The sequence below is a fragment of the Toxotes jaculatrix genome, chromosome 2 (genome assembly GCF_017976425.1).
Source record: "Toxotes jaculatrix isolate fToxJac2 chromosome 2, fToxJac2.pri, whole genome shotgun sequence".
In the NCBI taxonomy this organism is placed as follows: Eukaryota; Metazoa; Chordata; class Actinopteri; family Toxotidae; genus Toxotes; species Toxotes jaculatrix.
Genome location: NC_054395.1, coordinates 21,331,589 through 21,451,675, shown reverse-complemented (window position 1 = coordinate 21,451,675; position 120,087 = coordinate 21,331,589). Strand labels below are relative to the sequence as shown.

At 37.6% G+C, this 120,087-nt stretch overlaps 13 protein-coding genes and 1 long non-coding RNA gene across 19 annotated transcripts; 5 read left to right on the top strand and 9 right to left on the bottom strand.

Moving 5' to 3' along the window:
• Window positions 1–24,929: 24,929 nt before the first annotated feature.
• On the bottom strand, window positions 24,930–35,209 carry LOC121188059 (embryonic polyadenylate-binding protein-like). The gene is made up of 16 exons (XM_041047603.1): window positions 34,306–35,209; window positions 32,996–33,200; window positions 32,498–32,691; window positions 32,172–32,287; window positions 31,370–31,509; window positions 31,153–31,247; window positions 30,194–30,331; window positions 29,116–29,211; window positions 28,276–28,536; window positions 27,757–27,844; window positions 27,555–27,674; window positions 27,323–27,459; window positions 26,775–26,877; window positions 26,558–26,688; window positions 25,484–25,559; window positions 24,930–25,054 (listed from the first exon to the last, which is right to left on the bottom strand). Exons 2-15 carry the CDS (start codon window positions 33,186–33,188, stop codon window positions 25,497–25,499), a joined length of 1,875 nt encoding a protein of 624 aa, XP_040903537.1. The 5' UTR covers window positions 33,189–33,200; window positions 34,306–35,209; the 3' UTR covers window positions 24,930–25,054; window positions 25,484–25,496.
• Window positions 35,210–35,353: 144 nt separating this feature from the next.
• On the bottom strand, window positions 35,354–39,399 carry LOC121188074 (14-3-3 protein beta/alpha-1-like). The gene is made up of 6 exons (XM_041047630.1): window positions 39,296–39,399; window positions 37,866–38,167; window positions 37,633–37,756; window positions 36,912–37,075; window positions 36,564–36,659; window positions 35,354–36,468 (listed from the first exon to the last, which is right to left on the bottom strand). Exons 2-6 carry the CDS (start codon window positions 38,157–38,159, stop codon window positions 36,412–36,414), a joined length of 735 nt encoding a protein of 244 aa, XP_040903564.1. The 5' UTR covers window positions 38,160–38,167; window positions 39,296–39,399; the 3' UTR covers window positions 35,354–36,411.
• Window positions 39,400–40,671: 1,272 nt separating this feature from the next.
• ognb (osteoglycin, paralog b) lies at window positions 40,672–42,290 on the top strand. The gene is made up of 6 exons (XM_041047616.1): window positions 40,672–40,813; window positions 40,896–40,971; window positions 41,203–41,367; window positions 41,451–41,653; window positions 41,764–41,856; window positions 41,998–42,290. The coding sequence occupies exons 1-6, from the start codon at window positions 40,715–40,717 to the stop codon at window positions 42,166–42,168; spliced, it is 807 nt and encodes a 268-aa protein (XP_040903550.1). The 5' UTR covers window positions 40,672–40,714; the 3' UTR covers window positions 42,169–42,290.
• Window positions 42,291–42,814: 524 nt separating this feature from the next.
• On the bottom strand, window positions 42,815–45,637 carry LOC121188077 (small integral membrane protein 4). Its single transcript, XM_041047645.1, has 2 exons — window positions 45,353–45,637; window positions 42,815–42,954 (listed from the first exon to the last, which is right to left on the bottom strand). The coding sequence occupies exons 1-2, from the start codon at window positions 45,507–45,509 to the stop codon at window positions 42,863–42,865; spliced, it is 249 nt and encodes an 82-aa protein (XP_040903579.1). The 5' UTR covers window positions 45,510–45,637; the 3' UTR covers window positions 42,815–42,862.
• Window positions 45,638–47,515: 1,878 nt separating this feature from the next.
• Window positions 47,516–50,767, bottom strand: kctd6b (potassium channel tetramerization domain containing 6b). 2 transcript variants are annotated; one of them, XM_041045943.1, is made up of 3 exons: window positions 50,630–50,767; window positions 49,371–49,467; window positions 47,516–49,152 (listed from the first exon to the last, which is right to left on the bottom strand). In XM_041045943.1, exons 2-3 carry the CDS (start codon window positions 49,395–49,397, stop codon window positions 48,466–48,468), a joined length of 714 nt encoding a protein of 237 aa, XP_040901877.1. In that variant the 5' UTR covers window positions 49,398–49,467; window positions 50,630–50,767; the 3' UTR covers window positions 47,516–48,465. The 2 variants fall into 2 exon arrangements, with proteins under 2 accessions (XP_040901877.1, XP_040901868.1); XM_041045934.1 differs by having other exon boundaries at window positions 50,634–50,767.
• Window positions 50,768–50,988: 221 nt separating this feature from the next.
• abhd6b (abhydrolase domain containing 6, acylglycerol lipase b) lies at window positions 50,989–54,969 on the bottom strand. Its single transcript, XM_041058492.1, has 9 exons — window positions 54,877–54,969; window positions 54,469–54,604; window positions 53,496–53,652; window positions 53,241–53,354; window positions 53,007–53,139; window positions 52,366–52,523; window positions 52,145–52,199; window positions 51,942–52,042; window positions 50,989–51,275 (listed from the first exon to the last, which is right to left on the bottom strand). The coding sequence occupies exons 2-9, from the start codon at window positions 54,591–54,593 to the stop codon at window positions 51,096–51,098; spliced, it is 1,023 nt and encodes a 340-aa protein (XP_040914426.1). The 5' UTR covers window positions 54,594–54,604; window positions 54,877–54,969; the 3' UTR covers window positions 50,989–51,095.
• Window positions 54,970–57,672: 2,703 nt separating this feature from the next.
• slmapb (sarcolemma associated protein b) lies at window positions 57,673–67,351 on the bottom strand. Of its 2 annotated transcripts, XM_041054277.1 has the most exons (11): window positions 67,177–67,351; window positions 65,295–65,488; window positions 64,953–65,010; window positions 62,750–62,878; window positions 62,566–62,640; window positions 62,121–62,423; window positions 61,599–61,869; window positions 61,265–61,436; window positions 59,628–59,762; window positions 59,065–59,152; window positions 57,673–58,664 (listed from the first exon to the last, which is right to left on the bottom strand). In XM_041054277.1, exons 3-10 carry the CDS (start codon window positions 65,002–65,004, stop codon window positions 59,069–59,071), a joined length of 1,221 nt encoding a protein of 406 aa, XP_040910211.1. In that variant the 5' UTR covers window positions 65,005–65,010; window positions 65,295–65,488; window positions 67,177–67,351; the 3' UTR covers window positions 57,673–58,664; window positions 59,065–59,068. The 2 variants fall into 2 exon arrangements, with proteins under 2 accessions (XP_040910211.1, XP_040910212.1); XM_041054278.1 differs by lacking the exon at window positions 59,065–59,152 and having other exon boundaries at window positions 57,676–58,664.
• Window positions 67,352–67,487: 136 nt separating this feature from the next.
• On the top strand, window positions 67,488–73,655 carry LOC121192540 (ceramide synthase 5-like). 2 transcript variants are annotated; one of them, XM_041054279.1, is made up of 10 exons: window positions 67,488–67,867; window positions 69,253–69,355; window positions 69,573–69,703; window positions 69,850–69,907; window positions 70,656–70,706; window positions 70,851–70,943; window positions 71,384–71,512; window positions 71,737–71,843; window positions 72,431–72,587; window positions 73,043–73,655. In XM_041054279.1, the coding sequence occupies exons 1-10, from the start codon at window positions 67,692–67,694 to the stop codon at window positions 73,184–73,186; spliced, it is 1,149 nt and encodes a 382-aa protein (XP_040910213.1). In that variant the 5' UTR covers window positions 67,488–67,691; the 3' UTR covers window positions 73,187–73,655. The 2 variants fall into 2 exon arrangements, with proteins under 2 accessions (XP_040910213.1, XP_040910216.1); XM_041054282.1 differs by lacking the exon at window positions 67,488–67,867 and having other exon boundaries at window positions 69,262–69,355; window positions 69,573–69,675.
• A 106-nt stretch (window positions 73,656–73,761) lies between these two features.
• On the bottom strand, window positions 73,762–78,138 carry si:ch73-233m11.2 (NACHT, LRR and PYD domains-containing protein 12). The gene is made up of 9 exons (XM_041054271.1): window positions 78,005–78,138; window positions 76,214–77,822; window positions 75,959–76,120; window positions 75,680–75,853; window positions 75,400–75,573; window positions 74,708–74,881; window positions 74,423–74,596; window positions 74,155–74,322; window positions 73,762–74,022 (listed from the first exon to the last, which is right to left on the bottom strand). Exons 2-9 carry the CDS (start codon window positions 77,809–77,811, stop codon window positions 73,953–73,955), a joined length of 2,694 nt encoding a protein of 897 aa, XP_040910205.1. The 5' UTR covers window positions 77,812–77,822; window positions 78,005–78,138; the 3' UTR covers window positions 73,762–73,952.
• Window positions 78,139–78,902: 764 nt separating this feature from the next.
• On the bottom strand, window positions 78,903–82,967 carry LOC121195214 (intermediate filament protein ON3-like). 2 transcript variants are annotated; one of them, XM_041058530.1, is made up of 9 exons: window positions 82,625–82,967; window positions 82,217–82,425; window positions 82,062–82,122; window positions 81,819–81,914; window positions 81,494–81,658; window positions 81,124–81,249; window positions 80,284–80,513; window positions 79,281–79,327; window positions 78,903–79,183 (listed from the first exon to the last, which is right to left on the bottom strand). In XM_041058530.1, the coding sequence occupies exons 1-9, from the start codon at window positions 82,886–82,888 to the stop codon at window positions 79,101–79,103; spliced, it is 1,281 nt and encodes a 426-aa protein (XP_040914464.1). In that variant the 5' UTR covers window positions 82,889–82,967; the 3' UTR covers window positions 78,903–79,100. The 2 variants fall into 2 exon arrangements, with proteins under 2 accessions (XP_040914464.1, XP_040914474.1); XM_041058540.1 differs by having other exon boundaries at window positions 80,293–80,513.
• An 824-nt stretch (window positions 82,968–83,791) lies between these two features.
• LOC121201188 (deoxyribonuclease gamma-like) lies at window positions 83,792–87,713 on the top strand. Its single transcript, XM_041066895.1, has 10 exons — window positions 83,792–83,969; window positions 84,083–84,165; window positions 84,535–84,623; window positions 84,719–84,805; window positions 84,896–85,008; window positions 85,331–85,443; window positions 85,725–85,882; window positions 86,002–86,098; window positions 86,203–86,335; window positions 86,921–87,713. Exons 2-10 carry the CDS (start codon window positions 84,085–84,087, stop codon window positions 87,040–87,042), a joined length of 993 nt encoding a protein of 330 aa, XP_040922829.1. The 5' UTR covers window positions 83,792–83,969; window positions 84,083–84,084; the 3' UTR covers window positions 87,043–87,713.
• An 828-nt stretch (window positions 87,714–88,541) lies between these two features.
• Window positions 88,542–93,765, top strand: abtb1 (ankyrin repeat and BTB (POZ) domain containing 1). The gene is made up of 12 exons (XM_041060970.1): window positions 88,542–88,765; window positions 89,412–89,474; window positions 89,568–89,623; window positions 89,757–89,901; window positions 90,122–90,281; window positions 90,427–90,472; window positions 90,825–90,941; window positions 91,123–91,235; window positions 91,317–91,415; window positions 91,536–91,703; window positions 91,808–92,008; window positions 92,616–93,765. The coding sequence occupies exons 1-12, from the start codon at window positions 88,710–88,712 to the stop codon at window positions 92,820–92,822; spliced, it is 1,431 nt and encodes a 476-aa protein (XP_040916904.1). The 5' UTR covers window positions 88,542–88,709; the 3' UTR covers window positions 92,823–93,765.
• LOC121197388 lies at window positions 92,727–94,890 on the bottom strand. The gene is made up of 3 exons (XR_005896243.1): window positions 94,807–94,890; window positions 94,328–94,409; window positions 92,727–92,856 (listed from the first exon to the last, which is right to left on the bottom strand). It is a non-coding gene; the product is annotated as an uncharacterized LOC121197388 (long non-coding RNA).
• A 7,891-nt stretch (window positions 94,891–102,781) lies between these two features.
• LOC121188031 (sodium- and chloride-dependent taurine transporter-like) lies at window positions 102,782–119,607 on the top strand. Of its 2 annotated transcripts, none has more exons than XM_041047537.1 (14): window positions 102,782–102,906; window positions 106,547–106,776; window positions 106,875–107,009; window positions 108,942–109,176; window positions 109,798–109,930; window positions 110,646–110,780; window positions 111,498–111,601; window positions 111,747–111,871; window positions 113,439–113,551; window positions 114,728–114,865; window positions 115,295–115,397; window positions 116,474–116,574; window positions 116,717–116,887; window positions 117,830–119,607. In XM_041047537.1, exons 2-14 carry the CDS (start codon window positions 106,548–106,550, stop codon window positions 117,983–117,985), a joined length of 1,878 nt encoding a protein of 625 aa, XP_040903471.1. In that variant the 5' UTR covers window positions 102,782–102,906; window position 106,547; the 3' UTR covers window positions 117,986–119,607. The 2 variants fall into 2 exon arrangements, with proteins under 2 accessions (XP_040903471.1, XP_040903461.1); XM_041047527.1 differs by lacking the exon at window positions 102,782–102,906 and adding an exon at window positions 104,311–104,444.
• Window positions 119,608–120,087: the final 480 nt, after the last annotated feature.

The window sequence follows — 120,087 nt, the reverse complement described above, 5'->3', positions numbered from 1 at the left end:
GTCAAAACATTTTTTGACCTAAAAATGTCATAAAAAACGTCATGGTATAGTAAGGCGTCAAAATCGGACAAAAAAAGTCACAAATTTTTTTGACCTCAAAATGTCATAAAAAACGTCATAGTATAGTATGGCATTTTTTTCGGGCAAAAAAAGTCAAAAAAATTTTTGACCTCAAAATGTCATAAAAAACGTCATAGTATAGTAAGGCGTCAAAATTGGACAAAAAAAGTCAAAAAAATTTTTGACCTCAAAATGTCATAAAAAACGTCATAGTATAGTATGGTGTTTTTTTCGGTCAAAAAAAGTCAAAAAATTTTTTGACCTCAAAATGTCATAAAAAACGTCATAGTATAGTATGGCGTCAAAATCGGACAAAAAAAGTCAAAAAAAATTTTGACCTCAAAATGTCATAAAAAACGTCATAGTATAGTAAGGCGTCAAAATTGGACAAAAAAAGTCAAAAAAATTTTTGACCTCAAAATGTCATAAAAAACGTCATAGTATCGTAAGGCGTCAAAATCGGACAAAAAAAGTCAAAAATTTTTTTGACCTCAAAATGTCATAAAAAACGTCATAGTATAGTATGGCGTTTTTTTCGGGCAAAAAAAGTCAAAAAAATTTTTGACCTCAAAATGTCATAAAAAACGTCATAGTATCGTAAGGCGTCAAAATCGGACAAAAAAAGTCAAAAATTTTTTTGACCTCAAAATGTCATAAAAAACGTCATAGTATAGTATGGTGTTTTTTTCGGCCAAAAAAAGTCAAAAATTTTTTTGACCTAAAAATGTCATAAAAAACGTCATAGTATAGTATGGCGTTTTTTTCGGCCAAAAAAAGTCAAAATTTTTTTTGACCTCAAAATGTCATTAAAAACGTCATAGTATAGTAAGGCGTCAAAATCGGTCAAAAAAAGTCACAAATTTTTTTGACCTCAAAATGTCATAAAAAACGTCATAGTATAGTATGGCATTTTTTTCGGGCAAAAAAAGTCAAAAAAATTTTTGACCTCAAAATGTCATAAAAAACGTCATAGTATAGTAAGGCGTCAAAATCGGACAAAAAAAGTCAAAAAAATTTTTGACCTCAAAATGTCATAAAAAACGTCATAGTATAGTATGGTGTTTTTTTCGGCCAAAAAAGTCAAAAAAAATTTTGACCTCAAAATGTCATAAAAAACGTCATAGTATAGTAAGGCGTCAAAATCGGACAAAAAAAGTCAAAAAATTTTTTGACCTCAAAATGTCATAAAAAACGTCATAGTATAGTATGGCGTTTTTTTCGGGCAAAAAAAGTCAAAAAAATTTTTGACCTCAAAATGTCATAAAAAACGTCATAGTATCGTAAGGCGTCAAAATCGGACAAAAAAAGTCAAAAATTTTTTTGACCTAAAAATGTCATAAAAAACGTCATGGTATAGTAAGGCATCAAAATCGGACAAAAAAAGTCACAAATTTTTTTGACCTCAAAATGTCATAAAAAACGTCATAGTATAGTATGGCATTTTTTTCGGGCAAAAAAAGTCAAAAAAATTTTTGACCTCAAAATGTCATAAAAAACGTCATAGTATCGTAAGGCGTCAAAATCGGACAAAAAAAGTCAACATTTTTTTTTACCTCAAAATGTCATAAAAAACGTCAAAGTATAGTATGGCGTTTTTTTCGGCCAAAAAAAGTCAAAAAAATTTTTGACCTCAAAATGTCATAAAAAAAGTCATAGTATAGTATGGCGTATTTTTCACGCAAAAAAAGTCAAACTTTTTTTTGACCTCAAAATGTCATAAAAAACGTCATAGTATAGTAAGGCGTCAAAATTGGACAAAAAAAGTCAAAAAATTTTTTGACCTCAAAATGTCATAAAAAACGTCATAGTATAGTATGGTGTTTTTTTCGGCCAAAAAAAGTCAAAAAAAATTTTGACCTCAAAATGTCATAAAAAACGTCATAGTATAGTAAGGCGTCAAAATTGGACAAAAAAAGTCAAAAAAATTTTTGACCTCAAAATGTCATAAAAAACGTCATAGTATAGTAAGGCGTCAAAATCGGACAAAAAAAGTCAAAAAATTTTTTGACCTCAAAATGTCATAAAAAACGTCATAGTATAGTATGGCGTTTTTTTCGGCCAAAAAAAGTCAAAATTTTTTTTGACCTCAAAATGTCATAAAAAAACGTCATAGTATAGTATGGCGTATTTTTCACGCAAAAAAAGTCAAAAAATTTTTTGACCTCAAAATGTCATAAAAAACGTCATAGTGTCGTAAGGCGTCAAAATCGGACAAAATAAGTCAAAATTTTTTTTGACCTCAAAATGTCATAAAAAACGTCATAGTATAGTATGGCGTTTTTTTCGGGCAAAAAAAGTCAAAAAAATTTTTGACCTCAAAATGTCATAAAAAACGTCATAGTATAGTATGGCGTATTTTTCACGCAAAAAAAGTCAAAAAAATTTTTGACCTCAAAATGTCATAAAAAACGTCATAGTATAGTATGGCGTCAAAATCGGACAAAAAAAGTCAAAAAATTTTTTGACCTCAAAATGTCATAAAAAACGTCATAGTATAGTATGGCGTCAAAATTGGACAAAAAAAGTCAAAAAAAAATTTGACCTCAAACTGTCCTAAAAAGCGTCATGGTATAGTAAGGCGTCAAAATCGGCCAAAAAAAGTCAAAAAAAATTTTGACCTCAAAATGTCATAAAAAACGTCATAGTATAGTAAGGCGTCAAAATTGGACAAAAAAAGTCAAAAAAATTTTTGACCTCAAAATGTCATTAAAAACGTCATAGTATAGTATGGCGTTTTTTTCGGCCAAAAAAAGTCAAAAATTTTTTTGACCTCAAAATGTCATAAAAAACGTCATAGTATAGTATGGCGTTTTTTTCGGGCAAAAAAAGTCAAAAAAATTTTTGACCTCAAAATGTCATAAAAAACGTCATAGTATAGTATGGCGTATTTTTCACGCAAAAAAAGTCAAAAAATTTTTTGACCTCAAAATGTCATAAAAAACGTCATAGTATAGTAAGGCGTCAAAATCGGACAAAAAAAGTCAAAAATTTTTTTGACCTCAAAATGTCATAAAAAATGTCATAGTATAGTAAGGCGTTTTTTTCGGGCAAAAAAAGTCAAAATTTTTTTTGACCTCAAAATGTCATAAAAAACGTCATAGTATAGTATGGCGTATTTTTCACGCAAAAAAAGTCAAAAAATTTTTTGACCTCAAAATGTCATAAAAAACGTCATAGTGTCGTAAGGCGTCAAAATCGGACAAAATAAGTCAAAATTTTTTTTGACCTCAAAATGTCATAAAAAACGTCATAGTATAGTATGGCGTTTTTTTCGGGCAAAAAAAGTCAAAAAAATTTTTGACCTCAAAATGTCATAAAAAACGTCATAGTATAGTATGGCGTATTTTTCACACAAAAAAAGTCAAAAAATTTTTTGACCTCAAAATGTCATAAAAAACGTCATAGTATAGTATGGCGTTTTTTTCGGCCAAAAAAAGTCAAAATTTTTTTTGACCTCAAAATGTCATAAAAAACGTCATACTATAGTATGGCGTCAAAATTGGACAAAAAAAGTCAAAAAAATTTTTGACCTCAAAATGTCATTAAAAACGTCATAGTATAGTATGGCGTTTTTTTCGGCCAAAAAAAGTCAAAAATTTTTTTGACCTCAAAATGTCATAAAAAACGTCATAGTATAGTATGGCGTTTTTTTCGGGCAAAAAAAGTCAAAAAAATTTTTGACCTCAAAATGTCATAAAAAACGTCATAGTATAGTATGGCGTATTTTTCACGCAAAAAAAGTCAAAAAAATTTTTGACCTCAAAATGTCATAAAAAACGTCATAGTATAGTAAGGCGTCAAAATCGGACAAAAAAAGTCAAAAATTTTTTTGACCTCAAAATGTCATAAAAAATGTCATAGTATAGTAAGGCGTTTTTTTCGGGCAAAAAAAGTCAAAATTTTTTTTGACCTCAAAATGTCATAAAAAACGTCATAGTATAGTATGGCGTATTTTTCACGCAAAAAAAGTCAAAAAATTTTTTGACCTCAAAATGTCATAAAAAACGTCATAGTGTCGTAAGGCGTCAAAATCGGACAAAATAAGTCAAAATTCTTTTTTGACCTCAAAATGTCATAAAAAACGTCATAGTATAGTATGGCGTTTTTTTCGGGCAAAAAAAGTCAAAATTTTTTTTGACCTCAAAATGTCATAAAAAACGTCATAGTATAATAAGGCGTCAAAATCGGACAAAAAAAGTCAAAAAAATTTTTGACCTCAAAATGTCATAAAAAACGTCATAGTATAGTATGGTGTTTTTTTCGGCCAAAAAAGTCAAAAAAATTTTTGACCTCAAAATGTCATAAAAAACGTCATAGTATAGTAAGGCGTCAAAATTGGACAAAAAAAGTCAAAAAAATTTTTGACCTCAAAATGTCATAAAAAACGTCATAGTATAGTATGGTGTTTTTTTCGGTCAAAAAAAGTCAAAAATTTTTTTGACCTCAAAATGTCATAAAAAACGTCATAGTATAGTATGGCGTCAAAATCGGACAAAAAAAGTCAAAAAAAAATTTGACCTCAAAATGTCATAAAAAACGTCATAGTATAGTAAGGCGTCAAAATTGGACAAAAAAAGTCAAAAAAATTTTTGACCTCAAAATGTCATTAAAAACGTCATAGTATAGTATGGCGTTTTTTTTCGGGCAAAAAAAGTCAAAAAAAATTTTGACCTCAAAATGTCATAAAAAACGTCATACTATAGTATGGCGTCAAAATTGGACAAAAAAAGTCAAAAAAATTTTTGACCTCAAAATGTCATAAAAAACGTCATAGTATAGTAAGGCGTCAAAATTGGACAAAAAAAGTCAAAAAAATTTTTGACCTCAAAATGTCATAAAAAACGTCATAGTATAGTATGGCGTTTTTTTCGGGCAAAAAAAGTCAAAAAAATTTTTGACCTCAAAATGTCATAAAAAACGTCATAGTATCGTAAGGCGTCAAAATCGGACAAAAAAAGTCACAAATTTTTTTGACCTCAAAATGTCATAAAAAACGTCATAGTATAGTATGGCATTTTTTTCGGGCAAAAAAAGTCAAAAAAATTTTTGACCTCAAAATGTCATAAAAAACGTCATAGTATAGTAAGGCGTCAAAATTGGACAAAAAAAGTCAAGAAAAATTTTGACCTCAAAATGTCATAAAAAACGTCATAGTATAGTAAGGCGTCAAAATCGGACAAAAAAAGTCAAAAAATTTTTGACCTCAAAATGTCATAAAAAACGTCATAGTATAGTATGGCGTTTTTTTCGGCCAAAAAAAGTCAAAAAATTTTTTGACCTCAAAATGTCATAAAAAACGTCATAGTATAGTAAGGCGTCAAAATCGGACAAAAAAAGTCAAAAATTTTTTTGACCTCAAAATGTCATAAAAAACGTCATAGTATAGTATGGCGTTTTTTTCGGGCAAAAAAAGTCAAAATTTTTTTTGACCTCAAAATGTCATAAAAAACGTCATAGTATAGTATGGTGTATTTTTCACGCAAAAAAAGTCAAAAAATTTTTTGACCTCAAAATGTCATAAAAACGTCATAGTGTCGTAAGGCGTCAAAATCGGACAAAATAAGTCAAAATTTTTTTTGACCTCAAAATGTCATAAAAAACGTCATAGTATAGTATGGCGTTTTTTTCGGGCAAAAAAAGTCAAAAAAATTTTTGACCTCAAAATGTCATAAAAAACGTCATAGTATAGTATGGCGTATTTTTCACGCAAAAAAAGTCAAAAAAATTTTTGACCTCAAAATGTCATAAAAAACGTCATAGTATAGTATGGCGTTTTTTTCGGCCAATAAAAGTCAAAATTTTTTTTGACCTCAAAATGTCATAAAAAACGTCATACTATAGTATGGCGTCAAAATTGGACAAAAAAAGTCAAAAAATTTTTTACCTCAAAATGTCATAAAAAACGTCATAGTATAGTAAGGCGTCAAAGTCGGACAAAAAAAGTCAAAAATTTTTTTGACCTCAAAATGTCATAAAAAACGTCATAGTATAGTATGGCGTTTTTTTCGGGCAAAAAAAGTAAAAAAAATTTTTTGACCTCAAAATGTCATAAAAAACGTCATAGTATAATAAGGCGTCAAAATCGGACAAAAAAAGTCAAAAAATTTTTTGACCTCAAAATGTCATAAAAAACGTCATACTATAGTATGGCGTTTTCTTCGGCCAAAAAAAGTCCAAATTTTTTTTGACCTCAAAATGTCATAAAAAACGTCATAGTATAGTAAGGCGTCAAAATCGGACAAAAAAAGTCAAAAAAATTTTTGACCTCAAAATGTCATAAAAAACGTCATAGTATAGTAAGGCGTCAAAATTGGACAAAAAAAGTCAAAAAAATTTTTGACCTCAAAATGTCATAAAAAACGTCATAGTATAGTAAGGCGTCAAAATCGGACAAAAAAAGTCAAAAAATTTTTTGACCTCAAAATGTCATAAAAAACGTCATAGTATCGTAAGGCGTCAAAATCGGACAAAATAAGTCAAAAAAATTTTTGACCTCAAAATGTCATAAAAAACGTAATAGTATAGTATGGCGTCAAAATCGGACAAAAAAAGTCAAAAATTTTTTTGACCTAAAAATGTCATAAAAAACGTCATGGTATAGTAAGGCGTCAAAATCGGACAAAAAAAGTCACAAATTTTTTTGACCTCAAAATGTCATAAAAAACGTCATAGTATAGTATGGCGTTTTTTTCGGCAAAAAAAAAGTCAAAAAAATTTTTGACCTCAAAATGTCATAAAAAACGTCATAGTATAGTAAGGCGTCAAAATCGGACAAAAAAAATGAAAAAAATTTTTGACCTCATAATGTCATAAAAAACGTCATAGTATAGTATGGTGTTTTTTTCGGCCAAAAAAAGTCAAAAAAATTTTTTAACCTCAAAATGTCATAAAAAACGTCATAGTGTCGTAAGGCGTCAAAATCGGACAAAATAAGTCAAAATTTTTTTTGACCTCAAAATGTCATAAAAAACGTCATACTATAGTATGGCGTTTTTTTCGGCCAAAAAAAGTCTAAATTTTTTTTAACCTCAAAATGTCATAAAAAACGTCATAGTATAGTAAGGCGTCAAAATCGGACAAAAAAAGTCAAAAAAAGTTTTGACCTCAAAATGTCATAAAAAACGTCATAGTATAGTATGGTGTTTTTTTCGGCCAAAAAAGTCAAAAAAATTTTTGACCTCAAAATGTCATAAAAAACGTCATAGTATAGTATGGCGTTTTTTTCGGGCAAAAAAAGTCAAAAAAATTTTTGACCTCAAAATGTCATAAAAAACGTCATAGTATAGTAAGGCGTCAAAATCGGACAAAAAAAGTCAAAAAAATTTTTGACCTCAAAATGTCATAAAAAACGTCATACTATAGTATGCCGTTTTCTTCGGCCAAAAAAAGTCAAAATTTTTTTTGACCTCAAAATGTCATAAAAAACGTCATAGTATAGTAAGGCGACAAAATCGGACAAAAAAAGTCAAAAAAATTTTTGACCTCAAAATGTCATAAAAAACGTCATAGTATAGTAAGGCGTCAAAATTGGACAAAAAAAGTCAAAAAAATTTTTGACCTCAAAATGTCATAAAAAACGTCATAGTATAGTAAGGCGTCAAAATCGGACAAAAAAAGTCAAAAAATTTTTTGACCTCAAAATGTCATAAAAAACGTCATAGTATAGTATGGTGTTTTTTTCGGCCAAAAAAATTCAAAAAAAATTTTGACCTCAAAATGTCATAAAAAACGTCATAGTATAGTAAGGCGTCAAAATTGGACAAAAAAAAGTCAAAAAAAATTTTGACCTCAAAATGTCATAAAAAACATCATAGTATGGCGTATTTTTCCCGCAAAAAAAGTCAAAAAATTTTTTGACCTCAAAATGTCATAAAAAACCTCATAGTATAGTATGGCGTTTTTTTCGGCCAAAAAAAGTCAAAATTTTTTTTGACCTCAAAATGTCATAAAAAACGTCATACTATAGTATGGCGTCAAAATTGGACAAAAAAAGTCAAAAAAATTTTTGACCTCAAAATGTCATTAAAAACGTCATAGTATAGTATGGCGTTTTTTTCGGCCAAAAAAAGTCAAAAATTTTTTTGACCTCAAAATGTCATAAAAAACGTCATAGTATAGTATGGCGTTTTTTTCGGGCAAAAAAAGTCAAAAAAATTTTTGACCTCAAAATGTCATAAAAAACGTCATAGTATAGTATGGCGTATTTTTCACGCAAAAAAAGTCAAAAAATTTTTTGACCTCAAAATGTCATAAAAAACGTCATAGTATAGTAAGGCGTCAAAATCGGACAAAAAAAGTCAAAAATTTTTTTGACCTCAAAATGTCATAAAAAATGTCATAGTATAGTAAGGCGTTTTTTTCGGGCAAAAAAAGTCAAAATTTTTTTTGACCTCAAAATGTCATAAAAAACGTCATAGTATAGTATGGCGTATTTTTCACGCAAAAAAAGTCAAAAAATTTTTTGACCTCAAAATGTCATAAAAAACGTCAGTGTCGTAAGGCGTCAAAATCGGACAAAATAAGTCAAAATTTTTTTTGACCTCAAAATGTCATAAAAAACGTCATAGTATAGTATGGCGTTTTTTTCGGGCAAAAAAAGTCAAAAAAATTTTTGACCTCAAAATGTCATAAAAAACGTCATAGTATAGTATGGCGTATTTTTCACGCAAAAAAAGTCAAAAAATTTTTTGACCTCAAAATGTCATAAAAAAACGTCATAGTATAGTATGGCGTTTTTTTCGGCCAAAAAAAGTCAAAATTTTTTTTGACCTCAAAATGTCATAAAAAACGTCATACTATAGTATGGCGTTTTTTTCGGCCAAAAAAAGTCAAAAAAATTTTTGACCTCAAAATGTCATAAAAAACGTCATAGTATAGTAAGGCGTCAAAATCGGACAAAAAAAGTCAAAAAATTTTTTGACCTCAAAATGTCATAAAAAACGTCATAGTATAGTATGGCGTTTTTTTCGGGCAAAAAAAGTCAAAAAAATTTTTGACCTCAAAATGTCATAAAAAACGTCATACTATAGTATGGCGTTTTTTTCGGCCAAAAAACGTCTAAATTTTTTTTGACCTCAAAATGTCATAAAAAACGTCATAGTATAGTAAGGCGTCAAAATCGGACAAAAAAAGTCAAAAAAATTTTTGACCTCAAAATGTCATAAAAAACGTCATAGTATAGTATGGCGTTTTTTTCGGCCAAAAAAAGTCAAAAAAATTTTTGACCTCAAAATGTCATAAAAAACGTCATAGTATTGTAAGGCGTCAAAATCGGACAAAAAAAGTCAAAAATTTTTTTGACCTCAAAATGTCATAAAAAACGTCATAGTATAGTATGGCATTTTGTTCGGGCAAAAAAAGTCAAAAAAATTTTTGACCTCAAAATGTCATAAAAAACGTCATAGTATCGTAAGGCGTCAAAATTGGACAAAAAAAGTCAAAAAAATTTTTGACCTCAAAATGTCATAAAAAACGTCATAGTATAGTATGGCGTCAAAATCGGACAAAAAAAGTCAAAAAAAATTTTGACCTCAAAATGTCATAAAAAACGTCATAGTATAGTAAGGCGTCAAAATTGGATAAAAAAAGTCAAAAAAATTTTGACCTCAAAATGTCATAAAAAACGTCATAGTATAGTAAGGCGTCAAAATTGGACAAAAAAAGTCAAGAAAAATTTTGACCTCAAAATGTCATAAAAAACGTCATAGTATAGTAAGGCGTTTTTTTCGGCCAAAAAAAGTCAAAAAATTTTTTGACCTCAAAATGTCATAAAAAACGTCATAGTATAGTATGGCGTTTTTTTCGGGCAAAAAAAGTCAAAAAATTTTTTGACCTCAAAATGTCATAAAAAACGTCATAGTATAGTAAGGCGTCAAAATCGGACAAAAAAAGTCAAAAATTTTTTTGACCTCAAAATGTCATAAAAAACGTCATAGTATAGTATGGCGTTTTTTTCACGCAAAAAAAGTCAAAATTTTTTTTGACCTCAAAATGTCATAAAAAACGTCATAGTATAGTATGGCGTATTTTTCACGCAAAAAAAGTCAAAAAATTTTTTGACCTCAAAATGTCATAAAAAACGTCATAGTATAGTATGGCGTTTTTTTCGGCCAATAAAAGTCAAAATTTTTTTTGACCTCAAAATGTCATAAAAAACGTCATACTATAGTATGGCGTCAAAATTGGACAAAAAAAGTCAAAAAAATTTTTACCTCAAAATGTCATAAAAAACGTCATAGTATAGTAAGGCGTCAAAGTCGGACAAAAAAAGTCAAAAATTTTTTTGACCTCAAAATGTCATAAAAAACGTCATAGTATAGTATGGCGTTTTTTTCGGGCAAAAAAAGTCAAAAAAATTTTTTGACCTCAAAATGTCATAAAAAACGTCATAGTATAGTAAGGCGTCAAAATCGGACAAAAAAAGTCAAAAAATTTTTTGACCTCAAAATGTCATAAAAAACGTCATACTATAGTATGGCGTTTTCTTCGGCCAAAAAAAGTCAAAAATTTTTTTGACCTCAAAATGTCATAAAAAACGTCATAGTATAGTAAGGCGTCAAAATCGGACAAAAAAAGTCAAAAAAATTTTTGACCTCAAAATGTCATAAAAAACGTCATAGTATAGTAAGGCGTCAAAATCGGACAAAAAAAGTCAAAAAAATTTTTGACCTCAAAATGTCATAAAAAACGTCATAGTATAGTATGGCGTTTTTTTTCGGGCAAAAAAAGTCAAAAAAAATTTTGACCTCAAAATGTCATAAAAAACGTCATACTATAGTATGGCGTTTTTTTCGGCAAAAAAAAAGTCAAAAAAATTTTTGACCTCAAAATGTCATAAAAAACGTCATAGTATAGTAAGGCGTCAAAGTCGGACAAAAAAAGTCAAAAATTTTTTTGACCTCAAAATGTCATAAAAAACGTCATAGTATAGTATGGCGTTTTTTTCGGGCAAAAAAAGTCAAAAAAATTTTTTGACCTCAAAATGTCATAAAAAACGTCATAGTATAGTAAGGCGTCAAAATCGGACAAAAAAAGTCAAAAAATTTTTTGACCTCAAAATGTCATAAAAAACGTCATACTATAGTATGGCGTTTTCTTCGGCCAAAAAAAGTCAAAAATTTTTTTGACCTCAAAATGTCATAAAAAACGTCATAGTATAGTAAGGCGTCAAAATCGGACAAAAAAAGTCAAAAAAATTTTTGACCTCAAAATGTCATAAAAAACGTCATAGTATAGTAAGGCGTCAAAATCGGACAAAAAAAGTCAAAAAATTTTTTGACCTCAAAATGTCATAAAAAACGTCATAGTATCGTAAGGCGTCAAAATCGGACAAAATAAGTCAAAAAAATTTTTGACCTCAAAATGTCATAAAAAACGTAATAGTATAGTATGGCGTCAAAATCGGACAAAAAAAGTCAAAAATTTTTTTGACCTAAAAATGTCATAAAAAACGTCATGGTATAGTAAGGCGTCAAAATCGGACAAAAAAAGTCAAAAAAATTTTTGACCTCAAAATGTCATAAAAAACGTCATAGTATAGTATGGTGTTTTTTTCGGTCAAAAAAAGTCAAAAATTTTTTTGACCTCAAAATGTCATAAAAAACGTCATAGTATAGTATGGCGTCAAAATCGGACAAAAAAAGTCAAAAAAAATTTTGACCTCAAAATGTCATAAAAAACGTCATAGTATAGTAAGGCGTCAAAATTGGACAAAAAAAGTCAAAAAAATTTTTGACCTCAAAATGTCATAAAAAACGTCATAGTATAGTATGGCGTTTTTTTTCGGGCAAAAAAAGTCAAAAAAAATTTGGACCTCAAAATGTCATAAAAAACGTCATACTATAGTATGGCGTCAAAATTGGACAAAAAAAGTCAAAAAAATTTTTGACCTCAAAATGTCATAAAAAACGTCATAGTATAGTAAGGCGTCAAAATCGGACAAAAAAAGTCAAAAATTTTTTTGACCTCAAAATGTCATAAAAAACGTCATAGTATAGTATGGCGTTTTTTTCGGGCAAAAAAAGTCAAAAAAATTTTTGACCTCAAAATGTCATAAAAAACGTCATAGTATTGTAAGGCGTCAAAATCGGACAAAAAAAGTCAAAAATTTTTTTGACCTCAAAATGTCATAAAAAACGTCATAGTATAGTATGGCATTTTTTTCGGGCAAAAAAAGTCAAAAAAATTTTTGACCTCAAAATGTCATAAAAAACGTCATAGTATAGTAAGGCGTCAAAATTGGACAAAAAAAGTCAAAAAAATTTTTGACCTCAAAATGTCATAAAAAACGTCATAGTATAGTATGGTGTTTTTTTCGGCCAAAAAAGTCAAAAAAATTTTTGACCTCAAAATGTCATAAAAAACGTCATAGTATAGTAAGGCGTCAAAATTGGACAAAAAAAGTCAAAAAAATTTTTGACCTCAAAATGTCATAAAAAACGTCATAGTATAGTATGGCGTTTTTTTCGGGCAAAAAAAGTCAAAAAAATTTTTGACCTCAAAATGTCATAAAAAACGTCATAGTATAGTATGGCGTATTTTTCACGCAAAAAAAGTCAAAAAATTTTTTGACCTCAAAATGTCATAAAAACGTCATAGTGTCGTAAGGCGTCAAAATCGGACAAAATAAGTCAAAATTTTTTTTGACCTCAAAATGTCATAAAAAACGTCATAGTATAGTATGGCGTTTTTTTCGGGCAAAAAAAGTCAAAAAAATTTTTGACCTCAAAATGTCATAAAAAACGTCATAGTATAGTATGGCGTATTTTTCACGCAAAAAAAGTCAAAAAAATTTTTGACCTCAAAATGTCATAAAAAACGTCATAGTATAGTATGGCGTTTTTTTCGGCCAATGAAAGTCAAAATTTTTTTTGACCTCAAAATGTCATAAAAAACGTCATACTATAGTATGGCGTCAAAATTGGACAAAAAAAGTCAAAAAAATTTTTACCTCAAAATGTCATAAAAAACGTCATAGTATAGTAAGGCGTCAAAGTCGGACAAAAAAAGTCAAAAATTTTTTTGACCTCAAAATGTCATAAAAAACGTCATAGTATAGTATGGCGTTTTTTTCGGGCAAAAAAAGTCAAAAAAATTTTTTGACCTCAAAATGTCATAAAAAACGTCATAGTATAGTAAGGCGTCAAAATCGGACAAAAAAAGTCAAAAAAATTTTTGACCTCAAAATGTCATAAAAAACGTCATACTATAGTATGGCGTTTTCTTCGGCCAAAAAAAGTCAAAATTTTTTTTGACCTCAAAATGTCATAAAAAACGTCATAGTATAGTAAGGCGTCAAAATCGGACAAAAAAAGTCAAAAAAATTTTTGACCTCAAAATGTCATAAAAAACGTCATAGTATAGTAAGGCGTCAAAATTGGACAAAAAAAGTCAAAAAAATTTTTGACCTCAAAATGTCATAAAAAACGTCATAGTATAGTAAGGCGTCAAAATCGGACAAAAAAAGTCAAAAAATTTTTTGACCTCAAAATGTCATAAAAAACGTCATAGTATAGTATGGTGTTTTTTTCGGCCAAAAAAATTCAAAAAAAATTTTGACCTCAAAATGTCATAAAAAACGTCATAGTATAGTAAGGCGTCAAAATTGGACAAAAAAAAGTCAAAAAAAATTTTGACCTCAAAATGTCATAAAAAACATCATAGTATGGCGTATTTTTCCCGCAAAAAAAGTCAAAAAATTTTTTGACCTCAAAATGTCATAAAAAACGTCATAGTATAGTATGGCGTTTTTTTCGGCCAAAAAAAGTCAAAATTTTTTTTGACCTCAAAATGTCATAAAAAACGTCATACTATAGTATGGCGTCAAAATTGGACAAAAAAAGTCAAAAAAATTTTTGACCTCAAAATGTCATTAAAAACGTCATAGTATAGTATGGCGTTTTTTTCGGCCAAAAAAAGTCAAAATTTTTTTTGACCTCAAAATGTCATAAAAAACGTCATACTATAGTATGGCGTTTTTTTCGGCCAAAAAAAGTCAAAAAAATTTTTGACCTCAAAATGTCATAAAAAACGTCATAGTATAGTATGGCGTTTTTTTCGGGCAAAAAAAGTCAAAAAAATTTTTGACCTCAAAATGTCATAAAAAACGTCATACTATAGTATGGCGTTTTTTTCGGCCAAAAAAAGTCTAAATTTTTTTTGACCTCAAAATGTCATAAAAAACGTCATAGTATAGTATGGCGTTTTTTTCGGGCAAAAAAAGTCAAAAAAATTTTTGACCTCAAAATGTCATAAAAAACGTCATAGTATTGTAAGGCGTCAAAATCGGACAAAAAAAGTCAAAAATTTTTTTGACCTCAAAATGTCATAAAAAACGTCATACTATAGTATGGCGTTTTTTTCGGCCAAAAAAAGTCAAAAAAATTTTTGACCTCAAAATGTCATAAAAAACGTCATAGTATAGTAAGGCGTCAAAATCGGACAAAAAAAGTCAAAAAATTTTTTGACCTCAAAATGTCATAAAAAACGTCATAGTATAGTATGGCGTTTTTTTCGGGCAAAAAAAGTCAAAAAAATTTTTGACCTCAAAATGTCATAAAAAACGTCATACTATAGTATGGCGTTTTTTTCGGCCAAAAAACGTCTAAATTTTTTTTGACCTCAAAATGTCATAAAAAACGTCATAGTATAGTAAGGCGTCAAAATCGGACAAAAAAAGTCAAAAAAATTTTTGACCTCAAAATGTCATAAAAAACGTCATAGTATAGTATGGCGTTTTTTTCGGGCAAAAAAAGTCAAAAAAATTTTTGACCTCAAAATGTCATAAAAAACGTCATAGTATTGTAAGGCGTCAAAATCGGACAAAAAAAGTCAAAAATTTTTTTGACCTCAAAATGTCATAAAAAACGTCATAGTATAGTATGGCATTTTGTTCGGGCAAAAAAAGTCAAAAAAATTTTTGACCTCAAAATGTCATAAAAAACGTCATAGTATCGTAAGGCGTCAAAATTGGACAAAAAAAGTCAAAAAAATTTTTGACCTCAAAATGTCATAAAAAACGTCATAGTATAGTATGGCGTCAAAATCGGACAAAAAAAGTCAAAAAAAATTTTGACCTCAAAATGTCATAAAAAACGTCATAGTATAGTAAGGCGTCAAAATTGGATAAAAAAAGTCAAAAAAAATTTTGACCTCAAAATGTCATAAAAAACGTCATAGTATAGTAAGGCGTCAAAATTGGACAAAAAAAGTCAAGAAAAATTTTGACCTCAAAATGTCATAAAAAACGTCATAGTATAGTAAGGCGTCAAAATCGGACAAAAAAAGTCAAAAAATTTTTGACCTCAAAATGTCATAAAAAACGTCATAGTATAGTAAGGCGTCAAAATCGGACAAAAAAAGTCAAAAAATTTTTTGACCTCAAAATGTCATAAAAAACGTCATAGTATCGTAAGGCGTCAAAATCGGACAAAATAAGTCAAAAAAATTTTTGACCTCAAAATGTCATAAAAAACGTAATAGTATAGTATGGCGTCAAAATCGGACAAAAAAAGTCAAAAATTTTTTTGACCTAAAAATGTCATAAAAAACGTCATGGTATAGTAAGGCGTCAAAATCGGACAAAAAAAGTCAAAAAAATTTTTGACCTCAAAATGTCATAAAAAACGTCATAGTATAGTATGGTGTTTTTTTCGGTCAAAAAAAGTCAAAAATTTTTTTGACCTCAAAATGTCATAAAAAACGTCATAGTATAGTATGGCGTCAAAATCGGACAAAAAAAGTCAAAAAAAATTTTGACCTCAAAATGTCATAAAAAACGTCATAGTATAGTAAGGCGTCAAAATTGGACAAAAAAAGTCAAAAAAATTTTTGACCTCAAAATGTCATAAAAAACGTCATAGTATAGTATGGCGTTTTTTTTCGGGCAAAAAAAGTCAAAAAAAATTTTGACCTCAAAATGTCATAAAAAACGTCATACTATAGTATGGCGTCAAAATTGGACAAAAAAAGTCAAAAAAATTTTTGACCTCAAAATGTCATAAAAAACGTCATAGTATAGTAAGGCGTCAAAATCGGACAAAAAAAGTCAAAAATTTTTTTGACCTCAAAATGTCATAAAAAACGTCATAGTATAGTATGGCGTTTTTTTCGGGCAAAAAAAGTCAAAAAAATTTTTGACCTCAAAATGTCATAAAAAACGTCATAGTATAGTAAGGCGTCAAAATTGGACAAAAAAAGTCAAAAAAATTTTTGACCTCAAAATGTCATAAAAAACGTCATAGTATAGTATGGTGTTTTTTTCGGCCAAAAAAGTCAAAAAAAATTTTGACCTCAAAATGTCATAAAAAACGTCATAGTATAGTAAGGCGTCAAAATTGGACAAAAAAAGTCAAAAAAATTTTTGACCTCAAAATGTCATAAAAAACGTCATAGTATAGTATGGCGTTTTTTTCGGGCAAAAAAAGTCAAAAAAATTTTTGACCTCAAAATGTCATAAAAAACGTCATAGTATAGTATGGCGTTTTTTTCGGGCAAAAAAAGTCAAAAAAATTTTTGACCTCAAAATGTCATAAAAAACGTCATAGTATAGTATGGCGTATTTTTCACGCAAAAAAAGTCAAAAAATTTTTTGACCTCAAAATGTCATAAAAACGTCATAGTGTCGTAAGGCGTCAAAATCGGACAAAATAAGTCAAAATTTTTTTTGACCTCAAAATGTCATAAAAAACGTCATAGTATAGTATGGCGTTTTTTTCGGGCAAAAAAAGTCAAAAAAATTTTTGACCTCAAAATGTCATAAAAAACGTCATAGTATAGTATGGCGTATTTTTCACGCAAAAAAAGTCAAAAAAATTTTTGACCTCAAAATGTCATAAAAAACGTCATAGTATAGTATGGCGTTTTTTTCGGCCAATAAAAGTCAAAATTTTTTTTGACCTCAAAATGTCATAAAAAACGTCATACTATAGTATGGCGTCAAAATTGGACAAAAAAAGTCAAAAAAATTTTTACCTCAAAATGTCATAAAAAACGTCATAGTATAGTAAGGCGTCAAAGTCGGACAAAAAAAGTCAAAAATTTTTTTGACCTCAAAATGTCATAAAAAACGTCATAGTATAGTATGGCGTTTTTTTCGGGCAAAAAAAGTCAAAAAAATTTTTTGACCTCAAAATGTCATAAAAAACGTCATAGTATAGTAAGGCGTCAAAATCGGACAAAAAAAGTCAAAAAATTTTTTGACCTCAAAATGTCATAAAAAACGTCATACTATAGTATGGCGTTTTCTTCGGCCAAAAAAAGTCAAAATTTTTTTTGACCTCAAAATGTCATAAAAAACGTCATAGTATAGTAAGGCGTCAAAATCGGACAAAAAAAGTCAAAAAAATTTTTGACCTCAAAATGTCATAAAAAACGTCATAGTTTAGTAAGGCGTCAAAATTGGACAAAAAAAGTCAAAAAAATTTTTGACCTCAAAATGTCATAAAAAACGTCATAGTATAGTAAGGCGTCAAAATCGGACAAAAAAAGTCAAAAAATTTTTTGACCTCAAAATGTCATAAAAAACGTCATAGTATAGTATGGTGTTTTTTTCGGCCAAAAAAATTCAAAAAAAATTTTGACCTCAAAATGTCATAAAAAACGTCATAGTATAGTAAGGCGTCAAAATTGGACAAAAAAAAGTCAAAAAAAATTTTGACCTCAAAATGTCATAAAAAACATCATAGTATGGCGTATTTTTCCCGCAAAAAAAGTCAAAAAATTTTTTGACCTCAAAATGTCATAAAAAACGTCATAGTATAGTATGGCGTTTTTTTCGGCCAAAAAAAGTCAAAATTTTTTTTGACCTCAAAATGTCATAAAAAACGTCATACTATAGTATGGCGTCAAAATTGGACAAAAAAAGTCAAAAAAATTTTTGACCTCAAAATGTCATAAAAAACGTCATAGTATAGTAAGGCGTCAAAATCAGACAAAAAAAGTCAAAAAATTTTTTGACCTCAAAATGTCATAAAAAATGTCATAGTATAGTATGGCGTTTTTTTCGGGCAAAAAAAGTCAAAAAAATTTTTGACCTCAAAATGTCATAAAAAACGTCATAGTATAGTAAGGCGTCAAAATCGGACAAAAAAAGTCAAAAATTTTTTTGACCTCAAAATGTCATAAAAAACGTCATAGTATAGTATGGCGTTTTTTTCGGGCAAAAAATGTCAAAAAAATTTTTGACCTCAAAATGTCATAAAAAACGTCATAGTATCGTAAGGCGTCAAAATCGGACAAAAAAAATCAAAAAATTTTTTGACCTAAAAATGTCATAAAAAACGTCATGGTATAGTAAGGCGTCAAAATCGGACAAAAAAAGTCAAAAAAAATTTTGACCTCAAAATGTCATAAAAAACGTCATAGTATAGTATGGCGTTTTTTTCGGACAAAAAAAGTCAAAAAAATTTTGGACCTCAAATTGTCATAAAAAACGTCATAGTATAGTATGGTGTTTTTTTCGGCCAAAAAAAGTCAAAAAAAATTTTGACCTCAAAATGTCATAAAAAACATCATAGTATAGTAAGGCGTCAAAATCGGACAAAAAAGTCACAAATTTTTTTGACCTCAAAATGTCATAAAAAACGTCATAGTATAGTGTGGCGTTTTTTTTCGGGCAAAAAAAGTCAAAAAAATTTTTGACCTCAAAATGTCATAAAAAACGTCATAGTATCGTAAGGCGTCAAAATCGGACAAAAAAAGTCAAAAAAAATTTTTTGACCTCAAAATGTCATAAAAAACGTCATAGTATAGTATGGCGTTTTTTTCGGGCAAAAAAAGTCAAAAAATTTTTTGACCTCAAAATGTCATAAAAAACGTCATAGTATCGTAAGGCGTCAAAATCGGACAAAATAAGTCAAAAAAATTTTTGACCTCAAAATGTCATAAAAAACGTAATAGTATAGTATGGCGTCAAAATCGGACAAAAAAAGTCAAAAATTTTTTTGACCTAAAAATGTCATAAAAAACGTCATGGTATAGTAAGGCGTCAAAATCGGACAAAAAAAGTCACAAATTTTTTTGACCTCAAAATGTCATAAAAAACGTCATAGTATAGTATGGCGTTTTTTTCGGCAAAAAAAAAGTCAAAAAAATTTTTGACCTCAAAATGTCATAAAAAACGTCATAGTATAGTAAGGCGTCAAAATCGGACAAAAAAAGTCAAAAAAAATTTTGACCTCAAAATGTCATAAAAAACGTCATAGTATAGTAAGGCGTCAAAATCGGACAAAAAAAATCAAAAAATTTTTTGACCTAAAAATGTCATAAAAAACGTCATAGTATAGTAAGGCGTCAAAATCGGACAAAAAAAGTCAAAAATTTTTTTGACCTAAAAATGTCATTAAAAACGTCATAGTATAGTAAGGCGTCAAAATTGGACAAAAAAAGTCAAAAAAATTTTTGACCTCAAAATGTCATAAAAAACATCATAGTATAGTAAGGCGTCAAAATCGGACAAAAAAAGTCACAAATTTTTTTGACCTCAAAATGTCATAAAAAACGTCATAGTATAGTATGGCGTTTTTTTCGGGCAAAAAAAGTCAAAAAAAATTTTGACCTCAAAATGTCATAAAAAACGTCATAGTATCGTAAGGCGTCAAAATCGGACAAAAAAAGTCAAAAAAATTTTTGACCTCAAAATGTCATAAAAAACGTCATAGTATAGTATGGCGTTTTTTTCGGGCAAAAAAAGTGAAAAAAAATTTTGACCTCAAAATGTCATAAAAAACGTCATAGTATAGTATGGTGTTTTTTTCGGCCAAAAAAAGTCAAAAAAAATTTTTGACCTCAAAATGTCATAAAAAACGTCATAGTATAGTATGGCGTATTTTTCACGCGAAAAAAGTCAAACAATTTTTTGACATCAAAATGTCATAAAAAATGTCACAGTATAGTAAGGCGTCAAAATCGGACAAAAAAAGTGAAAAAAATTTTTGACCTCATAATGTCATAAAAAACGTCATAGTATAGTATGGTGTTTTTTTCGGCCAAAAAAAGTCAAAAAAAATTTTTAACCTCAAAATGTCATAAAAAACGTCATAGTGTCGTAAGGCGTCAAAATCGGACAAAATAAGTCAAAATTTTTTTTGACCTCAAAATGTCATAAAAAATGTCATAGTATAGTATGGCGTTTTTTTCGGCCAAAAAAAGTCAAAAAAAATTTTGACCTCAAAATGTCATAAAAAACGTCATAGTATAGTAAGGCGTCAAAATTGGACAAAAAAAGTCAAAAAAATTTTTGACCTCAAAATGTCATAAAAAACGTCATAGTATAGTAAGGCGTCAAAATCGGACAAAAAAAGTCAAAAAAATTTTTGACCTCAAAATGTCATAAAAAACGTCATACTATAGTATGACGTCAAAATTGGACAAAAAAAGTCAAAAAAATTTTTGACCTCAAAATGTCCTAAAAAACGTCATGGTATAGTAAGGCGTCAAAATCGGACAAAAAAAGTCAAAAAAAATTTTGACCTCAAAATGTCATAAAAAACGTCATAGTATAGTAAGGCATCAAAATTGGACAAAAAAAGTCAAAAAAATTTTTGACCTCAAAATGTCATAAAAAACGTCATAGTATAGTATGGCGTTTTTTTCGGCCAAAAAAAGTCAAAAATTTTTTTGACCTCAAAATGTCATAAAAAACGTCATACTATAGTATGGCGTCAAAATTGGACAAAAAAAGTCAAAAGTTTTTTTGACCTCAAAATGTCATAAAAACGTCATAGTATAGTAAGGCGTCAAAATCGGACAAAAAAAGTCAAAAGTTTTTTTGACCTCAAAATGTCATAAAAACCGTCATACTATAGTATGGCGTCAAAATCGGACAAAAAAGTCAAAAATTTTTTTGACCTCAAAATGTCATAAAAAACGTCATAGTATAGTATGGCGTTTTTTTCGGGCAAAAAAAGTCAAAAAATTTTTTGACATCAAAATGTCATAAAAAACGTCATAGTATAGTATGGCGTTTTTTTCGGGCAAAAAAAGTCAAAAATTTTTTTGACATCAAAATGTCATAAAAAACGTCATAGTATAGTATGGCGTTTTTTTCGCCCATAGAAAGTCTAAATTTTTTTTGACCTCAAAATGTCATAAAAAAACGTCATAGTATAGTAAGGCGTCAAAATTGGACAAAAAAAGTCAAAAACATTTTTGACCTCAAAATATCATCAAAAAAGTCATAGTATAGTAAGGCGTCAAAATCGGCCAAAAAAAGTCAAACATTTTTTTAGCCTCAAAATGTCATAAAAATGGTCATAGTCTAGTAAGGCGTCAAAATCAGCCAAAATAATTCAACATTTTTTTTAGCCTCAAAATGTCATAAAAATGGTCATAGTATAGTAAGGCGTCAAAATCGGCCAAAGAAATTCAAAAAATTTTTTTCGCTTAAAATGTCATAAAAATGGTCATAGTATAGTAAGGCGTCAAAATCGGCCAAAAAAAGTCAACATTTTTTTTAGCCTCAAAATGTCATAAAAATGGTCATAGTATTGTAAGGCGTCAAAATCGGCCAAAAATAGTCAATTTTTTTTTCGCCTCAAAATGTCATAAAAATGGTCATAGTATTGTAAGGCGTCAAAATCGGCCAAAAAAAGTAAAAAAAAATTTTTCGCTTAAAATGTCATAAAAATGGTCATAGTATAGCAAGGCATCAAAATCGGCCAAAAAGAGTCAAAAAAATTTTTTGCCTCAAAATGTCATAAAAATGGTCCTAGTATAGTAAGGCGTCAAAATCGGCCAAAAATAGTCAATTTTTTTTTAGCCTCAAAATGTCATAAAAATGGTCATAGTATTGTAAGGCGTCAAAATCGGCCAAAAAAAGTTTAAAAAAAATTTTCGCTTAAAATGTCATAAAAATGGTCATAGTATAGCAAGGCGTCAAAATCGGCCAAAAAAAGTCAAAAAAAAATTTTCGCTTAAAATGTCATAAAAATGGTCATAGTATAGTAAGGCGTCAAAATCGGCCAAAAAGAGTCAAAAAAATTTTTTGCCTCAAAATGTCATAAAAATGGTCATAGTGTATAGTAAGGCGTCAAAATCGGCCAAAAAAAATCAAGATTTTGTTTAGCCTCAAAATGTCATAAAAATGGTCATAGTATAGTAAGGCGTCAAAATCGGCCAAAGAAATTCAAAAATTTTTTTCCCTTAAAATGTCATAAAAATGGTCATAGTATAGTAAGTCAGATTTTAGCATGACCTCAAAATGTCATAAAAAAACGTCATACGGCCATAAGTCATCAAAATATGCCAAAAAAAGTCTTATTTTTGTAAGACCTCTAAATGTCAAAAGATGTCATACAGCCGTAAGGCGTCCAAATATGCCAAAAAAAGTGATTTTTTGTTAAGACAAAAAAAGTTATTTAAAACATCATAGTATAGTAAGGCTTCAAAATCGGTTAAAAAAAAGTCATACTTTAGAATGGTCTCAAAATGTCCTAAAAAAAACGTCATAGTAAACTAAGGCTTCAAAATCAGCCAAAAAAAGTCATACTTTAGTATGACTTGAAAATGTGCCAAAAAAATGTCACAGTACAGTAAGGCTTCAAAACAGGCCAAAAAGTCATACTTTAGAATGGCCTCAAAATGTTTAAAAAATATTTAAGTCGGTTAAGTATGTGGGAGAAACACCCGCTAATACATCCATTTCCTGTGTTTTGGCGAAGGGTCAACTTCGCCCACACCGTGCAACTTTGATGAAAGCTTTAGAAAATTTTTACTCATCAATGTCTTCTAAAACACGACAAAACATTTCAAATGTATCAGATTATGTCCTCTCTCCTGCTCTTCTCCCCAGAGAAGCACAGCAGTATACAGCAACAGAAAAGACATGGGCCCCTCCCCGCAGGGGGCGCTATGAGTGTATCATCAAATGAGCATATACATCAGTTGAGAGTTTGAAGGTCATCCTGACTGTAAAGTTTGTTAAACACTGGATGAAGTATGTGAGAAATACAGGCACAAATACATCCATTTCCTGTGTGTCGGCGAAGGGTCAATTTCGTGGCGGCGCCACAGCCACACCATGTAACTTTGATGAAAGCTTTTGATAACTTTTATTCATGAACGTCTTCTGAACCATGAGACAACATTTCAAATGTATCAGACAAAATTTCAGCCCGATCAGACCAATCCCTGATGAGAAGTTTGTTAAAGTACGGCCAGTCCTAAACGCCAAATGTTCAGGATATTGGAGATTTGAAAAACCTTGATTTGTTGCTGCTACAAGAGCCAGTAAACTTAACTTGTGCTGATCAGATCAAGTAGCCCTTTTCATTTCTATTTTATTTGGAGAGGGGTAGTCTAAGAGAAGGTTACCCTTTATCGGTATCTGTCTTGAATTTAATAAATATTGACTTAACAGGATTTCCTGTTTTTCTGATTTTCTTTTCTCACCTTATACTTACCTCAAGTTGCCTTTTGGGACATACATGGATACATTTGTACATATCATACTTGCCTGTGGAGAAGATTTATTACAGCATCATGTAAAATTAACAATGATAATAATATTAAAGCAAACAGAGCTCTGGTATCGGTATCAGCAGTTATCCAAATACAGGTATCGGGATTGGATCGGAAGTGAAAAAATGTGGATCGGTGCATCCCTAATGTTAACGTACATTTACATATAAAGGTAGCAGCTTAGCATTTCAAGGCCCACAAATGGCTAGCCGTTAGCTGCTAGTTCGCACTCAGTTTTAACGTATACGTTTACAGAAAAAAGTCACTCTACTCCCCTTTTAAATGTTCACACATATTCAATAATAAACACACTTACAGCCATGCTTTCTGCTGGCATAAGAAAAATGTAGGACACCTGGATATACACATTGATGCTTAATGTTCTGTACACAGAGATCTCTCATATCCCATAATGCATTGCGTATAACTTCCGCTTTTTCAAAATAAAAGCCCACATTCAACTACCTGTAAAAACAATAACATCCATGGCAAAAACTTTAACTATCATTCTGAATATTTGCCCTGTGAATTTACAATAAAACAACCTCATAACATGAACTAGAGGGCAGAACACTCAATGATTTTTTCCCCAACAAAGTGGATTAATTTCTGAGACTTGTCAAACCTGAAGTGTTTAGTTTCTTTTTAAACATTTTACACCTGGCAACAAAAGCAACAAACGAATCTTAAATGTCACTCAAACTCAAACTCAAACGTCATTAATGCACCCTCTGGCCACTGGGGGAACAACATCCATTAAAACTGCAGTTCTCAGCAAGTCACATAAAGAATGGGTGTTTTCTACCCTCTAACCTCAGGGGGCAGTAATGAGCCCACTGCAACTCAACATCACAACAAGGCAAAGAATAGAATAGAATAGAGTTTTAGAGTTTTATTTGCCATTTGCACAGATACACTGCAGTACATGTGCATTCTTGTGCATCCCTCCCCAGAGTCAAGCTTAAGGTTTAAATAATACAATAAAATAAGAAATAAAATAACCAAGAAATAAATAATACAAAAGAAGAGCAAGATAGTGCACTTAAAATACTGGGAAGATTCTTAAGAAAATTAGGTGCCTAATATAGGCACACTGTCACTTCCTGTATGTGATGTTTCACATGGTGACGCTGCACTAGAAAACCTGATTAGACAAACAACACAAAAGCGAGATTAATGCCTTATCATAAGTGCATCATTCAGCTTCACAAGACTTGAAGGATGAGCACTAACTGGACTGGCACACTAATGAGCAACCCACAGCTTTCCTGTGGGACCTTCCGTTCAATTGCATAAACCTGAAGCAGATGTACTGCAACACTGACCCTTTGTGTTCCAACAAATGACGCAAGACATGTTTAATGCATATACTGTAAACTTTATCTTTTAACAAAAGGTATAGCAACAACAAAATAGCTTTAACTTCACAAATTTCTTCATCCTTAATTTAATCCACACATTTTTTCTCCTTTGTTTTTTCAAAATTTTACAAAATATTACTCTAATTTTCTTTCCTTCTCCATAAAGTTGTTGACATCTGGAAAAAAAAAAGAGATGATTAAGCCTTTTCAGGCAACATTCGTGTAGCTACAACCTAGCACACTATGAAACACAGTTGTGCAGGATTATCTCTGAACTACTGAATTGTGAAAACCACAAGGGCAACTTTTAAACCAGCCCAAGTCCTAACCTGATGTTTCACCCAGTAATACTGTCAAACTAAATGGACTTTACTGAATGAAGAACAAGACTTATTTCATTTAACAAAAAAAGCAGATACTGTAACTTAACTTTTTGAGTTTTCCACAACAACCACCTAAGTCATAACGATCAATACCACCAGTGATAAATCAGATAATTCCAACTTGAATTTATAGTGTAAACCTTGAACATTGCAGTAAGGTGCTGTAATGATCCATCCACTGCTGAAAAATGTCTTAACAGAGGAAGACAAGTTGTTGCTCACCTGAGCGGGTTCTTCACTTCTTAGGAGAGCATTCCTTCGCCTGGTGAGCCTGCAGGACAGCGATTGCCTCGTCCACCTGCCCAAAGCAGAGGAAAAAGATGATGGTGATGAATCGGTAACACCAGTCTCACGATCAACACCACTCTTACATTTGCATGTTCAATATGAAACTACATCTAGGAGACAGTTTGCTTAGCTTAGAAAAAAGACTGGTAATCTGTACTAAAAAACAAAGTGTACTGGAGTACTTCTTGGCCAGGTGAGTAAAGGTGGCATTACTTTTTAGCAATTAGCCAAATGTTCTTGTACACTTGTAAGTCTTGTACACTTTTAAACACAAGCAATTCTTGTTTTCTTATTGTAATGCTAACTTTCCCCAAATATGTCAACTGCTTTCAGTTATATAAACAATTAATAATTGGTAATTTTCATCCTCAGAGGAACACTAACACCATCTACATTTTTTAAACTTTAGTAAAATTTTTGTTCAGAGTCGTCGCTTTCTCCATGTCACCTGAGCAAGCTCGAGCCAAAATTGAAGGCCATAAGAATCAGCTAAAAAATGACAAAGTTTTCTCTTTTTGTTTTTTGGCAAACTAGTATTTTTAAGAACAATTTTTACACTCAGCTCTGCAGTAATTGTGGTGATAGCCCCTGATGGTGAATTTAAGTGTAGCGACTTTTCTCAAAAATATAAATATCAGCAAGAGCTGAGTAAGTTGGGACACAAACTAAAAAGTCTTTATAAGCTTATAAAAAATCTGCTTTGGAAATTTCATCAAAAAAAAAAAAAAAGTTTGCTGAAGTAGATGTTGATGCTTGAGGGGCAAACAGTGGAGCTGTTCAGAGGTCGGTGCCTAACATGTGGATCTTTTAAACGTTTTAGAAAACAGCTCATTTTAAAAACTACATTGTATCATGTTCAATAAAGAAAAGACCTAGAGTGTATAAAATATTTCTTTTACCACATAATTACAAAAACATATGAAGGCACAAATGCCTCATTTTGAGTTGCTTAAGATCAACAGTTTGGACGGATACTGTGCAACAGCAGAAATATGACCATAATTATACCTTAGAGTGCAGAGACTCGGGCGACTCCAGCATGTGCAGCAGCTCTGAGTTGTCAATCTCCAACAGCATCCCAGTGATTTTTCCAGCCAAGTTTGGATGAAGAGTGTGAATCAGTGGGTACAATCGCTCACCTGGGTGTCACAGCAGACAGAGAGGATCAATCTAAATACACAAGCTGCTTCAATACCAAAAAAGGCAGAACTGAAAGATGCCACACCAAGAAGCTGTTTCTGATCCATGAGTGGAGCTGCCGCCAGCATAGAGGCAGTGAGCGGTTCTTGAACGCGTGCTGGTGGCTCCATGGCTGGGGCAGGAACAACCTGAAGACATCACATAATGACACTCTACACCAATGGCACCAATAATGAAATAATAATCACCTGACAATTTTGTCTAAAACCCATTTTTACTCCAAGGTACCAACTGAAATTTTTAACTGCAGAATTAAATTCAACTTACAAGCACAAAGGATGTAAAAATGCGACTTATTTACTTTTAAGATATTATCTGTCAAAATTATCGCACGTGGAGCCAAGTCAAAAGTTATTTTGTTCATTTTGAATCTGCGCCTCAATTTCCCTGCTCCTGCCATCATGATGACAATGTCTGGATTGCTTTCATTTTTAATCTAATACTCAACCACAAGGCTGAACTCATCCCATTAACAACAACCAAAAAAAAATATTTTTATGGAAGGAGGAACAGACTGGTGAGAAGCCCTGAATGTCAGCATAACTGGTGACACAAAATAACAGACTACAGTACCTGTAGTCTAGTCATGGGTGCAGGCACAGTGACGACCTGCTGAGGGTTCCTCACTGCAGATGAATACTTGTACTGGCTGCTTCTGATCACACCAGGCACATCCGTACGTCCTCCTACAGTCTGGGTCCCAATGTTATCTAAACAAAGACATCACACGTGTCACAAAGTCCCAGGCACATAAATGGTTGCAGAGGGATGGAGATCATCCTGTTGTCTTAACCCAGGCACTTACTTGTCTTCTGTGTAGAACTCAATATACGTGGAGCCTGGGTGGAAGCCTGTCTGACTGTAGCGATGGCTGTCGATCCACGTCTGGGAGCAGAACCGCTAACGAACTGGGTTGCGTAGGGGCCTAAATACATGAGCACAACATTTATGTATCCACTGCATACAAACATGTATCCATGTGAACACAACATCACTGGTTCATTCACCTTGTGGTCTCGGTGGTTGTCCTGTCCAGCGAGGTACTGGCCTCATGCTGCTGACAGAACTGTGGTCGTAGTAGGAGCGAGTGGGAGGCTACAAGATAAGCAGAAAAACAGAGACAACAGAAGTTCTTTACAGAAGTTCTAGACTTTAGTTTAATTAGTTGTATGATTTCCATGAATGAAATTGCTCATTTTAATCTCTAGTGAATAGTTATTAGTCAATTTTTTATTATCGGAAACTTCATTCTTTATGTATTTTCCCTTGCATGTTTGTAGATGCATTCTGCATGTTCAGCTCACCTGCTAGCCTCTGAATATGAGACTCAAGCTTGTGCTAGCCTCACATTTAGAAATAACTGAGTGCACCATCTGATCACTCTCTCTTTGACCCATAATTGGTACCAAATTATGTGGAGTTCTTCTTACGAGATTATTCGAAAATAGATTGGAATGTACAGACCCCTAAAATATAGCGTTACATTAAATTCCACTTCATAACTGACACTGTTCAAACCTCCATACCTGTGGTACAGTCATGTAGTATCCGGCCTGCTGGTACGAGTCAATGAGCGGACTTGTCATGGTCCTCAGAGTAGCAAGTCTCTGCATGTACTTGTTGGTAAGGATCGCTTTACGCTCCTCCCTCCGCTGAGCCAGAGCCACATACAGCGGCTTGGTTGCAACAATCCTGCCGTTCATTTCTGTTACGGCTTTTGTCGCTTCCTCTGGTGAAGAGAAGCAGACAAAGCCAAAGCCCTTGCTTTGGGAGCCATCTGTCATCACCTACAAGAAACAAAGAAGCTCAAGAAATTAGCTCAGAAATGTTTCACATACTTGACTCTAAAGCGAGCAACAAGGGCCAAATTCTAAATCAAAGTTCTGTCTCCTGAATGAAGTTAAAACAATGGTTCTTTGCTTTCACCAGGTTATTTTTCCTAGGGCTCCACACCCACCTTTGATTTTGCCATTTCCATGGTGATTTGTGAATTTGTACAAACATGAGCCTCTGTTGTTTGATCAGCTGTCAAACATGGAAATGAGCCAGCGCCAAATGGAAGCTCCACTCAGCCATATTTTTAGACATTTTGTTCCAAAACTATGGCTGCGGACATGGCAGCAAATTATGCTGTGGGAATGGTTTAAGAAGTTTTTTTAGTGCTATGGATGATTCCCTCCACCATCAAAATAAACTGCTCTCTGTACTGGGGGCAAATAGCAACTTCTAAACAGGCACCTTTCAAGCTTACAGGCAGTTAAATCTTTTATACTTAAAGGATATCTTTGGTGCCTTATTATTAGTTCACATTATAGCCAGGCTTTTAATTTATACATGCATCTACTCACATACACTTATCACAATACCTTAGCACTGGTAATGGTGCCATAAGGGTCAAACTCTTTCCGGAGTCTCTCATCATCTATGCTGTCATCCAAGTTCTTCACATACAGATTCACCCCCTGGAAACAGAAAGAATGAGAGAAACTCAAAAGTTCATCCTTCCCAACCATTTTGATCATTTGTCCAGGTGATCAACATAAAAATGTAGAGCAATGGAGCCAAACTGGTCAGTTGAACATTTAAATTTTGCAGCATCTAAATCAGTCTACTGAATGTGGAGTAAAACATACAGTACAGATATAAATTCAGTCTTTCCATTACTGCATCTTGCATAGTCCCTTGTGAGTTTGTACATTAGCTCATGTGGTCCTTCTGCATACAAGTCATGACAAAGTCAGCACAGAGACAAACACCAAAAACTAGATACTGAAAAAAGGAACTGGATCATGACCTAGCAACATCCCTGGCCACACCTTCCCCAGTCTCATTTTTCATTCCCTAATAATGTAGCTGCTTTTTTTTTCCTTTTTAGTCAATGTACACAGAAGGACCTCAGATTGAAGGCTCATATCACCCATTGTGTGATTCACTGCAAGATATTTATGGTTTCCTACCTGCACCGCATGTGCTTTAACACAAAGTTTGTTTTGTGTTACATGCCACAGCCTCTATTCTCAGGACCTTAAGAGTTAACATTCAGCTCTTTGGTTTATACAGGAGATAACAGTATTTTACATGGTGAGGTCTGCTGGTGTTCTCTGACTGACAGAGTAATTGCTTGTGTTTATTCTTCTATAGAGCCCTTATTTGGAAAATTACAATCTTATATGATCTATGTTGTTTTAAAACTCTGACCCAAACTTTATGTTGCTCCAGTGATTGGCTGATGTCTTAGAAATCCCCAAGCTTTAACTGTCACTATCTCTGAAGACCTACAAAAATACTACTTACAAGGTGTTGTTATATAAAAGAAACATCTGTATAAACGATTGTGATGAACGATGTGAACCTTTAATTTCTTTCCCAACATTCAACTCTAAAGACTACAACAAAAGAAAGTCATTAAATTAAAATGCCCGTATGCACACAATGCAGCAGTACCTGATAGCGCTGGATACGGTCCTGTTTGATCTGGTCAAACTTGCGTTTGAGCTCTCCCTGACGTTCCACACGCTTCTGAGCCCGTCCTACATAGATGATTTTCCCATTGATCTCCTTTCCATTCATTTCATCAACTGCCTGGGAAAACAAGAGGACCGTCAAAATTACTCTTCCTACAATTTAAGGAGGTTGACACGTTTTGGAACGAGATTTAAAACTGCATGAAGTGAAATTTCACTGGTTCCCTTTGGTAACAAACCTGCTCAAAATAGACACCTAATGCAGCTCTACACAACTTTTAGCCTTTTCTGGCCTGCACTTGGACTGTCAGGCTCCAAGTCACATAGCAATCATCTACACCTCACTAACCCTTGTGTATCCTACCAGCCCAGCACAAAAGGGCTGCTGACAGACAGGGGATGAAAACCATACAGTATGAGGTGTTTTAACAGTGTTTGATATTCTGATACAGTTGCTGCCCAGTTCCTAAGATCACTTTACATACATTTGATTTTTAGAGCTGAAATCAGACAGTCAATATCACAGGTGTGAGCACTGGGAGATGTAATCCAATGAGGGACGGGGAAAAAAGTGCATCTAATCAAGAGTAAAGGGCAACAAAAAAAACAGCATAGAATGATGCATTTTAAAGTGGAACTCCATCATTTTTAGACATCAAGTCAAGTTAAAGGATTAGTGTGTTGGACTAGCCTTCAGGTAATGTAAAATGTTAAAGAGCTAGTGTTTGTCTCTCTCCCAGTCAAACTGAAGTCTGCACTGTTATAAAATCTCACTGATGTTAATTATCAGTACAGCATGAAATTATCGGTACAATATGGAATAAACCTAACTTAGCTGTAAAGTAAGAAGTTCTGGATCAGCCTAAATGTCAATTTAATGGATTACTATGGTTGGCAGGTATCCAATCCAAGAGGACATAGAACCTTGGCATACGCTACCTTTTGAGCGTCCTCGTGGTTAGCATAGTTTACAAAGCCAAATCCTCGTGAACGCCCCCTCTCGTCCTTCATCACCCGCACACTGAGAGTCCTCCCTGAGAGTGAAATGTATGTATATTCACTACTTTACCACCAATTATGCCCATGTCAGTGTATCATGGGAAAGCCACAGACTGAATAGGAAAAAAATCTATATATATAAAATGTGATTTCATACCAAATGCAGAAAAGACTTCCTTGAGCTTATCATCACCGTAGTCTTCACCAAAGTTTTTGATGTAGACGTTGGTGAACTTCATAGCTTTGGTGCCAAACTCCACCTCTCTTTCCTTGCGAGACTTGAAGTGGCCAACAAAACTGTGGACAGAATCAAAGCCATGAACAATGGAAAAATACTGAAGGGATTAAAAGAAAGCAAGGTGATAAATAACAAACTTAATTGTTCATTGTATGGAAATTTGTCTTTGGCTTCATCATATGGCATCATATATACAATCGCTGAGGACAGACATACAGAGCACAGCATCAACAAGCAATACGACGAGAACTTAACAGTCACAGTAGGCAAATAAATAATATTGTTGGCATAGGGTGACATTTAAGGACAATTTCCATCATGAATGAAATAAAGAAGAGAAAAAAATGACACTGTATCTCTATCTTTCTGACGATCTTGCTTTGGGCGACGCTGCACACACAAAAGACAACAAACCTAGATTTTACCTACTCACTGACCTAAACAAGGACAACTGACATTTTTCCCCGAGGAAACGGACCTTTGGGTTGACAATGCCAGATTCCAACTGACATCTCCCTGTCTTTTGACTGAACATAAAAACACATGGAAAAAAGTCTGAGATATCTGCAGCAGAGTCATCAGCATTCATTAACAGATTACATAGTTTAAAGACATATATATTCAGCACTACTCTTTGTCTCAACTTACTTTCTTAGGCTGCATATTTGCCAGTTTCGGAAAAATAATAAACAGGTCAAATCAAAGTATTTAGCTCACTCACACTTTCCTGTCATTCAGCAGCATCCCATTCATGGTTTCAATGGCCCTGTTTGCAGCCTCCTGAGTCTCAAAGTGAACAAACCCATAGCCTTTGGATCCTTTGTCATCACAAACAACCTACAAAGACAAACAAAACAGAAAATCTTTTTGTTTTACACATCTAAATCTGGTGCACAGATTTTGCCCTCATAAAACTGCATGTAAAAGATAGACAAGTGTACTAACAAATATCAGCTTAATACTCAGTGGAACAAAAGATTTTTGCTCACTGTACAAAAAAAACAGCAACCCTGCAACAGTCAAAAAAAGATAACCTGGGCCACTTACCTTGCAGGACAAAATATTGCCGAAGGCTGAGAAGGTATCATACAGCGCCTTGTTATCAATAGATTCATCCATGTTCTTGATAAAGATGTTACCCACACCAGATTTCCTGAGTCCTGGGTCACGCTGAGACCACATTATTCGAATTGGCCGACCCTTGATGACATCATAGTTCATTGTATCCAGGGCACACTCCGCTAAAAACAAAATTTTTAAAATACTGTTAAAGCCAACAACCACTTTTAATTAAAAAAGAAAAAAAAATTCTCACAAAGCACCAATGCTCCACCAATTACTGAGCTTCCACTTCAAATGAAGTTACAAATACTACTGCTAAACTACAAAGTGAATGTGTGGAAAGTGCTTGCTTGTAAAAAGTTGAGCTTATTAAAGCCCCACTCAAGATCGTTTCTGAACTACTGTTACTCTCTGTTTTGAGATCAAAAATAAAATTGCATGAAGTTCTAATAGAAGCTGATTTGGCTAAAATGGCTACTTTACCATCAGCTGGTTGTTGGAAGTTTATATAGGCATAGCCCAGAGATCTGCGGGTGATGATGTCTCGGCACACACGGATTGACATGATGGGTCCAGCAGGAGAAAATTTCTGGTAGAGCATAGCCTCTGTGACATCAGGGTGCAGGTCTCCTACATACAAAGAGGCGAGGGGATATGCTGGTCCACTGCTGTTCATCTTGGGTAACAGCTGGTTCAAGAAACAGGATGTAAACATTTATGAGTGTTGCATTGTCTCTTTGTGTTTTTATTTATTTTGTTGTTGATAAGAGTTGATTTGGTTCCACTGTAATTTCTGAGGCCCCAGTTACAATTAGAAACAAGCTTCAATGTAGGGTTGTAGGTAACAACTATTTTCATTATCAATTTATCTGTCAATTATTTTCATTTGGCATATTAAATGTCAACAAATAGAGAAACATTCTCATCATAATCTTCCAGTGGCCACAGTTCACGTCTTAAAACGTCTTGTTTTGTCCCAAAGTCCAAATCCCAAAATATTTAGTTTACTATCAAATAATATTAAGAAAATCAACAAATATTCACTGTTGAAAAGCTGGAATCTGTGTCACTTTTCTTAAAGGAGGACTCTGGGTACATCCTGAACAGATCACAGATATTCTAATATTTTGTCCATCCCTATTTACCAGTGAGGGTATACAAAAAAATTAAACCTGCATCTCAATACACTGCAAAACCACATTCTCCAAAAATGATCACACAATTGAATCAACTCATCTCTAAAGCTGATTAATCAAAAACTTCAAATAATAACCTTGATGAAAGGAAGAATTTATTGCAGTGTTTATGGCTGTATTACACTGCTTTAATTTTAGCAAGGTGTACCTAATAAACTTGACATTGTGTGTTTAAGGAGGATCTTAATATTTTAAAAAAACACAAGCTGAAGTTAGCTCAACTTGCATGACAAAATAGATTCTCCATCCAGACAACAAAAAAAGCAGGTGTAGTTTTAAAAAATAATCATGACGAAACGTTTTCTCTAATACAAAACACATAGATGATGCTTTTTCCCCTTCATCCAGACATCAAGTTTCATCACCATGTGAATTATGAATATTCTTTAATTCACATCACGTTGGGACAAGTTCAGAATTCAAAAAATATCAAATGGCTTGTTACCGACAACACCAAGGAGAGCTAGCTAAGGTTGGTTAAAATCATATCCTTTCTTTGATCAATGCACATCAAATTTAGCAGAAAACTGCTGCAAGTAAAGCAGCTACATTTCAGCTACGCATAACGATCAAAGTCGACTAAAAAGCTTTACTTACAGCTTCTAAATAGCCGAGGCGTCGACTTCTGATGTTTCACACTCACGGCTGCAGATTCACTTTCCACATGGGCCGGAGCTTGTTTTCGTTTAATTATGACCGAGTCACACCTGTAGCTATCCTCCGCGAATCGTTATTTCAATTAAGCTGTGAGGGGCCAGAGGTCAATTTACGTGACACTCCGCGGTGAAAACTAGTTCACGAATTACCAACATCTGATTTGTTTCGCCCACTGGTTACTGACAGTAATTTTGTGCTGTCTTTATGAATTAAAATGTCTTGTCAAGACTGTACCACCTAAATAAAAATATTCCTTAGGAACAAAAATGAAGACGTAATTTGCCTGTTATCTTAAACGAAACTTTATTTCACTGAATGGTCTTTGACACTTTCCTATTTCTTACATGTATAGTGAAACTAGAATGGTTTTAAAGATACATAAACACAAAGCTAGAATTACACCAACCATTGTTTATCTCCATTTCGTCATTGCTTTTTAGAGCTAATCTAAATTTTCACAACCACGTGTGTGCACTGGGTAATAGACTGTTACAGAAGCAAATTTTAGCCATAAGACTTGTCAGTAAAAACAAAGCAAGTAGATACCTGATATACAGACAGGCTTCGTTCCACATTCACTAACTGCATTTTCATCAAGCATAATAATAAACTGACATGATTTTTTTTTCAACAGAAGATTATTTCAATTCATTGGAGCATTGTCAGAGTAAACAGACTGTCAGCTATGATGTGGAATGGTGTCTTCAACTACAATATGTGGAATGTAGTGGTGATACATGGTATTGTGACACTGAGCTTCTTTCCAAATTGCACCTTCAAAACAGACCTGATTTTTGAGGCGATCATTCTCAACCGGCTATGTTTAACAGCAGAGTGATGCACCTGGGTAAAAAAAAAAAAAAAAAAAAATATGAGGTTGACATTTACCAGTTTTAAGTTTGTCTGGTCTAACTCGTTCTCTTTCAGATTTCTAAAAACAACAAGCAGATGCTGCCACCTAACCAAAAATAGAGGCTGCAAGAGAAAGCCAGGCACAATTTTTTTTTTTTTTTTTTGGAGAAAACAACCGCTTTAAGAGGAATATTTTGCAAGCAGGGTTGATACAGTGTGGTAAGACATTTTCAATTAACATCAATAAAAGGTTACTTTAGGTTTTACATACAGATGATAGTCAATCTTGCAAAATACATGGAACCACATTTACGCACATACAATTTTCATTGTACTGAGATCAAGCAGCACCTGAACAGTGAGTAAAACTACAATGACAATCCATACTTAGTTCAAAAAAAAAAAAAAGAAACAAAAAAAGGCGCACTGCCTTTCCAAAAGCCTAATAATGTGGAATGTCTTATATCTGAACAAATCTAACATGACAATTTAAGGGGTCCCTTAGAACTTTGAAACTGTGAATTTGTGAACATGATCAAGGAGCATTACACCAAGATGTCAGTGTCACAATACAGCCTGCCTCCTTTCTGTATGAGCCCACAGCAGAATTGCAGTTAGTTGAATACAGGATTGTACGTGTGTCTGGAAATTCAAACACAAAACTGTTTTGGGGTTGTGAAGCAAATGGAACGCCTACCATCACAGTGTTTGGTGGAAATCAACTGCCAGTTTAATTACCATACAATAAAACCTGTAAATATCATGAGGAATCACAAATAAGAAAAGTAACAAAAAAGGGATGAGAAATGCACAACAAACTAGCTGGGACAAAGGAATCTGGAAGGACGATTAGAATTCACAACACCCCCCTCCCCCCCCAGACCATACGCACAATCTTTCATATCCATTCACACTTGCTCATTCACTACATACAGACGCACAAAGCTGACAAAAACAACAGCAACATGGACTCACTAATCAATACAACATGTTTCCACAAAGTGACTGAATCTGCTAACAACTGAAAATTACCCTGTCACCTCACAGTGAACTGAGAGGGGTAAACTAGTTGGTCAGGAGCAATTCAGGCTGCTTGTCATACAGAAGTGGGAGGGGCTGATGGAGTGGAGGGGGATGTATATAAGCTGTCTGTGTTTAAGATAAGAGTGTAGGTGGATTAACAGTGCAATTCCATTAGTTTTCCCCATCTCCGGTCTCTCCCTCATCTGCCTGGTTTTCTGATGTCCACAGCTGGGAATAGATAAAAGACAACGTTATGATTTGTTGTAAATAATAAATACATCTGGATCAATCAGGTGTAAAGCAGCATGGAGTTTGAAACTCACAGTCAGGTTGTCCCTTAGTAGTTGCATGATCAGGGTGCTGTCTTTGTAAGAATCCTCGTTCAAAGTGTCAAGTTCAGCGATGGCTTCATCAAATGCCTGAAATTCAAAGATAAAACTTAATTAAATTAATCAAGCAGCATCCTCTAAAAACTGTTTACCAGTGACTAAATAAAACTAAAAATTTCTATGAATTTCAGCATTAAAAAGAATTGATCAAAAATCCCCTCCAATGTATGAAAGTAATTAAATGTTTCTGGCAATTTATGAAGCATACCATCTTCAGATCTTTACACATATAATTAACCTGTAAAATCTTCCAACACTATGCCTTTAAGCTTCAGTTCATACCGTCTTAGCCAGGCTGCAGGCCTTGTCCGGGTTGTTGAGGATTTCATAGTAGAAGACTGAGAAGTTGAGGGCCAGGCCAAGCCTAATGGGGTGTGTTGGCTGCATCTCTCCCTTGCTAATGTCAAAAGCTTGCTGGTACGCCTGCTGGGAATTCTCCACCGTGTCTTTAAGCAAAAAAAGATTGACAAAAAATTTACCTCACTATTTGCAATACATTTTAAAGGAGCACTGACTGTTTATTTCGCCACTTGGGGGCAGCGTAACAAGCAAAGACAACAATGGCATACAGTATTATCTTGTAACCGAAACAGAAAACCATTACATATTACATGAACTGACAGCAACACTAACAAAAATTGTCCATCGGACAAACGTAAGTCCAATATTCACTCTCTTTTAATCTCTGTTTTAGTCTCCACCCAGTGCTGAGGGATATATTTGGCTTTTTAAATACAAAATGGGGAAAATGTCTATCTGCCTTTTGGTGTTGAGCAGGGAGTCTATACAGTTGGTGCAACAGAGTTGGTTTCCCCCTAAAAAAAAAACAGCTGCCTGTTGTTGCTGAAAACAACATTGATGAGAGAGATAAGAATGAACCAAAACAACACACTTTAATCTTGCTACACAGAGCTGAGAGGAACTGCAGATTTGAGTGATAAATCTTTGTGAAAACTCTCATGTTAAAGCACAAAGCTATAATGTAAATCACATCTTCACTTACCCTTCTTAGTATCCCCAGATGCAACCTCAGACAGGTATCTATAATAGTCGCCTTTCATTTTCAGGTAGAACACCTTGCTTTCAGCAGCAGATGCATTGGCAATGAGATAGTTGTCCAGTAGGCCCTGAAAACAACAGATTAGTTTTTCAGTTTTGTGATATACAAGCTAATACATGAGCACGGTGTATGAATTATGACTGTTTTTCAGCGCCAAAGAAATTAAAAGTCCTTACGAGCACATCGTGGCAGATTTCCTGCAGCTCAGATTCAATCTTCTCCCTGTATTCACGTGCCATCTGCTGTTTTTTGTCATTGCCTTCAGTCTTCTGCTCAATGCTGGAGATAACGCGCCAGGATGAGCGACGTGCTCCTACCACATTCTTGTAGGCAACAGAGAGAAGGTTGCGCTCCTCGTTTGACAGCTCTGCACCTTGCTCTGTCACCGACTTCATGGCTGCGGCCATGTCATCGTAGCGCTCAGCCTGCTCAGCAAGCTTGGCCTTCTGTACCAGGTCGTTCTTATCCATTTTCTAGACTGAGGAAAAGAAAAGTCAGTATTAGAAGTTGTTTGTAGTTCATCAAAAGACAAGGGAAAATATTTCACAGCATGCTGTCCATTCACCAGACATTTATTTGTGTTTTGAACTGATTATAAACTGATTTTATTTTGCTTTGGCAAACCAGATCTTTTAAACAAGGCAATTCAATGGAAAGCGAGAAGAAGCATTGCGAACTGGGCCCCTAGGCAAGTGGGTCAACCATACACATCTCTTGCTAAGGTTAGCTGCTAGCTGGACAAGGTTCTCCAATCCTGTCTCGTCTTTACCTATCATAGCCCAATTTGGTCTAAATGTGACTGAATCCAATTCGTCTTAAAGTCTTAACTGCTGTTATGATATAAAATTGAATACTGGCTCTTTGATCTTTGTTCCAATAGACACTTGCTGCATCAGACGTAGCTTTCCCGGGTCAGGTTTTAATGCCCTCCCCTGGTGATGCTAGCAAAGCTAGCAGAGTGATACATTTCGCTCACTGATGTTAACGTTAGCTTGTTACATTCGACTGATGTGATTAATCACTTGTTTCGTTCGTATTATATGTTGGCGACCTAACTGGAGTAGATAACGTTACTGGAGCTAATCTGTCGTATTCATGATAACGCAAAGCGGAGTGGCTAATAGCTAGCTAGCCACAGTCGTCTAACGTAGCGTTACCGCTATCTAACGGTAACGATCATTAGCTAGGCCAGCAAAACCAACGACCGACTTTAATGAAAAAAAGACACGATTGAGGTGTTGGTAATCAACCTTTGTCGTTTTAAACGATCAGCGGAAAATAAAATATTGTGCCGTAGTGCATTACTTTCGCGTTTAATTTATTTTCAGCAGCTGTGCCGCGGCCCGCCCAGCCTGCCGAGCCTGTCAGAACAAAGTGTCACGGAATCCGACCGTCGGTTAGCTCACTGGCTAGCAGCTAATGCTAACGTTAGCCAGCGAGCTAACCGACTAGCCTTTCACAAATCAGGCTAGCCTGCTCCGTTAGCATGACGGCTTCTCAACGGGATCCAACCGGACACGATGAAACGGCCATTCTAACATTGAGCTACGAATGAAAATCTAGTATTATAAAGCGCTATTCATACGTGCGAGGTTATTATACTCACAATATTGGCGGCTTTTAATCCTGCTTTTTTTTCTCTCTCTGGACGATTCAGCCTCCGTCCTCCGTCTCGCTCAGCGTATCGTTCAGGGCAGTACCACTTCCGCTACACTGGCACTTCTGTTTCCTCTTTTCTCACCACACATCTGCCTTACGTAATGCAGCCACTGTTCATATGCTAAATAACACAATTAATACAACCAAACTTAAAATAAAGCTTTAAAAAAACCACGCTCATCACGTGCGCTGTGTCTAAATCTAACAACGTCTTACTTTCACAATAGACGTTTTTTTCGGCTTCATTGTTTTGCTTAATTTTATTCGTCTCTTTATTCAGTTCTAATTCCATTTTCTATCATTTTATATCTCGTTAGTGAACTTGTTTTTATCTTATATTTTACCTTATCTGATTTTGTTCTTAATTTGCTGCCCTGTGCGAAGCACTTTGCAGCTTGAGTTTTGTAAAGTGCTTGCTTCAATCTGAATTAAATCAAATATTCATATATACTGGATATATACTGCCCATTAAATTATCCCTTCTTAATGCACTTTCAATATAAGAGATGTCGGACAAAATCCCCAAAACACAGAGTTTTGTGCATAAAATTATTCAGAATTTTATGTGAAATTGATGTGATACTTCGGCAGGCTGAGTTAAACAGATCAAGTCAATGTCTTCCAAAGTCCCAGTGCAACTTTGATGGAAAACTAGAGTTTCTGTTGAAGAAATTTTGTCAACTGTCCAGCTGCTTAAAGGGAAAAATGTTGATCATAATTCAGAAAAGGAATATAGCTGCACATGTTCTCGAAATAAACTCAGAGTTCACAAATGACAAAATGATTTCATCCTCAAAAATGTCTGTTCCTCCATAGGAAAGCAGCACTCTCCTAAAGAGACAGAGTGTATTAACTACTGTTATTAAGTTGTTATGTGAGCTTAAGTATTAAGTTGAAAAACAGAGATATTCAAAACGGTTTTCTTTCTCAAGCACGGTGCTTGTTTTGGCAACTCATTTTATAAATCACTCCATTTTTCACCATCAGTATCTGGAACCAGGGACCACTCTGTTTTTCCAATAACAACATTCTTTTAGCACTTAAAGTAAAATTTTAAAAGCAACGTTCGTTAGGTTAACTTGGTGATTTGCCTACAACCAGTTTTTTAAATCATAACTTTGTGCCACCTATATTCTACTCACCAACAACAGACATAATATACATAATACTGTGTTCTAGTCTTAAAGAGTCATCATGACCACTGAGAGGGAGGCAATCACAGCACCTATTGAGTTAAAGTTTGTTTCCCTTTCTTACTCAGCGGTATACTGGCAGCTTAATAGAAACTGTATGGAAAATTTTCCTGCTCACATGTACCTCAGATCCCAGCCTAGCAGACAGCACTCTCTCCTCTCACCAAGACATCATGATGCAACTAAGGACTTTAATTTTCACATCTGTTATGCTCCCATGGATACTGTCTTCTGCAGCAAAAGATGAATACATGGAGGCACGAAAACCTAAGGTAAAAATATATTCTGGGATTTTTAACACTGAGTTGTTGGGAGGAAAAGTACAGCTATTATGAAGATTTCTTCTTTTTGCAGAGAGACATTGCAAACCTTGCTGACTATGTCTCCCCTCAAGTCTCAAACACCAACATAGAAGCCCCAAAAGCTGCTGGTAAGGTTTGTTTAAACAGATAAATAGTTTTCAACAACTGCTTCAAAGCCGATTATGCAACACTTGATGAGGCATTCTTCCACATTTTTGTGAATGTAGCTAAAGCCTGTATTATGTAATAATGGGGCCGATCAAGTGTCCTCATCTAAACTGTGTGTAGGGCATTTTAAGCTACAGTCACATCACCGAGACCAATTAGTTGACTGATTAAAAAAACACTGTTTTTTTCAGAGCTGCCGACATGTCTACTGTGTGTTTGCCTGAGTGGGTCTGTTTACTGTGAGGAGGTGTCCCCTGAAATGTCAGCTGTCCCCACACTGCCAAAGGAAACAGCATATCTCTATGCACGTTTCAACAAAATCACAAAAATACGCAATAAAGACTTTGCAGACATGGGTAAATAGAAGTCGTTAAAATATTTGGCTACTGCTCTTCTTGTGAATGTCACCTCTCGAGCGCTCCCTCCTTTCTTTTTCCAGCCACACTAAGAAGAATTGACCTGAGTGAGAATCTCATCTCTGTGATAGAAGATGGTGCTTTTTCAAGACTTCCCAATCTTGAGGAGCTCACTCTTGCAGAAAACAGACTGACCAAACTTCCTACACTTCCCACCAAGCTAGTTTTGTTCAATGCCAATTTCAACAAGCTAAAAACCCAGGGAGTAAAGGCAACTGCTTTTAAAGTAAGTTTGCAAGTGATTCTACATATCTCATGCTAAATTGTTTCAGGCATTTTGTACTTTGGATGTGTAATAGAGAAAGTAGCCTAATTTAGGATCTTTTGTTGTTGCAGAAACTTACGAGACTGGCGTACCTTTACCTTGGAAACAATGAGCTGACAGCAGTGCCCCAACTTCCAGAGTCACTTCATGTTGTGCACCTGCATGTAAGTTTGTCTGTTATTCACTGCAATCACAGCAATGCATCAGAGATGCTCTGTAGAAGCTATTAGATTTCTGTCTGTCTGTGGAGCCAGTAGTAGCTAAGTGATGGGCCAATTTTGTGTCCTTGGATTGGTCCCCCTCAGAACAACAACATCTCAACAATAACAGATGAGACGTTCTGCAGAGGTAACACCAGTCACTACATCCGGACCAACATGAACGAGGTGAGACTGGATGGTAACCCCCTCAAGCTGTCACAGCACCCTAACAGCTTCATCTGTCTGCAGTCTCTCCCTGTCGGATGGTACAACTGAAACTGCAAAAGCATGCTTTTGATAGAGGTAAACCTTAAAGGGCCAGTTCTGTGTAAACTGAAGGATGCAGATACACAAGTAGTAAAAATACCATCTACAAAATACAGTTCTTAAGTTACATTTTATATACTCAAATCCACCATACAGTTCAAGACAATGTATCAGTTTTTTACAATCAGACAGAAATCATATAATTACAGAATAGATTTAAACAGGGGAAATTCAGAACTTGATTTTGTTTCTTAACAGTGCTATCCACCAGTATGAGACTCATCTGTGTAAAATCATCCAAGATGTCAGTAAATACAAAGACTCTTGTATTTTTTTTTTATTTTTAGATACAATTTTGGCAGGAGCTATGCAATGTTTTCAACATCAGCAATCGACCTGGATATGGTCATCCTGAACAAATTAGACTATTGTTGTGATTTATTTCAGCCGTATTATCACAGCTGTATTGCTAATGTTTCTTAAACCGACGACCATATAAACAATAAAAGATGCATGCTGGAAGATATTTCTTTCATTCTTGATTCCTTATAACTGTGATACGGTTGTTGTTGCTGTAATAACCCAGTAAGGTGCTATGAAGTTTATTCCAGTCTGTCTGAAACAAATAAGGGAGTGAGGGTCCAAGAATGTGTCCTTCAATGACACACGTGAAGTTCACATCAAATCCGATCCTGACCGTCATTCACTTGGCTGCAGGCTCATTAAGAGCTATCAGTTCCTCTGCTACCTTCTGCTGGTACTCCCGTTCTGATCGTTTTCTTCGGTAGACATCATCTGGAAAGAAAAGATGACAAAATAAATGAGGTTTAGTATCTGTAACATAGACAGCTTTGATGCAAGCTTCGGCGAATAGGAAAGCAATAGCATTCACAATAACAGCAAACAGGATGACGTGTCTAAGCAGGAAAAGTACAGGTGTTACGAATAAAATTAACAGTGGTTCTGTCCTGTCCAAGTGTCCTTGTAAGCTATGACAGTGTGAGTGAGCCAGCATGCACAACAGACCTTTTTCCACAGCAGGTGTTTGGCTTGTCATGGCAGGAAAAGCATAGTTGTAATTAAAAAACCTTCTTAACAACTGTATTCCATTCAGATCAGACGGTTTCCGGCTGCTGATATCACTGACTTACTGGGACACTTAATGGATCTGAGCTATTGTTCGCAAAATTTGCTTGATCTATGCTTTTCCTCCAAATGTCTTTGGTGAAAAAGGTCTACACCAGGACTCTGAAGCCAAAACAGCTGAAATTCAGTTATAATGCTTTTTTTTCCACTTCTGTCTTTCCTACAGTGACACGTCAAAATTTCTTCTGTGAAAAGGGGCCTGTTAATTATCCTGCAGACCTTTTTCAAATCTGGAAAGATATCCAATAAGTAAAGTACTTAGAAGCTGAGGAATGAAACTAGGAATAGGCTGTTTTCTGTAGAGGAAAACATTTCTCTGTATCCCTAAATGGCCTCAGAATACAGATATAATGTGCAGGGCTGTTTTTTCTTTTTATAACAGAAGAGGATTTTTGAACCCTTTCAGTTCTCCTGAAATGGCACATTTGAGCACATCTGGAATAATGTAATATGGGTTCAGGGAGTTCTTTTTCTTTTCATTTTTTTTTTGGAGTGACCTATCTACTCACTACAGGTACAGCTACAGACATATGAAAATAATATACTAAAATACTAAATACATACTTCTGCTTTTAAATAAAAAACATGTGAGTACAGCATCAAACACTACTTGCATGCATTAATGATGCATTAATGCATCAGTAATTATAATCCAATAATATAAGACGTTATAGCTTTAACAATTAAGTCAATTAGCCATTTAGTTAATGAACAGAAAACTAAACATTTCTGACAATCGATGACTTGCATAAGTTGTTTATGGAGCAAAAATGTCAAACATTATCTCTCTCTGTGGTTCAAGCTTTCTCTGTTTTATATCACTATAAACTGAGCATCTCAAAGAAAAGTTTTGAAGGCATTATTGTTTATATCTTCATGTAATCAATACTGTGTCAAAATATATTATATGATATTTGTTTTGCTCTGTGGTAGCAACTGTAAATACAGAGTGGGCTCCAACAGTATGTAAGTAACCTACATTTAAGTACAGTTGGCTACTTAAAATGTCTGTTTCTCATCTTTCTCTCACTTTTTCCATACTTGTGGTTGCAGAGCACAGGACAGGAATGACGCTACAGTAAGGGAAAGTTTGAGGACATATTTGAAAGGTCGACAAGGGTGCAGTGCTCCAAATGTGTATACAAGCTTATGTCTAGCAAAAGGCAAAATGGGAAAGGGGGGTACTCCATATCATTTCGGCCTACATACTGATTAATAGATTTATCAGAAATCAATCCTCCATCTTGTAGGTCCTGGTTTTGTAGGTCGACTAGTTTTGGTTTATAGTGTAGTAACATTGTGTTTAATTAAACTGCGCCCATTTTTCTGTGTCACTTAAACAAAGAAAAGTGGAAGCAGTTTGATGAAAAACGAACCTGGGGAATTTTTTATTCAAACAGTAAATAACATAGTAGAACGGTAGAGCTGTAGAAGCAAACAAAAACAAAATAAATGAATAATCATGATCAATAGGCCTGGCAGCTATTTTCTATTCGACTGATCGTTCGGTGTATAAAAAGAAAAAAAAAATAGTGAAAAACAACATGTTTCATATTTAAATTACTTGTTTTGACTATCCAGCAGTCAAAAAGCCAAAGATGCTGAGATTACTCTTATAAAAAAAGACTGTGACATTTTTTGGCGTTGCTGCTAATCAAATATCAAACAACTGCAGCCAGTTAATTTACTGTTCTAACTGCTCAATTAAGCAGACTGGAAATGAATCTGGCTGTGGCTGTAGGCTCATTGTAAACTCGTAGTAAACACATTGAAAATTTAATAAGCCTTAGCTTAAACGTTTAAAGTTAACTGCAGCGCCATGCCAGACAGGTAGTAATTAATATTGTATAGGAGACCAGAAAGTATTAAATGCATATCAGACGAGAGACCTGGTTAGTTTGGGTCTATCCATTTGTTTTTTAACAGCCGGTAACGGACACTGAACAGGTACGGTACGGAGGCTAACAAGCTAACAGGCATCACGCTAGTTGGACAAAGCTAAGGCTTTACTATAAAACAGACACCCATTTTGTCACTTTACACTCACAGAAAGTCTCCTTTCCTATCCTCACGTTGATCATGATCCACTCCATGACCCCTCCGATGCAAAAAAAGATAGGAAGGAACCTGTACGTCCCAAGACGACGTTTACCGGGGACAAGGCTCAGAAAGTATTTTAGGTTTTTATTCCTCTGAAGCATCATGGCTCACAGACATACATAAGTCGTGTTCCGATAAAGAGTTTACAGTGGCGTGGGGGAACTCTTAAGGTAAGTTATTCCAAAGACAGAGCCGCATGGACCTTTGACATGTCCTTTACAAGTGTTATGAGAGAAATGGACGTGAGAGGGTGCGCTCGGTGTGTTACATGGCATAAAGCAAATGGGCGGAGTAGTCTAGAATGTAGGGCAGAATCAATGGCAGCTCGACGTTGTAAATCAAAACAAATGCACCCAAGGAGAGTCGTAATGTTGCGTTTAAGTCATGTTGTTTTTTTATACGCTTTGTGGTTTAAACCTTAATTATGAACAGCCGAGCGGGTAAAAAACGTGCATGAACGTCAGCTTTCGACTTGTATTTCCGATTGGGGGGATGAAGAGAGTTTTTCACACCAGTTTTTTGACACTTGATGAAAAAAAAACTACACACACGTCACGGTACAAAATAAAATCCAGAATTACTATTAATATACTCGATTCAGCTACATTCAAATGAGATAAACACTACATATTTGTATCTGTTTCACTTGGTTCACTGATAATTTAGGTTGATTATCTGGTGTGGCTACAAGGTTAGCAGAAGGGCTAACCACCTTATAAAACCGTGGACACCCAATGTTGAGTTTTCTTCCCATTCTGCCATGAATGCAGCACAACATCCGGTTATCTTGTGTGTTACGGTTTGTGTGTATGTTGATTCAGACAATGTGATATAATGTGAGAGTTATGGTTCATTGAACCACTTAACTTAAAGATTTATGCAAAAAGAAACAGCCAATCAAGAGTTTAAAGGTCCTATAACGTCAATAGTTTTGTTTTTATTTTTTTTTTCTATATACACATCAGCGAGATATTTGCATTTTAAATGTGCAGTGTGAAAACTGCTTTTTGGATATATTTATAAGTACACATTTTATTTTACAATAAAAGGTGTCCTGACCTTTTTTTCTGCATAAGTAACATGACAAAAACAATGTAGGCAATGTAGAGGTGGATAAATGATAAATTATGAGAATGAGAATTATGGTCACCACTACATGGTATGTCTCCTTTGAATGCTTGAGAATAAATAAATGACCACTGGTTCATTAATGATACAGCAGTCTTTGTGGTCAGTATTGACTCTCTTTAGTTGGACGGTGAGCTTTTAGTTTATAAAGTCCTGTCAATCAATGAGAAATGATGCAAAGTTAAATCAATCTATTGATTAATGCATGACTGCATGTCCCTTGAGGTCATCCCTTAAAATACAAACTCAGAGTGTGTACATTTAAAATTAACTGGAGATGAATTATCACATCACTTTGCCATTTAAATAAAAGGTGAGATCTGCAGTTTTCTAAGGAAACCATGAAAATCTTTACAATGTTTTGATTTTTTAAAAGTGAAATAGATTTTTTTTCTTTTTCATGTCTTTGAAATTCCCGACATGATGGTTACCAGTACATTGTGTATTATAATAAACACATTAAACAAAATGAATTTATGGATATTTCAAAGTGTTTCTTTTCTGATGTCTTCTCTACTGAAATTCAATAAATAATCTACAAAGTAGGTCAATCGTATTCAAATGATGCTGTAGGGCTGCACTGGCATACAAAAGAAAAACACGAATACACAGTAATGGTATGTGATTCCCCCCATAGACACACTCATTATTTTCACCAAATGAATGGTTTAAACTGCATTTATGAAAACATTTTTCTCCCAGCACTCAGTTTACTCAAAGAAATTAGTTCTCTGGCACAAAACGTTATTGAAGACAACATTAGCAGCCACTTTTAATTTGTGCTTTATAGCAGAAAGTAAGTGGTAGTCCACATAGCAGCATGGCATATGTAAGACATGGAGCTCTCCTTTCAATATCACCTTTATAAATGTAACTTATGTACCTTAGCCAGAAAAGATTTTGTTCCTGTTTGAAAAAACATATGCGCAAAATGCCACTGAGTTAAGGTGAAAAGTTCAGCGGTGAAGCAAAATTTAATGACTGACAAATACACAAATGGGTTTATTTTGGCTGGAATGACCGAACACATCACTGTTGATATGAGCTCTAAAGTGTAACAGCATCACATCATACTGCAAAGCGCACACAGCAAATACATATACATATACAAGACAGACACATGCAACAACTACTAGGATCTTCAGAAACAGTACCATACACGGAGATAATAGAGAGCTAAGAGACTAATTTTAAAATCTACTGTCAACTCACCAGAAAAAAATTCGGGCTAAAGATAATTATAGTTATTATTATTTTTAAAAAGTACACTCCTGACACCTTGGGATCTAAAAATGTTCTTTGTTCAGGGCCTCTAGTCCAGAACACAAATTAACTTCTGAGCCAGACTGATTTTACAATATCCTCTTTTTGACTCCTCCCACATTGTGGCCTAAATTTACATTAATGCATGATAAGATGTGGATTTGATACCATAAGTCGGCACCAAGTCTGAAATCATGGCTACCTGCAATTATTTATTAGTAATTTTGGGATAAACAAATACAGGTATTAGACCAGCATTAAATCATAATTATTCCTGTAAAAATCAATGTACCCACATTTTTAGCATCATTGGGGTATAATACAGTGTTACCTAAATGAATAAAATCATAACTAGAGGGCCTACTTGCTACTTAATGACAAATGCTGTTTAGGTTTCGTAATGCCCAATATTTAGTGGTAGCACAAAGAAAGTGTTTTAGTCTGATAACACTGATGCACTCAAACAGGTGAACAGATCAACAATTCACATTTATTGTTTTTATGCTGTCTGGACTTTGAAGTTTATACACTGTAACACACTGATCAATATCAGAAAAAAATCCTTATTAGTGAAACATTACTGAAACTAGAGGTCAGATTTGTTCTTTTTTTGACAATGATTTGTGTAATATAAAAGACAAGTGCCATCCACAACAACTGAGCTGTAAGTCAGTCTTCAACTTTGTGAGCTGGTCTACAGAAAGTCCAGTGATGCTCCACCGTGTTCTCGTTTGCACGCTCACTCATGTGATGCACACGCGTGTTCCTGATGGTGAAGCCTTGTTTCATAATGTAGTCCATGAGGTGAACCCTTAGGGACACCTCTTGATGATAGTCACATGGTCCGAAGGTGAACGACACCTGGCAGTCTCTGGTGTCCATCATGTGTTTGTTCCACTTGGTGAAGTTGTTGGAAATACCTTCCAGCAGGGCGTGAACCTTCGTAGTTATGGTTAGCTGTGTGATGATAACAGCGACTGGGTTTGAGTATTTCGACAGTTTCCGAGTGCTAGAGAGCTCCACGACCTGCTCAAAGATGTCAGGAGGGTACAGTGGCTTGGGATCATTAAGGCACTGGATCAAAGGTTCGATCTGGTAGAAATCTGCCTCTTTCCTCAGGAGGTCTGTCTCTGTGAAATCCATGGGCAGGGTGAGCTCGGATGTTCGCAGGAAGTTCAGGATGTACCGGAAAAGTGTCCCGTCCCGATCAATGAAATAATTCCCTTGGGAATCGCGAGTTGTGGGGAAGTCTCCCCTGAACATGGCGCCCAGCATGGAGTCTGGATAGCGCTGCAGGGTCGATAAACTGGTGGTGTACAAGTGGCCTCCCACATTCAAGGTAACAGGAGTAGTCATCTAGGTCAAAAAGGAGCAGAGAACAAGTTAAGAATCCCATGTTTTTGTAAAGTTAAAGTCAGCACTGGCCTGCTGCAGTTGTATACTCCAACATCCAAGATTAACTGATATATTGTTAATGTCATTGGACACCTAGAGAGTCTCTTGTTAACGAGTGGGTGACAGGAAAAGTTGCTGCATTTTTAAAGAATGTAACATTTATGATATGCATTTCTTACCCTATGGCCCCAGTCTCCATTATCCATTTGTAGAACAATACCCACTTGGTCAGAACCAATATAGAGATAGAACAGATATTGTTTGGTTCAACTGCACCTGTGAAAAAAAGACAGCCACATTAACTTGAGCTATAACAAAGTTATACCGAAAAGGAGGGACACACGTGTTTATCAGTACAGATAACAGCTCATGATACCTTTCTTGTTGCAATTTTGGCAACTATTCTGATAATCACATAATTATGTTAGTGCCGACATTTGTCAGATCGAGCTTCTCAAATGTGAAGATTTTAGACTTAACATCTTTAAATATCTTGATTTGTACAAACAACAGTTCAAAACCCAAAGATATTCCATTTACTGTCATGTTCAACAAATTTATGCATCAGATCCACACATTTACGAGGCTGGAAACAGCAAATATTTGTTTTTCTTTAAACTGACAAATTCAATCATCAAAATAGATGCAGATTAATTTTCTGTCCATTGACAAGTTGATTAATCAATTAATTATTTCAGTTCTACTTCATGAGCTCAGAAAAAAAGTAAATTTTAACGCCTGCATTTCCATTACAAGGAGCAAACTACCCGGTGTTGAAGATAATGTGATGTGACTGAAAGCTCCAGAACAGCAACTAAATTGGATTACTTTGTCAACTTTAATTTCCATGGTTAAGAATGAGCTCTCAACCTAATGTGTGTGCGAGAGGCCACGTTTATTGGTCAAGACTCAGGAGCAGAAATCAAAATCAATACTGTCTCTACAGTGAAAGTGAAACCTGGCGCTACTGAATGAACACAAACTCACTGACTCGCATTTCGTGAGTTACTCAGTCTGACAGAAACAATGAGACAGAAACTATCTTGTCAATGTTTTCTGAAGCCACCTAATGTATTTTTGATAGCTAGTGTTCAAAGTAGCCTCCAGCCTCAAAGCGTTTCACTATCTGTTGTGAAGCAACCTGAACGACGAGCTGGTACAGCAAACTACAAAAAAAGGCATTTTTAAAATATCAACGTTTTAAAGCTGTAAATCAAGCTTGAGCACAATGAATCACGTAGCGTTAAATACAACGTGAGGACCACAATGGAAATGTTTACCGTAGCCTGCTAGCTTACAGCTACTTACTTGCTAACTAGCATGCTAAACTGGCTAGCTGTCTGAGCCATTAACGTTAGCTGCTGTTCCTCCTAAGGTTAACGCCGGGGTCTTAATTAGGCTACCTGGAAGTAAAGTAGATTTCAAAACAAAGTCTTACCCACCTTCTTTCTTGTCTACTCGACTTTTCTTTTCTTTTTTTGGTCATGTAACAGCGGCCTGCGGTTTTGCATTTAACGGTGCAGTCTGTTAGTCATTGATGTTTGCCGCTGGTCGCACTAGGCAGCTGTGCTCGACTCCAGGCTGCAGCAAAACTGCGCACACAAGGAGGAAGGAGGTGGAGGAGGAGGTGAGGAAGAGATCATGCTGCAACCACAAACACCTCTACATGAATACACGCATTCACACATCTGCACACAGACACATGCATGGGACTTTTATTATCATGATCCAGTTAACAGCACAAATTAAATGCAGTTTATTTCAGCATCTTAGAAAAGCAGAAACACTACTGTATAACCCTTGCCTACTGGCTTAATGTATATATTTTTTGTATGGACATGCATGTCACGTATTTGGAACACATGAAGCATTTCGAAGGAAGGAGGTGATGAAAAGTCTTTTGTTCAGGAAGATTTCTTTATGCCACCCCTGGCATTCTGTTGCAAAATGATGAACTCCAGGATGAGTTTGGCAGTCCGACAAGGCCTCTCCATCACGACAGAGTGGCCACAGTTCTCTAGCAGGTCCACTCTGCATCCAGGCAACACCTCTGCAATAACTGCGGCTCCAGAGACATCCACCACCTGGACAAATATGGAATAATTATTATATCTATGAAGGTATTAGACTGTAGTTTCCCTATTGAGCCACCACCCTCAAGTTACAAGTTGGTACACAGCCACATGAATCATAGGATTAATTTAAAAGCAAAAGCCACCAGGTAATCACTTCTGTATTTATAAAGGCTTTGGCAAGTCACTGTATTAGTGGAACATCATCAAGTGTGCAGTTGTGAGGGAAATAGTAAACCCTTCCCATGTGGCACCTAGGGCTCAAGTAATAACTTTTTAAATATTATCAGCTTACCAGAATGTCAAGATTAACTTTACTATTGTTAACAAAAATAACAGATGCAAATAAATCTTCAGCAGCATCAGAAAAATGTAATAAATTTATTATTAAAGTTATTATTTAATATTATGCCCTGTTTAAAGTCCGGTCAGCTAGTTTGAGAGTATAGCGGGATCTAATCCTGTGTTTTCAGTTTCAACACTGAGGATACTTTTTTGTATGTATTTGGATTATGCTGGTTACCCTAATAACCACTACAGATGGATCTGTTAACTTATTGATTCAGATACTTGTACAGGTGCGACAATGGGGCATTAAAGGGGAAAGGAGGTGCACTGAGGCTACATATGTACAAGGCCCAGATTTATCTACTACATCACTGAACACATTATAGTTACCTGGTCTTGTTTGCCCCATATCACTTGTAAAGGTGCAGTGATCAGATGTAAGTGATCCTGTAAGGCATATCTTGATTTCTCACCAACAATCTCCATAAATACTAATAATAAAAACAAAAAAACAGCAAAGTTACTGGTCACATGGACTACACTGCATACTCACGTAGGAAATCCTAAAATTTTTCATACCAAAGTGAACTAACCTTCTTCGTAAAATGTGTTGTGAGGCTGCCGAACATCTACCAATCCTTGAAGAATCTAAACAACAAAAACAACCTTTAAACAATCAAAAATGTAGCAACCTTTGAAAAATTGAGTTGGGTGAATATTATTCTGTACCTTTTTTTGGTGATATTAAACACATTTTAGGATTACCATCCATTGTGAAATTCATAATGTTGTCAGTTTCATGTGTGGACCTGACCTGTTGAGGGATTTTAAAGCGAACATGGGAACAAAGTCTGAACATGTCCTCCATCTCTTCGGGTGTGGTGGGGATCAGAGGGATGTTTAATGTGTAATTGCTGTGCTCCAGGTCCTGCAGGTGATTGTCAAATTTGGTCTCACATGGATGTCTTATGCCTGCAGGATAAAAGCAGAGATGCACACTGACATTAATAAACATAAAACATAAAACAAAATTGCAAGCGACAAAGGAAAGGTTAAATAAATAACCGTGTGTGTGTTATCATGGTAATTTACGTAAGGTGATTTACCAATGCCACTTAGCACAGTGTTTACAGGCAAAGCTAAAATATACACAGTTGGGCCCTTTACCATTTAAGGTAGGTAGGTAGGTAGGTAGGGAAGGTCTACTGAAAGATCTAGTTGCATTATGGGAAATGTAGGAGACAGCATTTTAAGAGGTTGACCCACGTGGTGTCTTCTTAAAGTGAAAAATATTTATTGAGTTCTAAGTACAACCTTTCTTTTTCCAATACATTCATTACCTTGTACACACTCACATACACTTAAAACCTTGTAGGGTGTCATGGTGTGAACATGCAGTGCGTATACACTCATACATACACACACACACACACACACATACATACAGTGACTGACCGTCTGGACAGATGAGAGTCATACTACAGATTTCTGAGGTATAGCAGGCCGCGTAAACGCCGGCTACATTTCCCCCCATGGAGGTTCCCACCAGATGGAAAGGTTTCCTGTTCAAGTGAATGGTTTCCACAAACTGAGAAGAATGAGAGACAAAAACAGATTTTCAGTGGAATGATGTAGGGACCTGAAAAAAACATACGAATATTTTATACAGTAGCTCTCTCTTCAGTGTACCTGATGGATCCTTCTGACCTGCCCCTGGATGGAATAATCCTCTGTGTTGGTGCGTGTTGTTCCCTCGTGGCCAGGCATGTCCACACACACAATGTGCAGATGTTTTGGTAGATACTAGAGCAGTAGAAGAGACAATACACTTAATAAATTGCCTTTCTTTTACATTATTATAAAAATTTATCTGTTTGTGTTTTTAATGGCAAGTTTGAAGTGGAGTTCATAACAACAATCTGTTATGTTTGGAATTATCCTGACCTTGACAACAGTGAGCCATGTGTCTTTGTGAGCAGAGAAGGCATGCAGCATCAGAATGGAAGGTCTCATCCCAGGCTTTCCTCTGCACGAGTAACAGAAGCGATAGCCACCACAGTCTGCATAGCGTACCTGTAGACCCAGAGTCCTCCTCCAGTACCTGTAGAGAAGCAGGTTTATCAGAGTTGACACACAGAGACCTGACTCCACTGGTATTCAAATTTGGGCCAAGTGATAATGGGCTTAGATTCAAATTTTTATGAGCATGTGTTGCCAACTTTTTTTAGGTTACTGCTAAAATAAATTTAGGCTTTTATGTTGAGGCAAATTTATGATTTGGGGCTCTATAAAATAAAACTGAAGTGACTTGACAGACTGTTTCTCGCACCATATGCTCATAAAGGGCACATTCTTAAAGTCAATGAAACACGCACGTCTGTGTGTACATTGAGAGGTTATTTCCCTTCACAGAGATTAAAGCAATTTTAGTGTATGTGATGGGGGACAACATCCACAGTCCTTAACCACATGCTTATCATTGTATCCATGATGATAAAGGTCCATTAACCTTGGTGAAGTAGTCATTTCAGCTCAAACCACAATGTTTTTCTAAACTCCAAAAAATATATGGCTATGGCTTTTAACCTAACTAATGATCTTTTTTTGGGGGGGGGGGGGGGGGGGGTGCCTAAACCTAACCAAAACTTGACCATAGTGCTGTCACATTATAAAACTTGTTTACTTTTCAACATTTAATTGTACTGTTTTAAAAGGCAAACAAATTATGCTTCTTTTCTGGCCTCACTGTGCTAGCCACAGAACTAAATCATCTCTATTTATAGACAGCTTCTCTCTTTGAGATGACATCTGTTGGAGAATTGTAATTTCTTGCCCTTCCCTGGCACCCTAGAGGGAATTCACATCAAGCATTAAAAAAATATAAAGTGGAGGACAGGACAACAAATATCCGGCTTACCAGTAATAAATTTTAATGAGAGCTGAGGGCCAAAGAAGAAAGGAAGCGACAAAGGCCAGAATGGGAATAGCCAGTGTTCCCCCAGCAATGATAAACAGGTTCAAAACGTCTAGCTCAGCTGCCATGGCTGCCTCACCTAAAAAATACACAAACACGCATGACACACATGCAGTATCATCAGTATGAAATATCTTTGGAAGGGCAAAGTTAGTCTCCAACATCCATACAATGCTTTGTTAAGAAATAAAACCTTTACAAATTAACTTAAACGATGTGTGTGTACAGTACATTAAGTCATGTTACTAACAATAATTGTATATAACCAAGAGGTAAAAGTTGTACACAGTTTAAATATGTAAAGCATGTTTTTATCCCACGACATGCCTTTTCAAAAACATAAAAACTTACTTATCAGATGATTTTTTTCCCCTCCTTGTTTCTTCTGCCTCAGACAAACACATGTGACTGCTGGTTCAACTGGGATTCTGTTGATTAGTTTTACAGCATGCAGACACTTTAGTTTGTCTGCAGGTATTGTTGATGTGTAGAAAGTGTGAATAGTTAAGTTTCTGCTATTTGAAACAAACAAACTGTCCCACTGGAGTGCAGTTAGTCCCGGCAGATTATGTTTGCTCTGGATAAACCCATTGATTATTACTCATCATTGTGGAAAACCGGGCCACTACAGTATCCGGTCAATCTTTTAAAGTGAACGTAGGCGGTATGAGAGTCAAAGCTCTCCAAAATAACCTTTACACAGCATTCAATGTATCACAGGAGGTGCAATAAAGAAACAACATTTGAAAATATCAAAAAAGAGAGGAGATAGCAGGTCAGTTTGTATAACCTAACTGTAAATTAAACTGAATACCAACAGCAAGCTGTAACACCATCACCACCCTGAGTGAGCAAAGTGAACACAAAAAGCATCAAACATTTTATGGTTCCAGGTTCTCAAATGTGAGAATTTGCTCCTTTCTTACGTTGCCATAAAATGAAAATGTTGGTGTTGTGCCTGAGCTCTAGGACAGTCATGTTCTAGAAACGTTCTACGTTCTCACTGATGAGCAGAATTTAAAATGAAATGTATATATTCATACCATAAAAGAGTCCCACAGATGAATAAGTGCAGGTATGTAGCTCCACATTTAAGGCAGTGCCTTTGAGTCACGCCTGGTGAACTCTTTATCACCATCATGTTTCATAGTCTGACTTTGAGAACCCTCCATCAAAGTCAGCGAATGCATTTTCTGCCTCCACTTTTAGTTTGAAAATCCCCGAGGCTGAAACAGGCTGAGGAGAGCCAAATCAGACACCTCTCACACACATCTGTTTTGCAGCTCAAGCTTCAAGTCCAAAATGTACCACTGGGTGTCATGATAGAGACAGACAGTGAGTGAGCGTCAATCCGGTTTACTGCAGCCGGTAAGTGAAGAATTGACGACTTGACTTTCTGCACAGGCCACTGGGTGTCATGACATCCACATACTGTGAGGTGTCATCACTTCAGTTGTTAATAAAGCTTTGAGGGACATCTGATCCAGGTGCAGACTACAGACTTTGACCTCTGTCTCAGACCTTCTTCAGAGGCACTTTGAGGGAGTTTCCCTGGCCGAGGGGTAAAAAACAGAACTGACGAAGCAGTAGAGCCAAACAAACTGCCCTCCAGAGGTTATATTGATTGAGTAGATCCCTGGGATGTTGTGGACTGTATCTTAAAATGACTGCTGCTATTTAAAAGTACATACCGGTGTTTCTGCATGTGCTGGCCTATTCAGTAGATGTGTGTAGATATTTATACACAAAAACATACATGTAATGAATCACAACTATGAACAGATAATAGCTTATATACAGATATAACTTATACAGTTGATGTTTTTTTTTATCCCTTTACAGCTGTTTGTCTTTGATGCACCATGAAATAACAATTAGAGACTGAATCCTGAATTTGCAAAGTAGCACTAGCTGATTTTGGAGGGGATCTAGTTAATCAGATAATTGTTAGTACATACAGTAGATGCATTAACATATGAGAAGCCTATTTCAGTTTCATACCACAAAGGTCTGCAGAAAAGATTCAAGCTATTAACTGTGTTGTGATTTGGCAAATTTGATTCATTATTACAGGTACTCAAATACTGTACAACAACGACTTCATCATTAATCAGTATGTAAACTAGAGCTATATGAAGCCCAAGATTACACTGTGAATGCCATCTAATGCAGTGTATGGTTGCCACTCTTCTGCATCCCTGGTCTACTACTGATGACCTACATACAAACTAGAGCAGAACAAATGGACACGACAACTCTGCAGAGAGGCTTGCCTTGCATGGGAATGATTCTCATTTTTGGGTTTAGAGAGGGGCTGTCCTCAATCTACTCACATGTCACATACACAGTGTATTCCCTGGGTCGTCTGAGAACCTCACGTCACATTAGCCACATGATCCTGGTTGTCACGTTGTGTCCTGAGAGGGATCCCTGACACAGCAAGGCCTGCAGAGAAGAAATTATAGAGCAAAGGTAGCAACACAAAAATATGTGGATCAGGTGTGGACAACTCATCCACACAGAGGCAGAGATTTCCTATGGAGCAATGACATTTTCGACATTGCGAATTAGAAATTTAGCAACTGACATCTCATCCTGGTGAGAAATATATTGCATCCTCCGACTCAGTGTGGTCAGCCTGCTTAAAGGGTGTAACTACACTGACTGCTTAACCCTGTAATCTTCCAGTGGAGTTAAAGGCCATAGCAACAGTCACATTAAGTCAGAGGATCAAGTTGTGCTTGTGTGATACTGTGTCACACTGCTACCCCCTTACAGATGTACTTCAATAATTTAGTATTATACTTCCATAAAGGTAAGGTGAAAAAAAATAATTGGAATACCCCTTTAACATGTTAAAAGAGGACTAATTATTGAAACGGTATGTTCTTAAGTAAATAATGCAATGATCGTGTAAACTCTCCTGCACTGAGAAAGACTGCCTGCTTATGCAATGACTGTAAGGTGCAATTATGCGGTTAGGATCTTTAATTGAGGTCACTCTTACATTTCAGAGCAATTCTTCATAAACTTTAAACCCAAGAAACTGTACCCTTACATTTCTTTACTGAATACATAGATTTTGCACTTGCATGCATTTAAATAATGTAGTGTTATGCTGTGTTATGTAATATTACACAAGCTATGGTTGATTACCATTTTCAATAAAATGTCTGTTGCACCTAACGTCTGTTTTCATATTGCTGAGCACTGAAACTGTAAATTTATGTCCCTTGTTCTATCCTCCTTTGTAAAGAAATAGCAGGTAATGCTGCAATGCCAACTGATTCTGAGAGGCTTGCAACTGGGGCAGAGGCACAAAAACATGTCCTAAATAAATGTAATATTTTAACATCATGTATCTTAGATGAAAAGCAGAAGGCAGAAGACAAACACACAGGAGGTTGATATTTGCTGTCCTGAACAAGATCCTGCACAGCTAAACTCTCTACTCAAATAGCTTCCCCAGTCCTCTCACACGTGGCCAAAATGTGCTCAACAGGCTTTTTAAAAATCTATTTCCACACTGGTAGTGATTATGCTAACAGAAAATATCTTAGCAGTGTCCATCACAACCATCCGCTGATGTATTGTTATGTATTGTATCTAGGGCATTCATCATGCACTCAATTAGGGGCTGAATTATTGTGATAATGTTTATTATTCTGACAATTACAGACGTGTTACATTTAGGGAGGTTCAAACTCCAAAAATGTCACCGTATATATTTAGAATTTATTAAGTGTGTAGAGTATGATTACATTCGTTAAAGGATGATCCTATAAGTCAAAATAGCCACCAAAAAAAAAAACATAAACCCAACTAGAGTTGCTTCACATGACAGACAAACAAACGTATTCATTTGCACACAAAACCAACATTCTTTTATTAACTTCTCTGCCATCTAAAATAGAGCATCTTAAAATTTAAACAGTGTTAAGTATGAGCCCTCCTAATTAATAGTGCAGATATGATAAGGGGGGCAAGTTTTTCAGTTTCAGTGCTGACAAATCTGATGACAAATATGGATTCCCTTGTGTGTGAGTATGACCGAGCTGCCCTCAGGTCCTGAAGAGCACAGCAGCAGTCACAGCTGTCAGTGCCACAGCAACCACAGGCCCCCAGATCATCCACGGTTTCTGAAACAAGTGGTGACACAGAAATGGAAACATGAACATCATCACATGAAACCGCCCATCCAAGGATCGCCAAAGCTTTGACAGAGGGAGCTTGCTATTGAGAGCAATGCAGTAGACAGAGAACGCAAGTTAAAAACAGCTCTTTCAGATAAAGATAAGCCCATTCAAGCCAACTGAGAGAAAGAGTTGTTAAGCATTAGCAGTCCAGACAAGACAAACAGATGTCAGATGTTGGAACTGTATGATTAAAGAGGTTAGATATCTGAGACGTTAATTTTTGGAGTTTCCCCCGAGGAAGGCATTCTGGGGAATGAGGAAAACCTGATTAAGTCATGCAATGGTCTAAAAGACAATGATGAGAATGAAAGATGTAGGCCGACTTGACAGGAGTAATGTGTACCTTACTACCACAATGCGCCGAAGCACCAATACAGCAAAGCCAGGATAAGGCCGATGACTATGGCTTGAACAGGCAGCAATAGGGATGTCTACAGAAGGGAAGGGATATTATAGTAATCAACTGCAATGGGACATACTTTAGTTGGGCGTAGCTTTATTAATAAACCCCTCAGTCAGTAGTCTGTGTCTGTAATTGGTGTTTATACAAATCTCCAAGTTACACATGACTGTCAATGCCTAAAAGCAACAGTAAAAGACAGTGGATGAGTAGAAGGGAGCAGGTGTGCTGACGTTGTAAAAAAAAATTGTGAATCTTACAAAAGATTCACCTTTTATGCCTGAAGACATTGCACAAAAAAAAAAAACAGATGTTCAGTAAACTGTTGTTGCTAAATCTAAAGCAAAGCTCATGCCCCCAAAACCAATACAACTGCAGATGTTTGCTTCTTATGAAAATAAAAGCCATGGTGCCGTTTTTAACTTAACTGCAGAATATTATTTCTACTCATGAAGAAAAATCCTGCTTTCTCCTTTGTGTTCGGTGTATGATTGTTAGTAACTCACCGTTGTTCCCTTCCCCTGTAATTCCTTCATGTTGGCTTTGCACTCCTCAAGTTCATCTGTAAGCGACTGTTTTTCCTGCTCAGTCTTCTCATATTTTTCCTTTAGGTCTGACAGCTCCGTCTTCGCCTCCTCATACTGCATAAAGCAAACCATCATTATTATCATCATTAAATATTTCATTTAAAATAAAAACAAGATCACATATCATCATCATCAACTACTTTAGCGTAATGTACTGTAAAGTAGAAATCTTACTGAAGTTGATGGTCTGGCTACTGTTGAATGTTATAAGATGTATCTTTGTCCTCCAACAGGGCTTCATAGGTGTACCCAGTCATCCTGCACAGCAGTGTGCTGCTTAATTTTGTATATATTTGGCTAATCAGGCCGAGCTTAGTCTAGCCTTTGTAAAAGACAATTGTAAGAGCTCTCAGTTTCCACTTTCACAGAGTGACTAAAGAGCAACACCACACTGGGATGAATGACTTGTGGTCAAGAATGACTTCATCCCCGCTTTCCAAACTGCCCCTCCTGTCTGAGTGTCACACTAGTGGCCGATCCATTGACACATACTTAGTTCCACTTTTAGGCATATGAGAGAAAGAGCTTATCTTATAAGACAAATCATTCTGTCCCCAGGCATTAAAAACAATCTCTCATGGTCAGAAAAAATAGAACAAAACTAAACTAGATTAGGTAACTACATCTGTTGCCTGTCTGTTAGTCATGTAAGTGTTTGTCAACATACCCTGAAGTTCTAAATGCGCACTATTTGTAAATTCAACTTTATATTGTCCTCTTGATTTCCTCTCTCCTCAGTTTTTTACTCTATTAGGTGATTTTTTTTAATGTTTCACGGTCATACTCTCATGAAATCATTAATACAAGGACAAAAAACCCTAAATAGAGCAATACCAATGTATTAAAACATAGTAGTTATGAATACTTGATGGTGGATAAATAAGGTTGTGGGTAAATAGTCCATGTGTACAGCAGAGGCAAAGATTCAACTAAATTATTACTGTAACACCATCATGTTCACCTTTAACAGAAATTTTACTTAAAGCAAAAACAAAATAAGCGTACATATTTTCTAAATGTATTTTTAGCCCGTAGTCTTGGCGTTGCCGTTTTCTGTATATAAAATAGCTCTTCACTGAGAGTGCATGTAGGGAGTTTCAAATGCTGTAACACCTTGTCAACATTGGCTGTATAAAGCAGTGTGGTCAGCAGCTAACCAGCAGCAGCTGCAGTCCTCTGGCAGTGTTTGCACTGGATCCATTCTGTCACTGTGCTGCTGTGCGCTCACAATTGTTTTGACCTAGCTCACAGATCAATACACAATCATGTACTTGCGTGTGTAGATGGAATAAAATAGACTTGAAGTCTAAAACATAATTTCGCGGCTCCATTCATGTGTGAAAGTGCACGTGAAGTGTGAGCCATTATGTCACCAGTCAGGAACAGGATTGAAAAATGTAAGTGAAAAGCACCCAGCATGGACAGGGTCTGCAGTGTCTGTTAGGTCTAAGACTGAAATATTCTTGGGCTTAGCCAATATGATTCCTAGAAGTGATTCTGAGATGCAAGACAAACAAGCTCACTCAGATTGATGTCTTTTTATTTTGAGAGCATACCTCTCTCTGCAGAGCCTTGCTGCGACTGTCTGCTTCATCCAGCTGGGTTTGGAACTTGGTGCTATCCTCCTGGTGCTGGAGCTGCAGGGCTGCCAGTCTCTTCTCCAACTCCTGCTGGGATCTCTCTAGGGCTTTGAGGCTGTTGATCAGTTCAGCATTCTGGGCGCGTGAACTATCAGAAACGAAACAATGCTAAGTTCAATAGGTGGAGGATGACAAAAAAGTGCGTGGCCTACTGCATGGCAAAAGATGTTCGGACAGAGTCAAGCAAATGAGATAGAGGGAGCATAAAGGTGGGGGTGAAGCTGAATATGAGGTAATATTGCTCACTGACCTGGCAAGGTCCTTCTCCAGCTGCTGCTGTTTCTGCAGCACTGCCTCCTTCTCAGAGCGCAGTGCTGCATGTTCACTCTGCAGGTTGCTCTTCTCTTTCTGGTGAGTCTTGAGGAGCTCCTCCTTCTCAGCCCGGAGGGAAGCACATTCACTTTGCAGACTGCTCCTTTCCTTCTGGTGCTTATTCACAACGTCTTGTTTCTCAGATCGCAGGACAGAGCATTCCTTCTGAAGGCCATTACACTCCACCTGCATGGACTGCAGCTCACTAGCTGTGGAAAAAATGTTTTATATAATGATGTATTCTCTGAGCAGATGCTCTGTTCTTAATTGGCTAACAGATAAAGCTGAAATCATTGCAAAACATGTTTCTAAGAATATCACTTAGACTGAACAGACTAGTGTACAATTGACTATTCATGCTAGAAACAAAAGACCTATTTCAAATCATTCCACCATTAAGCAACATTTTTACATCATATTATTATTTAGTCTAAAGATGTGTATTTTCACCATGTAGTACCTTGTATCTCTGCAGTTTTCTGCCACTGCTTGCTCTGCTGCTGAAGGTCACGCTGTAGGTTGTCAATCTCATGCTCATATTTGTTGGCAGTCTGACGCCACTTGTCCAGATCCTTCGAGACGGTTGCCAGGTTAGCCTGGATAGCAGCGACGTCACGGTCCCGCTCAGCAGCGGCTGACTCCAGGGCACGTTTCAGTGACTTCACCTCATCACGTGCACTTTGTAGCTCTTCGCGTGAACTGGAGGAAGCATCTATCTGCTCTCTGAGAACGCCCATTTCATCTTGGAGCTGCCGCAGCTGGCCTGTGCAAACCAGGGTAAGTATATAAATTACCAGTGTTTACATTTTTATTTGGACAAGATAGCATTACAACTCAGCCACTTTACCCACCAATCAATAATCTGCTAGAGAGAACAATTGGCTTCATACAACACAGAAATATACCTTGAAGAAGTTTTATCTGTTTGGCAGATTCATCAGCTTGCTGTTTGTTTTCCTTTCTCTCTTCCTCCAGGATGCCTGTAAAATACAACTGCATTTATTTCATGTATTTGTGGGTGGGTGTGTGCATATGTGTGTGCACAGTATAAAGTGTGGCTTATATTTAACATCAGATTTTTTGTGTTACCTTGTAGTTCCATGCATTTGTGTTTCTCGGTGTTAGCTAGCTCCTGGGCCTCTCGAAGTTCATCATTCAAGCGCTGGATAATTTTTTCTGAGTCACCAGAAGACCCCATGTTTGACCTTGTCAGGTCATCTGAGAATGAAATGCACAACACATATGACTATCCAAGTTAGAAGCTAGCCATTCTCCTGACATGAGGGCATCTATCTCTAGGAGAAGAGCTTGTTATCTTCCTTCAAAATCACATAGTGCATACAGAAACATTAGAAAGTAGAAGTTTAACCCATAAATGATGATAAATGATAAAACAGGCAATAATGATAGCAATTCAATACTATAAAAATAGAAGGACAACTCAAAGTTCCACCATATTAATTCTGCTTCAGTCCCAAATATTTAACCAGGGCTGGCATATTAGATGATTTCCCAAGATATTAAAATGGGCCTATTACATAAACTAATTGCCAACCCAGAAATAGCCACAACTGCATTATCTGCATTTTTTTATCCAAGCTTTCATTCCAAACCGTCCATTACCCAGCGACATATGAGTCTCTGGCAAGTCTACATTGCTTGTTAACAGTAGGTTACTGTAAACAATACACAAAGGGAATGGACTAGCCAAGGTTGCCAGGGGTCTGTTGTGTTTCCCAGAGGAGGAAACAAGCTCTACAAATACTTGAGCTTTGCAAATGCCCAGTGAATATCTCGATCCCCTAATCTACCATGGCTAGGAAAAGAGATGACCTCATCTCAGAATGAGCCTTTGGCAGAGGCAAAAACAAAAGTTGGGACAGGTCAAGCATGTGCACCATAAATGGACACATGAGAGGACTGAGACTGCCATGAAATGCTGCATTTGTTTTGAAAGTGGTGATTTCATTGTGCCTGACACACTTGGTTACATAAACACACAGTACAAATACACACAGTTACATACTGTTTAGTAGTGCCACCAGACGGCATTGATAAATGCCCCTAAAATTAAGGGGTATGAAGCGACGGCTGGAGGCTGGTGGCACCCTCTGACTCAAGCACATGACCACCCTGCTGCGTGCCAGACAAAGGATGGGCGGGCAGTGCATGTGTGTGTGAGGTTGTGTGTTCCTTCAGGCATGCATATGTATGAGTGAGAATCAGAATGTGAGTGGGCTCCCTGTAAGTAGGACTGCCTGAGTCCAGTTTGTGTGAAAGATGAATGCCCTCTGAAAAGAGCACGAGGGACGAAGAGCATCTCAGATGAGGGCATCCAATGTGTTATCTTTAGAAACATTAGTTATTATAGCCATTATGTCTTAGTGTCAGAGAGTGACACCTGTCAAAATAATAATGGGATTAGTCTTTGGGTAAAAATACCTCTCTGACTTGTTGGGGGTATTGAGCATCACACTGCCTCAAGTGACGACAGAAAAAAAATTGTAGGAGAAAGTCTTTTTTTAGCTCAAGTGCTGAAGGCTAGAGCCATCATGGTCCATCTTTCCCCAGTGTCGGCTTCCTTCCCAACGAATGTGACAACATTCTTTAACTGAATCAGAGGGTTAGCGCCGCTTGCACTCAATGTCACCAGTATTCAGGGAATCTCTAAAACTGCTTATCAAACTGCCAGGAGGTGATATAAAGTTACAGCTACAAAATGTTCTGTAATGCGACTGATACTGAGAAATACCCTTAGCATTTTGAAATGACTGAGCTACTGTTGTCGTGAGGACACTGTTTGCTTTGTGCTCCATATATACCGTGCAGTGTAGCATTACAAATTCATTCATCATGCAAAATTGATTAATTCACTAACATGCCTGCAGATACCATCTAATTCACGCAATGTTGATTTTTATGTTCTCTGTATTGCACTCATTTCATTATCCCCTGGATTCTATTTTAATCAGTCTCCCTAAATATCAGAGCTAACACACATTAGTCAGCTGATGTGTCCTCTGTGCAAAGAGACTCCATCTTCTAATAAGCTGTTGACACTAGAGAAATCAGCCCCTAAAACAAGGCCATCTACAGCACTGTAAGCTCTCAAGCCTACCAACTGTCCTTATAGGTCCAGGCACTTGTTTTTACTGACTCATGCTATTTTTTTCTCCTCGCATTGTCAGTTAGTAAGATATGCTGTGTCAGGTAAGAGCAAAACAATGCCAAGTCATTCACTTCAATTCTGTCGATTTTAAGAAAAATAATAATAATATGAAAGTTGGGTTACCTTTAATCAGTGATACGTTATTCATGGGATCACTCAATTCTTTCTCATCCATTTGTTTCTGAAAAAAAAAAAAAAAGTATAACTACATATGTGAACAGATGTGCATACACAACAATAAATCAATATATTTTAGATATATTTCTTAACTAAAATGACTAATACTATTATTGCTGTTGTTATGGTTAAGGATTTGAGGAATGTCTAAAGGTAACCACAAAAATGCATGTTCATCTATGAACACATAATTACTTTGGGAAGAATCATCTGCAGAGCTGCTGAGAAATTTCCTTTGAGGACTAGGTCACAGAAAATGTGCTAATAAAGGTCAAGAATAAAACTTACCAGAAAATATTATCTTACGTGATCCAGGAGCTACAGTACTCTTTGTGCTGAGGCTACAGCAGTCCCTGACATGAAGAACTCTTCTCCAACTATCTGATTTTTTCAGATGCGAAATGGAGCAGTCCAAGCAGTGAAGGGGGGGGCACCGAGGGGATGACAAACACAGTGTACAAGACCTCCCTGCTCCTGTTGGACTGAAGCCAGTAACAACAAAAACACTGGTTGAGGAAACTGACAAATACTTGGAGTGTGGTTATAATGCTGAAGGTAACTCAGATGAATGTCCTCAAAAAACATGCCCCCCCTATTTTGTGGCTGAAGTCCACAGCCCCTCCACACTAGGTCATGTATCCGAGTAGGGCATCTCTGAAGCTGCAGCTGCATACTGACACAGAGAGGTTTTGTTCAGGGAGCTGAGCTGCTCTCTGGCCAGTTGGTACTGATGTAAAAATCTACAGGATTAGTGTGCTACAGTGAGAATGTGTGTCATGTATGTACTTCATACCCCTCCTGTTTTGTTTTGCCCTCTAGGCCGCTCTTTTCTAATTGTAAATTTGTGAATTACTGGCCTTCAGGATTAGATTTACATGTTGTCCTGAAGACTGGAGTGGTCTCACTAACACAGGGACAAGCTTGTATGTATTGTTTAGCTAATTTTTTATTGGACTTTAAAATACCACAGCTGGCCTCTGCAGCATGCTCTGAGATGTTTGTGAGGCTGAGGAGTTTATTTGCTTGATCAATCGATTGGTCTATAAAATGTTAGAAAACAGCGAAAAACAGTGGAAAAAACAAAAAGATGTATTATGTTTATTTATATTATTTACATATTTATTTATATGAGTGCATATTTATTATTGAGTGTATATTTAGAGTGGAAACAAAGACACTGCCTTACAGTCGTAAAGCTGGTACATTTTGCTGTTAGAAGCTACAACATAGCAATACGCCTGAGACCCTCATTGAGCAAGTTAGTGATGAGTTAAAGGTTTAAAATATAAAGTGGCAAATCATTGACATTTTTTCTGTTGATAATCAACCATTCCCACTTTCTTCTCTATTTTCCAAAACTGACTGAGCCTTGTCATCACACAAAAGGGTTGTTTCAATCCAGAGTGAAAAAATTCTAATAAAATTATGACAATTTATATTAGTCCATAGAATCAAAACTGATTAAACTACTGGCTTCAAACTCCACCATACGCCACATTTTGGTCTTTTTATCCTAAATGCGTTCACCACATTTTATAGCACCATTAACTAATAATAATGCCCTGAAATTCTTTTTTGGTTCTATGATTAGTTATAAAAAGGCTGGTTGTTTCTATTTTTGAAACTCATTAAATAAAAACTGACAGTACAGAAACGCCTGAAGAAAGGGTCATTTTCTAATGTGTTTGCTGCAGTGTTTGTATTTACTTCCTTTCACTTAAAGACAAAAAACAAAAAAAACTAAATATCAACAAAACAGTCTTTGCAGTTTGCCCAAAGGTGGCCAAACCTTTGTATACAGCTATAAACTGGCAAGTTAATGCAGAAATGCATATTTGTCATTTTATTGGGGAAGCGAATTAAATTAAATTAATTCCGTCATTTATTGATGGTCATCCAGTGGAAATCATTTACCCAGGCTACAGAAAAATAACTTAAATGACTTTGTCATATATAATATTTTTTAACCTATCTCAGCTAGTGGTTTATATCATTTTAAGTTAAGCTAAATCTTAACCAGTTGCAGGTTTTATTTAGCCCATTTATTTAAACAGCACACTGACGCTTGTTAACTGTTACCTGGCGTTTCCTTAAAATAAATTTAGTTGTGAGTAACAGAGTTAAATGTAGTTAAACAATTAGAAAAAGTATTTCAGCTTAAGTAACTTACCACCAAACAACTCCAGCATACGATGGTTATGTTAGTGCTAGTTAGCTGTAATGGCTAACTAGCCTTCGCTAATTGCAAACTGAAGGTGCAGATGTGAGTTGGTGCCAGCTAATGTTAGCTAATATTAGCTAATGTTAGTTGACTTAGCTCCACTTTCGAGGAACCATGCAAACCTGCAGAGGGCGTTTCAGATACCAGACTCTGTAGAGCGACAGCGTGTTGATCCCTGAAGCGGATAACTTCATTGAAAGTTGCCTAATCGGCGTAGGTGGGTGTTGACTTTCAGCCTTACGTGTCGTGCTAGCGGTGCGTCCAGTTAACACAGGAGTTAACCAGAAGTGATGCTCAGTGCGTGTAATGTTATAGGGAGGAGGTGGGGGACATCGCTGCAAAGGTTTTCACAGAGTTAACCCATCACAACAGATCTCCGACAAGTAAATTTCCTCAGTTTGGATTTTTTTTTTTTTGGGTGTTGCTTGCCTTCTGCTGATCTGGAGTATTTTCTGCTTCCCCCGATGACTTCCTCTATCTCGGATTGGGTTTGGAGTGAGAGATTCTGGCTTCCCGAAAATGTTTCATGGGCGGACCTGGAGCATCCACCACCTGGTGTGGAGTACCCCCGAGTGGGACACATACTGTACGCCCTGCCCCTGGCTGTCGGAGTTTTCTTACTGAGGCTGCTTTTTGAAAGGTAAATTAGAGCCTTGTTTGTTGTTAATGTCGGAGTAGTTTCTCCTACATTTGTGATTCTGCTGTGTGTGAGCGCACAGCTGAGGGATTCAGGCTTATGTGGCAACTGATGTTCATTACATATAAACAGCAATGCAAATGTTAATCGTTGCAGGAGTTAGGATATATGAGAATATATGATTTCAGGATTAAAATAAGCACATAATCTTGGATAGATCCGTCTGGACACTGGACCAAATCTGTGCAGGGTTAGTGTGCATCCTCTTTTTATTATTTATTCCATTTATGGCACAGACACAAAGTTAGTTGTAATGGAATTAGGATTCATAGATGAGACCGATAGATACATATTGGCTGTTTATATCCTTTTTATTTAGGTTATTCTTAGATGCTATGACTACAAGAATTTGCTGTTGTTGGTCCTGCCTTAGCCTCTTGTTTAAAACTGCATTCCTCTTAGGTGATGACATGCAAATTACTCAACTAACTTGAGACACTTGTTTACCTTGTTTACCTTGTTCAGCAATGACAGTTTTCAAAGGATAGTTTATGGGGGAAAACAGATGTGGTGTATAATTATCATACCGTGCAATTCCTTATATGATCACTGGAAACTGAGCATCCTGTGCCTGAGTTAGGGCCTTTTAAAACCGGCCTGTGCAGTTTTCCTGTCTTAACCCTGTAACTGCACAGATTCATCTATTTACAGCAAAGCTTAGCTAATTTCAAGGCTGTGTAAATGGCCTTGAAACTTTCTGAGGACAGCTTTATTTAGAGGAAAATCACCAGTGGCGGGGCACAGCCAAAGCCCAGTCTGTACTTCCATTCATTCAGTCTTTTTACATTTTGGGGAAACGCTTCCAGATAAGTTAGGTGTTGTCAGATTGAGATGTAATAAATGGCTCAGAGTTTGAGCATGAACACTGGTCAACTTGACCAGATGATCTTGTGACACACATCAGTATTTTGGTTAGAGGCGACCCTCCCATCTCTGTCTCTCGCACTCTCACATGACAGGTCATCATGCTCTGTTTAGACTAGGTGCTACATTCCCCAGGATCCCTTCTTTATATTGCTTGCCTGTGTCTCTGCCTCTCAGCCTCTATTATGCTCTCTTTCACTCCCTTTACACACACGCATGTCGAATGTAACTTTGTGGGCCAACTGTGAAAACTCAACAGTTTGTGTCGGTTAAAGAATCCATTGGCAAATCTTGGTTAATAGTCCATCTGTGCCTGTAGCTCGTACAAAGTATTTAACTTCTCTCTCTGACTCTCTCCTTCTCTGAATGTCTCTCTCAATACCACACCACCTCTGTGTCCCCACCCTGCCCCCACCCTCTCTCTTTTTTCTTTTTTTTTTGTGCCTCCATTTCTGTGTACACAGGCTAGTCGCCAAGCCCTGTGCCCACATACTTCAGATTCAGGCGGGAGTGCCTCGGCAAGCTCAACCCAATGCTGTCCTGGAGAGACTGCATCAGTCAAAAACGGTACATAAGGCCCATGTTTGTTCTGTAATCCATTAAATGTTCCTCTACACATCGAAACACTGATGTTATTGCATTGGAATACACCAACACAGGCGTAATGATATGTTCAGAAAATACCCCTTGTAGTGTGACAGGAATACCTACTGGTATTGTGGTTTTACAAGTACAGACTATGAAAAGCAAGTCATTTTTAATTGTTTTGTGTTGTCCTCCTCAGTGTCCAGACACGAGGCAACTGGAGGGACTCTCCAAGCAGCTGGACTGGGATGTACGGAAAATACAGAGATGGTTTCGCATCCGCCGGAACCAAGACAGGCCCAGTACGCAGAAAAAGTTCTGTGAGAGCATGTAGGTTCCTACAAAGGTTCCTACTAAACTGCTGTAGTGTGAATTCATGAGGGAGGAATCTGTACTACAGCGCATGTAAAAACAATTCAAGAAATGCTGATATGACATCGCTATGTTTAATCAGTTCTACTCTTCTTTCATTTCAGGTGGCGATTAACATTTTACCTGGGGATTTTTATCTATGCCATTCGCCACTTGTGGGTGGTGAGTGTAAAATGACATGCTGTATATTTTTGTACAATATGCACTGATATGATGAGTAGATTTAGCTTTTATTGAAAGGGGAACAACACCCTATATGTGTTTATTAATCAAATCAGAGGAAGGTTTTACAATTTTGAACAATAAGCCAGGCGCCCATATGTGCACTGAAACAGGTTTTCTTTGATGTAATCATTCCTTCTTGGATTTTTTTTTTTACACATTTTCAATCTAAGTATTGAATTCTGAAAAAAACATTGATATTGATATTGATTGTTTTGATAAAAACAAAATGCAACAAAGTGCAATGGAAACACATGGAATAACTTTATCTAAAGCTAAAGGTTTCACAAAGACAAAGTTGAAGATTTTCTTAGTTTGTTACTCCCTTTGTGTTTCCTTGCACAGTGTTTTCCTTTTTAAGCTTCAGCTGAGGAAGAGGGAATTTTGTGCTAAAAAATGTTAGAAAATATTCACTTCATTTGTTTTACTCAGACTGCTAAAGCCTCACATTAGCTTCAGATAAACTGTGGAAAGCATTTTTACAAAAAACAAGCACTGTGGAATTTGCTCCCCATCACTTACACTGGAAGCACAGAGGGAATGGAGCTCTTAGAGGCCAGTATGTACAGGAGGAATTAATATGCCAAGCAAAAACTGTTGATAATTTAGGCACCTGATTATTGTTAACAGACCTGAAAAACCGCAAACCTATCCTTTAATCATACACACATTTATCTTTTTTCTTCAGTCACCTTGGATGTGGGATACCAGACATTGTTGGCACAACTATCCTTTTCAGGTTTGTATTTTTTATTTTTTTATTTACAGAACAATCATCATAGCTGTCTATAGTTATGCTCTAATCCGTTCAGCACAATGGTGTTTGCACGTTAGTGTGAATACATATTTGTTAAAGGTGTATTTGTTTCACTCCCTCCCAAAGCCTATGAGTCCTGGACAGTACAACCACTATGTAGCTGAGCTGGCTTTCTATTGGTCTCTGATGTTTTCTCAGTTCACAGACATTAAACGTAAGGTGAGTAAGCATCGGCTTATTTAACACTATTATACTTCCTCTCAATAGCCCCACTGAATAGTTAATGCCTTTTGTGTCAGAGCTGTTTGGCAGTTTTTCTATTCCCCCTTTTTTTGTTAATTTATTTAAAACAGAAAGAAATTTGATCTGAGCTTAAATCTCAGACCATTTACTGTTACCAGCATATAAGACACTCCTTACATATAGCTTAACAGTCTGTCATCCCACTTTGGCACGTCTTTCAGCTGTTGTTGTAGCTGAATGTTGATGAAAGTACAAAGACCAACAAGTGACTAAATTATTCTACAACCAGCAGCTTCACCTCATTGTTAATTTAGCTGCAGGCGTTTTTATATGTTTGTGCATTTCCAGTGGCTGAGTAAGTAGCTTGAGCGTCCTCTCTCTCTTTCTGTCATCTCTCTTCATTTCACTGATGACAGGATTTCATCATCATGCTTGTCCACCACCTGGCCACCATAATCCTCATCACATTCTCTTATGCCAACAACATGCTAAGAGCTGGCACTTTGGTCATGTGTGTGCACGATGCATCCGACATTTTCCTTGAGGTAAAGAACTCTGTGATCAAGATTTTTTTTAATTTTCCAGTTGGGCTTTTAACTCAGCAAAGCCACACGTCATTGTGCAAAATGTAGATAAACACAGATGGTAACATGAACATGGAAGTGATACTACTGTGCTGTGAGTTACTTCTGCTACCAGTTGGACAAAGAGAGATATTGGTTTGATGTTTTATCACTGTAAATCATTAATGCCTTATTTATTTCCCAAGGCAGCCAAACTGGCCAACTATGCCAAGTACCAGAGGCTGTGTGATGGCCTGTTTGTGGTGTTCAGCATAAGCTTTTTCCTCACTCGACTTGTCATCTATCCTTTCTGGTGAGACAAATATGAGCTTATTTACATATCGAAGGACATACTTTTGTCAGTCTGTCAGTTTGTTTAATTATTCAAAGCCATTTTACATTAAATTAGGTTCTTGAACTGTTACCAGACACCACCATTTTTATTTTGTGTACAAATCCCAAAATAATATACCTAAAATTAAAATGTTACTGTTCTTCAACCTTTGATTACAGTCACAACTCTGGTCTCCTTTGAAAAGTTACTGTTTAAAGTTTACAACCAAATTTTGGCACAAAAAAAGAGAATACATTTTATAATATATATAATTATAAAGGTAGTAGTACCTTTGGACCAGTTACTTGTCAGTAGCTATTGCAGTGATGTGACGATCCTAAAATGCTTTGCAAAGATAGAACCGAGTAACCTAGAGTTTTCAGACACTGTACAGCTGTCAATGAACAGTTTGTGTGAAAGTCGGTACAGACCAAAACACACCTAAAGTAGCTCTATCAAGGCAGAGGTGTCCCACGGGTGGGACTGTGTATGCTAATCAAATAAAAATTGTAATAATAATATGTTGAGAGCTGCAGTAACCCCCTGTATGTGTGCATTTATTGTAGGATTGTTTACAGCGTTCTGTTTGAGAGCTGGGAGATTGTTGGGCCGTACCAGGCCTGGTGGCTGTTAAATGGATTGCTGCTGGTGCTGCAGACTCTTCACATCATTTGGTTCTACCTCATCACTCGTATTGCCATCAAAGCCATATTCAAGGGAAAGGTTAGTCTTGTATTCTTCTGTGTGTAGCACAACTTTTTGCCACAGTGGCTCTAGGCATTGTCAGTTGATTTTAACCTCAGTGCCACCATGAAGTTGCATTTGGTTTTTAAGTGAAATATTTCTATTGGATGGATTTCCAGTAAAAATCCCTAAAGGCTGCTAGACAGATTGTTTCTTTTTTTTGGGGGGGTGTTTTGATGATCATCTGACCTTTCTTCGAAAGCTACTAGCATGTTGACATTTGTAATTTTGAGTTTACTGTGGAATATATTGCAATTTAATTTCATATAGACATTCATGTTCATCAGGACATTAGTATTTTCCCTGGTGAGCACATGAGCACACTGACAACGTCACAGAGCTGCTAGTGTGGCTGTAGACTTTTTAGTTTTAACTTTCCTCACCATTCCAGTAGTTATTAAAACTGTCATGTTTCTTTGTTTTTTTTTTTACAGGTGTCAAAAGACGACCGCAGTGACATCGAGAGCAGCTCGGATGAAGAGATTTACTCCACTTGCAGTAAAAATCCCAGTCAGGCCCTAAACACAAAGGGCAGCAGTCACACTGGTAACCTTAATGGAGAAACTCATGACCACTGAGTACCAAGAGGATGATACTGACTTCCAGTGTGGCTTTCATTCACCTCCTGAGTGCCTGTGAGACCCACCTCATCGCCTGACCTCCTGAAAAGACTTTAACTTTTTTTTTTCTTTTCTTAGTTATTCAAGTGGATACACGGTAACTCCATGTGTGGAATACAGACTTAGCACTGTGTTAGGTTTACACTGTGTGAGGTTTACTCCTGCTTTTTGCTTAAAGAAGTAGACGGAGAAATGTGTGTGGTCCGTCTGCACTTTGCTGTGTGCGTGTGTGTTTTCTCAAAGCTTCAACAAAACTGCAACAAGCGTGCAACAGTGCGTATCTACACCGTTGCTGTCAAAACCCATTTTATACGTGGATAGAGATTTTATTAGTGAAGTGCTTACTCTCCTAAGCTTAGAAATTCCAAATGCCTAATATCTCTATTTAAAATGCCAAAGATTTCTTAATAAAATTTGATTGCATCAAATCCAGTGATTAATGCGTTGAAGGACTTTCATCATTTTCTCTATTTTCTCACTCTTTTGGGCTATTAAATAAAAAAACAGCAATCACAGATTTCTAAAGTTAAATTTATTAAATTGCTTGTTTGATCCAACCAACAGTCCAAAAACCTAAAGATATTTAAATTTACTTTCACATAAGACACACAAGCAACAAATTCTAAAACCTCAGTTCATAAGCGCTAATAATAACACTGCAGCATTTGAATACAGTATGTGATTCTGTAGCAGGGTTTGAGATGAATGGACTAATCCGCCTTCTTCAGTACCTTATTTTATCACACTCAGACAACATGTTAAAAACCTCCTCACCAATGTTGTTGTACTTCAGGCTGAAAGAGTTAGAAGCAAAATCAGTAGTTAGATTCTTGTTTTAAATAAAAAATTCTTTCTTGTGCTTAGAAACTATGTAAAGTATACTGGCTCACGGTAGCTTATAATTAACTCCAGTGAATCACTCTTACTTCATCTCCTGCATGTTGTGGCTGTCCTCCATGACTTGGATGAGGGCCGGGACGGAAGCGTTAGTCAGAGAGTTGTTTCTCAGTTCCAGGTTCTTCAAAGTCTTACTGGCTCTTACAGCAGCACACAAGTCCTCTACACAGGCATCCGTCAAATTGGTCATTTCAATACTGTGACAAAGGAGGAGGCAGATGGATTTGCATGTAGTGCACACTGCAATGTGGTGATGGTAAAAAAAAAATTGTATAAGGAGAGTGTCTGTCAACTTACTCCAGTTCCTCCAACAGACAACTTGGATGTGCAACAGCATCCCAAAGATGTTTAACCCCTTGGTCTCCGACTTTATTTATACCAACAATCAGGGATTTAAGTCGAGAAGTCCCGCTTCTCAGCAGTGAGCCCAGTTCCTTGAAGACCAGCTCAGTTAGCTCACATCGTTTCAGCCTGTAAGGAGGAGAAGATTATACACCAACGCTGTTATTTCACCAAATATTCATGAAAGGTGGTACTTTGATCACTGAAAAGTCAAAAGAGAGTTAATACAGATGACTCTACCCGAGTTTTTCCACTGGACATCCGGGTTGTCTGAGAGCTTGGCAGAGCAGCAGCGTCCCCTTCTGGCCCAAGTCATTCACTGACAGATCCAGCTCTGAGAGAGAGCAGTGCTCTGACATCAAGGTCTCCATCAAATGAGGACAGCATGCACCTGTCAGCTCATTATCAAACAGACTAGACGGAGAAATAAAAGATAAAAAAGTCACCTATAGCAGAAACGTTTAAGCAGAATCCTGGCACCCCACCCACTGTTTAAGTGAGACTTAACAAACCAACTGGTCTATCTCACTGTCCTTGACCCTTGTAAAGTAAACATGCTATTGCGCTTGCTTGTGACCCATCCTTGTGTGTTGCTGCCATGATCCAATCAACATGGCAGCATCAGAGTCTGGCTGTGTCCTATTCAACTAAATGGGACAGGGCTGAGACATGGGAAGAGGCTGTACGAGTTCACTGAATAGCTGCCTCTGTGAATTATTGGTTATAATTCTTTAAACACATTTTTACTTTCAAATAGTATATGGATTGGATATTGTGAAAAAGACAAGAGACGTAGAGGCGAATAAAAGGTAGCACAGCAAAAACGTAGCTGAAAATTGTTTCACTTTTTTCTTTCAAACTTTTGCGAGTCATGCAGAACATCAAAGGAAAGGCACTGGCAGCAGTTTTATCACCTTGAATTAGAGACTTACTTGAGGCTCTGCAGTTTACAAAGTGGGTGTTGCAGGGACTTGCACAAAGCTTCTACTCCACTGTCACCAATCCTGTTTTGTGTCAGGTCCACTTTTTTCAGCTCGGATTTGCCAGAACACAAAGCTGCTGAGAAAGCCTCCATGGATACTGCAGTCAACTTGCAGCTTTGTAGCCTTTCAATGGAAAAAAGAAATTTATTTTTCAAACTTTCAAGTTAATGATTTAAACAGAAATATACAGTGTTAAGACTTTTAATATTACACTTCTGATAGTACATACTGGAGCTCCTGTAATTTGCACTGAGGACTGTGCAGCGCTTTGCACAGTTTCATGAAGCCCTGATCCCCGATTTGATTAAACCTTATTTCCAAGACACACAGCTGAGAGGTGCCTGAGGTCAGCACAGACACCAGATCTTCACAGCTTGTCTCAGTCAGTTTGCATGTTACAAGTCTGCGTAAATTAAAAAAAGTCACAAATGTTTTGATTGTTTTTTTTGCCTTTAATAAAAGTGTGTTATCAAAAAGGCAAAGTTAAAGTGTCTTGAGCTAATCCTACTTTAAACTGTGCAGTTTGCAGTCTCTGAGTCCAGCACAGAGAATTTTTAACTTCTCATCTCCAAGGCGGGTGTAAGAGAGATCCAGCTCTTTGGTGAGTCCTCTGTTGAGAGCTGAAGCCAGATGATGTACAGCCCCAGTACTCAAGGAGCTGTCTGACAAGCTGTGGGACACAAGATCCAATTTTACATATGATGGCATACAATAAACATAAGCTAAATGATGTATAGACATATGAATTTTTTCCATGACTTACAGTATCTTATGTGACAAGCTCATAGCTGGAGCCAGAACTTCTGCTTCCTCCTCTGTAAAATTACTTGTTCTGTACAGATTCAACAGCTTCATCTCACCGAGGCAAGAGGCGACATAGTTCAGAGCTACACAGTCCTGGAGGCTCAGGTCGCCATAGCTGATGCCTGTTCGTGCTGACGCGGTGATGATCTCTTTCACCAAACTCTTATTTTGTGCTTGATGAAGCAGATGGAAGCAACGGTGGTGCCTGTCTTTGTAATATCCCTTCAGTGTTTCCTCTGAGCTGCTTTTAAACCAGCATTTGAAATCCAAGATCTGATCTGAGTTTAACTCCCCCAGCAGGGTCTCCAGCGGCCTGCGCTGAATTGGCTCTGAGAGCCCAGACAAGAAGAGATCTAGAAACTTTGCATGACCTTTGTGATCTTCCAACATCTTCTCCACTCCCTCAGATGTTGACTTGTCCAAAAGGAAGGACAGGGCCATGATGAACTCCAGCATCAGCTGGGAGGTGAAAGAGAAAACACAGGCATCTGAGCCCTTGTCACCATCTATTTGCAAGAAAACACCAACTGAGCTTAGAAATCGTCGAAAACCAAAGGAATCAAGTTCCTCTTTGGTACAGCTTGAATGCTGGTGAAGAGAGCAATGAGAAGCCATCCTGCCGAGGGCCAGAAGTAGTTCTCTGTTGCAGGCCTTGTCCAGTGAGAGTGCCTGAAGCAGGTGAGCCAGGATATCTATGTACAGCTGAGATACTGTTTCAGGAAGTTTTGCTCCAGCATCCATGAGAGTCTTGTAAATAGAACAAACTGTCCAACAAAATCTAGGAGAGGTGCAGAAATCATAAAAACCTAGAGTCTTTTCCATGTGCATCAGGTATTTACTGGCAGCAGCTGGGTCAGTAAAGAACCCGTTAAAGTAAGCCTCTCTTTGGGGCTTCAGAAACCCCAACAGCTCCACCCAGGTGCCGCTTAGGAACTCCAGACATCCCGTCTGCCTGGTTGCCACCACAAAGGCGGCTCCTTTCAGCAGTGATCCATGAAGCAGACTGGCTATTAAACAGGACATTGACACTGCCTGGCTGGGGTCAGAGCAGAGTGGGTGATGGACGGAGGGGTCCAGACAAAGCTTGCACTGATCCAGATCATCAAACACAAACAACACATCCTCAGGCTTCTGCAGAACTAGGGGCATGGACTCAGGACAGAAATGACTGTGATGGTGTTGCATTAAATTCTCCAATGACAACGCACCACCATCAGAATTTATCTCCTTCAACCGGAAACAGAAAACATAAGAAAAGTTCTGAAGGTGTTCTCCCTTTGCCCAGTCCACAACTAGCTTCTCCAGTGCAGTTGTTTTACCTGATCCCTCAGGACCCCTCAGTATCACAGTTCTGATTTCACCAGACAGAGCGGTATGGATGGCATGATCAAGGGAGGCTGAGGTGACGCCTACATTTCTGTCTGTCAACTGAGCGTCAGAAGTCGGCTGGGATATATACTTGTTGTTGCTTATCACAGTGGCAGGCACCTCTCCGCCAAGAATTGTCGACATGCCCTTTGGCTTCAGGATGTGAGTCAGCACAGTGTCTCTGTCCATTGTGTGAGAAACTGTTGAGAGTGAGAATACATAAAATATAATAGAACTGACTCTCAGTGTGACAGCATGCAGGAACCATGACATTCACGTCTGTAAACGGATTACAGTGTAATAACCTGTGCTTCCCTACGTTCAAAGGTGTCTGCCCGCACATTGTAATTTTTCAAAACACTAAAGTGGAAAGTTCAGTTACCTTTTGACGCGTATTGTTCCTAGAAAACAATGCAAACGAGACGACGTGTCATAAACAAAAAAAAAATATCTTCAGATAGCAGACATATCCGTTTTAATGGGTCGGGTTACGCCTACATTGGGAATGTAACTGCTACTTCCTACTATCAAACCGCGTGGCTCAAAACAGGAAGTTGGATGCCGATTAAGCCCCGAAATTTGCCTTACAGGCGACAAGGCGTGCCGCGGGTAAAGTGGTATCTCAAGAATACCAAGACTCTATACATCCTCCAAGCAATAACACTTAGCAGCTGTTTTGATGTAGTCCTAAATAAAAACACTGGTACATACATACATACATACATACATACAAACAAACAAACAAACAAACAAACAAAATCGGAACCCAAGTAGCTACATTTACTCACGTGCAGCACAGTTTACATCACTTGAGTAATTCCATTTCATGTTCTACACTGTGGTACTGCTACTTCTACTTAAGTAAGAGATCTGAGTACTTCTCCCACCACAGAAAACATTAAAACACCCCTGAAATAATGTTGTAAATGAACCTGTCTTTCAAATATTTAATCAGTTATTGATTAATAAGATCCCAAATATACAAAACATACATCATAGTTTTTAAAATTTAACGGGCCTGATGTTGTCAAATGGATAAAATTATTCTTATTTTCAGACCAAATATATAAACTGCAAGGCAAAGTGACAGGTAATTGGCAAGCAGTATAAATATCAGGTCAACACCAAGGATGTAAAGTATCATCTGATAGTATTATTTATTTATTTATTTTGGCTTTGGCTTTGCAGCATGTTTTGATGGGGGTGGAGACAGAATAACATAGACTGAATTTGATATCTGCTGAATTATTACCCCAGAAAAAGCACTCAAAAAAATCACATAGCTGAATCAATCTTTATTTTAACAATAGAAAATGGTAAATAATGTCACATCAAACACAAAGAGAAGGGAAATAAACAATCAACACACACATTTGGCTCATAGATGCAGTGGGCTTATTGGAGGTTGCAAAGAAATGGGTAGTAAAGGTACAGTTAAATGGCCACGGTGATCCAGCAGTTTAGTTGTGCCACAGGATTTAGCTGAATCTGTCATGAGTCTCCACTGTCTTGATGAGGACTGGACCTGACTTTCGCTGCTGGTAGTTGTTAACTGAGACGGCTGTTAGAAAGAGGATGGTAAAAAAAAAAAATTAACCACACACAAACAGGACAGGGTAATAATGGTGTCAGCTTCAGTTGTAAAACACGGTACTTACTTTTGGTGGGCACTGTTTGGATGTTGACAACAGAATCCTGTTCAAGTCTGTCAGCAAAGTAAAATGCAATGTAGGTGAAGTCCATGCAGTTTACACAAAAAAGCCTGTTTTCAGGTCCTGTCAAGCTGTCATTTCGCTTTAACAATGATGGGGTAGTTATCCAGGCCTAATTTTGACCAAATAACCAGTTAGTGCTCAACCTTAAAGTCGTTTCTCTTGTAAAACTGCAACTCTCACACACTGTGACACTAGGAAGACAAGGACAGGGAAGAGATACAGGACAGGATGAGGAGACTGAAAGAAAAAGAGAAGGTGATGAGAGAAGAAGAGCAGGTGCTGCCCACTGTGCCCAGGATAGGATTAGCATTATGTCCCTGTGCTGTTCAATACAAATAAAAACTGACTAACCTGATCACATTCGAACAGTTTAGGCCTTAATTACCACAGACATTTACGTTCTTTGGTAATTACAGCAAAACCTATAGGCTCAATTTAACAATAACAACAACATAAATGATGCATAATAATGTCAGAAGGTGGTACTATTGTATAATTATATTATTGTACAAAACACATTTGGCTTATGTTTATGTTCTGTTTGAGACACACTTCTATAATTCAAACCCAAAATGATTCAAACTCAAACACAAAGATGAAATAAAGAAGGAGTTGTCTTCTGTCTTTCCAGATTGTCATGTGGATCATTCTTTGCAACATTTAACCTGATTTTCATGCATTACTGCTTGACATAATTTGTGCGACTGCCTGTATTTTTTGCTTAACAAGGGGCAGTAGTGAGCCCAGTACACTGCTTTGGATATGCCATGCAAAGGTCAATTTTTTTGTTTTATGAGACAAGTTTGAAAATGAAAAAAATCTGTGGGTGTAGGTCTGGATAACCACCCTACCACAACTTTTAGGCTGCTCTCCATAAAGCCTAAATTAGCCTTTAATCACTGAGTAATTAAGTAAAAAGAACCCGACACTGCTGAGATCTACTCACACAACGTACCTTTCCTCCTCTCCCTCCAGCAGTTTCTGATAGGTGGAGATCTCTATGTCCAGGGCCAGCTTGACATTCATGAGCTCCTGGTATTCTCTTAGCTGGCGAGCCATGTCCTGTTTGGACCTCTGCAGAGCCAGCTCCAGGTCCCTGATGCGAACCTTGGCATCCTGCACGGCCCCGTCCCCGCGCTGCTCCGCTTCAGTTACCTGGTCCTCTAGAGTGGTACGCTGGGAAAAAAAGTGCAGGCATAGATGGTTTTAGCATTCATCAAGAGCTGAGCCTGTCAATCACCCCTTTCAATTAGACGGCTGGGAATTCTTTTATAAACTATTCCAATGTGAGTATGTCATGTCCCTTTGTTAATGTGGCTTGTCATAATGCCTAGATCAAAACAGTTGTAAGCTGCCAGACGACCAGACCAGTTTTACACTAATTAGTTAGAACCAAGAATGAAGTCAGCATCCCAGCTCAAGACACAAACCATTTGAAAACTAAACTGAATAACTGGATCCCCTCTGTCGTACTTTTTCCTCATGTTTCCAGTTTCTTTTCACAAGCAGATATTAACAGTAAATCCAGCACTTTGACAGTCTTTAAAATCTGAGAAAAGCAACAGAAAAACTTGTGTTGCTCTTAAAGTGTTTGTGATTTGATGAGTATCAAGCTTGAAAAGTGTTGCTTTTGCATGTATTATGGTTAGTATTTGTAGCACCTATCAGCACCTATCAATACATAAAACTTCAGGTTCAATCCATTCATTATCCAATAAACTCTAATATCATACAGCATGTTTTGGTGCCTGAAAGCCTTCAGCCGCTCTGTAAACCTTTCACTCACATGTGCCTTTGCAGTGTGGATCTCATTCTGCAGGCGGGAGATCATTCGGCTGAGCTCAGATATTTCTGCCTTGGTGCTACGCAGCTCATTGCCATACTGGTCAGCCTGAGCAGTCATCTGGTTAAACTGGTACCGGCAGAGATCAAACAGAGGAACAAAGATGTGAGATAAGCAAAGATCAGGTTTGACAAGAGTGGTTCCTGTCAAAAAGACATGGTATTCTAGGAGACTTATAAGCTTTAGTTAACTGTTGACCGTTTTTCTACTTCTTCTTTTAAAGACAAACTTGTTTTACAACAAATGTTGTTACATTAACAGCAACATGTAATTATTCACACTAGAGCTAGGGTCATGTACTACAGTCCTTCACCTTGCTCTTGTGCCAGCTTTCAGCTTCCTCACGGCTGCGGGCAGCAATGTCCTCATACTGAGCCTTAACTTCAGCTACAATCTGATCCATTTGCAGGCTACGGGAGTTGTCCATCTGTACCACCACAGAGGTCTCCTTCACGCTGTCCTGCAGCTCTTTCAGCTCCTTTTATAAAACAATAGATGCAGCAACATTGAGACAGACATAATCCAGAATACAACACAAGCTCACACACTGTATATGCTGTGTACATTTTCCTTGATTTAATCTTTCCTTGATTTGATCTTTGAAATTTTGAGAAGAGTTTCAGTGAAAGGTTGTGTACCGCATCATACAGAGCCGTGAGGAAGTTGAATTCATCAGTGATATCTGACAACTTGTCGCTGAGATCCACCTTGGACAGATAACCTGCATCCACATCCTGCAAGCAGTCAGTAAAAAACAAGAGACCTTTTCTTAGTTCTTATCTTGCATTTGACAGACACAGTCCTTCATCAGTATCATACATATACATGTGCAAACTGAGAAAACAAATATGTATCATAGCTATCGTGACTGCACACTGTACCTTTTTGAGCATAACAAACTCATTCTCTGCTTCATTCCGCTTGTTGATTTCTTGCTCGTACCTGAAACACACCACAAATATCAGATTACGCTTGCAGATCTTATCAGTGTGAGCTTACTCACAAGTCTAGTTTCCAGACTTAACAAATGTCTTACTTTGTCTTGTAGTCATCCACGTTTTTGTGCATGACATCGTTCTCCATGTCAAGCCGATGTTTGTCATTGTTGAGAAACTCCAGCTGTCTTTGCAGGTTGGAGATGTAGGACTTCAGCATGGGCTCAATGCTAGAGGAGGAGGCAGTCTGTCCCTGCAGCAGTTTCCACTTGGTCTCCAGCATTTTGTTCTGCTGTTCCAGGAATCTTACCTGTAACACAAGGAGGAAGTGCCAACAAAATAAAACAGATCCTAATGTCTTTTAAGACAGCATTTAAGCTTGAACCTTTGTATATTAGGTCAAGTGCTGGTAAACATGTATCTAAATGGATCAGGATCAGGATAATCAAAAGGATTTAAATCTAACACTCAGCATTGATCAGCAGAATATTAGTTAAATTTCCTCCTACCTTATCAATGAATGAGGCAAAGCGGTTGTTGAGACTCTTGATCTGCTCTTTCTCCTGGGTGCGGACAGCTTGGATGGCGGGGTCGATGTCTATGTTAAGTGGGGTGAGCAGGCTCTTGTTGATGGTCACAGCTGTAATCGGGGCCCTCTGGTTAATTCCAGTGCTGATCTTGGGGATTGAGTAGGATCCCATGGACATGCTGCTGAAGCCCCCTGCGGACATGTGCGGTCCTGGGCGGCTGATGGACTTGCTTCTCAGACTCATGGTAGTGCTGTGTGGAGATGTGTGCTCGAGAGGATGGAGAGGTCAGACGGTGGTTGAGCTCTGTTGTGCATCTCTTATCTTTTGGGTGTCATTTTATAGACAGAAGTGGGTGTGGCGCGATAGTGAAGTTATGTGGCTCCCCAATGTGGGTAAACCAGTCTGACGCATGCCACTGGTTCTCCCTCCTACCCCAACTCTAAAGGTTGCATTGTTTCTGTTGTTGTGATGGAATCCAAGCCTGCTCCATGGCTTCAGGCATGTTGCATTTAAACAATACATTAAATGATTTGGATCTATCAAAACCAATCAGAGCACGTGTGGAATCAGAATAAATATTTAGATTGGCTTTTTACCCAAATGTGATTACAGCATAGTGTACTGTGGTGCTGAATGAGCTGTGATGGAGGCAGATTTTTTTTTAAAACATCAGGTCACAGTAGCTGTAACTATTGTGGAAGTTTCAAGTGATTTAAACAGTAGTATTGTCACAAGTCCTTCAGAAAAAATTAAGCCCACAAAAGTTGCTTAAGTTAAAAACAAAACAAAACAAAACAATGATATACCAAATTTATAGTTTACACACAAAATGTGCCCAAACATCATAAAATCATGTACAATACACTTTCTTCAAAAGAGTCTTATTATTTATCACAGCTCTATTAGTGAACCCTATAAACTCTGTAATATTTGTGAAATGTTGCAGGTTTTCAGTCTTTTTCTGCCTTATAACAGTTAAGATCACAGAGAAAAGTAGATTGAGTCAAAATGTTGTAACTGTTGCTACAGACGCAAACATTATACTTCAGCTGCATCTGTTTCCGTTTTCTTTTCATCACAACGTCATTAATCATTGTTGGTGACAGCCGGTTGTAAAGAATAAAACTGGTCTGTCCTCTCAGTCTTTGCTTTCTTTCCAAACGGTAACTGTTTCCCTGTTGAGACCGATTGCCCAATCACAGCCTTCCCTTAAGAAAACACATAGTGTAATGAGTGTCTTATGTGATCAAGTGTGGGTTTATTCTTCAGGTTTGCCATGGCGGTGTGCCACTGAAGCTGTGCCATCTACACAACAACATTGGAGGTAGGTAAAAGTCTGTGCTGTGTTTTTTTTTAAAAAAGTGGATTATTTTCAAAACGTTTTTTTTTTTCTTTTTTTTTTTACACAATTTTTAAAATATGCTGTTTTCTTGTCAGACATGAAGATAGCTTCATTCAACGTACAAAGGTTCGGACTGACAAAAGTCTCAGATCCAGACATCCTGTCAACTCTGGTTAAGGTACATCTCATCTCATTGGCATTGTTGAGGCACAGTAAAGCAGCAACTCTCAGTGGTTTATTTGAAAGTGAGAGCTTTGGTTTAAACAGTGCACAGTGAAAACTCAGTAATAAATACAAGGGTTTAATTCTGGGAAGCAACTAAGGAGTGACTACGGCGTAATTTAAGGAACAAATAAGTGGCATTGTTAAGTGTGAAAATTAAATCTTATACATTGATTTTCCTCTGTTATTATAGCTGTTTCTGATGAAGCTGTCACATGTTCATATGGGGAAAAAAATCCTGAGTGGCATGGTTTATTCAAAAGGCTAAAATGTGTCCTATCTGTCCTCTCAACTTCACACTTTTACTTGCTTTTGTTTTTAATAGATTGCATCTCGATATGACATTATAGTGATCCTGGAGGTAGTGGATGTGAGTGGAGACTCTGTTAAACTGTTCTTTGAGGAGTTGAACAGGTGAATTTACATTTTTCATTTCTGAATGAAGCAAATACTGTTGATGTTGCTTTTTAACATATGTGTGCTCACTTTTACCAACCTATATGTCTCAGGGTCAACACAACTCATCACTACACACTGAAGCTCAGCAGCCGCCTGGGAAGGAACAGATACAAGGAACAATTCCTGTTTCTCTACAGGTGATTTCAAATAATTTACCCTGACTGCACCACATCCTTAATGTAACCATTAAACAGCTGGACTAAAAGATGTTTTTTTCCTACTGGAAGGGATGATGTGGTTGATTTGATTGACTCCTATCAATATGAAGACAACCAGGTGAATGACGTGGATGCTTTTGCAAGAGAGCCGTATATTCTCCACTTCCAACTGCACAACACAGGTAAGTCTCTGAAGCTCAAGGAGTAACAGGGAGTTACTATATCAGTATCAGTGTGTTTGTTATTTCATTGCTGTAGACACTGTAACAACATTGTTGATGTGACGTTTGTGGTATGTCTGAGTCATGTCTATATGGGGACCTGTTTGTTTTTTCAAAGTGTGTGAGTCTTAATAAGTTTGACATGTGAATAAAAGCAGGTGGCAGGTTTATCAAGTTCAGCCAGTCAACATGTCGTATGTGCATCCACACGTTTAAATCATGTCATGATGGGGAATGTTTTACTCTAGATGAGCTGTTGTGGTTTTTACTGAAACTGTTGCAGTGCTGAAGGATATAGTGCTGATTCCAGTCCACACCACACCATCAGACTCAGAGAAAGAGCTGGATGAGCTGTTTGAGGTCTTCCTGGTGGTCAAAGACAAATGGAAAACTGATGTGAGTCACATCATCCTGCTGCAGTATTTTGGCATCATTGTTCCACCTTTCATGGTAGACATTACAATTAGATTTATAACCATATACGCTTCTATTTTATTGTCTCATATCAGGGGATATCATACCAATTATATGGCCCATAAATAATCATTGAACATATAAATGACCATTGTAACACAGCCACTTTGATGGGATTTCTCTGCATTCTTAAATCACAACTTAGGGATATAGGTTTTATTAGTTTTATTAGCACTTAACTGACTGTCCTTGATTTCCTCCAGAACATAATGATCCTGGGGGACTTCAATGCAGATGGTGCGTATGTCACAGATAAAAAAATGAAGAACATCCGTATTCGCAGTGACAAGAATTTCCACTGGCTGATTGATGATGATGTGGACACCACTGCAAATACATCAAATGAACACACTTATGACAGGCATGTGAACATTATAATACTTTAGCGGTTTAGTTGAAGGATTATATTTAACAGGAAGAAAATATACATGATGTCATTATATATTGCTTAATGGAATTAATTAAATATTTCTCTAACAGGATTGTTGTATATGGAGAAGACATGCTGGCAGCCATTGTGCCAAACTCAGCCAAGCCATTCAATTTCCACAAAGAATTTGCTATGACAGAAGAAATGGTAAGTTTGTCTGCATAATCTACAGGTTATCCACTCTATTTATGCAGCTTTATAGCTTTTTCACAGAGGTAATATTGCTCATGCAGTATGTATATTTCCCGCAGGCCCTGAGAGTGAGCGATCACTACCCTGTTGAAGTTGAATTACGTAGCACCCCTCCCTTCTGCATGAGAAAGAGCGACCAGAGATGTGACATTGTTGAGACCCAGCAAACATCAGCCAACAAAAGTGTCACAGGTAATAAGTAAAAACTGTAATTTACTCTATCCTGTCACTGACAGACATGGAGTGATGTATTTGATGTGCAGCTCTTTTGACCTTTACAGTGCTGTGTTGCTTCTGTGAAAGGCAGGGGTGCAAATAATGAGAAGGAATGCTTGGAATTTGGGAGTGTTTCTTCAGCTTAAATGCCTTACTTATGAGGAGCCCCCCTCCCTCCTTTAAAAAAAAAAAAAACATATGCTTTGAAGGTGGGACTTCCACTTTTGATTTATCAGTGCTGCCTTTGTGGTGATAATTTTGGATTATAGGGCTTGAAGGTCAGGTATACTTTCTGTATTTTCCTCATTGTCAAGAAACCTCATTGAAAGACCAAAAACAGTAATTAACTGCTCATACTAACAAGATAACATAATTATTGAAGAAAAACTGATTTCATGCTACAAATCTGAATTGTGATTGCATCAATGTTTTTCCACTTAGAGCCCCATTTAATTACAAGCTTTTCATTTTGTTGAATCAAAGTTACACATATTTGAGTACAGAATTATTTCCAGTGAGTTAAAACATACTGTGTTAAATATTGTCTTTTTCTACTCTCAGAGACTTTGCAGCTTGATGTGCTGAAACTGCAAAAGGAAAACCTCTTGCTGGTGCGAGAAAAACTTCAACTTCAGATCTCATTATTAAAACAGCGACTTGCCAACATGGAACTGAAAAAATGACTAGTAGATCTGAAATGATTCTGTTTTTGATAAGCTTTTGTTTTTCACTGTCATTTGTCTGATAGAATTTATATTTCAGAATAAATATAAATATAATGGTTTGGTCACACATTTGCTTTGTAGTTGTTTTGCAGAAGAAGCAGAGTTGTTAATGACAAGCAACATTGTAGGTACAATGAATGAAGTATATAATGAGATAAAAGAGATGAAACTGAGATATACTCTGATTTGTTTACCGCAGCTAGATTTCTCTTCAGTTCTTGCCTCATTGTCCTGAGGGATTCTGTGTTCTGTATCCTGTTAAATACCTTCACAGGCTTCTCTGTGATTGTTGGAATCAGTCACAGAACAAGAATGGAATAAGATGCTAGAGAAACTCTAGAAATAATTTACAGTTCAAAGTAAGGTTACGGTTATAAATCAGCACAGGGGTTATTGTCAAATTGTTTTCTTTTTTGTCTGATGACGAACAAACTTCTGAAAATGTGATGAACACAAAACTGTTAAAAGTAATGTAAGAGCAGAAAAGTAAATAACGCCTGATGCCAGACCTAGCTGTATGAAATGTAGCATTTATAATCATGGGAAATACTTAACAGCATGTGGATTCTTTTTCTCATTAAAGCAAATAAAGTGTATAGTTTCTATTTACAAATACTGTCACAGAGTCTCCTCATGTTATTCTGTGGTGCAGGGATGTAAAAGCATTGAGTGCATTAGTGCAATTAAAAAGCAGGAACAATCTTCATTTATTTATCTATTGTGGTAAGCTGTCCCTCCAATCACGTAGGTATGATAACCCAGTTTTTCCAGTGATCTGACTGATCAAGTTAGGCTGTCAGGTTTTGTTTTGTTTTTTTCATCTGATCCTCTTACGTTAACTTGCTCCTAAACAGATTAGCCATGCAGAATAGGTTCCCACGGTGATATACCCGAGCTATCATGGTTAGGGAAAACTTAAAGCCTCATAATTTTACTTGGTGGTACAGGCCCCTGGGCATTTTGCCCGTTCAGTAATCCATCCATGACTGTAACAGCATATTTATGAGATCTGTGAAAAAGTGAAAAGGGTACACTGCCGCTATTTTGATACGGTTATATTGTAGTAAACGACTTTTGGAAAACCTACAAGGCAAAAAACAAAAACAAAACAAAAACAGAACAGCAACAAAAAACAAAAACGCTGACGTGTGGTACATTCATGTGACCGCCGTCAGCTCCGATTTTCTTGGTTCTACAGTCGTCTAGGCGAACTGCCGCTCACTCAAATACATGCCTGCGGGAAGGAGTGACTACAAAGTGGACATGTGGTAAAATAAGGTTTAGTGGGCTGATATTTCTGTGATGTAAAAAATAAAAAGGAATAAAACTTTATGTTGCAGGAGAAAAAAACGTCCGTCTTGTGAAGCGTCCAAGCGCTCTGTTTTCCGATATTCTGTACAGCAGGTGAAACAGACACGCTGTGGTCACGTGACCGCTGTACCACTTAGACCAAAACACTGAGGACCCGAGAAGCTTGTCAACAACCGCGCAAGAAGCTGCGACAGCCTGCAAACTTTCTCAGCCTCGACCCAGCAAACTCTGAAGCTACACCAGATCATCGCTCACCTGTCCAGTAGACAGGCCGTCTCAATGCATTACAGAGGACCGAAAACACCGAGGGGATCATGGACGTGTACGATTTGTTTAGTAGTTGCAGAAAGGGCGACATTTGGAGAGTCAGGTAACCAACTGGTGTCTGACTGACGATGTTTTGGCTTGGTTGTCTCTGCCCAAGTGTACTAAAAGCTAATTTAATTTCCTTTACATGGTTGCAGTTAGCATTGTTAGCCCCCCCTCTTCTTAAACCTATATTACATAAACATGAGCCTTCATTTATCTAGCCTGCCCCGGACTACAGTGTCGCAGATGTAAACACCAAAGGCAGGGCTGCTAACATTAGCTTTGATGACCCAGCTAGTAACTTTGGCTAACGTTTGTAGGTCAGCTCCTCAGTTTCCAGATGCAACGTAGGTACTAGTTGTCAGTGTCGGATGCTTAAGAGAGTGGTATGTGGAGAATTTTCTGCTGCCTGCTCTACAGCTTAGACTTCCCCTTTGACTGGAAGGCACCTCTTCAGCTTTGTGACATACAGTCCCAGTGCACAGTTTTACCTGTCAAGCTAACGTAGTTCATTTTCCCATCTTGCATTTTGCAACAGAACTGAGCTTTGTGCAAGCCTGCTTCTGTGGTTCACAGGTGCACCTATTTGAATTCACTGAAAATGTTTTGAATACACGGGAGTCAGTGGCTCGGCTTATGGCAGGCTGTGACTATGTAGACTCCCGTACATCACAGTAACCACTCAGTTCTTTTCTTTTCTCTCTAAGATATCTTGTTGAACAAAGAGATGTGGACCTCAATGTAAGAGATAAATGGGACAGCACCCCTTTGTAAGTACAGTTTAGGCCCAAGTGGTCTAATTCCTTGGATAACACAGCATCATTATCCTAGCCACATGAAATATGAACACTGTTGTTCTTCAGGTATTATGCCTGTCTCTGTGGTCATGAGGAGCTGGTCCAGTACCTGTTGGCTAGTGGTAAGGCTGAAAACACAACATAATAAAAGTCTAAACAGTGAAACTTCTATACCATGATTTTGTGTTGATCATTATAATTGAACCGAAATGTTTTGTAGTGTCGTCTGATTTTTTTTCTTTTCATTACTTTAAGGTGCCAAGTGTGAAGCCAACACATTTGATGGCGAAAGGTGCATGTACGGCTCCCTGAGTGATTCTGTTCGACGCCTGCTCAAAGATTATAAGTGTGTCAGTGTCCGCGCCATGCAGCGGGATGATTTTAACTACTTTCTGCACATGTAAGAGACAAGTGTCTGATAATTATTCATGTAAATTATCCATCTACAGAGCAGTTCATTTTCCTCAGCTGTTTCAGTAGTTTATGTTGAAAAGAAACAGGAAAATGAGGTGAATGAACTGCAAAAACATAGTATCTTACCTAGTTTGTACATTAATCTGCTGAACCACCTGCACAAAGTGCATTAATCTAATCCAGACGTTTACATGTTTTTGCCTTAGGTTACTGGAGCAGGGTCAGCACAGCGACGTGAAGTTCCTGGTTCATGGACAAACATTTCTGGCTCATCGCTGTGTTCTCAGTGCGCGCTCAGAGTACTTCACAGAGATGTTTGAGACCAAATGGAAAGGGAAGAGCCTGATAACTCTCAAACACCCATTGGTAGATAACTATATATGCTAGCTGATTCATTCTGTTTTTTTGTGTGTTGTCTGCTTTGTTATTACATTGTCACATCTATTACACAGTACAACACAGCCATATTGTATCTATCTGTATAAAACACATAAAACTGTTTTGATTTCAGATCAACCCTGCAGCATTTGGAGCCATCCTGCAATATTTCTATACAGGTAGGTGTGTTTTAGAGAAGCAAATATTCAGGCTTCTACATTGATTACAGTTTTTAAGCTCTGCAGGAAAATTTAGTCGTTCCTATTTTTAATGTGTCAATAAAAAAGTTTATCTATGCCTAATTAATTAGAAACTCATTGATGTAATTTTCTGAAGGTAAGAGGTAGATGTAAGTTTCTGGCCACTAGTAGCGCTATGGAGCGTTGTTTTTATGAGTGGGCCCCCATCGGGTACTGTTGTATTGTCACCTAGACAAAACAGACTGAAAACTACAAAATGTCTGTGACAATACAAGCAAGCTCAAAGACATTTTGTGAAAAAAAAAGTGTTTTTTTTCCCTTGATGTTACAGGACGAATGGATATCGATATAAGCCTTGTGGAGGACTGCAGACGAATTGCTAAACAGTGCAAGATGGTAGATTTCATAGAGGAGCTGGAGAATAAATGCAAACAGCTGTATGAATTTGGTAAGACAGTATTCTTGGTTCACAGTTACACTGGGACTATGTGTGGTATTGCTTTTTCAAATAGCACATTGCACATACCTTAGCACATTGTAATTGTAATGCCTCTTTTAACTCTTGGCCATTTTCAGCAGTTTGAATGATGCCTCTCTGTCTCTTTTTCATATTTTTCTTCATACTGAAGTGTCCAACAAGCCAGGAATCTGTGTGAAAGTCCTGAGCCTAGAGCCTCACAGCTGTCAGCTTCAGGAGGAGATGGCTCAGTTAGCTGACTGTGCTGTGCCCACTGAACTAAGGGTAAGGACAAGTTAGCAACGAAGCACTTTAACACACTATAGCTACAGTTTTAATGAGCCTTTTGTTGTTGATTTTCCCCAGGTTGGATTTGGAGAACTTCCCTTTAACAGAGTTGACCGCTTCCCTACTTATCCCGACATCTGCTTCAAAGTGGATGGTTACAATTTCTTGTGTCATAAGGTACAAACTACCAAGTTCACACAGCATTCCTCAGTGGCATTACAAACACTCACACACTGCCCAGATCCTGTCACATAAAAAAATTAACATCAGAGTTTCATTGTGTGTGTGTTTCTCAAGGTGTTTTTCTGCGGGCGGAGTGATTACTTTAAAGCCTTACTGGAGGACCACTTCAGTGAGGGAGAGCAGCTGCAGTCCCAGCCCAGTACCCCAGTGATAACTTTACACAACATCTCCCATGAAATTTTTATCCACGTCATGTATTACATCTACACCAATTACACAGAGGTTAGTGCACAATATCTTCAGCACACACTCTTTATACATCAGAGGTAATGCTTCTTCAGTGTACATTATTGTTTGGCACCATACCGGTTGTTCTTTATGTCCAGCTAACGACAGAGAACGTGTTTGACGTGCTGTGTGTGGCTGACATGTATCTGCTGCCGGGGCTGAAGCGTCTCTGTGGGAAGACGCTCGCTAAGACTATATGTGAAGAAAATGTTCTGCACATGTGGAAGACAGCCAAGCTTTTCCGTCTCTCTCGCCTGGAGGATCAGTGCACAGAATTCATGGCCAAGATCATCGAGCGGGTGGGTCAATGATGTCTCTGTGTTAACACTTGTTTGGATAACAGGAGAGTGTCTGGGATCTTCGACTGTTGTAGAAAGTGGTATTACGAGACAGGGCAGACTGGGGCTAGCGGGTTAGCATGCTAACTTTAGTTGATGTTTCTCCAATACGATACATAGGTGTTACATAGAATATAGGTTTTACATATTCTTAATTTTAAGAATAAGAGCAAAATTGTGTAAGTCTCTAAGAATTTTTACACAGATAAAAAGATATTATTATGGGCAGTTCTATAGATACTAGCCTAGGTCAAGTTTTCACAAGTTAAACTATTACAATACCAGGATTAAGAATAGAAATACAACAAACACTTTAACAAAAAACCAATGATGGTACTGGACTACTTGCACACTACAGTATCATTACCATTATCCCAAAACCCACATTCAAGACTAACCTCTGAGGCCAATTCATAATACATTTGTTGTTGTGTTTGGGAGCTACATGAGCTAGATCCCAGTTCACAATATAAGAGCTCTGAGCTGAAGTTGATGATCTGGTTGTTCTGGTCAGCCATGCTCAGCTCCGCCTCAGAATAAAATCACCTGTCATACCTGTCTGTCACAGCTGGTGGAGCAGGCTGAGTTTGCCGAGATTATCAAAGAGGACGCTGCGTCGTTGGAGGAGCGACACGAGACCGACTCTGTCCCCCTGGTGGATGACATTCGCTACCACATCACCAGCAACGTGCAGACTTACAGTGCAATCGAGGAGGCCAATCAGAAGCTGGAAGCCTTGGAGGAGCTGCTGTCCAGCATTAATATTGACTGTTGAGGGGTCGGCTGGTTGTGGTTTGTGGCTGCAGCTGCTGTGGAGTGAGGAAAAAAACCCATAAGAAGTGAAAAGAAAAACATATGCTTATGTTTGTAGGTTTTATTTTATTATATTGTACAAAATGTGTATTTTGAAAGGAGCTGGTTCTGATGTTACAAGGGCATAATCAGACACAGCTGTTTATGTTAAAAGTTTGCTTGAGTGAGACATACTGAATTGTGAGAAAAAGATGTTTGGTAGATATTAACAAAAGAATATCTTTGCATTGCACATGCATGACTTTACACTAAGCATTATTTGTAGCTGCTAAGATTTAGACTTGCTCTTTTAAAAAGTATTTTGGCCCCAACAATATTTAGTACCAGCACTTAAATTTAACACAAAGTTTTATTCTGATGGTGAAAGAAAGCAAACTGATGCCTTGCCATGTACTAGCTCACACTTGAGAACTATTGGTAAAAAGAGGTATGTTTTCAGTTAATTCATCCAGAAAGTATTTTTAATTTTGACTTCTTATTTTTAAGTTACATAGAATATAGGTTTATTATATATTTCATGCACAGAAGCAGCTAAAGTACTGCTGAACTGCCTGCAGCTTTTGTTTTGTATTTGATTGGATGTGGCAGCTGTAGTTCACCTCACTGTTCGACCAGTGACATTCCTCTAGCATGACTTACATACATACACTTAACCTCCTCCCCAACAAGCTCTTGCACTTTGTGTAAATTTAAAATGATAAATCTATATCCTGCTGCACTGTATAACAGCTTAGGGCTCTTGCCATGTGTATGGACAAGAAATAAAACTGTTACTAAACTGTTTGCATGTAAAGTTCACCATCAACGCAGCAAAATATTTAAAGATTTGTTTCAAGCTTGCCGTTAGAAAAACAGATAAACAACTGTGTTTGGTTTTGGTTTTTAATTAAACATGACATAGCACGTACAAGTAGTGTTTTATTCAACATATCTCATGAAGTATGCCATCATGGCTTCATGCGCTCAAGAAAATAAATCATTGGATGAATGCAATTACATTAAAACACAGTTTGCAGGGAAAACAGTTTCCCCCACAAATTCAGTTTGCTTGTCAAGAGAACGTGTCTGCATCAAGATAAGGCAGTCTGCATCACAGCTTTCATAGCATGATGTTTTACTATAAGATTTTCTAGATCAGTCTACTGTATTTTGTATATTTGTGGACAGATCTGAATCTGTGTAGCAGAAAGGTTTAGACAGGATTTACATAGCCTTTTGCTGCCTTCCCAGAAATTTGCATGACTCGTTGCTCAAAACTTAACAAGCCATCACAAACGACGGTCAAGAGATGCCCTCATACAAAAACAAGAGATTTATTTCTTTGGCATTAACACAACACGTGTTAATGCAACCAAATTGTTGAGCTATAATTTTAAGTTCTCTAGAAATTGAAGAGTGACGAACAGTAACTTTAACCACTCTAAACACAATGATTTCCCGTGGCTACAACTGCAACTTGGCACTTACCGCACTCACCGTTGTGTCTTTCTCATAGCAGAACTGCTGGCCTGGCTACAGCACAGGTACACGTTCCACACGAAGCCAGTCTCTGTGAAGGGTCATTGACATTAATGAAAATTCATTAACTTGAGCCCAGGGGTCGACAACCTTAAATACTCAAAGAGCAATTTGGACCGTCTCCCACAAAGAAAACACCCGGAGCCACAAAACCCCTTTGACATCTAAAATGGGGATAATACTGCATATATCTTTTTTATTGTTTTTTTTTTTTTACCTCTATGCTTTGTATAAAAAATTATAGTGTGTTGCATTTAGGAAACCATTGAATTGCTACAGAGAACACGAAATTTTATTTCTGCATGTAACAAAAACATTTTGAACTCCGAAAAAAAGACGCTTGGTTAATGCTTACTTTCAAAATAAAATACTCAATGTCTATTTGAATACTCCTCGTATTTATGAAATAAAAATCTTAAATTATCCACCTGAAGCGAACCAAAAATGCCGTGTGCTTCTGTGTTCCGTCGTCACTTTATCACGTGTACTCGAGCATGCAGTCAGCTGTCAACCTGAAAATGTTGCCGCCGGGTGTCGCACAGCGGCGTTTGTGACGCATATTTGGAGCGACAAAAAACAAAACAAAAAAACGTTTTATTTTAATGTTACAAGATCACCGTAATCCTCAAATTTAGAATTGCCTTTAAAAAACGAACGAACTAAAATAAAAATACATTTAAATGAAATCCTCATTATTTATTTTCCAAAGTCACAGGGAACCACAGCAGAGGGATGAAAGAGCCACATGGTTGCCAACCCCTGATCTAAACACTAGATCCAGTTCAGGAAACCACCTGAAGATGGTGCCATTTCTCAGCTTATTATCATTGTGGCTGCAGTGAGTTGCCTGTCACAGAAAGGCTGTTTCTTGGAGAAAACATAGCTTTTCATGCATTGTGGGAAACGAATAAATCCTTCCCCCAGGGCTCTGAACTCATGGGAACAGTTTCTGAATGGGGCCATTCGGCGGTTGTCCATTTTTCAAATCACTCATTCATCACAACTTGAAAAAGGTGTGTTGGAGGTCAATAAACAGTGAGGCACTGTTACATGTTAGCAGTGATTTAAATGTGTGTATGTGTTTGCGTCACTGTACTTGCTCTTAATTTATAATTGGTGTCCCTGTGGACTCCATCACTCTCATTTCAAAGCGTCATGGAGGTGAAGACAAAGCTGGATGGCACCTTAATGGAGCCCTGAGGTTCTGAACAGTGGGTAAGCTCAAATCGTAACAGGAGGACGCTGTGGAGCAGAGCTGCGGTTAGAACACATTAAAGTGCAGTTCAACTGAAACACAGAGGCCATCCATTAGACAACAAAAACCTTGGCCTCCAGCCCAGCTTCTCGAAGGCTTACATGTTGGAAAAGACAAGAATAAACAACACAATCAATTATTACTCCAGCAAGCTCCCTTTACAAATGTTTTATAGTTGTTGCTAAGTAACTCTGTGTGATTTTGGTCTTGGGTGGGAAAGTCCAGTTTATTGGGTTCCAGATTGGACAAACGGATATTAAAACAGTGTATAGGAAGATTTTATATTTCTCATAATTTTATTCAGCTTCCTTGGAGACTTTGTTTACAAGTCAAACTGGCCTCTCCATGATAGAAGCTTGGTGCCTCAGTTTGTTCCTGTTCAACACCTCTACACTGGCCCCAAGTGAGAGAAGGACAGAGTGAAGTCTGAAAAGTGTGAGACTGGATTTAGTTTAAAGCAACACTGTCATCTGACTTTAAATGCCTGTAGGGATGGTAACTTTGGCCCGGGCCACCACTTTGCTCCGGACAGAAATATTTCAACAATTTCTGGATGGATTGAGATGAAATGTCGTCAGGATATTCATTGTGCCCAGAGAATTAAGCCCACTGACTTTGACGATATCCTGATTTTACCTTTAGTGCCACCAGCAGGTTGAAATCCTTGGCTTTTAATGGGATATTTAAAGGACTATGGATTCTATGGACTGTCGTGAGATTTGGTGTAGATACTTGGGATCTACACCAAGGATGAACCCCACAGAATTTGGTGATCCTTCTGATTTTCAGGTCAAAGTTTTCACTCAAATATCAACATTTACCATTGGGTACAATCCTAATGACTTTGCCATCATGAGGTTGAAATTTGGGGGTTTGAATGAAACATCTTCACAACTATTGAATTTCCTTGATATTTGGAGGACATGCCACCCTGAAGATGTTTTGGTATAACTTTGGTGAACCCCTGACTTTTCATCTAGCACCATTATCAGGTTTAAACTTTCACTTTAATAGGATGTTTTAAAATGTTGCCCAAACACGGCTGTGTCTGAGTACAGTCTCTCAGGGTTAGGGTGTTATGGCTATAAACTCTTAATCTTGTTTTCTCCACCTTGATTGCACATTTGATTGTTCATGATTTGTATTTCAAAGCACAACTTCCTTTTCAAATTGATGACAAAATACTGGTATACTTGCAGTTTGAATATCCTCAAATCAAGTTGCAGGCTCCTTTACAAAGGACACTGACTTGTACTAAAACAGAGATATTTTAATTTCTCTGTCCAAGTTATGACTCATATTTCTGTCATGTGTCCAGTACAATCCTTAAAAAACAACATTTTTGCTCTGACCATTTCCATGTGTTTTTGCTGGAAAAAAGAAGAAACTCTTGAAGAGGGAAGCAAAGGGTAACATCTCTTGGCTCTTGACTCATGCCACACTGTGACTCACAGAGATGCTGCTGTGACATCTCTCTTTTTTTCGCACAGGAATCTAGAAAGGTGGAAATCTACCAGACAAATGGAGCAACCGCGCTGCATTCTACGCATTCCTTCAGCTTTCTCTCAATGAAATTATGAAATCTGCTTGGGTGTTGGTTTGACTCCTCAACGTGCAGTCTAATAGATACATGGGCCTCATTGAATGCCTAGTAATAAAGATCAATATTAGGAGGTTTGGTTCATAATAACAACATGCATAGTATACACCAGACTTTACCCTCACTGTTTGCTTTTACTCTGTTCTCCACACTGACTTAGGCTGGTGGTATCCCACACTGCATCAAATTTCACCTCAGGTGCCACATATCTGACATGTACAGACCATACAGAGTTGTGTCTTTCATACCATCTTTCTGCCTGTGTTTCCAGGCACAAACATGCTCATCTCAACCATGATCTTCTTCTATCTGTGACTCACATGTTGGATTCTTTATGTTTGGAGCAGATGGAGAAGGCTGCAGGTGGTCAGACATAAAGCTGATAACATGAGCTTTGTTGCAAGTAAGACGTGCTTGTGTTTTTTCTATACATATATTTGTGCTTTATGTATTCTATGTTACCTTATACTAATAACCAGCCACATTTCAGAGGGAAATATTGTACCTTTACACCACGACATTTATATGAAAGCTTTAGTTGCTAGTTTTTGTGCAGCAGTGGTGAATGAAGTTAGCATGTTTCTCAGTCTCAATACAACAGTGTAAAAATACCAGTGTAAAGAACATTTCCTCAAGTACTGTACTTTTTTTGAGATAGTTTTTAGGTTGTTAAATTTCACCTGAATAATTCAATTTTCTGTGTCTTTATACGTCTACTCTAAATGTGTGTTATTGTAGATTAAGCAGTACCCAGCAGTATGAAAAGTGATGTGCACATGAATGCATCAGTGAGGTTCAAAAGTCTGAGATCACGTGGAACTGAAAAAAAGACCATAAAAGATAGGGAGACAAATGGAAAGGGATGGAAAAAAAGACACTAAGAATGTATGGGTCACAAGTTCAGTGAAAATACATAAATAGACATAAAAAATAATTAAAAAAAGAATAAAGAAAGACCCATGTATAAAATATACACAGTGCAATGCTTTAAATTGTGGTATAGTTTACTTAAGTAAAGGGTTGGAGTACTTTTTCAGCCACTGGAGTGATGCACAGTCTATAGTGCTTACTGGATCTTACAGTGTGCTTCTACCACACAGTCTATGATTTCAGCTAAGGGTGTTAACCATAACTGAGCTATATTCTGTGACAGACAGGCATGCACATTTGCGACCTTGTCCCTGAGTATTGATATGTCCTCCATGGCAACAGAAGACATAACTCACTGCTGCTGTCACTGCCAATATCCTAATTTGTTATTAGCTGGGGATTACCACAAAAGACAAAGAGAGAGAGAGTGGTAAGCCCATACTTAGCTAGAGACTGACCTGAAAAGTCATTCCCACTCCAACAGATAGCCCACTTTCATATTTCCTACATTAACTGAAATGCTAAAAAAAAAAAAAACAACAATACTGACATGCAACATATAGATGCAGTAGTTTAAGTCTTAGTTTGGCACCACAGAAAGTCTGAGTTTACATTTCATTAGACAGTCTTAGGACTTGTGCCAGTGTAGTGTTGTTCCAGCCAGCCATTACGTAAGAAATGGCACAGTAAAGACTACACACGAACTAAATTAAATGGCAGGTTCTCACCAAGAAGATCCCTTTATTGGATTGTCTTTGAATGAGAGATGTTCAGCAGCCATTCACTTTCCCCCACATTTCCCCCCGTGTCATGTAATGTAAATAGCAGGCTGAGGATGCCTATAAAGTTTCATGAGCACTGATTGCTGCTCAGACTTATCAACCAGGAATTCTGTTTATCTTCCTGCTCTGCATGGAAGCTCCTCTTGGAAGTGTGTGACAGTCAGATGCTTACACTTAACATAGCCACGGTAATATGGGATTAAGCCTTATATGCTCCCTTGAAGTATTAGCAGCCAGGACACAGACAGGCAAGTGAGCAGTGGTCTTATTAGTCAGCTTTGACAAAGACAGCGGGCTGAAAAAGCTGAGTAAATACATTTGGCTCTTGCTTACACAAATCACAAAAACAAAGCATCCCTGGTTGCAGCACAGGTAATCTCAGGAGTTTTATTCATCAGATAAATGTCTGAGTGTTGGTATCATCAGTCATCATGTGTCTGTCTTCTTTGTATGTTTGTGTATAGTACAATATAATGCTCCTCCTGAGGTGAGTCACAAGGTTGCCAGCAGAGAAGACAGCCAGCTCTGCTGAGAGATACAAACAGCGTCTGCATGTGAGAAAGGATTACACTCTTACCATGTGACTGGTCTGCCCTTAGACAGACCTCTAACAAAAGACTGGCTAAATCTATCCAGGACAACAACTTCTGGCCCCGAACTCTTCAGTGTAAACAATCAGACAGACTTCTGTTAGCAGATAACATCAAACCCGCTGCAGGGATGACAAATCATGACCTTGGAGTTATGAGTGTCTGCGTCTGCAAAGGCTGTGTGTTTGTTTTAGTACATAAGATAAAAGTATTAATTACTGTAAGACAACACTTTAACATCCTGCTTGAAATTTCAATGCAAAAACATTTGGTCATGTCATCATTAATATTTCCGCTGATAGATATGAAGTGATAATACGCTTTATAACAATGCAGATCAAAATCATGAAAAAGAATCATGCAACAACTTTTCTCTTTTAAATGGTTCCTATTTTTCTTCCTTCTTCTGTATCTTTTCTGTACTGACCCTTTGTCTGCTGTTCTTCTTTTCTGATCTCCTTTTTGCTCCCAACTCAGCTTCTACTGTTTTTTTTTTTCGCTTGTAGTAGCTGTAGTGTTGTCATTGTCAGTGATACACAATCACCATTGTGTGTTTGCTGCCCATGAAGTAGCACAGTATAGAACATGATAGAACATTATTTCTGTCACAGTATTTTAGGTCTTCATTATAGAATAAGACAAAAGTTGAAAGCCATCTCACTCTTGCCCCTACACCATGGAAGAATTTCTGTATTTCACAATAACAAAACTTCATTGGAATTATTTTTAATTTGCAGAATTAAGGTGAATGAGATTCTAACAAGTGCTGGCCCAATCTGAAAAAACTTAATGAATATTTCAAATTACAGAACCATTAATGCACCAAAGCTGAAACAAACCTAAGGTTAGATACTGTAGAACCATATGATTCTAAGTTAATGTGACATGATGCACATAAAGCTTTTCTCCCCTGTGTGTGTCCACCTACTTTAGATTCAAGGGTGTTTTTCGCACAGTTACAAACAGCGAGCGTCCAAACTTGCATTTTTTTTTGTCATTCACTTTCCTGTTTCCTGGCCGTTTCACCCTCAGGCATCAGAAAGCAGTTGTCCTGCTGACAGAGCTTTTGTTCTCTGCAGGGTGAAACCATCGGTGAAACTCGAGGGGAGTAAGTGGCTTTGAAATATACTTTGCTTTATAAGACTGACACAGACTGTTGCTTCTAAGGTTAATGAAGAAATATCTGAGTAAAAGCATGCATAGCATAAAAATAAGGAACAAACATGGTCTTTTCTTTCCTGTGATTTGATTTTTGTGTATTTCCATGACAAGATTGCACAATGCTTTGCTTAATCTCTAGTTCAGTATAGAAACAGCTCTGTGATTTGGTAATTCTCAACATTACATAGCCCTCACTTCCTGTTTTTAAATCAGGAATGCAGTCAGAGTTGATCTTTAAGCACTAGTCTACCTTCATGGTGAAAACAAGAGTCTCGCTGTTGACAGGAGATGACAATTTGTTTAGAGTGTCACTCATGATGACCTTTTAATTAACACATCGTGATTTGTATTAGTGGACACCACCTTGGTACACCTGGAGAGACACTTTACCTTCAATACATGACATACAAACACGTGGCCGTGCCATCTGTTTGGCATGGCTGATGCTCCGGATTAAGACAATACTAAACCACAGTGAACTATATACACAAGTCTTTCAGATGTGTGCTCCACTGAAATAGATAGAAAATGTTTTTATTTTGTGTGATGATGTTATAAACTGCTATTAAGACCTTTTTGGTTTCCAGGGTGTGAAAACTCAATCTGACTGGTTAGACTTTGTGATCATTTATTTCTAGACAAGACAGAGTCTACAGTCATGTTAAAAGCACTGTGAGGTGTAAAGTATCAGAAAATTGATGTTTCCTAGTTGTATCCAGACGCAGAGTTCATTTTCACATTAGCTAGTGAGTGCTAACAGAGTTGCAGCAGCTCATGTTACTGTAAAACTTATTTGGCAAAAAATGACTCATACACACAAATAGATTCTTCGTGCCGCACTGCAAGACTGAAAATGTAAGTGACAACTGATCTCACATTCAATAAACAGTTAACAACAATCATTAACCATGTCCCCATTCCAACAGGTGTATCAGTTTCAGGGTCCAAATGTTGTGCATACTGGCTCAGTGTCATGGCTTACTGTGATACCTAAATGGAACGGAGCCATTGTTGATGCCATTAGTTACAACTGTGCTTTTTCTGCTATCACACGTAAAAATGTCTTGTGTGAAACCTGTCTGTGTGCACCAAATTTCATATCTAATTAATGTTATAACTTTTCACTAAAAACCAGAAGTATGAACCTCATGGTGGAGCTAAAGGAAAAGTCAGAAGATCACCAGAGTCTTTAGGATTAATCCTCTTAGGAACACGAGTGTTTGAACAAAATGTCATGCCAATCCATCAAGGGCTTATTGAGATATTTCAGTCTGGACCGAAGTCTTGGAGTGACAGACCGAAAATCTGTTGATCTGAACTAAAATCCAGTCATTAACCACTTCTTAACACTTCATTAATGGCTTATTATTATTATTATGTATAGCTTCAGACTTGGCTGCTTAAGAGAGGGTGAAAACCTCATGGACATTTTAGCAAAACCTTTGGGTTGCCAGGTTGTGTAAAAATCCTCCTCCTTTGTACTTTCTAACAAGTCATCAGGTTTGCAGTTACAAATGGTCCTATGACATTAATAAAGGGTCTTCTCAATTTCTAAGGAGCTGTGAGCTCAGTCACCTGCAGATGTTCTACATGTTCTACTGCCCATCAAGTCTAAATCTGTAATAGTTAATAATTAGTTTTGTAAATGGATTTTGGTCCAAATGTCCTGCAGCACTTTTCAAAGGATAGGTGGTAAAACAGTCACAATGGAGGGGGTCTCCCTGATGAATAAAAGAGATAGAAAATCCAAGTGTCATACCAGGGAAGGATTTTCTACAACCTGCCAATGCAAAAATCGTTCTTATAACTGACCTAAATTATATATTAATCATTAATAAATTTGGTAATAAACCCTTCATAAATCGTGTCTTGTGAGAAAGTGGTGCTGTTTATTTTTTAATGTTATTATTGTTATTTAATTTTTTTTTTACCAGCACGTTAGACATATCACCGTCTAAAGTTGCAGGTGAACATAAACTGACATGTCAGTGCCTTTGGCATAGGATAAGTGATCGTTCACTCTGCCAGTTCTCATCACTCACTGAGAGCGTGTTGGACAGTCAGGTGAAGGACGGAGTGAGGGCTGCTGTCGCTTTAAGAAGTTGTTGCATGGAGAAGCTGGTGATTTTCCACTCAAACTGATATTAAACGCGCACCAGCTCATAGAAACAATGGTCTCACAGAAAAATACATGATATTGTTTAACTCAGCGGTAAACGTAGGCCACAGAACAAGGAACAACAGGCTGCTTAGTAAAACTAAGAAGACAGGTAATCCGGCATCTTCTATACATATAATGTCAATAAATGTCGGTAATAGGGCTTTTTTTTTAAACAGCAAGGAAAGGTGTGTTTTAAAGGTTGTTTTTTTTAATTATTATTTTGACAAGTAATTTGTCACAGTACACTCATGTTGGACTCTATTCTCTGATATAAACAGATCACATTTGATGTTATTTTTTTTATTGACAATATGATGCTGTGTCCTAATTGCTTCCGCTAAAGAGAAAAAAGGGAATCCTCCGTTTTAACCCCGCTGTAAAAACAACTTGAGTAAATATTGTTTTGGTTATTTAAAAAAAAAAAAAAACAGAGCTCTGGCCTTTGAACCCGGTCTCCGGTGTTTATAACTGATAAGACCCTGTTAGACGTTTCTGTTTGATCACTTTTGGAGGGCTGCTGTGATGCGTTCAGGCGCGTTGGGGCTTCACAGTGACATGTGATGTGTGGGTGGGGGGTGGGTATGTTTATTGTCTCCTGCCGGCTACAGGTGCACCTTCACTGTCCACACCCGCCTGAATGAATGAGTGGATGAATCGATGAGTGAATGAGTGTCTGTTTTGTATTGCATGGAGGTACTGCATGGAGGAGAGGCTGCTGAAGTAGGTCTGATGAACTAAGACGTTTACTAGCTTATATCTTGTGCTTACTGGCAGATACTTAACCTACTTCTTCTGTCACCGCCCCGTCCAATGTATGATTGATTGACATGTGTCCTTTAATAACCCCAATCCGCCCTCTCAGAAGGATAAAAGCTGAGGGGTAGCTGCACCTTTTTTAGCTGCTAATGCTTAAAATAAAAACTCTAAACAGACCATGGACAAGCAGAGGAGAGATATTACCTTATTAGGCATTGTTACAAGCTGATACTATACTGGTTTACATTTCCCAGATAACAAACCACACTTTGTGAAAGAACAGAGGACAGTGATTCAAAATGTATCCTGCATAACAGACATTAGCACAGCATACTCATGAATAAAAATAGTTTTCACACAAATATGCTTGGAAGTGGCATGGTGATGTTATGAGGGGCTTGTTATGAATCCATGTGAGCTGTTTAAATATGTAAAAAAACAAAAACAAATAAAAAGGCAGTAAAACTCTCTTTTCTGCCTTCAGTTCATTCATTTTGTACCAGATCATAATTCAAGACCAACCCCCAGTATCGGACCAGCCCAGGCTTTCTCTTCTTCTGACTTGTCCTCTGTGTCTCCAACATGAATAAGGAGTGTTGTGTGCTTGTGTGACACACACTCGTCCCCCACCACTTGGCTGTGTGTATGTTTGTGGGCAGGGAGTAGTGGGAAGTGGAAATTTACAGTCTCCCACGTTGGTACCTGAGTTGTCTGTCACAGCGAGGCAGCGTCCAATCTCCACTTTGGATTTAATTGTCTTTAGCCAGGGGGCGGGCCCTGCTGTCAGCTCCACTTCTTGTGACCCTTGTCGGCATAAAGGCATTCAGTACAGAGGAATGGTGACAGCTGAGAGAGAGGAACGCTATACATAGTCGCAGCCATGAAGGAAATGTAAGTTTTCTGAATTGCTTTTCTGGAAAGGAGACTTGATTTTTCAGGGCTTGTATGTGTTTTATCAAGTTTTTTGTGTACATTTGCTCAAAAATCGTCAAATTAAAAAGCAGTTTTGTGCTTCAGTTGATATTGTAAGACTTCCTCTGTATGTTAAAATGTTAAAGAAAGAAGTGCCAATAGATTTCTTTGTTTGTGATTCACAGGGATAAGAAGTAGAAAGTCAGTGATTTAAACCTCAATCAGAATTTTATCATAACTGATATCCTGAGATGTTTTATTTTATAGGGTTAAGGAATTTCTGGTGAAGTATACCTGGGTTTAAATCCCAGGGACAGTTTGTCTTAAGTCTTATCTGACGTGCGGATGGCTTCCTAACACCACGCAGCCAGGTGAAAGCATACGCTGAGCAGACTGGAGTATAAGCAGGAAAAGGGGATAAAGAGAGAGAGAAAGAAACAGGATGAGAAACAGAGCGGGCAAGAACTGATCCAGTTATGTAAGGAGGTTTGAGAATGGAAAGCGGTTCAAGTTGACTTGTCATGCATAACAGGAAGAGAGAAATCCTTGAAAATGATGGGACGCAGTGTGCACACAGGGGGGATTGAGGGGTTGTTGTTCAAGCGTTAATTAAATGAGGAGACACATAGTTCCCTGTAGGAATGTACGAGTCGTCTTCTTGTCCATGTAGTTGTTGGCAGAAATGCCCATTCCTGAGAGGTGAATGTTGTCGGTATCACTGTGATGATTGTTGTTTATTCTTAGGTTGCTATCCTAATGTAAAATCACTTATCACTGTCCATTGTCAAATGTTCCTCTTGTTGTCAATATTTTTACTCTTTGTTTTTAACAAAAACAAAACTCAGGTTAATATTTTGGAGGCGGAAGACTTTTCTGTACAAATTGTTCTTTTTTCTTGGGGAAGTATTTGAAGTTGGTCTGTCAACTTCTTCTCTTAAAAAAAAGAAAAAGAGGAAACCTTTTCCTTTTAGCATTACAAATAATCTTGCAGTGTACGATTAATTACTGCTTTCTCATTGTTCCTCTTTTGTTCTTTATTGTGTGCCAACTTGGAGCTTAAGTTACAGTCTTAACATGTCTTACATAGTTATTCCTGTCCTGTTAGGGTTTCTTTTCTCCTCTTTGGCTCATGCGGGGAAATAGGATACCTTGGCCAGTAATAACAAATCCTGTCTTTCTTGGAAAGACGGTTTACAGTGTAAACACTTTGTGAACTTAAGCTGTTATATCTTCCTGAGAGCAGCAAGGGCTTTGGTTATGCAGAGGGATATCTTCCTCTCTAAATTTGGATTACGGTGGACTGACTCATTGCTGATACAGTAGTATAAGAGAGAGCTAAAAGGAAAACACTTTCCTTCAGGTTCAGGGGAGGTCTTAAAGGCGTGTATCATGTCCAAACATTCCCTTCCTTTTCCTTCAGTGACAATGTGGCCCCCTCTGAGCAGAAATATCCACCCTGAGACAAAGAGTAAAGTTGGAAAACATAGTGCTACATGTACAGCTGATAACAAAACACTGGTGTAAATACGCAGATGTTGTCACCATGTGATTTTCTTGCAGTTTAGGTCCTGTTTTAGCTATACAATTTGCAGCATGTTTATAAAATATAGATTTTTTAAAATTTAAAACCTAAACATTGTTATCTATAGACTGACTGAATGATTGAGTCAGATTAAGAAAGTTAACCTCCCTGTTTGATTACTGCGGTTTACTGTATATTGCGAGAACTGTGTGACACTGGTGTTGGACTTTGTATTTTATCACCAGCTTCCATTGCACGAGACCTCAGACATAAGTTTACATGTATTTTTTATTTTAAAATTTGTGTTTCAGTGTAAATCAGCTCCCCCAACACTTCTCCAGTCTAAATGACCTCCATGCATCAGTCGTTCAGATTAGCAAGATTAGCAGCATAGTACTGTATATCATGTACTCACACAGCACGCTGTAACGCAATCAGGAGACAGCATTATCTCCCTAATGCTCCTCTCTATCTGTCTTATCCCTCTCACCTCTGTCTCTTTCTCTTTGTGTCTGTCTCTCTCCATCAATGTGTCCTTTTCCTTTTTTGCCATCCACAGCATGGCACAGAAGGAGAAGCTCCAATGCCTGAAGGACTTTCACAAGGACACCCTGAAACCATCACCAGGAAAGAGCCCAGGCACGCGGCCTGAGGACGAGGCCGAAGGCAAAGTCCCTCAGAGGGAGAAGTGGGCCAGTAAGCTCGACTTTGTCCTGTCTGTGGCCGGAGGCTTTGTCGGATTAGGAAATGTCTGGCGGTTCCCTTACCTTTGTTATAAAAATGGTGGAGGTAGGTAGATGATACACAACAGATGCCACAGCCAAAACATGTTATGATGATTTTGGCAAGAAGAATACTCTGAATTGATTCCTGTATCCGTCTTCCAGGTGCATTTCTCATCCCTTACTTCATCTTCCTGTTTGGCGGTGGCCTGCCTGTGTTCTTCCTGGAGGTTGCCCTGGGCCAGTACACCTCTGAAGGAGGGATCACCTGCTGGGCCAAGCTCTGTCCCATCTTCACTGGTGAGTCCAAACATACAAACACTGCATATATGCACATTTTCACACGTTAGGACACAGACAAAAATAGAGGATCTGCATCACAGCATAAATCTCCCCTGATAAGATCATTTAATATTTAATGCTGAGTAAAAGCCTCATTTGTACGAACAAGAATTCTGCCCTGATTTTCTTCTTGTTTCAGTCCAGTATTCATCATTCAGACATTATGTTGTGCTGAGGCCAGTAGCCCCCTTGCTCCCCCCTCCCCAGTGTAATTGGACCAGTCTTACTTCATTAGGCTGGTTTGTGTTGTGTAAACAACATTAAACAGCAAAGCGAAGCAGGAGCTGAATGTTGAGAGTACTGAGCGTGGAAAATTGTGGAGGATGAGTGATATTAGTGAGCTTAAATTCTGGGGTGAACTTCAGGTAGGATGTACACATACATGCACACACATTCACATAAATACAAATAAACAAATGTAAAAGCCACATGCCCGAAGTCACTCCAAAGCATAAGGTCCTCCTTGGAGTGTAGATCTGGTGTGTATTATGGATTGATGAGTTCTAAGTTGCCATGGAAACAGACCGGCAAAAAAAAGAGAAAAATCAAGTTGCCTAGCAATGGATACAATCTCATGCAGCATGAAAATAACATGATCACCTTTGCTGACACGGAAGTGTGATCCACTTGTTTTAGTTTACTGGATATTACAAATTTTGCCCGTCCTCTGTGGCAGTGTTTTCAGGGTGGGGTCCTCTCAAGCTACTGATACTCTAAGACACCCTGGGGGTCTTAGATCCTGCCCCTCTACCTCTGAGTGACAGCTGTAGACAAGCGAGGCACTGCACCCACAGCAGCTGCCATGACGCCCTTACTCATGTTCACACGAGTAGCGTCACATGAAAAGAGAGGAAAGTGTGCAGCACCGGATCTGTAGCAGCTGCTGATGGCCTCCGCTATCCAAGGAACGCTGAGGCTGCTGTCTGTCCATCTGGTGCAGCAGAGAAAGTCCACAAGTGGCCATAAAGCAGGCCAATCACAGATCCCCCCCATTGTTCCTCCTGTCTTCATGTGGTATTATCACACTGTGAATTCATTACTTTCCTCAACACAAACAATACCAGCACACTGTAGACTACACATAGACACACACACATACCTGTCACAGCACTGAGTTGTCTATCAGTTTGCATTTGGTATGTGGGAATGAGGAGGTGGGGGCGACAGAGATGATGAGTTTAAAAATACTCCGAAGCAGTGGAGGACTACTGAGGATTTCTGTGTCCAGGTTCGTGGCAAAGTCATCTAAAAATAGACATCAACACTAAGGACATTATAACAGTAGATAGTAGAGTCAAGCTGAGGAAGTTAATTAAGAGTTGGTTTTGATGTGTTTGTAATTGGTGGCTTTTAAAGTTGATCAGCAGCATTCTTCTCCTCACATGAGCAATTTAATTGTTTACATAAGTTCCTCCTTTAAAGAGCAATTCAACACCAGGCTGCACATTAGAGTGTGCTCAATTGCATATACAACCACACCCAACAGTGATGTCACAGTGTACTGACACACCCTGTGTAGTACACTTCTACATCACTGCAGCAAGGTAAGAAGTTAAACCACGGAAGGTCAGACAAGATAAGACTCAGCTGCTGTTAAAGCAACTATAGTCAAAGAATAATGTGACTGCTCATATGTGAAAGGTGCTGGATGTGTAGATAGGCAACTGTATGCTAACATGTTTGCCATGTCAGCACAAGAGGTAATAATGCTGCATGTCAGTGTTTTGTTTGCTGCCCCCAAGTGGTTAAAAAAATCGAGTGTAAACTAAGCTGTGACAGACAAGCAAAAGCTGATTTGTAAAATGTGACTTTCACTAGAAATCATGCAGCTGAGTTGGGTGATATCTTGAGCTAATGTTGCAATCTGCCCTCTCACTTTCTTGTCTCCAGGCATTGGCTACGCCTCTATCGTAATCGTATCTCTACTAAACATCTACTACATCGTGATCTTGGCCTGGGGTCTCTACTACCTGTTTCAGTGCTTTCAGCCAGAGCTCCCCTGGGCAAAATGCAAGCAGCCCTGGAACACGGAGCACTGTGTGGAGGACACAGTCCGCAAGAACAAGACCCTTTGGCTGGCAGCCAATGTTACCAATTTTACCTCCCCCGTCACAGAGTTCTGGGAGTGAGTATTCATGGACAGCATGCCTAATTGACACACACACATGCACATGTCAATACACTAAAGTAACATTGCCTCTTTATCTTGCTTGCGTAAATATGTTTGAACAGGCACAATTCCTGCAAAAGCCTCTGTTTACTTTTATAAGGTGCTTTTAGTTCTCTGCCAGTTTATTATAAACGTTATTTGCACTACACCTTTCATTTATTGCATGCAGCTCAAAGTTTGACTTTAGTTGTCAAAACTGAAATACCAACTGGAAATCCCAATGTTTTTCATGCCCATTGGCTTTGTTATGCATCTGAATTTGATGACAATTCATCACAACAAATGGCGCTAAATGAACTGTTAATGCATTATCAGACACTTAAAGAGCTTCAAAGCCTTTCCAAATACTCTCAGTATTTCAGATCCTGGACAAGCAACAGAACAGCAATGAAAGCCCAAGTCATGTGCCTGTTTGATTTCTACTTTTATTGTCCTCTTAATTATTTGGGGTCATGGTTTGGAGTTTTCACATGACCTGCTTCCGTGGGTGTGTTTGAAATTGTACAAGATAACTTCTTCTGTTTCAAGTCCCACAAACTGCCATTAACCTGTAATGTGCCTCTGTATCCTCTGCAGACGCAATGTCCTGAGCATCTCCTCTGGGATCGAGGACATAGGGCCCCTGAAGTGGGACCTAGCCCTGTGTCTCTTAGCAGTGTGGGTTATCTGTTTCTTCTGCATCTGGAAAGGCGTCAAGTCCACTGGGAAAGTGAGTGCTGAGGCGTATACACATCCTGTACTTTTTGTGTTGCCTGGATGCCGTTTGGTCTTTTACTTTTTACCCCAACAAGTTAGTGACAAAACACTGTTGCTCAGAGATCACCCACAGGCCTGGAAACAAGTCTTATTTAGTTGATTTAGGGACACAAGCCTCAGCTGCGCTGTCCTGGAAGTACCTTCTTGGCCAGACTTTCTGTCGGCTGTAAACAGTTGACTGCAGCTCCGTAGCTCTTTCTCTGTTTCTGTTTGAGGAACAGAAACTGGGCCTGAGCCAACAGGAGGAACTGTGTGAAGAAAATGATTAACCCTATTAAGGACTATTTGAGATAGAGTATTTCCATATATAACACAGGGTCCACTGTTGGGACAAGTGTGCTTTAAAAATGATCACCCTTAATGTTTAACCTGATAGCAGTTCAGAAAGTGAGAAGCCTTTATTCAGTGTTCTAACTTGCTTGCTCAATTGCGCACACACACCATCTCAAACCCACATCAGGACTTTTGAATGCAGTATGCATCACTGGTCACACATATGGGCATAATAAGAACAATGTTTCCTTTGTCCAGCAGTTGGAAAAATATGAGTTAGAAACCAGAACTTGACAAGGAAACTAGTGTTTATTCCATGATATGCCAAGTTGATTAGTCATAAATCCATAACTATTGTTCAGTATTTTATCTAATTATTCCTTTGTCCTGTCTAGGTGGTGTACATAACAGCAACTTTCCCATTTGTGATGCTGATTGTGCTGTTGGTTCGTGGTGTGACCCTGCCTGGGGCAGCTGAAGGGATCAAGTTTTACCTTTACCCTGACCTGACCCGCCTACAGGATCCAGAGGTTTGACTGAAAACTCTTCTCCTCTTTTCATGGTTATAGCTCCCAACTATAACTGCCCCTTCATATCTTTTACATTTCTGTTTGCAGGTATTAAAGGAGTAGTTTCACATTTTAGAAAATACACTACAGCCTGCAGTTATTTAGCTTAGCTTAGCATAAAGACTGTAAACAGCATGGCTCTGTCTAAAAGTAAGGAAATCCACCTACCACCTTCACGTATGAGAGACATATATGTCTTTTCATATAAATCTCAGAATCTAGTGAAATCATTGATTTCACTGATAGTGATGAACTCCCAGAAAATTATCACCCACCTCTGCAGCGTCTTTCAGCTCACTGGTTTGGTTTTATGGACCTCAACTTTACTGTTTTGGTTCACTTTCACTGCTCTCAGGGTAAATTTTAGACTTAAATTAGACTTAAATTCATCTGGTGTTCAGAAACTCTTATTCTCTCTTAGTCTCTTAGTCTCTTATTAATGCTAATATGCTCCGTATTTGCTAAAAATCCAATTCAAGAAGTGATGATATATTAATGCTTTGCAGCTTGTTTCTGCTTCTCCCAACTGGCCAAACAGTTACTTGAGGCTTAATCGAATTTTTGCCTTCTCAGTGTGATTTCTCACTGCTTTTGATTAGCTTTCCAAAACACATTTCATAACAAGTTAATCTCATCTAATGTGGAAAACTCTGTGTACTTCTTCCTCTGTTTTCTCAGGTGTGGATTGATGCAGGAACTCAGATTTTTTTCTCCTATGCCATCTGCCTGGGAGCCATGACGTCACTGGGGAGCTACAACAAATACAAGTACAACTGCTACAGGTGAGTTGTGTTTCCGCTGGGAGGCGTGGGACTGTGGTAGTGACAGCAACTCGTGTCAGAGACGGTTGCGAGAAAAAAAAAAAAAATGGGAACTTCGGTTCCGCCTATGTTCATTAACAACCTCCATGACATATGTGTGACATAGGGACTGTTTGCTGCTGGGAGGCCTCAACAGCGGTACCAGTTTTGTGTCTGGCTTCGCAATATTTTCCGTCCTGGGCTTCATGGCACAAGAACAAGGGGTGGACATTGCCGATGTGGCAGAGTCAGGTACGAGGGTCCAAGGTCATGGCAGCAGTGATGGTGGGCGCTGCTGCCAAAAAAAAAAAAAAAAAAAAAAAAAAAAAAAGACAATTGGAAACTTGAAAATTTAAATATTCAAGTCTCGGAAACGATGATGCTGAAATGTAGAGGTATCGGCAATTGCACACTCCTTGAATAATAAAAGCCTCAAATAAACAGAATTGTTACTTCAATGTGAAATACAGTATGTTCCACCTTTTTGAGGGCAGATTACATTGCATTGGTCAAGTGCTGTGTGTTTTACCTACACAGTGAAATGTGGTGTTACAGAGCTCCTGCACTGGGCCATCATCATTACTACAGGTGCTGAATGGCACCGGGTGTCCTCATGTGCCACATTCAACCTGCTCATGTCATTTAATAGCTTGAGCAACATGTTTTTGACCAGGGGACATTGCTAAGGAGATTGCCACCCTTCTGTATGTTCTCTACTGTATGTGCACTGGGGTACCCTGAGGTGATATTTCTGTACTGTACTGTAAACCCAGTTCTGTTAACAAGCTGTGGATCTCCAGAGCTGCGGTGGACGCCACCGGTTCTGTTTCTGCCTTCTTTTATACTCTATGTGGACTTTGAAGGAGATGCGTCTTCTTTCAGCATGCTCGCTTTGTTCAGTTAAAAGTAAACTCTTGCTATCTTTAATACTCTAACTTGAATACCATGTGAAACCAAACTACAACTGTATGACAATGAGAGTAATACTGTCTTGGACATACATAGACATAGACACATGTACATACATATTCCATCACATATGAAAATACAGAATCAAAATTCACAAATTGAGTCATAACTTTTTAAAGGTTTTGCTCTGCCTTTGAGTTGAGGCACTAGTTTATGTGGCTGTTTCAAGCTCTGTTTCAAGTTGAACTGGTTCACTGCTCTGCTAAAATCTCTGCTATCTTTGTTATTGTACACAGTTAGTACCAGTACAAGGAAATACAGTTTAACGTCTTACAAGATGGTGCAAACAGTAGCAAAAGTGCATATTGAGATATATAAAGAACCTAGTGTACAGAATGGATGAAAGGCCACTGGGGCACTATAACTGTAAGGGTGTAACTGCAATAGATACAAAACAATATACAAAATGTAAAACAGCTATAATACTGTATGTGCAGTATGAACATAACCTAAGGAATATGGTGGTCTGGTTATGTTATAGACAATATAAACTGTAGCCTGGTATGTAATATGTACAATATAAAAGAGGTAAAATGCACATTTGAATATAGTTGTTGATATTTGTCCCGCAAGTAAACACACACAGTGCACCTGTAACATGAGAAAACTCTCTAACCAAAGAATCAACTCTAAATCCAGTTAATTTTATCCCATCTGTCAACTTTAGCCCAATTAGATCATATTTCCTGTAAATTACTGGCAGTGTCAGGCCCTGCTCATCCACTGTAGCTCAGTTTTTACATTTTTTTCCCAGATCCCCTTACAGTATGTCGTCCAAGCTTAAATCAGATAGAAATGTTAATTCTGTTCTCCGCCCCTTGTCCCCATCCCCACTCTGTTCTCCTTCCAGGTCCCGGCTTGGCCTTCATTGCCTACCCTAAAGCTGTGTCCATGATGCCCCTGCCAACCCTCTGGGCCATCCTCTTCTTTATCATGCTGCTGCTTCTGGGCCTCGACAGCCAGGTCAGTATTTTCACAATGGCGCTGCTGCCAAGCTATGTACAGAATATCTGTTTGGTGTAGTGCCCATTATTTTCACAGAGACACCTCCCAGGTCCCCAAGGGTTAGCTGGTTCCTGCCACCCCCAATGTGTAAAACACATTTAGTGTCTCTCTGATGCATATCTAACGTCTCTGAGATATCAGATAACTGACAAGTAATGCAACCTATTTCCACAAATGCATTTTATTGCCACACTCAGCTGCACTGTGTGAGGATTATAGCCCTTTCAGTACTCTGTAATTCCACAAATTACGTTTTTAGAAGTTGAAAGAGTTTTGCCAAATATTTAGTTAGAAGAAGTCATTATAATAGCCTGAAAGCTATTATCTAGCTTTGATAGGAGACAGAGCTTTGATTAAGACAAGATAATCTGCATTGACAAAACACAAGTGTACACCAGAGGGATTTTCCGGCTGTATCACATTTCCTGCCTCCAAGTGTAATTCTACTCTTGTGCTAACTCAGTCCTGCGCATAGGCAGCTACTCGTCTCAGCCAACTGCGAGATCAGGCCAATGCTCTAAATTTGAGCACATGTAAATAGTCATGCAAGTGCGGCTATTTGGAAATGGTGCCAGTGACTGTGTGACTGTGACTGTGACTGTGTGTGTGTGTGTGTGTGTGTGTGTGTGTGTGTGGGTGAGTGCATAAACCATAAATTTCATGCAGATTTGTGGTCCTGAATACTATATATTGTTAACATCGCTCACACTCACATGCCACTGTTATGTAAGGGGTTTTTGTTTGGTTTTCATACAACAAAGGAGCACGTCCTTGGTGCATAGAGACACTGCAATTTGATTAATGGGACCAATTTCATAATTTTGTTATGACAGTATGTATCTTATGAGGCAACGAGGAAACACAAGGGAGGAAGACAGAGAGTCACAGACAGGGAGATGGAGACGGTGATTCACTGTTGTTTTGTTTCTGTTGTGTCTTGGTAGCAACAAACCAGTGTTGCAGAGAGAAGCCTTGTTTAAATTCTCATTACTGCCCAACAAAGACAGTTCTCATTCTCTAATCACTAGTTTGTAGATGCAAAACAAGAGCAGCATACACACAGCAAGAGACACAGATTGTTTTTTCCTTTTTTTCTTTCTCTGCAAACTTAATAGTTGCTTTTGTCCCCCACAGTTTGTTGAAGTGGAAGGACAGATCACCTCTATTGTGGATCTGTATCCGTCTCTCCTCAGGAAGGGTTACCGACGAGAGATCTTTATAGCTGTCATGTGTTCCATAAGCTATCTCCTGGGACTCGCCATGGTAACGAAAGTAAGTTCACCAACAGTCTCTTCACTGAGCCCCTGTGCTCTAACTTATGCTGCTCATCTTGTTTAGAAAAGGAACTTGGTGTATTCGGATCAACAGCAGAGATAACGCCACAGATTTTCCACTTGCCTGCTGGCTACTGCATTGTTAGGACCAAATATGGCGTCCTACCACATTCACATCTAGCATCCTGTGTGTCTGAATGGAACAAGCTGGAATGCTGTTTTCCGCTTAGCAGTTAACCGTTCTTCAGTGACGTCTCAGCACCTGTTGAACTCTGCCTCTTTTGGTAGAGTGCCAGCATTCTTGTGTACTGCTTTCAACACCCCCTGCCCACTCTGCTTTAATGCCCCCTTCTATCTCTGTGACTCTCTTTCTTTCCACACACATCAGAGAGATAATTAATGCAGTTTTCTCTTTTCTTTTTTCCAGGGTGGCATGTATGTGTTTCAGCTCTTTGACTACTATGCAGCCAGTGGTGTGTGCCTTTTATGGGTTGCATTCTTTGAATGCATTGCTGTAGCCTGGGTTTATGGTAAGTGGAGACAACTCTATGTGACAGGTTTCTGTAGTGTGTGTCGTTTTTCAAAGCAATGATCCTGAAGAGTTGAAAAAAAGGACAAGCGATCTCTATGGTGGTAAACAAAGGTGTCCTTGTGGTTCTTTCCACATCAGATCTAAGTAAGTTTAACTGCAAGCAGGGGTGTGGTGGGGTTACTAGACTGGGATTGGCCAGCCCTGGTTCCTTCCCACCACATTACACCCTATCATTATTAACAAAGTAAGAATATTTGACCTAATAAGAAAAAAAACTTATGAACTTTGAAATGAACCCTGCATCTCCCAGTAATAAATGAGTTTCTTTAACATGTTACTGTTTGCGTGAAGCCACCATTTATAGTTTAATCACTATAAATCATTCATCTGACATTAGTCAGCAACCAATGTATCTATATCATACACACAAAAAGGCCCTGTTGTGCAAAATGTTGGCAGATGATTGCCCGTGATGATGCCACTGTGGCTGTATCACACAGAACAGTCGCACCTCTTCATAGAGACCTTTTTGTTGGGGGAAAATGCTGGCTCTGTGTCCTTGACCAGTGCCAGGCCACTGCCAATCAAATCCTAGCAGGCCTTATTTTCGTCAGTAGTCACCATCAGTTGTTAAAAGGAACTAAAAACTGAATCAAACAAAAAAAACAAAAACAAAACTGATAACACAAACAAAGGAGCATAATAACAAACATCAGGCACATGTAAAGCACAGTACACAAACCCCACCACAAACAATGCAATAAAACACATAGTTCTCCACAATCAGCACAGAGGAAGCATGAATAATGACCTAGTAAACTAGTCTTAACTGGCACAGGAGATACTGTTTATAGTATATACAGTATATGGTACGTGGCCCAGTGGGAATATATCATGCAGATTATGGCTGACAATAGAGATAAAGGGTTCATAAGCCTGCTAATTTCCAAAGATAGCTATGAAGGTCATTCTACAACACCAAACAATAACACGTGTATAGTAGAGACTGATGATAACTTATCCTATCCATATGCAAGCACTCATGTAATTCTTCATTCTTTTTGTGTTGAATAGGAGTTGATAATTTCTACGACGGAGTTGAGGATATGATTGGCTACAGACCAAACGCATGGATGAAGTGGAGCTGGACCATAATCACTCCTGTCCTCTGCATGGTGAGAGATCAGTCAGTTTATTGTGTCGGAGGGTTTGGAGATACTGTTGTTAATGCCATGTGACAAATGTTGATAGTTGGACTTTCAAGGTCACAGGGAGGTGTGCAACTTGTACTAAAAGGAGCGTGTGTTTGTTTCCTAGGGCTGCTTTGTTTTCTCCCTGGTTAAGTACAAGCCCTTGACCTATAACAAGGTGTATGAGTACCCTGACTGGGCCATTGGTCTGGGCTGGTGTTTGGCCCTGTCCTCCATGATCTGCATCCCAATGGTGATGGTCATCAAAATCTTACAGTCTGAGGGACCCCTGATCGAGGTGAGTTGACGCAGCCCTTCAGTGCTTTTAAAGGAATAGTTTGACATGTCAATCAGTACCAATTACATGTATGTATGCTTAATATGAAGGTAGAGTCAGGAGATGGTTAGCTTAGCTTAGCTTAGCTTAGCTTAGGAACAGTTAGCTTGGCTCTGTCCAAATAGAAAAAAATAATCTAATTTGTTAAATCTGAGCAAAGTATGGAAATGAGAATCATGTATCATGAATCAGTCAGGTAAAGGCATCATGAAGAGGTCGCAGTTCAGCACCACATTGTAATCATTAGACAACAAATTTTCAATCTCGCTTGCACGGGCAATAGTGACTAAACATGCTAGCAGATTATCTTGCTACCCCCATGGGTCAGATCGCCTTGTCATTACCATGAGATTGCCAGGCAGCCAGGCTAGCCGTTTCCCCCTGCAGTTTTTATTGTAAGCTAAGCTAACCTACTGCTGGCTGTAGCTTCATATTTAGCCTACAGAAATGAGCGTGGTATGGATTTTTGCATCTAACTCCTGGCAAGAAATAAGGATGTTACCCTACCGGCTAGCATTTAGGCTAGATGTTTCCCTCTGCTTCCTATCTTTATGCTAAACTATGCTAATTTGCTGGACTCCCCTGTAGCTGTATCCGGGCTAGCTGTTTGCTTCTGCTTTCAGTTTCTATGCTAAGATAAGATAATCTGCTTTTTGCACAGGCACGAGAGTAATCTCAATCTCCTCATCTAATTCTTAGCAAGAAAGTACCACATTCTCCAAAATGTTTGACTGTTTTTTCAAGTTTAATAAACAGTGCACGGTTATATATTTAAATATGACACTCAGTTTTAAATGATCATTTGTGATGTCTGCCATTTCAAATTTGATAACTGTCACTTGAACCCTAAACTGCCCCAGTAACTGATGATCATTAGTCTAATCTCTCATCTCCTTCCCTCAGAGGATCAAAGCAGTGGCAGCCCCGGCAAAGTCAGGCGTGAGCTCTCGCCCGAAAGAGTACAACTTGAAGGGCAGCGAGCTGACACAGCCCCTGGACCCAAATGGGAACAATGGCTTGATCAAGCCCACCCACACCATTGTAGAAACAATGATGTGAGCGCTCTCTGTGAGAGGAATAAGATTGATGTGCTTTCTGTGTTATTATCATATTTGCTAACTTTGATAATGGTAGGTTTACATTGTCCAGTATAGTCACATTAGGGATACTCTGGTTTGATTTCTATGAAGAGAATTATATATTATTGTTGTAATTTTTTTTCTCTTGTAATTTTTTTTTTTTTTTACTATATCAATATTGTTGATGTTACAATTGTTGTTGCTGTAGTTGGCACTGATCTCAATTTAGGCAGTATTTTATGATAGAACATGTTCGATGTTTACTACCTTTCTGTTGATTCCTGGAGAGATGAGGAATTTGCTTTTTTTTGGTGTAATAGAAGAAAAGATGAAATTCTCACTTCTCATAAATTCAGTAAACTTAACAAGGTATTAACCATACAAAAGGTAGAAAAAGTCTAAACACTCTTGTGATTGTGGCAGTCTTGTTGCCCAAGCTAACTTCTAATCTATTGTTGTTGTTGTTTATCCCGCTGTAAAAATGAATGTACCTCCGCTAGCAGCGGAAGCCAGCCACTTACATATCCACAACATGTTAAGTGGCAAAATGCAATGTATAGAGGTAATTTTGCTTGATATCCTTTCAGTTACAAGTTCTACAAGGCCTTGGCCAAATACTGTGAGAAATGCATTCATAAGAAGATACAGCTGCAAAAACAACTGGGACAAAAATAATAAAGAAGAAAAATCAGCTAAGGAAGAGGAAGTAAGGAGAAATGGGAAGTGGCATTTTTAGAGTATTTGTACACTGCCTGTGTGACTACTATAGTCAGTCCCAGTGCATTTATTGAAACCTCTCTTTGCACTTTATACGTCGATTCACCTTTATTGTAGTATTTGTTGTTATTGCTGCAAGGTATTGCAGCTACATTTGCAACACATTTCAGGAGGAAATATTTTTAGCTTCTAACTTTTTGATATTGTAAACTTTGATATACAGTATGTAGTTGTCTCCATGCTTAGACAATGACAAAATAGAGTAGAAATCTGACAAAATATCCTGAGATATAATTCGTAGTAGGACCTGTGAGAACACCACTTAAAGTAAAAACATGACCTTTTTTTCATCCTTACAGCTTTCTCCATTGTGCTAATTTCAGTAGCAGAACTACCACTGGATTCTAGTTTCTAATGTTCACTTTAGACATTTGTATGTAGAATTTGAATTGTTTGTAAATCACATATGCCTTTTTGTAACAATTTTATACTGTACATCATATGAACACCATCACTGATTAATTATTTTACTGAAAACTCAGCAATTTCTTATATATTGATTACAAAGTGAGCCTGGATTACATTTTTCATTGTGCAATATTCATTGAAGCAATGGCATTCTCTGCTCATTCAAAAAGCATCAACAAATCTGAAGTAAATTTAATGTTTATGAATGAAACAACTCACACAGTTAAATGTAAATTCCAAACCATATCCTAAAGCATGTGCAGGAGTCACCACAGCACTGTGCTGCTTTGTCCATAAAAATCTAGTGCTACATGGAAATTCAAATGTACCAAAGTATTTTTGTCTCACAGTTGTCCCCTTTGAGATGCACATTGCATCATTCTATAGAGATTACAAATAAAGGTCTTTTTCTTTGGATTTGTGTCAATAATTCTTTTTGTCTCTCTTCTCCCTCGAATGAAAAGGGTAATCAGAAATTGAACACCCTGAGCTTCATAAAGACAGGTGTTATGGCAGGGTAGCTGTATTAGAGTGCATTACAGTCTACATGTGTACCTAATAAAGTGGTCACTGAGTGTTTTTATTGCCATTAATGTGTTTGTGAGGCTAAAATAATTACTAAGTGACAGGTCTGACACGTTAAAAAAATTTAACTGTCATTTTGATGCATGAATCAGGTCCTAATAAAACACTTATCAGTTCTTGCTGATTCTTAAATGTACAGTAGGAATGGAAATCACCTCTGCAGTGGCCTAGAGTTTAACCTAAGTCCCCTATAAATATACTTTGCTGTACATCCAAAAATGATTGAGAATCCCATAATTCCAAGATTTGTCCCCCTTTTCTTTAAGCGTTCTACAAGCACATTCCAACACCTCCATATGGGTTTAGACAGAT

Coding starts and splice junctions, on each gene's coding strand:
- LOC121188059 (XM_041047603.1), bottom strand. CDS start 33,188: ATGAACAGCAGTGGACCAGCATATCCCCTCGCCTCTTTGTATGTAGGA. Junction 29,212..30,193: donor ACCGTATCCAGCGCTATCAG/GTACTGCTGCAT, acceptor TTCTGTTTCCAG/GGGGTGAATCTGTATGTGAA. Junction 27,845..28,275: donor ACTACATGACTGTACCACAG/GTATGGAGGTTT, acceptor CTTATCTTGTAG/CCTCCCACTCGCTCCTACTA.
- LOC121188074 (XM_041047630.1), bottom strand. CDS start 38,159: ATGGATAAGAACGACCTGGTACAGAAGGCCAAGCTTGCTGAGCAGGCT. Junction 37,757..37,865: donor AAATCTGCCACGATGTGCTC/GTAAGGACTTTT, acceptor TGTTGTTTTCAG/GGCCTACTGGACAACTATCT. Junction 36,660..36,911: donor CCTGCAGCCTGGCTAAGACG/GTATGAACTGAA, acceptor TTTGAATTTCAG/GCATTTGATGAAGCCATCGC.
- ognb (XM_041047616.1), top strand. CDS start 40,715: ATGATGCAACTAAGGACTTTAATTTTCACATCTGTTATGCTCCCATGG. Junction 41,368..41,450: donor TAAAGACTTTGCAGACATGG/GTAAATAGAAGT, acceptor TTCTTTTTCCAG/CCACACTAAGAAGAATTGAC. Junction 41,857..41,997: donor TTCATGTTGTGCACCTGCAT/GTAAGTTTGTCT, acceptor GGTCCCCCTCAG/AACAACAACATCTCAACAAT.
- LOC121188077 (XM_041047645.1), bottom strand. CDS start 45,509: ATGATGCTTCAGAGGAATAAAAACCTAAAATACTTTCTGAGCCTTGTC. Junction 42,955..45,352: donor GATAGGAAAGGAGACTTTCT/GTGAGTGTAAAG, acceptor TTTTCTTTCCAG/ATGATGTCTACCGAAGAAAA.
- kctd6b (XM_041045943.1), bottom strand. CDS start 49,397: ATGGATAATGGAGACTGGGGCCATAGG. Junction 49,153..49,370: donor ATGGAGACTGGGGCCATAGG/GTAAGAAATGCA, acceptor TTTTTGACCTAG/ATGACTACTCCTGTTACCTT.
- abhd6b (XM_041058492.1), bottom strand. CDS start 54,593: ATGGCAGCTGAGCTAGACGTTTTGAACCTGTTTATCATTGCTGGGGGA. Junction 52,524..53,006: donor GACTCTCATCTGTCCAGACG/GTCAGTCACTGT, acceptor TTTATCCTGCAG/GCATAAGACATCCATGTGAG. Junction 52,043..52,144: donor CAACACATTTTACGAAGAAG/GTTAGTTCACTT, acceptor TTTTATTATTAG/TATTTATGGAGATTGTTGGT.
- slmapb (XM_041054277.1), bottom strand. CDS start 65,004: ATGGATGAGAAAGAATTGAGTGATCCCATGAATAACGTATCACTGATT. Junction 62,879..64,952: donor TAACGTATCACTGATTAAAG/GTAACCCAACTT, acceptor TTTCATTCTCAG/ATGACCTGACAAGGTCAAAC. Junction 62,424..62,565: donor ACAGATAAAACTTCTTCAAG/GTATATTTCTGT, acceptor TGGTTTGCACAG/GCCAGCTGCGGCAGCTCCAA.
- LOC121192540 (XM_041054279.1), top strand. CDS start 67,692: ATGACTTCCTCTATCTCGGATTGGGTTTGGAGTGAGAGATTCTGGCTT. Junction 69,356..69,572: donor GACTGCATCAGTCAAAAACG/GTACATAAGGCC, acceptor TGTCCTCCTCAG/TGTCCAGACACGAGGCAACT. Junction 71,513..71,736: donor CATCCGACATTTTCCTTGAG/GTAAAGAACTCT, acceptor TTATTTCCCAAG/GCAGCCAAACTGGCCAACTA.
- si:ch73-233m11.2 (XM_041054271.1), bottom strand. CDS start 77,811: ATGGACAGAGACACTGTGCTGACTCACATCCTGAAGCCAAAGGGCATG. Junction 76,121..76,213: donor AGCTTGTCACATAAGATACT/GTAAGTCATGGA, acceptor TGTGTCCCACAG/CTTGTCAGACAGCTCCTTGA. Junction 75,574..75,679: donor TGCAAATTACAGGAGCTCCA/GTATGTACTATC, acceptor TTCCATTGAAAG/GCTACAAAGCTGCAAGTTGA.
- LOC121195214 (XM_041058530.1), bottom strand. CDS start 82,888: ATGAGTCTGAGAAGCAAGTCCATCAGCCGCCCAGGACCGCACATGTCC. Junction 82,426..82,624: donor TTGCCTCATTCATTGATAAG/GTAGGAGGAAAT, acceptor CTTGTGTTACAG/GTAAGATTCCTGGAACAGCA. Junction 81,915..82,061: donor AGTTTGTTATGCTCAAAAAG/GTACAGTGTGCA, acceptor GACTGCTTGCAG/GATGTGGATGCAGGTTATCT.
- LOC121201188 (XM_041066895.1), top strand. CDS start 84,085: ATGAAGATAGCTTCATTCAACGTACAAAGGTTCGGACTGACAAAAGTC. Junction 86,099..86,202: donor TTGCTATGACAGAAGAAATG/GTAAGTTTGTCT, acceptor TATTTCCCGCAG/GCCCTGAGAGTGAGCGATCA. Junction 86,336..86,920: donor AGCCAACAAAAGTGTCACAG/GTAATAAGTAAA, acceptor TTCTACTCTCAG/AGACTTTGCAGCTTGATGTG.
- abtb1 (XM_041060970.1), top strand. CDS start 88,710: ATGGACGTGTACGATTTGTTTAGTAGTTGCAGAAAGGGCGACATTTGG. Junction 88,766..89,411: donor GGCGACATTTGGAGAGTCAG/GTAACCAACTGG, acceptor TTTCTCTCTAAG/ATATCTTGTTGAACAAAGAG. Junction 92,009..92,615: donor TGGCCAAGATCATCGAGCGG/GTGGGTCAATGA, acceptor TGTCTGTCACAG/CTGGTGGAGCAGGCTGAGTT.
- LOC121188031 (XM_041047527.1), top strand. Junction 111,602..111,746: donor TACAAGTACAACTGCTACAG/GTGAGTTGTGTT, acceptor TGTGTGACATAG/GGACTGTTTGCTGCTGGGAG. Junction 111,872..113,438: donor TGCCGATGTGGCAGAGTCAG/GTACGAGGGTCC, acceptor TTCTCCTTCCAG/GTCCCGGCTTGGCCTTCATT.